At 31.6% G+C, this 144,179-nt stretch overlaps 10 protein-coding genes across 15 annotated transcripts in view; 3 read left to right on the top strand and 7 right to left on the bottom strand.

Annotated features, from left to right (window-relative positions):
• Positions 1-12,936: 12,936 nt before the first annotated feature.
• Positions 12,937-16,989, bottom strand: LOC7496827 (protease Do-like 1, chloroplastic). The gene is made up of 8 exons (XM_002300000.4): positions 16,413-16,989; positions 16,214-16,336; positions 15,955-16,126; positions 15,604-15,641; positions 14,979-15,177; positions 14,687-14,839; positions 14,390-14,524; positions 12,937-13,273 (listed from the first exon to the last, which is right to left on the bottom strand). The coding sequence occupies exons 1-8, from the start codon at positions 16,802-16,804 to the stop codon at positions 13,196-13,198; spliced, it is 1,290 nt and encodes a 429-aa protein (XP_002300036.2). The 5' UTR covers positions 16,805-16,989; the 3' UTR covers positions 12,937-13,195.
• An 11,556-nt stretch (positions 16,990-28,545) lies between these two features.
• Positions 28,546-36,939, bottom strand: LOC7487857 (uncharacterized). 3 transcript variants are annotated; one of them, XM_002300001.4, is made up of 15 exons: positions 36,824-36,939; positions 36,596-36,723; positions 36,272-36,416; positions 35,928-35,995; positions 35,801-35,854; positions 35,620-35,703; positions 35,428-35,513; positions 33,908-33,988; positions 32,800-32,930; positions 31,802-31,843; positions 30,883-30,959; positions 30,723-30,813; positions 30,556-30,637; positions 29,205-29,277; positions 28,546-28,946 (listed from the first exon to the last, which is right to left on the bottom strand). In XM_002300001.4, exons 2-15 carry the CDS (start codon positions 36,682-36,684, stop codon positions 28,778-28,780), a joined length of 1,272 nt encoding a protein of 423 aa, XP_002300037.1. In that variant the 5' UTR covers positions 36,685-36,723; positions 36,824-36,939; the 3' UTR covers positions 28,546-28,777. The 3 variants fall into 3 exon arrangements, with proteins under 3 accessions (XP_002300037.1, XP_024457965.1, XP_052306083.1); XM_024602197.2 differs by having other exon boundaries at positions 36,596-36,743; positions 36,824-36,915; XM_052450123.1 differs by having other exon boundaries at positions 36,596-36,726; positions 36,824-36,915.
• A 20,821-nt stretch (positions 36,940-57,760) lies between these two features.
• Positions 57,761-63,359, top strand: LOC7487858 (L-aspartate oxidase 2-a, chloroplastic). Of its 3 annotated transcripts, XM_024592111.2 has the most exons (9): positions 57,761-57,914; positions 58,036-58,093; positions 58,290-58,430; positions 59,093-59,456; positions 59,706-59,948; positions 61,249-61,305; positions 61,403-61,483; positions 61,567-61,628; positions 62,223-63,359. In XM_024592111.2, exons 3-9 carry the CDS (start codon positions 58,297-58,299, stop codon positions 63,232-63,234), a joined length of 1,953 nt encoding a protein of 650 aa, XP_024447879.1. In that variant the 5' UTR covers positions 57,761-57,914; positions 58,036-58,093; positions 58,290-58,296; the 3' UTR covers positions 63,235-63,359. The 3 variants fall into 3 exon arrangements, with proteins under 3 accessions (XP_024447879.1, XP_024447890.1, XP_002298525.2); XM_024592122.2 differs by lacking the exon at positions 58,036-58,093 and having other exon boundaries at positions 57,763-57,914; XM_002298489.4 differs by having other exon boundaries at positions 57,817-58,185.
• An 8,002-nt stretch (positions 63,360-71,361) lies between these two features.
• LOC18095317 (uncharacterized) lies at positions 71,362-76,794 on the bottom strand. Its single transcript, XM_024585850.2, has 3 exons — positions 76,287-76,794; positions 75,836-76,117; positions 71,362-72,726 (listed from the first exon to the last, which is right to left on the bottom strand). The coding sequence occupies exons 1-3, from the start codon at positions 76,599-76,601 to the stop codon at positions 71,674-71,676; spliced, it is 1,650 nt and encodes a 549-aa protein (XP_024441618.1). The 5' UTR covers positions 76,602-76,794; the 3' UTR covers positions 71,362-71,673.
• A 1,272-nt stretch (positions 76,795-78,066) lies between these two features.
• LOC7487859 (glycosyltransferase BC10) lies at positions 78,067-84,214 on the bottom strand. Its single transcript, XM_002300003.4, has 11 exons — positions 83,734-84,214; positions 83,530-83,643; positions 83,115-83,215; positions 82,838-82,909; positions 81,516-81,597; positions 81,294-81,374; positions 80,807-80,845; positions 80,624-80,689; positions 79,710-79,859; positions 78,449-78,577; positions 78,067-78,354 (listed from the first exon to the last, which is right to left on the bottom strand). The coding sequence occupies exons 1-11, from the start codon at positions 84,004-84,006 to the stop codon at positions 78,313-78,315; spliced, it is 1,149 nt and encodes a 382-aa protein (XP_002300039.3). The 5' UTR covers positions 84,007-84,214; the 3' UTR covers positions 78,067-78,312.
• A 1,942-nt stretch (positions 84,215-86,156) lies between these two features.
• Positions 86,157-90,380, bottom strand: LOC7487860 (high affinity nitrate transporter 2.7). Its single transcript, XM_002300004.4, has 2 exons — positions 88,988-90,380; positions 86,157-86,623 (listed from the first exon to the last, which is right to left on the bottom strand). The coding sequence occupies exons 1-2, from the start codon at positions 90,124-90,126 to the stop codon at positions 86,347-86,349; spliced, it is 1,416 nt and encodes a 471-aa protein (XP_002300040.1). The 5' UTR covers positions 90,127-90,380; the 3' UTR covers positions 86,157-86,346.
• A 7,759-nt stretch (positions 90,381-98,139) lies between these two features.
• Positions 98,140-106,802, top strand: LOC7487861 (DExH-box ATP-dependent RNA helicase DExH17). The gene is made up of 28 exons (XM_024606097.2): positions 98,140-98,183; positions 98,557-98,662; positions 98,946-99,126; positions 99,450-99,611; positions 100,065-100,302; positions 100,437-100,473; positions 100,557-100,603; positions 100,832-100,869; positions 101,017-101,038; positions 101,158-101,370; positions 101,472-101,628; positions 101,735-101,786; positions 102,083-102,154; positions 102,284-102,333; positions 102,445-102,562; positions 102,646-102,709; positions 102,774-102,857; positions 102,941-103,066; positions 103,158-103,354; positions 103,449-103,637; positions 103,774-104,025; positions 104,238-104,287; positions 104,540-104,557; positions 104,932-105,014; positions 105,104-105,302; positions 105,434-105,477; positions 105,577-105,945; positions 106,056-106,802. The coding sequence occupies exons 2-28, from the start codon at positions 98,595-98,597 to the stop codon at positions 106,646-106,648; spliced, it is 3,723 nt and encodes a 1,240-aa protein (XP_024461865.1). The 5' UTR covers positions 98,140-98,183; positions 98,557-98,594; the 3' UTR covers positions 106,649-106,802.
• Positions 106,803-117,207: 10,405 nt separating this feature from the next.
• On the top strand, positions 117,208-118,885 carry LOC7496829 (UDP-glycosyltransferase 90A1). The gene has a single exon (XM_024604757.2). The coding sequence runs from the start codon at positions 117,312-117,314 to the stop codon at positions 118,725-118,727; it is 1,416 nt and encodes a 471-aa protein (XP_024460525.1). The 5' UTR covers positions 117,208-117,311; the 3' UTR covers positions 118,728-118,885.
• A 2,657-nt stretch (positions 118,886-121,542) lies between these two features.
• Positions 121,543-125,059, bottom strand: LOC7496830 (cysteine-rich receptor-like protein kinase 42). Its single transcript, XM_024600133.2, has 6 exons — positions 124,047-125,059; positions 123,488-123,601; positions 123,006-123,356; positions 122,553-122,787; positions 122,321-122,465; positions 121,543-122,152 (listed from the first exon to the last, which is right to left on the bottom strand). The coding sequence occupies exons 1-6, from the start codon at positions 124,828-124,830 to the stop codon at positions 121,778-121,780; spliced, it is 2,004 nt and encodes a 667-aa protein (XP_024455901.1). The 5' UTR covers positions 124,831-125,059; the 3' UTR covers positions 121,543-121,777.
• An 11,642-nt stretch (positions 125,060-136,701) lies between these two features.
• The window catches only part of LOC7487862 (polyribonucleotide nucleotidyltransferase 2, mitochondrial), a 10,478-nt gene continuing 3,000 nt past the window's right edge, over positions 136,702-144,179 (bottom strand). The window contains exons 8-17 of one of the 2 annotated variants that reach the window (XR_002979956.2): positions 143,982-144,144; positions 142,246-142,371; positions 141,867-141,997; positions 141,330-141,549; positions 141,153-141,236; positions 140,287-140,366; positions 139,847-139,990; positions 137,952-138,581; positions 137,297-137,498; positions 136,702-137,152 (exon numbers count right to left, since the gene is read on the bottom strand). Coding sequence is in view for 1 of the 2 variants with exons in the window: in XM_002300006.4 (XP_002300042.4) it covers positions 137,394-137,498; positions 137,952-138,581; positions 139,847-139,990; positions 140,287-140,366; positions 141,153-141,236; positions 141,330-141,549; positions 141,867-141,997; positions 142,246-142,371; positions 143,982-144,144 (1,683 nt within the window). In the remaining variant the exon portion in view is untranslated. Of the gene's footprint in view, positions 137,499-137,951; positions 138,582-139,846; positions 139,991-140,286; positions 140,367-141,152; positions 141,237-141,329; positions 141,550-141,866; positions 141,998-142,245; positions 142,372-143,981; positions 144,145-144,179 lie in introns of both variants that reach the window. The other variant, XM_002300006.4, reaches the window with a different exon arrangement.

Genomic DNA, 144,179 nt, shown 5'->3' with positions numbered 1-144,179 from the left:
CTTTCTTCTTAATTAGTAACACGAAATTCACCAGAAGAACTAGCTGAATATATAGTTGGGCTGTGAAACAAATTGAGAAGTTGTACGAGGAGGAACAGGCCATGAGGGATATAAACTGACGAGACTCAACAACTGAACAAGTCTCACGACGAGGGATAGGCTTTTGATACTTTTCTATTCCTAAAACCTTGTGATATGCCTCATCAACTAACTCTGGAACTGGAATGCTAACTTCCCTTTTGATATCAAAGTTTAAATCATTATCAAATATCCTAACTCGAATGAGAGATTCTTCTTCTAACTCACAACTAAGTGCAAACTCTCTAAAACGAGTCATATACTCGGTGACACTTGACAGCCATTGTTTATGTTTAAGCAGTTGCTCCACCGATTGACTCCTATTAAGAACAAAGATATGGTTCTCTCAACTTCTATTTCATGACTCCCTATCGAGTGGTGGACGGGTCACTTGGACGCTCTAAATTGTGTTGGGTGGAATGCCAATACTTCTTGGAAGACTTCAGTAAATCAAATTCACTCAAGTACCACTTGTTATTAGAGTAATCTTCTGTGCTGTATAGCTAGTCTAAATGAAATTTGGGTCCAATTTTCGATAAATTAGACATTTGCCTCGACTCGACTTAACATTCCTAAAATCATCATAACCTTGTCTAGAAAACCTATCCTAGACTCGAACATTTTGGCTAATTTTCTGACGATTTCTTCCTACAAGACACCCATGATCTTATCTATTTTGAGGACTAGGAAGATGAGCACTTTGAGCCTTAACAAACTGGCCATCCTCACAATACGAGTCTTTAAGATCAGAAGGTTGATGAAATTAAGTCACCTACAACACGAGGACATACTTTTTTGACATGAATATCCCAATTAGGAATGCCATAAATTCTAGGAGTTTAAAGGATGTCCTTGTAAATTAAGGTGTTGGACAAAATGCCTCAACTATCAATATAAAAGAAGGCTAATATAGAAAAATGATTCTCAGAGTTCTACTGTAAGGAGTTTGATTATACTTGAAGAAAAATAATAATCACCCCCGAGATAAGCTAGAATGTTCATACACACACACTAAAGATTCATTATTTAACTCTTTATTTTCCAAGTTGTATAATCTGTTTCATTTAGGGTCAAAACACTCTTTATTTTTCAAGTTGTATAATCTATTAGGTGTGTTCATTTAGGGTCAAAACTAATAGTTTTTCTTATAGAATATTCATGTAAGAAAATATATATTGAAAAAAAAAATGAGAAAAGAGATTATTATTCAACAATAAACTTGCTATTAAAAGTAATCATAAAATGATGACTTTTGACACTAAAAAAAGTAAGACAAATAATCCCATTACAAGAAAATTGAAAACTACAAATAGAAATACTGATGGAAAACATTATGTCAATAAATTACAATGAAATTTACCGATGTAATACTTTCTTGCTATATCCCTCGGTATACACCGACAAAAGTATTTTATCGATGTATACCAATGGAATTACAGTGTGAAAAGAAAAAATGAAAAAAAAATTAACATGTCTTCTTACATATAGTATTGCCGACGAAATAAATTTACGGCTAATATCTGTCAGTATATCTGTCGGTAATATTTAAGTTATAACCTGACAAACGACCCCCTCTCCCTCTCCATTTCTTCTTCTTCTTCTTCTTATCTGCAAATAATAGCTAACCCCCCCTTCATTTTATCACAAATCAAACTCTCATTACCACAAATCCAGCCACCCTAACACTTAATCTGTCAGTATCCTTGTCCTGGTTCAATTCTTTTTAGGATTCCTCATATCAAGTAAGCAAAACTATCCTTTTTTTGTTTGAACTCAATTTTAAAATGTTAGTTTTTATGGCATTTTGATGTAGTATATGTAGTTTATTTGTGTATTTACTTGTTTTATAGCTTTATCCCATAGAAATTTATTGTATAAATATATGATTGGTACATGTTATAGTTTGTTTGAGATTTAAAAAAAATTATATTTGTTTGTAATTTAATGAAATTTATTTTGATTTTATGATTTAGGTGTTTTGTAATGAAATAAATAATGGTTTATTTAATGGATATGTTTCATATTTTATCAATTTTATTATTAAGTTGAAAATTTTGGTAAATATGGATGAATTTAAATTTTTATAGAAATTAATAATGATTTAAGAGTACAATTAAAATAGATTGAATAAGTTTGAGTTAAACCAATATTAGTTAATTTATTTAGTTCACATAATTAATTAATAAATATTGTCATCAATATTCTATATAGGTTTGAAATATGTAATGGATGATCGTTCTTGGATCTATCGAGTTTCACTTGAAAGGTTGTACAAGATGGATTACTATAATAAGGTTGAGAGTTTTATTAATTATGCACTATCTAATCCGAGAAATATTATTAGAGGCGGGATTACATGTTCATATAAGAGGTGTAAAGATAAAAAAAAGTTTCTCAATCTAGATGTTATAACAATGTAACTTCTACAAAAAAAGATTTATGGAGAAATACTTCTGTTGGTTTGCACATGGAGAACCATATGTTCCTTACGAAAACTTGGTAGAAAGGATGGTTGGGTCAACTTTTAGTTTTAACAACGTGCATGGAGTTATAGATGATAATAATAATCCTTATATGAATATGGTTATAGATGCGAAAGACTCTGATGAAACATTATAGGATGGATGCAAAAATCACAATAAATTATCAATCGTTGCACAAGTGCTCACCATCCATTCTGAGTAAGACCGGATACGAAAAAATTATCGAATGACTGAAAAACATTTTACCTAAAGAGAATAGATTGAAAGAGAACTTTTATATTGTTAAATCCATCATTGTAATTTTTTTATTCAAACCTTCTAGTTGTTCATCAACTACATCCATGGGTTTTTCTATGAAAGATGGAGATATCAAATTAAAGGTTCTAGCTTGCGCTACCAGGATCAGGCCTATGTTTCACAAGTTATAACTTGTCCCTAATGAAACAATGGATATCTTCCATTCAAGTCCACATTGAACTAAATTCATGTTTTGAGTTTCATAACATTAGAAACAAAATACTTGAATCACACTAAAATCTCGTTCTATAAATTTCCTTGCGGACTCTTGAGCTATAGCAAAATACTTTTGTTTATTTCCTTATGGTGATGGAATTGTTTCTACAGAAGTTCATCATGTTGGATATATACCATCAACAAGATCATATATCATCGTATAGTTAAGACCATTTAATAAATAATTAACACATGGATTGCGTCCTTCTACCAGTTAAGAAAAGATATAAGATCGTTTTAGAATGTTGATGTCATTGTGAGATCCTGGTAACCTAAAGATCATACGAAGCCACGACTCCTAGAATAATCATTAGTTCATGGACATGACCAGAATACATATTATACCTCGCAGTTGGACAATTATTCCATTTACAATACATGTAAACAATACTTCCTAACATCCCATGAAAGTCATGGTGTTCACCAACCACCAACAATCTAGTTATATCATTATTGTTTGGTGACTTCAAGTGCTCCTCGTTAAATACTGCAACATTTGCCTTCACAAAATATTTAAGATTTTTTATTGAGGTGCTTTTGGTGATCTGCATATATTCATCCATAAAATCTACAAATACTTCATATGCGAGGATTCTCATTCATGCTACTATCTTTCGTAGGATCATATCTTTCTACAACAAATTTAATACGAAAAAAATGGATGACTTATCCGAAATCTTTTTCGAAAGAAAAATGGAGGATATAAAAAGTTTTAGCAAAATAATGATGTTTAAGCATTTTATAGCCTTAAAGTCTCTCGCGAGCAATGGAAGGACCATGTCGTTGTGATGATCATCCCTCACTAACTTGCTCTTCTTTAATTATCGCTGCTACAAATAATTTAAATTATTGTTAGAGTTATCATCATGAAAAAGCATTTCAATTAAGAAATTGTTAGAAGCCATAAAGATGGAATGAACAAAAAAAATATAAAAAATGTAGTTAAGATGAAGAAAGTGAGGGAAATGATAAATTAAATGAAAGTCTAAGTAAAAATCTAGTCGTTAAGAATATGACCATTGAAATATAGTTGTTAAAATATAGCCATTAAGAACATGACCGTTGAAATATAATTGTTATAGTACTTAAATTTTAAAAATAATAATTTTTAATTGAATAAAAAAATAATAATAAAATATTCATGGCTCTTTTAGAGAGCATGACTGTGATAATATTGTTTAGCTAGCTAAAATAACTTTTTAGCTATTTTAGCTAAAATTTAGAGAGTAAAGTGTGCATGCTCTAAAGTAATTTTGTGTATTGGTCATAAGACATATAAATGTATATATAAACATATCATGTATAAACTCTTTTAGTATGTTATTGATACATAGGGCATCAATGTACAAAGATATAGAATATGTGTAAATGAACTAGATAAGACAATAAGATGACTTGAAAATTTGTTTAACAGATAACATGTTATGTGTGCGTATAAATACATGTATGATTAATAAGTTTTATTGATAAGGCAACAACTAAAAGTAATTTATAATGTCAATTTACATAACTAACCAAAAACCATGGTTCTAATATGAATATAACTAAAGTCACCAACTAAGATGTATTATAATGTAAATAGATGACGAGTGTAATAAGGAATTTATAAAAGTTACTAGCCACATCCTAGATGTCACATGTATGCATAATAAATACAACCACAACCCTAGCAACATTGGAGCATGATTATGCATGAGGGGTTACCTACTTCATATAGCTTAAGACCAATTACAAGGCCTAATAGTTTTACATGTAGACAACATAACTTGTGTTTGGGCAATACAAAACCCTATAAATTGTTTTTCAGTTAGACAATGTTAATCCTTTTATACCTCAAGAACTTGTTGGCCAGCACCAAGAGAAAGGATTGATGAGATTGAACTAGCATAACAATCGTGAGAAATGAGGCTAGATATTAGATGTGCAGCAAAGCCTACATACCATCATCATCCATACCTTGAGGGGGTCAATCAATTCCATCTAACTTCTAAAGAAAATATTTTTTTTATTTTAAATAGTTTTCTAGGAGAAACAATAAGTCAATAAGGGAACATATCACAAAATTTACTTATCAATATGATAATAATATTGTCAATCCTTTTATGAAACTAAGATTGTTTGGTTCTTCATTACCCAAAACTACCTTTTACTAGCTCTCCACACTACCACTTAATTCTATCAATAGTTGAGAGGAAATGGAGGCTCGTTTTCAAGAGCACTTTAACATAACATAATTAGAGGGAACACTGGTTGACTTGACTAGAATTTTTCAACACCTGTGAAAATTCATAGAAAGATATGCACTTTGATTTAGGACTTTTAAAACTGAATGCATTGTAGCTATAACATATTAGAAATCCATTAAGTTAATTATAAAAGGAATGTAATTAAGTTAGAAAGAAGTTCATGAGAACCATATATAATGATATCTACACCCTTACAAGTGATGTTGATTGGTATAAAAATATATTGGGCAAACAAGTAGAAAAAAAAGCCATTAAAGGTATACTTGAACGAGATCGTAATGGCACTTTCAATGATAGACTTGAACTGTAATGAATAGTTCGAGGATGATCAACAATAACTAATTTTAGGCATAGAAGTCAAGAAAGGAAGACCATTTAAGATTGTAACATTATAAAACCCTAAAAAGGCTAGAAAGATTGGTAGCAAATAAACAAAAGTTATCAAAATGGTTGATGGGGGTATAAAAATATTTTTTTTACATAAAAAAACTAAAATGATTTTTGACCAATTAATGTATAGAGGGCAAATCAAACTTCTTAGAAATCACATGATCCACACTACTATACAGATCAAAAAAAGAAATATTACAAATGGCATGACTTATAGAGACATGATATCGATAATTATGTTATCTATAGGAATCATATCCAAAAAGTACTTGAGATCAGTTGTATTCACTTCTTGAAAAATAAGATGATGATGGATAACAACAATTTCCCTAAAGTAATAGCAATATCTACCTCTAATAGAGAATAACTCATTGTTAAAAGGGAATTATAGAAAGTAAGGCATGTTTGACCATGACATAGGCTAATATTAATCGTGAAAGTTGTTACTGAAAAAAAGGTGCATTGAACATGCAAGGCCAATGAATTGGCATAAGATGTTTAGGATATACCTTTCTATGAGGTATACAGGTGCTTTACTTACCATACCACTCTTTGCGAAGAAGAAGATTTGAGAGGCAAAATTGAACAAGTTACAACTCAGCGATAGGCTAAGACCTTTAGGCTCAAAAAACCTTCTGACACTGAGTGGTATATGAAATCAAACACAATAAAAATTATCTAAACCTAGTGATGAAGGTGATAATTTGGTTACAAACCACCAGCATCTCCTAGACTTGGTCTTATTAGCAAAGGAATACCTTTTTTGTTCAAACTATTTTTGGTCTATTTATATTGGCTTGGTGCCCCCCTCCCTCTGTTAACAAAAAAAAATCTAAAAGGCATGGATTTCTCACTATAGCAATCCACTTTGAAAAATTCATTTTGCCCTTCTTAAAACAAACCGATACATTATCTATTAGGAGGAAATAGTCTTTTCACAAGGATTCATTAATCATAACAATATTGATGTGAGATGAATTCGTCTTTTCACATTTCTGATGCACAATAAAATGACTAGAATACCATTAAAATCAAATTAATTCAAAACTAACATGCAATTTATTTTTTCTTCAGATTTGGTCCCTGCTTTTTTTATTACTATTTGTTTTATATGTAATGGTTTGTAGAATTGATTTTTTTTTCAATTTCATCCTCATTCATTTTTTTTTCAGATTTTTTCCTTATTCTTTTTTTTATTATTTGTGTTATTTGATTTAATTTTTATGATCAAGTTTCTTTTACGATTTCATCCTCCTTTAGTTTTTTTTCCTTTCAAATTTGATCATCATTCTTTTTATTGTTATTTTTTATATATAGTTTCATCCTTCAATATTAAATTGGTTGATAATTAAGTTTCTTAATTGAGTTTAAATCTAGAATATCACAAGTTATGAGTTTGAGAGATTCGCTCATGTTTAGACATTTCTTCCGGGTTTACTTAGTTTTTTTTTTCACTCATGTTTTTTTAGTTTCATCATTCAGAATTTATTTAATTGGAGATTGGACTCCGTTAATTTTTTTTTTATTTTCTTTCCATAGGATTCTTTTACTGATTTTGAAAATAATACGGGTTATCTTAGATTTTTTTATTTATCGTTCTTTATTAAATTTACCGTTTTTTAAAAAAAATATTTTATTTGATTGATTAAATATAAATAAGGATATGAGTTAGAAAAATTTTCAGTAGTGACCAATTGGCCACCAAAGAAATTTCTCATGACAAACACTCGTTTTGTTTTAGTGCAAAAGGATATTTTGAGTGTAGTCTGCGTAGTTTGTGCACATAACTCGGGGTGAGTAAAAAAATCAAAAAACCAATTAAATCGAGAAAACCGAAAAAAAATAACCGAAAAAAACTGAATTGTGAAAAAAACCGATTAAACCTATTAGAATTTTGAAAAAACCGACCAGTTCGGTTCAGTTTCGGTTTTATAATGCAAAAACCGGTAACCCAAACTGAACCAAACCGGTTTTAAAAAAAAAGTACTATAAATAGAAAAAATCATTTGTCCACTGCCCAACAACCCTAGAGCACCAGCCCCCTCTCGACTCTCCCTCTCCTTAGACTTAGAAACACAGAGATCCAAAACAATTAAACAACCAGAAACAGATCGACGTTTGAAACCAATTAAGCCTATAAAAAACAATAAAAAACATATCGACATTTGCCAATCAATTGAAATTTAAAACAAACCAAGCCTCTAAAAAACAATAAAAAATAGATCGACGTTTGCCAATCAATTGAAATTTGAAACCAATCAAGCCTCTCAAAAACATATCGATGTTTTTCCATGGTGAGTAGATGTTTATTGAACTGTATTATTGACTTAACCAGGTATAATGTTTAACATGATATGTGGAAACCGGAAAGTTTTGAGTGCTTGAACTTTTAATAGCTAGTATATATATATATATATATATATATATATATATATATATATATATATATATATATATATATATCTTGTCGTTTTTAACGGTACAGAAATACATTTTATCCTTGCTTTAGGCTTTACTGTTTTAATTGCCCTTTAATAATTGATTTTGAGGGAACATGTAATGGATGGACTTCCCTGCCAAAAATTACCCTTTACCTCTCTGATTTTGAGACTCTCTCGAATTCCTCACATGTCTAAAAGTCCTTTTACTTTTTGTTTGTTTTATTATTTTTAAGTATATTGTTTTGGTTCTATGCTTTAGAAACTCACTTTAATACCTTGTTTTGTTTGCTATGTGTTTTATATTGTCATCAAGTTGATAAGATTTATTAATATTTGTTAGGTTGTCCCTTGTTTGATTCTGATTTCTTTCCCTGGCATGTGTTTGCCTAATGCATGAATGATGCTTAGACTTATAATTTAGATTCCTTACACCAATCTTAGTTCCTGCACTTTGTGTGAACTGTTTTGTTACCTGCAATGGAGTGTGCTTTGTCTGCTTTAGGTTTGGTCTATAATGTAACTAGCATTATTTTTGCTTTTTTTTAGTTCTAAAGTATAAAGCAAGTGTACATAGAATCATAGCTCTGCTATCTTATTAGATCAGAATCAGTGCGTGACAAGAATATATTTTGGATATTCATCCTTATAATGTCTGGTTACTAAAATGGAGCCACTTTCTATCAGAATATTGAATTGAGCCAACTTGACCATACTTTTTTTGCAGGCATAGAGACCCCCAAGTTTCAAGATAAAGTGACTCCAGAATACAAGCCTAAATTTGATTAATTGGCATGAGCCAATAGTGTAATTCTGATTGTTATAGTGGTTTTTTAAACTTGTCTCTTGTAACCACCCCTCCCTTCCCAACTCTCTCTTACAATATATATTCTCTTTTGGTTTTGCAGTTGGTGGAATTGAAAGAAGCAGAGCAACAATCCTTGAAGGAGTCCAAGCGTCTGGAGAAAGAAATTGTTGAACTTTAAGAATTAAAGGTGAATGGAAATGGATCCTTCATCTTTTAGTTTTATTCTTGTCCAATTTATGTTTCTGCTTTTGTTTGGATTTTTGTTTCCCTGTTCAGGTTCCTATTTTCATTTTATTGCTTAGAATTTCTCTTAAAAATTATGCAAATTGGTTTGTTTCATCCAGGAACCATCTTTTGGCCCTTTTTTTAACATCGAACTTAAGATTTTATTTTTATAAGCTGAAATTAGCCAGAATTGAAATCTCATGTTTGTGCAAATGTCAATTGGAATTTTTTATAGGCTCTTGGTGTCCATGCCTCACTATGGAATGTTCTTCCTTCATTTCTCTCTCTATTATTTCTCATCAAAAGTTGTACTGCATATTTCAATATGCATAAACATTATCATGTTGTCATTTGGTAATTACAAATGGAAAACCTTCAAAATCAAAATGCTTCATCCACTAGCACTACCCTAACATTAAGCAATGCCCCAACTTCAAACATTAACCCAACATCCATCAATGTCCAATCTTAAACTACTGTAGGATCCACCACGGATAATAAAGGTAAACAGCTTTAAGTCCTTACATCAAGAAAAGAAATGTTGATGATAGAAAAAAGTCACAAATTTAGGATCACTTTACAAAACTTGATGTTGATCCTAAAACCCCTAAAGCTGAATGTAATTATTATGGAAATGATTATGCATGTCATACTATTCTTAATGGGATAAGTAATATGTGGAGTCATTAAAAAGTATGCAAAAAGTTTCCTTTTGTGGTTGATAAGAAGCAAAAAATTTTGGTATTAGAACCTAAAAAAAGGACAGTGAATTGGGAGATCAAAGTGTGGGAACTCTTAAAGCAATAGGTTATAATTATAATGAATGTAGACAAGCACTAGTAAAAATGGTTATAATGGATTAGTTACCTTTTAATTTTGTGGAGGGTAAGGGATTTAGATTATTTTCTAGGACTATGCAACCTAGATTTGACATTCCTTCTCGTTTCACTATTATGAGAGATTGTTTGAAACTTTATGTTGAAGAGAAGGAAAGATTAAGGACAGCTCTTAGGGGTCAACGATTATGCTTAACAACAGATACATGGACATCAATTGAAAACATTAACTATATGTCTTTAACAGCTCATTGGATTGATAATGAGTGAAATTTGCATAAAAGAATTCTTAATTTTTGTCAAGTTTCCAATCATATGGGTGAGACAATTGGTCTAGTTTTTTAGAATTGTTTGTTGGAGTGGGGAATTGATAAACTTTTGACTGTTACAGTAGACAATGCAAGCTCTAATAATATGACTATTTCATATTTAAAGAATGTGATGAAAGATTGGCGAACTAATATATTGTTAAATGAGCATTTGCATGTAAGATGTTGTGCACACATTATAAACCTTATTGTGTATAATGGCTTGAAAGAGATTAATGTTTCGGTTGTTAAAATTCAAAATGCAATTAGGTTTGTGAGATCTTCACCTTCTAGGCAACTTGCATTTAAGAAGTGTGTTGAAAAGTTGCATATAGAGTGTAAGAAATCATTGTGTTTGGATGTTGCAACTCGATGGAATTCAACTTATCTTATGTTAGAAGCTGCTGAAAAGTTTGAAAAGGTGTTTGTGAGGTTAGGTGAAAGTGAACTTAGGTATATGAGTTACTTTTTGGAGGTTGATTCAAAGGGGAATAAAAAAAAACATAGGGCCACCTAGTTGGAATGATTGGGAAAATGCTAGAACTTTGGTGAAGTTCTTAAAGATTTTTTACATGGTTACATTGAGATTTTCTGGCTCATTGCATGTCACATCAAATTCTTTCTTCAATGAATTGATTTACATACATACAAACTTGTTATAATTGTGTAAAAGTAAAAATAATCTTTTAAGTGGAATGGCAAGGAGAATGATGTTAAAGTTTGAGAAGTATTGGGTTGTGAAGTAAATCAAAATATTTTATTGTATGTGGCTAATGTTTTGGGTCCACGTCCCAAGTTGAAATATGTAAAATTTTGTTTTGGTGAGTTGTATGATTATGGCAAAACACAATTGCTAACACAAAAGGTGAAAGATAATTTGGTGAGCTTGTATGAGTTTTATTTGAAAGCTGAAGAAGTGGTGGATGATAATGGGCATAAACAAGATGTTAATGATGTTATTGATGACATGGAGGTAGATGTTAATACATTAGCTCGATTCAAAAGGCATTTACAGGAGGAAGATAGTATGGAAAATAAAAATGTGGTTGAGAGGTATTTAGTTGATGGTTGTGAGGATCCTAATGATGATAAATTAGATATTTTGGGTTAGTGGAAGATTAATGCTTCAAAATATAAGATACTTTCGAAGGTTGGACAACATGTTCTAGCTATTCTTATATCCGCAGTGGCTTCTGAATTAGCTTTTAGCATAGGTAGTCGTATACTCGATCAATTTTGAAGTTCTTTATCCCCAGCAATAGTTCAAGCACTTATTTGTTGTCAAAATTGGTTGCATCATGGACCAATTCCAACCGATATTAGCACATTGATGAATGATTTTGAAACCTACAAAAATCTTGAATCATGTAATTTTTCTTATAAATTTACATCTTTTATTTTATGATTTATTAATTAACGCATTTTCATTCTAACATGTTTAATTTTTTATTTTGTAGAATTTGGTGGAAAGTTACATCTAGCAATGAATGATAATTAATTCAAAAATTGATGCATATATTGAAAATGTATGGTAAAAATATTCCATTTTATTTTTATATCTTCTAATTTAATTTATCATGTTATAATTCTAGATCTTTAATTTCAGGTTTTGATGTCAATAGTATTAATTATTAAGAAATCAAAGTGCATTGTTCTTGATATGCTTTTATTTTTTTGGCTTGGAGTGTTTTATGACAATGTAATTTATTGCTGTTTTTTTTTTAAGCCTTTTGAAGGCAATGCTTTATAATTTGTATTTTAACTTATTGGTGTGTATTATTTAAACTTCTTTATAGCAGAAGTCCTGCGCACTTAAACAAAACAGAAGAAAAATATTAGGAAGACAAAATATACATTGAAAACAAGATTGACACTAACAATTTAATATAATTGAATATTTAGTGGTAAAAAAATTAATATACTTTAGAATTTTCTAAGAAAGACATATTAACATCAATTAAAAGCCCATCAGAAAACCCATGAGAAGCCCATCAGACAGCCTATTAAAAGCCCAAAAAAATCATATAGGTTTTCTTAGTTTTTTGAAATCAATATTTTGACTCGGTTTTGATTTTTTTTCAAAAAAAAAACCAATTTAGTTGTTTTTTATAGGTAAAAACCGAATAAAACCAAAATTAATCACCCCTAGTTAAAACTACTTTTGGTCTAATATATATTGGATTGGTGGTGTTATAATTCTGCCTGTATGCGATTGTTCTTTCCTTAATTGAGGATTGTTCTCGAGTATCATTGGACTTTACATGCTGCAGCACTCAATCTCTATATCAAGGCTGCTGCCAAGAGTCCAATGATAAGTACGTGTTTTAAGTTATTACTTCATTCCAGTAGGTTAAAATTGAATTAGACATCGATCATCACTAGTGGCTATAGAAACAAATAATTGCAGCAGGTTCAAAAAAAAAAAAAAAAAGAAGTAAGGAATTATAACCATACCATGCCAAGTATGATCGTTGCTATGAGCCTTAGCCGAAGCATGTCTAGGATAATCATGTATGCTAGTTGGTAAAGTAGTATTCTAGTCCTCTATAGTCGGAACCTTGATCTGACAATAAATGAGAGATGCCATGAAGCAGTAAGAGTAGTCAGGATGTGTGTGACATCTGGAGATCAAATTGTTATTTCACTAAACATGAACTGCTTGGCGTGACTTACATTTCCTCTTCTGACACGAATGATATTAAGCACCTTGATGAAGACAGTTTGTGAGGCTGCATCCTTTTTAATACTTACAAGGAATACAGCAAGAACCTTTCTTGTGAAACAATTAATACACAAAATAATCGTCAGCCTTTTACTGCATTCCCCCATGTATGTACTGCATCAAATATACAGGCCAGACTTTTTACACATTAAGACTCGTCAGCCTTTGATTCCAGTATTACAGGAATCTTCTCCTTGTGATCACCACGCAACACCTCCACTGTCACCTGAGTATCACAACAGTTTGATACCAAACAATAAATATCAGAATAATTCAATGTCATACATTAACTAAAGTAGCTCAAGGTTTGCATAACATAGTGACTTGTCCATCACATCAACAGTCATCAGCAAAACATCCAAGAATTCAGTAAGTGCATGGAACAGGAAGACCCAACATCAGGTTTTCAAAGGATATCTTTCCCAGTATAATTGTACCACAACCACAAAGAGATGCTATTGCTTCATTGCTTCACTACTTTCAGTCAATGATCTCATCATTACCACTTTCTTACTAAAGAACAATTATTAGGTAGACTAAGTCTACCACATCACCTATAGACTAGGCCACCAAACACAAAATACAGAGACAAAATCATGTGGAATGCATAGTAGGGACGATTGTATTTTATCCATGTATCCTGTGTTTATTTTCAACTGATATCTATTGTATTTGACAAGTGAACTTCATTCTACCTCACCTCTAGACAATAATGGAACGGTTTTAAATTCCGTTTGACTTTGAGTCATGAATTGAAAGTTAATTTTCATAAAATTTAAGATAAAAATGAGTTAAGTTAAAAGTATGAACCCAAAAAATGACTGGATATAACTTTTTGAAGAATGAAGGCAGTATAAATCATTAAGTAAAAGTTGCAAATTTATACTTTTGATTAAAACAAAATTTATGACTCGATTTTGAAACAACCTTATGCTTTATGCCAAAATTTATTTCTACCAAAAATATTTATAGCTTTTCTTTCAAGTCCAAAGTTTTTTTTTAAAAAAAAAAGTTGCAAATTTATACTTTTGATTAAAACAAAATTTATGACTCGATTTTGTAACAACCTTAAGCTTTATGCCAAAATTTATTTCTAACCAAAAATATTTATAGCTTTTCTTTCAAGTCAAAATTTTTATTTTAAAAAAAAATTGAATCAATTTGCATAATTTATACCAAATGGAACCCTTAATTTCCATGGCAACTTTCAAATTACTAAACTCCAAAGTGGAAACATGGCAAACAACACTAACTTACTCTTAAAACCAAACTCCCATCCTCGATCAAAAGAAATGGAAACTTTAGTCGAAGGAAAAAAAAAAAAAGAAACTCAAAACCATACCTGCTCACCCACTTTACATTGGTCAAGTATTCTGTACAAGTCACTGCCATTTGTAACCTTTTTTCCGTTCACAGAAGTTATGATATCACCCAAAATAAGTCTGCCATAAGCATCACGTTTGGTTGGTTGCAAACCCTGCAGAAGAGAGATTCATACATGAATGGAAGTAGAACTTAAAATTTCTTATGACACCGCCATTAAGAAGGACATGAAGCCCAACCATTTTACCTAGTGAATAGAAAGGTAGGTTTGATAGAAAGTTTTATGAAGAAATGTGAAAGAAAGAATAAAACTTACCGCTTTGCCAGCTGGACCATTTGTAGGAGCATCTAAGACAAGCACTCCACTTACCCCCAACTGCTCCACAGATTGATCAGGTGCAAACTTAATACCCAAAATGGGTCTTGTTACTTTTCCAAACCTTACCAACTGATCAACAATGCCACTTACCTAGCTTTGCAAAAATGAGGATTAGTAAATTATTCACAAGCACAAGAGAAGAAAGTTTCTCCTTCCGCTCAAATGTCATAATGTCTGAAGAAAAGTTCATTGTGAAAACAAAAAAGCAAGGGCATGAGTGATGACTTACAGTGTCAACTGGAATCGAAAATCCAACGCCAGAGGATGCACCAGATGGAGAATATATGGCTGTATTTATTCCAATAAGGCTCCCTGAACTATCAAGAAGTGGCCCTCCACTATTACCAGGATTAATAGCAGCATCTGTCTGTATTACATCCTGAATTGGACGGCCAGTAGCAGCTGAACTGATTTCTCTACGAAGCCCACTAGAAAAGAGCAGAAATAACATGTTAGCAAAATGGTGTCTCATACATAGACATATGGGTATATCAACCGAAATGACAACCGGAACCATTCGTCTTATTCCTACTTTCTTATTTATTTGTTTGTTGTTCTTTTATCAGTCAATGACATGGCAATGAAAACATATGTGATCACTGGTGTATATGGCATTCATATCTCCATCAAACATGAAACAGAAAGCAAATTCTAATCAACTGTAATTACATGCTATTTCCAAATCTTATCAGTTGAATCACAGCTTTAAAACAAATTGCAGCCAATTGTTGGAGCATTAGAGTAGATGGAGATCATAATCAAACCTATAATGTTTCAATGATTGTGTGTGTATGTGTCTCTAAAAGTAACAATACAAACAAACACAATAAAATAAACTCTGCTGGATTTCATACCTGATGACGCCAGTTGTAAGAGTATGGTCAAGTCCAAACTGAAAAATCAGAAAATCGGATTGTCAATTAGGGTAACCTGTCCAATAAACTAAACAGTGGTGCAATTACATGATGTCCAAACCCTCAATCAGGAACTTATAAATAAACTAAACATTGTTACAAAATCAGGTTTAATCAAATTTTTTTGGAGAAAAGAAATGGAGAATTAAAGGGACAAAATATATTATATATAAATTAAATTAGGATTAAGAGGGGGGGATGGATTCTAACAACAAATTCATGTAGGTTTCATAATTCAATGCTATATGCCACCCAAATTCTAGGGCTGGGTATATAATTAAACTCACTCACAGGGTTGCCAATAGCAAACACTTTCTGACCAACAAGCAAATCAGCGGAGACACCAACAGGAATGGGTCGTAGCTTATCTTTGGGTGCGTCAACTCGCAATACAGCAACATCCTTATCTTGATCAAAGCCAACGACTTTTGCATCATAAGTTGATTGATCAGCAAGAGTGACCCTAATTAAGGCACACCACAAGCTAGTTAAAGTTACTATAATAACAGCAATATATTCAAGAAAAGTAAAAGTCATTAATGGGACTAACTTGAGATCAGAAGCACCACGAATGACGTGATAATTAGTGACAACGTGACCATCGTTGTCCCACACGAACCCAGAACCGGATCCTTGAGGCACCTCCAGCACGTCCAACGTAAATGCATCTTGTCTGTAAATTTAACTTTATTAATTAATTTAAAGAATCAAGAATTAAAAAGGAAAAGGTAAAGGAAAAGGAAGCGTACCTGACAGCAAGATTGGTGATGTATACAACGGAAGGAGTGTTTTCTTGAAAGAGCCGAACAGTGGCGAGTTCATCGGACTGCAATTTACGAGGAGTGGTAGTGGTGATAACGAAAGCCAAAGCAGAAGAGTCTACATCCCCAATCAACAGAGAGAATGATAAGGCGACTGATGTACACACTACAAGAAAAGAATCCCTCAATAATTTGGTGGTGGTGGTGGTGTTTACAGCTAATTTATGTTGCTTGTGATTGTGGATGAATATTTTATTGTTGTGGGATTTGGAGGATAGAGCGAGTGTTGTTGCTTTCTTCTTCGGAAACTGAGGAAAATGACAGAGAAGGAAGCCTGTTGAAATAAGAGAAGAAGAAGAAGAAGATGCAGCTCCGGCCATTTCCTTCTTTCGATTTTCTCGATGTCGATGGAGGTGGTTTCGGTATTAAATATAGTCCATAAACAAATATATAAACTACTAATTTATTAGTTATTTGCTGATTTCTATTTAAAACAAAAAAACTAAAATGAACTCCTTTATCGCTCACAGTCACAGCCTTGTGATGATAATTGTTGTGGCCCGCCCTTTCTCTGGTCGATTGCTGCTCCCGTTGTCAGCTTCCCTGATTTTGATTATTCGAATGTTTGCGTGTAAGCAAAAACACTTTTAATCTAGTTATTTGAATCTGGTATATCAAATCTTAAAAATATCTCTGAGTGAGTTGATGATTTTAAGGACATACCACGTTCTAGTGCATTCTAGTGAAATCCAACAAATTATTTGTTAATGTTTAGAATTGTTATAAGTTCTAAAATTAAAAGAATCAAGAGAATCCTGGGATTGTAGTTTAATTGGTCAGGTTTTAGATTTACTCTTTAAAGGTCACCAGTTCGAGTGCTACAAACTTTAGGACCACTGGAGGCTTACATGGTCGTTAACTTCATGGCCCGTGGGATTAGTCGGGGTGCGCGCAAAAAAAAAGAACGATGTTTAGTTGATTTTGAATGTTTGGGTTAATAAGTTATAAATTTATTAGATTAGATATTTGTGTATTCGTTTGGAGTATATCTAAGACTACTGGTGGAATCTTATTGCGATTCAAGTTGAGATGAAAGATAAATATTTCAATGTTTTTATCCATATTTGATAGTCTTAGTAACTCATCATGAAAAAAAAGAACGATGTATTTGAGGTTAGACTTGAGATCCACCAGAAAACAATCCTTATTGTGCAAAGATTTATGCAGCAACAATTCTTTTTTTACAAGGAAAGATTTTGGCAACTTTGATAGCATTGAAAGTCTTATTTTTGCCAGGAAACAAAGTAGGCAACTTGGGATTTTATTTTTTGTATGAAATCCTTAATTCTTAAGGATGCCAAGTTGGTAGCTTGCAGATTGGACAATTAGATGCGGTTTTAGGCTTTTTTTTCTAATGTATAATTTTGTGTTTATAAGTATAACTTTCATTCCGACTATCGGATTGAGTTGAAATTTTGTTAAAAGATTACTTATATATATATATATATATATATATATATATATATATATATGGCTAAGATTTTATGATGACTGAAAATTGTAAAGGCCTTGTGATAATGTCTAGAAGCTACTTGCAAAAATCATATTATTTTCCTAGTTGATTTAGAATTCTTTTCCTACTTGATTTAGAATTCTTTTCCTACTTGATTTATAACTCCTTTGCTATTTTACAGCCTTGTTTAGTAAATTTTACTTATTATAAATAGGGTTATTTAACTTTTATTTAGATTTTTCTCTACAGGCTTTGATTTCATAATAATATTTTTGTGTGCTTGTGTGAGGATTGCTCATACATATTGATTCTTTATTGAACTACCTTGAACTTATCAAAGATCAACTGTCTTATGGCATTCTTCCTTATACTTTCAGATCATGATTTCTTATAATCATTGGGTTGGGATCTTCATTCCAATAATTTTGTTATTTTGGTTCAGGTAATCATTGTGTCAAGTTTTTCGCTATCTTTAAATTTGATTTTATCTTTTCAGGATTTGTTCTTTCTTATGTGTAGGTTCAAGGCTTTTTACCCTCTAGGTTCTCATTAATTAATATAAGAGCAAGGCTTTAAAATTAGTTTATATTTATTTATCTTAAATTTTCCATTTTGTTTTTGTATTCTTTCTTCAATTCTAAAATGTGTGGCATAGTTTAAAAACAAAAGCCATTGAAATTTGTTACTGTCAAAAGAAAGTAAGTAACACGTGCGCACGCGCGCCCACACACACACACACACACACATATATATATATGAGAAGTGAAATCACCCAAAAAAAAATGAATTATGTTGCAAGCTTGAAATTACAAAAGATTGAGTTCATAAATGAAAAGATATACACATACAATCTAATATTCTTTGGTTTTTTGGTTTCTTAGTTTCAAATCTTGATTTCAAGGTTATTTGGACATACTTTGTGGAGTGAAATCTATTTAAGTGTAAACACATGAGGGAGTCTGTGAGAATATATTTTCTTGTTACTATTATGTTTTTAAATTTCAATGATGTCTTTCAAAGATGAATCATCATCTACAAAGAAGAGGGAAAACATGGTGTTTATGTTTTAAGCTATGCAGTAGCAATTTGAGAGGATGGATATGGTTTGGTGAGGTGTTTGATAGGAAGGACAAGATGTCATGATTTCTAGTCTATAAAAAAATACAATCTTAAAAGGTTCCTAATGTGAGAAGGCAAGATAAACTAAGGCTTCAAGTTGTGAAGGTTAATGATAAATAAAACTTGTATGAGATTTGTCAAAGTGAACAAGGATTGATGACTTACAATGTTTATTGTAAAAACAAATAAACTACTTGAAAATGAGAAACTTCATTCTAGTACCAAAAGATGCAAAAAAATAAAATTAGATGGTATTGAACCTTTAAAAGACTGAAGTCAAATCGTTTGAGATGGAGGCTTCAACGAATGAAAGTCCACTGGACTAATATCCTGAGGAAGATGACATCATTGATTCTGATCTTAATAAAGCTAGTGATGAAGATGTAGAATATCCAGCTAAGGGTGAGTCACTTGGGGTTAGACATGTATTTAGTTTACAAGTCAAAGATGATGATTTGGAGCAACAAAGAGATAACAGTTTTCTTTCGAGATGTTACATTAATAATAAGGATAAGAAGTGTTGTTGTCTTTTAATGCATCCATTACCGTCTTTTAAAGCATCAATTACCTACATATGGATATGAAGGAGAGCATCATAAACCTTGATATAGAAGTTTAATCCATTGCGAAGGAGTTCATGTGCTTATTCACATATATGAGAGTGAAAAGATCCTAGTAAAGAATGTGACTATTTGGAATATGTTAATGGGGTTAACTTACAAGAAAATAGTGATCGAGATGAAATAATTTAGCGAGTTGGCCAAATGGAGAGAAAGAAAAGAGGGGTCATTTGTGAAGAAAAAATAGAGTATTATAAAGACTGTTTGTTATACTAACAATCTTATGCAAAATAGTGTTTATGTTTATTTGTTGTAGGATTATCAAGATGTATTACCCATAAATGGTATTTTTATTATTGATTAGAGGATGAATGCTTTTGAGAAAAGAAAGAATAATGTGAATCAATGAAATTCACAAAAGGATTTATTAGAGGTGTCAATTTGGCCTATTACAATGTTTGAAATTAAAGAGGATCCAGGAGGAATTGATTGAGTTGATTCTGGATTTTTGAGTTAGCAAGATGCAAATTTACCATACTAGAACTTCATGTATTGTTTAGGTTATACCTGAAGTTACAGGTGAAATTTTGTTGCGATTCAAGTTTGGATGGAAACTAGACATCTTAAACTTTCCATCATATATGGTAGGCTCAATAACTCATCCAGAAAAGAGACAACGATGTATTTAGAGTTTGGATTAAAATTCTCAAGCAAACAATCCTTATTTTTGCAAGGATTCCTTATGCAACAACAATCTTTCTTCTAAAAGGAAAGATTTTTTTTATAGCTTTGGCAACATTAAAAGTCTTATTTATGTAAGGAAAAAAATTCAAAAATTTAGGAGTTTTTTTTTTTTTTTTTTTGCAATGAATCCTTAATTTTCAAGGATACCAAGTTTGTAGCTTGTGAATTGGACAATTAAAGGTAATTTTAGGCATATTTTTTCTAATTCATAGTTTTACACTAAAAAGCATATTTTTTTATCCCATCATTAGATTGGACTGAAATTTTCCTAGAATATTCTTGAGGTCTTGTTTTATATATTGTTAAAATTACATAGCCATTGAACATTTAAAAGGCCCTACAATAAGGTCTAGAATCTATTGTATTTGAATTGCATTATTTTTCTAATTGGTTTAGGATTTTTTTTCTACTTTATTTAAAACTTTTTTATTATTTTTTCAGCCTTGTTTTAGGATTTTTTTACCTATTACAAATACGGTTATTTTATTTGAGTTTAGGGTTTTTTTAACAAATTTTGATTTTAGAATAATATTTTATATACTTGTGTGAGGATTGCTCATACATATTAGTTCTTAATTGAACTATTTGAACTTATCAAAGATCAATTGTCTTTATGGTATTCTTCTTTATACTTCCAGTTCGCGATTCAATATAATCATCGGGTTAGGGTCTTTATTTCAATAACTTTGATATCATAGTTCAGGTAATTATTGTGTCAAGTTTTCACTATCATTAAATTTGATTTTAGCTTTCTAGGATTTGTTCTTTATTATATATGAGTTCAAGGGTTTTTACTTTTCAGGCTCACATCATGTTATTTACAGAAGCTATAATTTATAGCCTTTCAAAAGCCATAGCCACAACTTTCCTAAATGAATTCTTAATAAGTTTGTTTAGGTGTTGGGTTCAAGATTTGAGCATAGGAATGTCAATAGGAATCCACAAATCAATATTTTACTATATCAATATTCTATGTATCACTAAATGTGTAATAAATTTAGATATTATATCCATTGAGTTTTGAGTATCCATATGAATATCTATTATTTGAGTAATATTTAATATTCAACATAAAATAAAATAGTAATATATATATATATATATATATATATATATATGAATGTGTAATTTAACATAAATATGTGTGTATGTTACGTCAATATTGTGATATGTATATATTATATTGTATTAAAAAAATATATAAATATTCTACATATATATCTATATGATACAAATGTATATATCTTGGGTTGGGTATGGTTTGTGTTTAACAATATTTATATATTATCTATTATTTTCTTTTTAAGTGCTTTTTAAAAAACCAACTTTTTTCAAACCATGACCATAAACAAACACACTTTAAAAGAATTTCAGGCTTGTTAGAGAAACAAGCCTAGTTTAACCTTTATTAAAATTAAGTAAATTGAGTTTGAGAATATCAAAGCTTGGTTCGACTAAACTCATTTACAATCCTATTATTGATGAAGCATTATTTTATATGTAAAGATGAAATTACATAAATTCAAATTTCACGAATTAAAGTAAATATAATTATAACAATCATTTAAAATTTTTGGAAAAAATAGGTCAATTTGGCTAGTTTTTTTTATTATTAAAAGGAAGTGGGATTCCATTGTAGAGTGAATCATCATTTAGTTCGATTTTAACTAGTGATGTAAAAAACAATTTCGGCATTAAAGATGCATTTTATAGTATCATGATTTTTTTTAATTAAGAAACTGAAATATGATGTTTACATTTAAAAAAATAAAATAAATAAAATATGAATCAATAAATAGTTATTCATGCTAATTAAATATTAAAGTAAAACGTTAGTTTTCATAGTAAAAGCAAAAGATAGATGCATATGCAAATATTTAACCCTACTATCCTTTTAATTTTATATGTTTTTATTTATTTTATCTTAGAGGTTAATTTTGTTTGCTAAGAACAAATAAATTTTAATTTTCATAAATGTGTCACATGAATATGATTTATTTATATAAAATATATAAAAAAGAAAATAAAGATAAATTATAATAATATTTTTAAAGCATTATAAAACTAAGAAAATAATTAAAAAGATTTATTCTGAAAAAGTGAGCCAAATAATTGTTTTTAAGTGAGAGGGTATTAATTAAAATTAAAAATAATAATTAAAAGTTAAAAAAGAGGTCAGGCTGCGCTTTTGACCAGTATAAAAATAACACGTGTGCCTGGTTGATTTTTTTTTTTGTTTCTCGAAGGCGCATCATCCACTCTATTTTAAAAAAAAATTGACGATTTATTGAAGCAAATGACCTATCATTTTCTACACTAGTTTCTGATCACCTCCTGTGATTGAAAAATCAGGATCCAAGTTTTTCAACCCTAAAACAGCCTTTAATCTCTCTAAAACCTTAAAAATAAATGAATAAAAAAATTAAGGACCATGACATGATTAAAGAAAAACATCATCTCTATTGAACTTCTCTAAAAAAAGAAACAAACTTTTTGACAAAAAAAAACAACTTGTTTAGTAGCTCGAATGTTATCATCCGATAACTTTCTCTCTCTTCAACATTTCCAATCACTTTCTCTCTCTTTTCTTAACATCCAAGGACCAAGACTGTTGTTATCCATTTTTTATTCTATATAAAAATCAAGAAAAGAAAAAAAGAAAATCCAAAAATACAAGAGAATTCATACGAAGAATACTAAAAGATTGTTTAAGTTGGTGGTAAGGAACCAAAATGACAAGTGGAAAAGTTAGAGGACCATAATGTATAAGATTGACAAAATTAATGACCTAATTCTGATTGACAAAAGACCCATTCAGTGAAAATATTTTTGTTTAGGGTAAGGAATACAAATTTGGATGAGTAGGGCATCAATGAGGATTTTAGAAGGCTTAATTAATTTTATGGAGGACTTGATTATGAGGAAAATCAATTTTTTGGACTCAATTTGGGTGTTAATTGGAAAACATTGAAGTTTAGGGATTGAAATTGAACTTTGGAAAGTTTAATTGGTCAAATCAAGGGCTTAATTTAAAAAAATAAAGATTAATAGCCAATTAGGGTTTTGATTGAAGAAATTTAAAATCAATGATCAAATTGTAAAAGGCGCGGGAATTAAAGAGATGAAATTGACCAATCATGGCCAAATTAAAGAAAATTAAAAGTTTGATGGTCAATTAAGGGTCCAAATACACAAATCAGAAACTAGTGATCAAGATAAAAATGGCATTAAACTTTGCGGCGGATGATTGAGTTTGACAGGGGTTAAATTGCATGAAATTAAGAGTTTGAAATGCAATTACAGGTGTCATTAAAAACAATTGGAAGAACAGTGACTAAAATAAAATATGTCACATCCCAAATTAAAAACTCTAATTTTTAAGGGCTTAACCTAGATGACGTATCGTTCACCCACTTTTGATCTTATTGCTTGACAATTTTGGATGATCGGGTTTGTACTTTCTAAAAGCTCGTTATGAAGTTTTAGACCTTCAAATGACTTGAGGTTTTTGCAAATAGAAGAATAACATCCCTTCTACAACTTTATTTCCATGAAATTAGATGTTTACATCTCAATTCTTCCATAAAAATCTCTAACATCTTGTCCTTAATCAACCATCACTGTATTTTCAGATTCTGGGCTGATCGAGTTAACATCTTCAAATGAATAAATGTGGAGCTACAAATCTTCAAATAGAGTAAGGATAGATCTAAATAAAAGGTTTACATCTCCACTACCAAGTTCAGGTGGTCTCCGATGATTTTTCATTGGAGTTTTTTCGGCGAAGCCTTAAAAGTGGTCAACTCACTTAACCTTGATTGAGATACCTATTTATACAAACCATTTAAAAAATCCTAGAGGGTTCTTATCAAGGGCCATAAAATCTTTCATCTAAGATCAGAAGGTGGAAAATGCATGTCTTTGTCTTCAAGGAAGAGAAAACCACCTAGGCAAAACCACCATCCCCAACAACCATTGAAGGAAAAAAGTTCCAGCTATTAACATTTTTCTAGAGCTCTCTCATATTGATCAAATGACTGGGTTTTGATCAATATTTGAGAAAATCCACTAAAAAACCTAGAAAAGCCTTACAAATACCCCTAGAAATAAAATAAAATAAAAAGAGGAGAAAGAGAGAAGAACATGAGGATATACTCTGTAAAAAGATCTTAGTGTGAAGGTTCAAAGACCTAACATATAAAGTCCAGCAATCTTTAGAAAGAATAGAAAGATAAAGGGAAAGAAGGAAGGAAAAGAGAAAGGAAGTAGTAGCCTATAGCTAGCAAGCTTAGAGAAGGTATGACCATGTGAAAACTCAATGGTGGAGTCCATGTGACTGCTCATTCATGCTTTCTTAATGTTTAAACCTCTTTTGATGTTGTTTGAGCTCATTTTGCATTTTGGATTGATTTTGGTGCTGGAATAATCTGATATTTTTTTGGTGAAGTCTGTTTTGTTTTTGTTCTTGTTTTAAGCATATTTTAGATTGCTTAAGCTTTTTTTATGATAGTTTGTTCTAGTTCCGGTCAATAACATGTTAGTAAAGCTTGCACTAAAGGCATGATTCTTGGTTTAAATGCTTGTTTGATTCTGTGTTTTTAGCCCAATAACATGTTAATGATGTATTTGAGGTATTGTGATTGGTGTTTGAATCTATTTTTTGTAATAAAATAGTAAGTTGTTTTTGTTTGTGGATTAAAGATTTTAAAAATATATTGATCAATTTGATGTTTTTAGTGCAAGTTAATGGTTCATATAAGTATGTTTTGCCATATAGATGTTAAAAATATCAAGTTTTGAATTCAAATAGCATGAATATGTTTGCTATTTAGCTTTAGTAGTTTTGAACTTTGGAACTTCATGCATGTTATTGATTATTTATGTTATTTGTTCGTTTTTTGGATTAAACTATGCTTGATATTGATAATGTGGTTTGTGAGGACCAAAAATAGTGTGTTTAAAAGCCTAAAAGGCCAAATCTAGGTTTTGACCTTAGTTTTTCAATTTCTGGAAAATTTTCCAATTTTGGGTTCATGTTTTTCACATGAATTTTGTCTTAGCCTTTTGTTTTTTTAGCTATTTTGGGTTAATTATTGGCACAAATATGTTAGTTTGTCATCTTTAGCAAACAATCTAGGGTTAAAACGCACCAATAACACATATTCATGTATTTTGATTCTAGGATTCTTTCAATTTTTTAAATATATTTTGATCAAATCGTGGCTTTTAAATGTCAATTGAAGAACATGGATGCTTGATTCTTGATCTACACCTGATTACGAACAAACTCTTGCCTTTTATTGCTTGAAATCTAGTCTAGTTTGATGTTTATATTGTTAGGTTTGAGTTTGAATGTTCTTCATTGTTCTTCGTGTTCTTCATTTTCATTGGTGTTTGATCCATTTTCATTAAAAAAAATTATGTTTTTCGTATTTTTTTAGTTTTGATTTGTTTGAGTTTAAATCCCTGTTCTGGTTTAGTTTTGTGTGAAACCTTGGTTTTTTATTCACTTCATGGTTGAACTAGTGTTTTCGGGTCGACCTAGAGGGTCAAAATTGGGTCAAATACTATAAGGTATTTTTTGGTTTGCCACTATTTTGATAAAATAAATTTTGGCTTAAAAGCGTATTTGGCAAACATGTTCTTAGACCTATTGTTTTGACAGTTTTGTTTTGAACAAAAATATGATTTTGCCAACATGGCCTTAAAAAAATTAAAAATGAAAAAAAAAATTATTTGTTGCATACAGCCTAATCTTTATAAAAATTGCACTTTTATTTATAAGAAAAAAAGAGAAATTTTTTAGCATGGTTTTAGAAAAATACTTGTGTTGATTTTCTTTTGTATCTTTTGGAATTTACACCAAGTTTGTAAAATTCTTTAAGAATTTGGTCAATATTTCAATAACTCTAAAATTGTAATTCATGAAAATTAATAGTTAACATCCTAGTATAAATGTTGGACCTATAAGCAGGGTAATATTTAAATACTAGGAGTTGACTAGAAAATTTTTAGGATTATTTTAGATATTTACCAATTTTAATTGGGAGTATTTTCACCACAATATACGAGTTATGAAGAAACCTTTTGCCTTCAAGGATATTTGAATCCTGTTAGAGTGCCTACATGGACCCTTCCCATAAAAATTTATCTTGTCATACGAGCCTATAATAAATTTGAAATGCTACATTTATTCATGAAAGTAAATCTTTATCTGAGCTATAGACAGACAACGGTTAGGAACCCATCAAAACCTTTAAACCATATCTAGACCACATAATGCACCAGGGGTATTAATATCTTCCCTAGCCACAACTAATCTCTTGCCCTTGGAATTTCTAATAAGACCAGTACACACGGGTCTTCTAGTGACCCTGAGCTAAACAACTAGGTGGTGACTCTTTGACTCTGATGTCCAGCTACAACGTGCGCTCACATGCGACAAAAACATAAAGGAAAGTTTTTTTTTTTCAAAATGTGATGCGGTAAAAACCCACACGCTAGAAAGAGCAACCCAATAAAACTAAAATCATACTACAATAATAAAAAAAAAAACACCTAGTATAATGATTACCTGAATCAAGACACCAATGTTATTAGATGAAAAATACTCCATCACTATGATTATAACAAGTCACGAAATGTAAGTATAAAGGAAGAACACCACAAAGATAGTTATCTGTGATAAGTTCAAAAACTAAAAGTATGAGCGACATCGCCACACACAAAATATTATTCTGAAAATAATTCAAGTCTCTTAAAAAATAAACCAAATGTTTGTTAGTGTAAATTGTTTATTGAAAAAAAATAAGCCCAAAACTACTTCTAATATCCTTGAATAATAAGGATTATTGTTGCACATGAGATCCTCACTATATAAGGGTTGTTGCCTAATTGATCTTTTTAAAAAGTAAGGAATTCTTGCAAAATAAAAATTTCACATGTAATTAAATCTTTCCTTTTTAAGAATCTACAAATCATATAAAAAATAGTCATTCTCCATTTATTTTTTTGTCTGTTTATAGATTTTAATTCTTATTTTAAGCATGTTGTTCTCTCTCATGTGGATGGGTTATTGAACGTACCATATATGAATAAAAAGCTTGAGATGTCTAGTTTTTATACTAATTGAAATCGCAACAAGATTCCACATGCAACTTCATGTATGGCTCAAACAATACATAAAGGACCAACTTGATAAATTTACAAATTTTCAACCCAAACATCTAGAATCAGTCCTGTCAATTTTTCTTGGATCTTCTTTGTTTTAGACCTTATAATTGACTCAATTGACATTTCTAATGAATTATTTCTTGATGCTCATTAATTATTTTCAGAATATGAAATGCTAAAACAACAAAAACCAAATTAAAAGAAATATCAATATATAAAAAATTAAAAAAGGTAAATTGGAATGATAAAACTAAAAAAAGAAAAAAAATCAAAACTGCATCGCTCATGTAGTGAATAGTGAAACCGAGTATTTTTGGTGATTATTGTTAGCGAGGGAAACAATGAACAATTGATTTTTTTATCACGACAAACATTTGTTTTTATCAAAATAGAGTTGTTTCGTACAATAGAGATTTACGATTCATTAATAAACTAGTCAATTACCCACACGTTGCTGTGGTTCAAGACTAAAGATAGATATATCAATTGCTTCCTCCATTTATACCAATCGTGCTTTGATCTTGTAATCAGTTTTCTCGAATTCAAGAGTTTGTAGCTTGTTCAATAATTTAAACGTGATATGCAGTATTTCTTTGATTAATTAATCAAAGGAAGCATGCAAGAAAAGCAATGTGAGTTTTAAAAATTTTGCTTCTCCAGATCATTTAATTCCATTGATGCATCTTAAAATCTGAACCTATCATCTTCAATTTCGAAGTCAGAGGGAGCACTTTTCCCTTGAACAGAGCAAGGATGTCAATGATCTTATGCGAGGGCTGCACGGCTTACAACTGAAAACAGAACTCAACCTCCAGAGGTAAATTAGCCAGCTCTCTTCTATTTTATGCAGCCATCGACCAAAAATGGACATCGTTGCCGAGATGTCTATTTTGCTCATTGTAAGCTCTCCAGGACACTAACACAATGCACCTGCATTGTATTGGTGCCTAGAATAACAAGAGCAATGCAGCCACAACACAACATGAGCAAACAAACTTGACCACAGGAAAAATAATAATAATAATCAGCATCCTAACCAATTTAAACTCAAGAATCTTAAATCAACAGAAAGATCTGTCGATGTTAAACAATTTTTTGTCACATATTGCAACACCAGAGTCCATTTTGCAGGACAAATGACACCCGGGTTCCCTCTCATGGCTAGGATATCAAACAGGCCAATGGAAATACCCATGATAAGTTCTGCTATCTACTTGAACAAGAACGCGCTTAGAAACTCAAATTTACAAAATCTTCCCTAGGGGTCTCAATTCCCTTGGCAAACCATCAAAATTCCCTGCATTTACATCAGATTGCAGCATAGGCCGCTTCCCAATTTTCCAAATAATGCCCTCCGCCAGATGCTCCTTGCTTGGAGTCAGCATTACAAAATTTGGATCAGCTCTTTGATAACTGCATATGTGCACTATCAGCAAGGATAGAAAATCGTTGCTTGCAAAGATTTCAAATTTAGAACACTTCAATTACCACATAGAGCTCAAGCTCATGCAAGCTCGTCAACATGTCAGGATCCAGTTGTCATAAAAACATGAAAACTTGATGACTTCTGCAACAAGTTTGATCATGTTTCTCGAGCTTGCAGAGTATCACTGCTCAGCAGCTTTTTTTAGATATACACTAGGTTATAAAAGGACAAACAAATTAATGAACCTGGCTTCTCTGAGATTTTCAATACGGATTCCAAAACCATATGATGTCTTTCCAATAATACGATCTCTAGTAGCTACAAAACAATCAGATTATTTGCTTGGTTACAAAACTGAAAGCCTCATAACAGTTTACACGCTTATAACAAAAGCAACAAAAACAATATTTGTGATTAAATAAAAAAAATGGAGCTTCATACAAGTAGAGTTGGAGGAACAAAGTATTCATACACAAGCAAGTGACTTTCTCATTCCTCTCTACAAACACCTTGTTCTTACCTTAGAGCAACGGGTAGTATGTATCAAGAGTGCAGAAGTGACTTCAAGTTTTTGGGTTCGAGCTTCAAACAAAGGGTTTCTATTTCTCCAAAATTTCAAAACTCGTGATCGAGATTTCTCCAACTAGCGGAGTATGATGCAGTGCAGGAACAAGAAAGTCTATAATTTAGTACATTTAGACTTTTATTATTATTTAGGTAGCTTACTACGATTTTGTTGTTGTTGTTGTTAAAAGGTAATACTTTATTAGGATTCTTATTTCCTACTTATTTTGGTGTTTATATAAACACCATATTCTTTATAGAAGGCATAGAACATTAATGATTATGAATTAAAGATCAGAATTAAGCATTGTTTCTTCTGTTTATTTGAATCCTCTCCCATAGGCTTTTCTTTCAATTCTTCAGCCCTCTTCAATAGCAGTTTACCCTCTTCTATAGGGTTTTCTTTATTTGACTTCAATTTTTTTTTCCTCCTGTAGAGAATTCAGTTTCTTTCTACCTTTTTCTACCAACTTATCCTCAATCAGTATGTTTCTTGCCAAAACTTTTCTGATTGATTTATCATATCTGGATCAAAATGCCTATTCATCAACAAAACAAGTCTACTCAGCATGTTATGCATCAACTAAAGCAGCAATCCCAATAGAAAACATCGATGCAGAACATCAGCCCAACTTCAAACCATCTAATTGTCTTTTAATTGTTCCATGATATGGGTGCACTTTCACATTTCAAAGTTTACAGCATCTATTTCACGTTTATCATGATTACAATAATCCACTATTTTCCTGAGATAGATGCCACAAAACATTTGAGTGTTTCATTTTACATTGCATGCCCAAATACAAGTTAGTATATGCAGAGCACCATCCTTTAAATGTAATGTACCAGACTATAAATCGATATGTAAACCAAAAGGGTTTGAAATAAATATTCTAACCATATAACGTAGCTAATAATTGTGATGTAATTTAGACTTATAATGGTCTAAGTTAAAAAAAGAAAAGCAATCAAAACCTATCCACAGACAGCACTGCAGAGCGAATACTTGAAACTATTTATAACCACTAGCACCTGAAATATTGAAGGTGAAGGAAGGTTTCCACCATGACTTGAACGCAAATGCTAATGTTGAGCTGAGAGGTCCAACCTTTCCCTGCAAAAGTTTGGAGTACAGACATGTGTCTAGCACAATACTATCTAAAACTATAATAATAATATTGCACCAGAATTACAGCTACCTTCAATAAGAAATTTTTATTTGCTTGCCAGGAAGCAGCAGCTTGAAAGGTGGAATCTGGGATATTGTTTGATGTTTTGGGATCGTCAACCCTTCAAAACTCACCACATTAAAATCTGATAATAACATTGATTACATTCCAAGAATGTCACTTGTAATACCTTGTCTGTAACTCAAATCCAAAGTCAATGTAATTCGTAATTCCAACTATTTCATTTTCTTCAAGCGGATTCTTTACCTGTGTAGTTGAAGCAGTAAAGCTTGTCAGAATTCAGGAAAACATATTTATCTCCTAGGCACTCAGAATCCAATATCAATGTTTCCTAACCAAGCTGCTGTATAAAATAATGGTTCATTCTAGTTTTGCTGTTCCTTGATCTTCTAAACAGCAGATGGGTAAGAAAACCAACCTATATTGAGATTCAAATTTCATTATCAATTCTAGAAGATCAAGATATATTAACCTTCTAATGGTTTCATTTAACATTTTTGCATATGAAAAATTCTTGGAACTGATCAAACCAACTGCAACTAGCATACAAGAATGCATGATAAACCACCACAAGCAAAACTTAAACATGTTTTAGCTAACATCTTACAATATAATAAAGAAATCATATAGAAATATAATACAAATTGTTTGACCAATGATCCAGTTACAACAGATACTCTAATAATCTAGAAGTTAGATTCTTTTTGTAATTAAAAATCCCCTGAACACAGGAGAAAGGAAATAAAGTTTTCATCTGGTTAATATAATTGACTGCACCTTATGTTTACAGAAATACCAGTAGAGATTATCTAGCAGACTATTTGCATGTCTTTTGATGAAAACCCACAAAAGTCCACTCACTACTCGATAACTAATGTATTCCATCCCATGAAATGTTCAATTTGATCTACCTAAACAGAAAGAACAAAATAAAACCTAGTACATGTAAAAACAAGGAATCGATTAATAATATGATAGCTTGTGAGAAATCAGCCTAATGGTCAACAAGTTTATGACAAGCTGTATATATAATTAGTGGAAACAAAACGCCACTTGTAGGACAAAACAGATAGAGAAGAGAAGAATACCCGTCTCTGGACGACCACATGTTGATAGAATGAGGCAATGAACTACAGTTGAAAATAAGCATATCAGCACTCAATAAAGTGCATATTATAGGATGAATAACAAATAAAAAATTTAGCATCAGAAAATGATCATTATCTTCTAAAGTGCAATAGATGCTTTCACATTTTGATTGTTAGTCAAAATCCAGAACCTAGTGCTAGTATTCAAGCCATGTTAGAAATATTTTGGATTTTTGTCCTATGGGGGATTCAGTGTGAGCAAGGGTTTGTTATTTGTGGAATTATGGTTGAATAGAGCTTGTTTAGCAAGAATTAAGGAGAAATCAGGTTGCGAACAGAAACCTGCAGCACTCTATCAGCAGAAAATTATGGCAAGGGAGAATAAAAATTATAGGAAACAGGAAAACAAGAGAAAGGAGAAGAAACCTTAGGCACCAAGACTTCAAAATAACATAACTCTCAATTTATTTCATAACTCAACTGTGGTGAAAATTAAAACACACCATCTCTATCTATTTATAGAGATTAGGAAACCATAAAAGACTAGGATCACTGATCCTTAGAAACTAAACAGGAATAAACTATGAAAGAATAAGACACAGATTCCTAAATACGAGAAGACCTTCAAGGTGATTCTAGAAATTACCACGAAAGGGAATCGTAGGGACATGCATACAATTCTGCCCCTACTTACAAAATAGTCCAAAACAGAAATTCAAATCCTTAAACTGAGAAACCTAACTTTATAACTTATTCTTAGGCTAGAAAACCTCTTTGTTGATGAAGAATTGCATAACTTAGTTTTGATTTTCCATACTAGATAGATCTTCTTTAACCATAACTTAAGTGTATCATCATCAAGGGGTCTGCAATATAGCAAAATCATGTAAAACCTGAAGCTAGCATTAAGATACCATTTTCCACATCAAAAAATGCTATGACACCATGCAGTTTAATAAAGCTCTAAAGAATAAAATAAAAAAGCATAAGAAACTAACCTGGGAAGTTTTAGCAAGTTCAAGACTGAAATTGAAAGAAGGGCTCAAGGGGCTCCCGGATCCTACTCCATATCCAACTGCGGCACTCCAATTCATTAAATTCTTGTATTTAGCGCCATCTGTGCTTCCATCTAATAGAGCAACATCAACAAGTTGAACATTAAACACCACTTTTTAAGAGTTGTCTCCTTGTATATCAAAAGAATTTTTTAAAAATAAAACAATGAAATATCATTTTTAACAAACTAATATATGGACTAGCAAATTGAAAAATACTAATAACTGGAAACCAATCTTCTATAATGTTTTACAAAATTGGATATGATCTCTCCAGTTTTCCATGTCAAAAGGCCCATTAAACATGCTTAAGGCATGTTCGGTACAAGATTGGATTAGACATGACAAGACAATTTCACTTGTAATGGTCTTTGTTATGCAAGTGGGACAAGACGAAAGCAGTTTCTCTCCCATCTCAGCCAAATTTTGGTCCCTGCATTTTTTCATGGGACAATCTTGTCCCATCCAGTCCAGTGCAGTCCTATCTAGTCCCATCTGCTCACCAAATGTACCCTAAGTCAGCATTCTTAGCAGTATAGCTAGTATTTTAGAAATTTTGCAAAAAGATGAATTAGATCCCTCGAAAGATGCATGTTATTTCCCTTAAAAGACAGTTGCTGCAATCCACATGATCATCAATTTCATTCATTTAATTGACAAAGAAAAATATCCGACCCGCCTAATCCTTGCAACCCTTCCCCTTTGCTCTTTCTCTTCTATCTCAGAATGCATGCATTTACTAGACTACTCTATACAAACTCTTAATGTGCAAACAATTTAACATGCAAATACGTTCACACACTCGCACTCCAAAGATTATGAAAACCTTAATCAAAATAAGTATAGGATGCAGTCAGAAGAACTGACATCAGCTCCTTAAAGCAACTGAACTCAAGAAGTATATCAAGAAAAACAAGAATAAATAAGAAAGAAAAAAAGACAACATCAAGAGAAGACAGCCAACTTACATCTAGGCAAAGGAAGCAATATTCAGATTCATGAGGCTACTTTAAGAAACTTGTAAAATAAATTTAACATGGGAAAAACTTACATTGCGGCTCATATTGCACACCAACAGTTAGCCTTCCCATTTTGCTCACTAGCCATGCATGCTTTGGTGACTCATATTTAGCTGGAAATCACAACAATAATATCCAAAATACATGTGAATAACTAGTATCTCCAAAAGCTGGAATCACTCATATTTGGTGACTCATAATTTCTAGGATACAAAGCGTCGATCAAGTAAACACATGCAAAGAAGGATAGTTTCTCCAAGTAATATGGCCAGAAGATGATGATCCCAGTAAGTGGAGTCAGAATTTTCCTTTTTCAGTTTAGTCACTCGATTAATTAATTATACATTACTAACAAACTTAGAAAAGTGGAAAGAAGAAGAATATACAAGCTAAAGACTATGAATTATGGTAACAAAAAGTCATTAGTTCCCTATGTCACCCCACTCTCTTTTCTGTATTCTTTTATTTTGTTTTGTAGTTTATATCATTAAAGACCCATCTCTATAGAGGATAGAGATCATTCTAAATGTAAAGTAAACGACAGAAGGGGTGAGAAATAATGGAAAGAATTATTAAATAAAATGACTAAACAGATGAAACCTTGATTTATTTATTGGAGCAGTAGTTATTTCTCAGAGACAAAACATTCAAGGCATATGAGCAAAAAATTTAATCTTAAATGTTCAAATGAATAGATGTAAATATATTTGTGTGTTCATGTATGTGAAGGTTTCTTTTTTATAATGAATGAAAAGTTTCTTGTTAATAGAGCACAAAAAGAAATACATGGGTAAGGAACAGCAGCCCTCCTTTATTGCAATATGCATGATCAATTAGGAAATACAACAACAGATCATTTTTATGATCAAGGTATAAATTTTATTCCAGCTTCTTATCTTATGATTGAACATTGGTGTGTTAATGGGGTCTCAAATGAATAAGAGTCCAAAATATTTGTTTCACTATTAGCTACGACTATCAATTTTCAAAGTTGAATGGAGTCAATTGACCCCACTCACATACACTCAAAATACAGCTGGCTCTGTCCCTAGGCCCCGTCATTTTTGCTTAAGAGAAAGGGAGATGTAATGGAAATAATATCATTTTAGCCAGGTTCTAGAACTGCAGTAAATTCTGCAGAACTGGTTTAAATATGAAACATAGTCTTTGCAAGCGATGAAGAGTAGAAATTATACAATACATCTGGCATTCAAATTTTGCATTCCTTAATAGATATCAGTTTAGCATTTATTTCCTGCCCCACCCTACCCTCCACTACCTTTTCCCCTGCATCCCATCTACATGGTATTTCAAGGAATAAAGTTAGCATGTTGATTCAACTTAAGAAAATCATTGAAAATGTTAATACAGTATCATTAGGAAATCTTCCAGACAGAAAGAATAAATAAAGGTGAGAGCAGAAAAATGGAAAGCAGCAATTAAGGGAACCCATGACCACACTCGTCCATGCATCCATCCACTCACATGCGTATATGGCCATTAAAATGAATTATATATCTAAAATGACATTATATAAATTTAGATTACATACAGGCCAAGGGCATAAGTGCGGCTCCAACTGATAAGTTTTCTGAGCCGTATCTGAGTCCTACAACACCATAATCTTCTGTAGATATTCTGCAACAGTAGTGAGCTTTGTGAAAGGATAAATTTGAAAAAATAAAAGTCACCAAGATACCCGAGGACTCATTTAACATCATTCTAACAGTAAGGAGGGGCATACCTTTTTCGCATAAGTAATGGAAAAATGCCAAATGCTCCAAATCCATATTTAGGGTAGTAAGCAGAAGAGCGCATTTGCAAAATGCTGAGGTGTATATTTAAAGTTTAGATGGTCTCGGCAAAGAAGAGCACAAATACTTAAAAAAAAGGAATATAACAAGGCAAGGTAATAATTTGCTCACGGGTCAGAACTTGAAACAAAAAGGTCCATGAATGAATGAGGGTCATCCAAATCACTGCTCATATAAAGACTCATTGTTAAATAGTTGCAATATAGCATTTAGACAGAGGAGAGAGGGAAAAAAAAACCTTTGCCAGCGAAACAAAGCATTTCCCACAATGTTCTCCTCCGGTTTATGGTTTAGCGGACCTGAAAGCTAATCATTTCATGTTAAGGGGCGAAAAAAAAAAGGTTAAGAGCCTATTTGGGAGTGTAGTTGAGGTTGTTTTTCGCTTAAAAATACAAAAATTCATTTTTGACATCAGTCCATCAAAACGATCTAGAAAGACAAAATTCAAAATTTGTGATGCAAAAGCAGCCCCAAATAGGGCCTAAATCATAAATCATATAATGCATGTCTAATAGTGAAGTAACATAATTTTAAAAGTAAAAAGTTGTAAAATAAGGAAGATGAACAGTGTGGAATGGATACAGTTGCAATGAAATCGACGTGAGGATCATCAATTGGCTTCAGCATAATTCTTGTGGTAAAATGTGAAGCTTCCTCAAAGTAATCCTCAAAAAGGCACTTCAAAGCCAACTTCCCAAATAATATGTTATAAGATGACTCCAGCATCCTACAATTATATATATATATATATATATATATATATATATATATATATATAATTCAACATAAATGTAATACCATTCCATACCTAAAATAGCAGCAAACTTGAAATGAGAACTGTACTCTGCTCTCTCTCAAATCATTTTTTAATAATTTCTCGCAATCTAAATAAATATAAATAAAAACCTGGTGCGGGCAGCTAGAGGAGGGAAGTCGAAGAGAGGAGGGACCAGCACCATAGGTGGTGGTGGCTCCTTGTTCATCAAGTTCCCCATTCTCGGTTTTGTTTTTTTTCAATGTTGAGCAGATTTCTTCTGCTTAGAAATAAATAAAACTGGGAATCAATCAAATGTAATAAAACATAATAATAAAATAACTAAGTGAAAAAGAGATGGATAGGATATGATTACTCACTACTGCAACAGAAACCTCTAAATCCTCGCGCCTCCAACGCATCTCTCTCTCTCTGAGGTTGATGACGAATTCAACTCCCCCCTCCCCACTTCTTTGCTAATCCCCACTCACGTGGCACTGCATACTGTTGCCATCATCTTAATTTTGTTACATAATTACAAATCTGTCCCTGCCCTCTCTTTTTTTAATTTATTTTAGGATTTACTATATCATGGATTTTTTTTTTATTAATGTAGGTGTGTGTCCGGACCAGCTTGCGCGTACTTCGATTAATTTTACGGACCCTGAAGTTAACGACCATGTAAGTCTCCAATGACCCTGAAGTTTGTGAGACTCGAACTGAAGACCTACTACATCATGGATCTTTACTGCATTGCAAGGTTGTAAAAAATAATTTTTTGATATGATATAAATAATATAATATAAACTTGAATTGAAAAATTATAAAATCATAAGATAATTTTTTAATTAATTATATATTGATAATTTCAGTTAAGAAATTAAATTATATTAAAATCTAATGAAGTAAGTGAACAATATTATAATCAATGAGTGATATAAATAAAACAAGAGAGATAAATAGTATGAATCAATAAATTAATGACATGGAGAAATAAAAAGTCTCAAAACAAAACTTCTCAATACAGGAGAATCATTGAATGGTAGTAAGTACTCATGAACCTGGTGACAACTTGGTTGTTTCCATCATAATAAGTCCTAATGGACCTCTTTTAGTTTGCAAGCTAATGAGTCCAAGTTAGTAATTAACTAAGATAAATTCAATAATGAAATAAACCCCTAAATAATGTCTAATACGCTAGAAAAACTTCAAATTAAAAATAATTATTCAGAATTAAATAAATAAATAAAATAGAATAATAAAAAGTATTAATGTTAAAATTCTTTCATGTAATCCGAATCTCTAATTTTCGTATATTTTTGGCAGATTTGAGTTCTGATTTCAAACATGTCGCTCTTTCTCGTCTGGATGAATTATTGAGCCTATAATATATGGTTGGAAAGCTTTAAATGTCTAGTTTCCAGCCCAACTTTAATCGCAGCAAACTTCCATTGATAGCTCCAGATATGTCCCAAACAGTACACGAAGGTCTAGTTTGACATATTTAACAAGATTCGTTTACTAACTTTAACCCTCCAAACTATTATGTTCTCAAACTCCATTTGACCTGAAAATTTACTACAATATATTCTCATGTGTCTAATATTTTCCTGTAAAATTTTAGCTCTATCCAATGTACAGTTTGAAAGATATGTCTAATCTCGCAAAACTGGTTATGAAACATTTTAATGCCAAATTTGAACCTGACTTGGTTCATATTACAAATTTAGTAAACTCGTCAAATCGGACCGGATTTACCAAGTTTACTGATTTTACTAATTTTGCACGAGTTAAGTCCGATTTTACTGGTTTCAAGTTTTTAGTCTGATTTTGCATGTTAGATACATGTTGACTCGTAAAATTATACAATTTTACGAGTTAACTCGCGATTCTAACAACAATACTACATTGCGTTAGATAAAAAACAATTCAATATGAAAAAAATATTATGGATGTTGCTAATGTATTTTTCAAGTTAAAATGTGTAGGGTTGATTTATGTGATCCAATTTATTTGATGGATCCAAAAACAATCCGAAAAATCAGTAAAAACATTGTTTAACTAAAACAAATTCCAATGTGACATACTTTTATGATATTAAGTGACAACATATTAGATTGACTTGATTCGATCCAGGTTAACATACTAAATCTACAACCCAGACTATAAGATTATGATAACCTCATAGCAAGTAAATCAAGACAAATTATGAAGTCAAATTCTCAATCAATCAAAAGTTAAAAGATGAAATTCAAAAAAAAATTAAAATAAAGGACCTAAAAAAAGAATCTAGCTAAACTGTCAAACTTGCAACCTCGTTAATAAGACCGAGATAACCTCATAGAAAACAAATCAAAATAAAATTATGAAACTCAATTTTCAATTGGTCCAATGTTGAAGGATAAAATTTAAAAAACAAATTAAAAAAAGAACATAAAAAAACAATCTGAGTCAATATGTCAAACTCATGACTCGGGTCATGAGACTAGGATAACCTTATAAAGAGAAAATAAAAAAACAACTTGATTTAACCCACCAAACTCGCAACCTATATTGGTCATGAGAACAAGATAATCCTATATACAACAAAACATAACAAATTATGAAACTCAATTCCTAATTTACCAAATATTGAATGATGAAATTAAAAAATAAAATAAAAAATGACTTGAGTTAACTAGTTAAACACTACTCTCGGGTCATGAGGTTGGGATAACCTAATAAAAAGCAAAAAAAAACAAATCATGAAGCCTAATTCCTAGTCAGCCCAATATTAAATGATGAAATTGATGAAAAAAATCAATTAAAAAAAGAAAAAATAATTATGTCAACCAAGTTAACTTGTCAAACTCACAACTCAGGTCTTGAGATTATGACAACTCAATAAAAAGCAAATCCAATATTGAAGGTCCTGGGTCATGAGACTGAGATAATTTCATAAAAAAAAATAAAAAAAAATGACTTGATTTAACTTAGGTTAATCAGTCAAACCCCCAATCCTTGTTATAAGACCAAGACAGCCCAATAAAAATCAACTTAAAACAAATTATGAAGTTCAATTCTTAATCGAGATAATTTTGAATGGTCAAATTAGAAAAAAAAAAATCAATTAAAAAAATGATATGAGAAACAACCTGAGTCAACTTAGATTAACCCGCTAAACACTATCCATAAGTCATGAAATTGAGATAACATAATATAAAGTAAATCGACAAATGACAAAATCTAATTCTCAATCAACCCAATATTAAAAGATAAAAATTCGAGGGAAAAGTCAAATTTGCGACCCATATCATAAGATTTGGACAACCCAATGAAAAGTAAATCAAATATTAAAGGACACGTGACTTGGGTAATGAGACCTAAATAATCTCATAAAAAAATATAAAAAAAAGACCTGATTTAACTTGGGTTAACATGTCAAACCCGCGATCCTAGTCATGAGACTAGAATAACCTCATAAAAAGTAAATTAAAACAAATTATAAAACTCAATTTTTAGCTGACCCAATGTCGAATGATGAAATCGGAAAAAAAAACCAATTAACAAAAAGAAAACAAAAAATAATCTGAGTTAACCAATTAAACATTATCATCGGATCATAAGGCTGGGATAACTTAACAGAAAGCGAATCAAAATAAATCATGAGGCTCAATTCCTATTCAATTCAATATTAAAAGATGAAATTTGAAGGGAGTCAATTAAGAAAAAGGAAAAAACCTTAGTCAACTGATTTAACTTGCAACTTGTGTTGTGAGAATGAAATAGCCTAATATAAAACAAATTCAATATTTAATGATGAAATTTAAAAAAAATGATTATAAAAAGTCAAGGGAGAAAAGCTAAGAAAAAAAAATAAAACAAAACACCATTTCATTGAATAATGCTTCGTAAAGAGGGATCAATTAAAAAAAGAGAAAAACTCAGGTTAAGTCCCAAATTTGCAACCTATATCATTAGAGTGTAACAACTTAATAAAAATAAAATCTAATATTGAATAATAAAATTAAAAAAAATTAATTAAAAAAAATCAAATGAGAATAAAATAAGATAAAAAAAAATAAGCAAAGTACTATTTAAATGAATAGTGTTTTATGAGATGGGGTACAATAAAATCCCTTCCTCTTTTAGTTTTTTTTTTTTTCTAATTTCTAAATTTATTTGAAACCCATTTTGTTTTTCTAAAAACTTATTTTATTTTTTTCACACCTATCAATCAAAATTGTTGATTTGAATTCAAGAGGGAGTGAATTGAATTTATAAAAAAGGTGGGTTTATTATCATAAAAGTTGATTCCAAGAAAGTGTGTTTGACATTGTAATAGCTTTTTATTGATTTTTTTATTATTATTAATCAAGGTTTTAACAAAGAATTTTTAATGGGATCTATGTAAAATTATGGTGTGTGTAGATTAACTAAACTTTTTCAAATATATTGTTAGAGCAAAATATAGACTACACTACTTCGCATTACAAAAACAAATGGAGCTTAGCCCACTAGAAACTTTTAATATTGCAACCATTTTAAAAAAACAAAAAGAAAAAAGAAAATGTAATTCTCTTTAAGGGTGATTGTTTTTTGTTCTTTTAGATTAAAATAAACAACCAAATCAGAATATTTTTTTAGAAAAATTTAGAATCAAACTAAAAAATGCTTTAAACCGATCAATTTCAATCTGATTTGATTTGATTTTTATGTAATAAACAAGCAAAATCTATTACTTTTTTCTAGGCTTTATTTTTCTTTTATTTAGGATTTTTTTTTTTAATAATCACAGATCGTTCTTTACAACAAATTCCATCATGTTTTTATAAAATTCGATATGCATTATGCCTCATTAGTCAATATTTTGACAAGGGGACATTTTCTTAGTTATGTATCAAAATTCAACCAATAAAAGAAACTCTAAATCATTTTATTCACACAGTAACAAAAGGTAACCATGGCATAATAAGTCATATAAAAATTCAAAACTTTATAGTTAGAAAAATCGAATGAGAATATAGTGTCAAATAAATTTTTATAATTTTTAAAATAATATGAGAAATAGCATCAAAGTAATCATCTTAGGTAAAATTCACAATCGATGTATCAAATAAAAAAGTAAAAAACTTCCATTTAAAGTGAAATTTTAAAATGTCTCAACAAGAAATTCTAGTGCATTTATGTAAGGTTATGATTCCTCTTATTAGTGATATAACTTACACCAATATTTCTTCCTCCCACATCTTATATGCAACAATCAACATTTCATTTATGAATCAGGGTATTAAACTAAATAATAAAAATGATGGATGACAATAACAGCTTTTGATGTAGAATGGCATCAACAACCTAAATAAGCCAAACATTGTCATTTTTTATTATTAAATCAAGATAGGTGAAATCATATGGAAAATGTCACCATAGGATGTTATATTAGGAAGAAGATGAGCCAATAATTATGAAGAAGAATGAAAGAAGAAACTCAAGAATTCAAAAAGGGCAACTCAATAAATGATTTTATCCCATCAAACTATCATACGTAGAGGCAATAAAATCCAATACACAAACAAATAAATGATCTTACCCTAAATGTGAAAAAAAATTAAAACATTAAACTCAACAAATTTCTTCATTATTTTTTTAGCATTATATTTTCACCCGGCAACTAAGTGTCATTTTTTCAACAACAAAGAATTATACAAAATGATAAAAAAAAAAAAAAAAAAAGTATTTGACAAGATAAAGTTAGCTACTGGTAAATGCCATCAATTTTTGAACTAACTAATGCGAACCTCATGGATATAAAAATTAAGAAGCACACAGTCAAATCGACTCTTCCTAAAAAAGCTAAGATTAGGTTTGGAGTTGAGTTTGACACAACGATAAAATATGTCAAGGCACCAAAACTATAAAACCAAACACATACTCAAATCCTATAAAGAGACGTAAACGATAAGTATTGAAAATATCATAAAACTTGGTTAATTCTTCAATAAGTTAGAGTAGTTTAATGAAGAATCAAAAAGTATAAGCAAAACTTACACACACAATAATAATTGTTGAAGTCAAAGTTTGCGTCCCTTAAAAAAACTAAATACAAGCTAAATAACTGTATTTATAATTAATAAAAACTTCCTAAACAACTTTGAAAAAATAATAAAAGATTTCTAAATAAAAAAGAAAAAATAATCATAAATCAACTAGGAAACTAATACAATTTCTACATATTAGTTTTTGGACCTTATCGGAAGGCCTTCCCATGAAGTAGATGAATTAGGCCTCTCTACTGCCCTAAAATTTTAACTCGATATATAACAAGACCTCTAAAAACTTATAGAGAACTTTTAGCCCAATTCAATGGTCGAATAAAAAATTATGCTTGTTATAATAAAATTATGCATTAGAAAAAAATAAGCCTAGAACCGTCGAAATTAATTACCCTGTGAAGTAGATGGATCAGACCTCTCTTATGCATAAATTAAATTGATTAAGGTATGATGTTCATTTGTTGATGTTTCCTCTTTGAAATATATATTGACCCAAATATTCTGAATAAGTCTATTGAATGTATATTTGAGTTTTTTTTATTGATCTTTTAGTTGAACCAATTAGAATTTGCAATGGATTTTTTTAGTGTAGTCTTGATAGTATCATCCCTTCTCTTTTTGAAATAATTCGTCCATGAATAATTACTTACATCAAACAAAGAGAAATAAAAAATATTAAAAGTAGCAGTAACACCATCCTTGTCTGGTAGATCCACTTTATAAGCATTATAATTAATTCTTTCAAAGATTTTGAATGGTCTATATCCTAACGGCATCAACTTAGATCTCTTTTATTAAGAAAATCTTTCATTTTGCATATTCACCCAAACTCAATCACCTGGTTAAAAAATAACAATAATTTTCCCTTTATTAGCGTCAAATGCATATTGCTCATATATATATATATATATATATATATATATATATATATATATATATATTTGCTGCCTTATATTCTCTTGGAGAGTCTTTACTATATGTGTTTTTATATTGTCATTAAGATTAACTCTTTCATCAATAGGTAAAGGAAACAAATCAAAAGTAGTTAAAGGATTAAAGTCATATATAATTTCAAAAGAAAAATAGTAGAAAGCATATTTCTATTATAAGCAAATTCAATAAATGACAAACAATCTTCCTAAATTTTTAAATTCTTTTAAATGATAGTTGTTAACAATATAGTTAAAGTCTTATTAACTAATTTGGTTTGATCATCTGTTTATGGATGACAAGTAGTAGAAAATAACAATTTTGTTTCTAATTTTCCCCATGAAACCTTTCAAAAATAGCTAAGAAATTTAACATCATGGCAATGCTCCTAAATACCCTATAAAGCCAAGCTATCTCCTTAAATAATAAATTTGTTATTTTAGTTGCATCATTCGTTTTATGACAAGATATGAAATATGTAATCTTAAAAAATATATCAACAACTACAAAAATAGAATTTCTGCCCTTTATTTACCTAGGAAAACCTAGTATAGAATCCATAAATATATTAACTCAAGGTTCCTTAGGCACTAACAAAGAAGTATATAAACTATAAGATAAAACTTTAGACTTAGCTTGTCTATATGCTATACATCTATTACAAAGTTTTTGCACATTTTTTTTCACCTTAGACCAATAAAAATGCTCATACAAAATATCTTAAGTCTTAGCAACCCAAAAGTGTCTCATTAATACATCTTCATGAGCTTTATGAACTAACAATTCACGCATAGAACAATTAGGTATACAAAATATCTGTTTTCTAATAAATATCCAAGAAATACAATATTTTCCATACAAAAGTCATATTTTTTTCAGATTAACATATAAACATTCTTTTCATAAAACAACCATTATATTCCTTAAACGTTCAACATGCTCCTATAAATTCTTGCTATAAATCAAAATATCATTAAAATAAACCACAATGAACTTACTTATAAAATCACACAAAATATGGTTCATCAATCCCATGAAAGTACTAGGTGTACTAGTAAGTGCAAAAGACATAACTAACTGTTCATACAAGCTATATTTAGTTTTAAAGACAATTTTTCATTCATCTCCCTGTATCTTTCTTATTTGATGATATTCTTTTTTCAAATCAATCTTAGAAAATATAGAAGACTCATACAATTCATTAAACATATAATTAAGTCTAGGAATTAGATGTCTCTACTTTACCGTAATACCATTGATGGCATGACAATCAACACACATCCTTTAAATCCCATATTTTTTCGGTATTAACAATACTGGAACTACACATGGACTTATGCTTTCTCTTATGTACCATTTTATCATCAATTCTTTTACTTGCCTTTGAAGTTCCCTTGTCTCCTCAAGATTGCTTCTGTAGGCTAGCCAATTAGGTATAGATGTTATAGGTACAAGATCAATTCGATCTTCAGTTTCCCTAATAGGTGGCAACCTACTAAGAATATCATCAAGAAAGATGTCCTTAAAATCTTGTAATAAAAAAACATAAACACTAAGAAGACAATGATCAAGATAATTAATGTTAAAATATTTCTTTTTATACACAAGTAAATTATAGGCATGTTAGAAAAATAAGCATTCTTAATTTCACCCTATTTACATAAAAATTATGTTTCTTTATTTTTTCCACTCTTTTTTTTCTCACTCTTCTTTTCTTCTCTGTTTTTTTTTTTTCATTCTCTCTCAGTTGAATCCCCACTAATTTTTATTTTGTCCAAATCTAACCTTCTTATCTCTTGACTCACTTTCTTTAAAGTCTTTATCAAATCTTACATGGTTATTTTTTTTCTTCATTTTTTCTTTTTCCATTTAATTTCAATTGGTCTTCATATACTTGTCTAGGCGATAATGGTACAGGTGTGAATGTCTTCACATCCTTCTCAATATAATACATGTTCTTAAATTTATCATCCTTGGTTTTTCTATCAAATTGTCAAGATCTCTCCAACAATAAATGAGTAGTATACATAAGCACAACATCACACAAAACTTTATCCTTATATTTTCCAATTGAAAAAGAAATCAAGACCTGCTTATTAACTCTTACTTCTCTACAATCATTTAATTATTGAAATCTATAGGGCTTTTCATATTTAATAGTACTTAGATTCAATTTTTTTACAAGTTTATTACTAGCAACATTAGTATAACTCCCATTATCAACAATGAATATGTTCTTCCTTTGTTTTTGTACATCCTCCTCTTTAATTTAAACATTAGGTGTTCTTCTAATCATCAAAGTCTCTCTATCAACTAGATACTCAAAATCACTATAATTATCAAATGGTGGAATCTCATCCTTTTTGAATTCATCACTTTCAAATTCAATATACTTATGCTCTTTCATAACTATAGTCCTTCTATTTGAACATTTTGAAGCTATATGTCCACTCCTCAAACACGTGAAACAATTAAATATCACAATTATAATTAGATGGGATCTTGGCTTTACCTTTTGTTTCAATGTCCAAATCTTTCCTCCAAATCTTAAATAATTCAGCTTTGTTGCTTATAATATTTGGCTTTGATGTAGTTGCCCATTCTCTCATATAATTCAGCCTCCAAGCTAAAAAAAAAACCCACATTACTTTATTGATGTGCCCTTCCTCTTCAACCGTCTCTCTATCTTGGTAATCATATGAACCATATCTTAAAGCTTAACATGGTGCTGCAATTTAACCACATAAGTTATCTTTCTATTCAATCCATTCAGGAACATCGTTATTATAACTTCTCTATCCTTTAAAACATTAACTCTAATCATGACAATCTCCATTTCTTTATGGTAATCCTCCACACTTCTAGAACCCTACCACAAACTCTACAATCTTTAATCTAGTTCTGTATAATAATGACCAAGAATAAACCTTTTTCTCATGAATGTTTTCATCTTATCCTAAGTCTCTATAGGTCCCTCTTCATTTCTCCTTATTTATACAAACAATTGATCCCACCAAATAATAACATAGTCAATAAAATAATTATCAACAAGTTTTATTTTCTTTACCTTAAAGTAATTATAATAGTAAAATCAACTCCATTTTATTTTCTCACTTCAAATAAGCTTTCAGATCAATTTTTCCTTGAAAAACTGGAATCTTCATTTTAATAATGCCCTAATATTTATCCAAACCATCCTGAAAACCCATCTTTCTTATCTACCCTCATATGATTGAATTGCTTAAGTGGCTGAATTCCCGTAGGCCTTTGGTTTCTATGTAGTGAAAACCTACCACCATAGCTATCATCAAAATCCTTCGCCTTCTTATTTGTATTTTCAGTTATAGATTCTTTCGAAGGTGAATTAGCTCATCTCGCAAACATTCTTCCTTCCAAACCCTTATGGTTTGGCTCATCTTAAAAACTAGCTACTTTGGTTCTCAAACTAGCCAACTCATTCATTACTTCAGCAAACCCTAAATTTATCAACTCCAATTGTTTTTGTATGGTTAAATAAACTCTATTTGGGATTATTTCTACCTCTAAGCGGTGATGATCCACTATTAGCTTTCACTCTAATATGCTCACATGCATCCTTTATCACTCAATTCTCAAGATTTTAGTTTTTTAAGGAATTTGTTTATAAGAAATAAAAGATTAATATCTTAATGGCACAATTAAATAATGTAAAAACTCAAAAAACAACAAAGACTAAAAACTATCAATATAAAATTACGAATATCAACATGAATTCGTATGAAATATGAACGATACGAAGACAAAAAAAAGACTATGAAAATTAAAAAAAAAACTAAGGAAATAAGGTTTAAACATCTCAAAATAATAAAAGCACTTATATATATATATATATATATATATATATATATATATATATATATATATTGGTCGAGAAAAAAAAACAATGACGCAAAAATTAGCCTGTTTTTTCTTAATCAAGATTTATGGCAAACCTTAAAAATTTCTTTTCTTGTGATTTTCTTTGGTTTTTTTTATATATAAGACTGTATTAATCAATATTGTAAATAATTTCTTTTTTTGTTAACTTGATATTACAACTAGTTTTTAAGATAAAAAACTCAACAACCATAAAGTATGTATAGACTTGAAGATAGAAAAGATATAACTTGATTTAGAGTCTTGCTCTAATATAAACTGATGTGAACCCCATGAATTTAAAGATAAAAAAACTCATATTCAAATAGACTTTTCCTAAGAAAGCTAATATTAGGTTTTGAATTGAAATAGACACAATGATAACTTGTATCGAGACACCAAGACTATAAAAATCAAACCTCCACCCAACACCAATGAAAATACACGGATGAGAAGTATAAAAGACACCATGAAGCTTGGTTAACTCTTTGATAAGTCAGAGTAATTGAATAAAGAACAAAAAAGTATGAGAAAAACCTCATACTTACTGAAATCAAAGTTTACAAAAAAAAAAAAAAAACTAAATACAAGCTAGGAAACTAATACAATTCCCATATAGTAGCCTCTGGACTTTAACGCAATGCCTTTTTATTTTTTGATTTGCTTGAAATTTTAACTCAATATAGAACAAAACCTCTGAAAAATATTCTTATTAGAGTAAAACTATGTATTAGAAAAAATAAGTCTCTAACTACTGAAATTAATTAGCTCATGAAATAGATGAATTAGGCCGCTCTTGTACACGAATGAAATTGATTAAAGTATGATATTTACTTGTTTATATTGTCTCTTTGAAATCCACATTAGCCTAAATATTTTAAATAAACTTATTGAATGCGTCTTTAAACTTATTTTATTGGTTATTATATATATATATATATATATATATATATATATATATATATATATATATATAGAGAGAGAGAGAGAGAGAGAGAGAGAGAGAGAGTAGGGCATGCAGGTGCGTAATACTTGGGGGCATAAAGTTGAGAGGATTTTGAGGAGAAGTAAGATTGGTGATCAATACTTCATGATGATGAAAGGACGAGATATGGATATATTTTAGGTATAATGATGTTTGCAATGCATTAAAAGAGCGAGCGAGGACTAATGTATTAATGAAACCAACTCTTACATCAATACTTAGGACATTACTTGCTTGTTTGCCAATATGATTTTTTATTCGTGTTTATTTTTTTTATTCGGCTTTACAGGTTCATCAATAATCATATCCTAGATAAATAAATGAAAAATATATTTATATGCATCTTAATTATTGTTTTATTGATATTAACATTTTGTTCTACGTGGCATGCTTGGTTGGATTTGATAGTTCAAATATATGCTTCGACCATACTTTTTTCAGCTATGTCCCTAGTCCATTGAGTTGCTTGCCACCCTATTTGCACAATTTACTTTTATTTTACTTTGTTTTATTTGATTTGAATAAAACTTAAAAATTTATATACCTTATTACGTTATTTTATTTTATTTTATTTTATTTTTTGTTTGAGGAACTTGATTATCATTTCTTGAATTATTGTGTGTGCTTGTCATTTTGCATACATACATATTTTATTTAAATATTGGGTTGAGCCCCTTCTTTTCACTTGTTTTCTACCCCTTTTCTTAAACACTCCTAGTAGGCTAGATAGTTCGGTGTAGAAAATGACTAGATATGAGGTTTTATAATAGCATACGATATAGCTTCTATATAGGGGCGGAGCAAAAAAAAAATTAGAAAAGGTAAATTAAAAAAATTATTTTAAAAAAATTAAAATTTTTATTTTATACAAGAGAAGGGTTGGGAAAAAATTTTTCTTACAGGAATCGGGGCCTCTGCCAACCCTCCTCGCTCCGCCACTGCTTCTATAAGTAAAATATTAAAGGGTGATTATTGTCTTTTTTATATATAACTAATATCGTACCATTGCTCTTTGCATAGACTAGTTTTAGGTATCCTCATTACCTTAAAACCATGTAATGATTTCATTTCTTTTTCTTTCTCTTGCAAGTTCTTTGTTTTATGTGTTTTGTGATAATGATGTGGTTTGAATTTCTTTTTAGATTATGAGGTTTTTTTTTAAAAAAACCAATTATCAAATTAATTTGTTGGCTATGATTCTTAGGTCGATGGCTACAAAGTCGACTTTCAAGTAAGTCTTGCTTTTGTATGGATATATCTTGACAAGAATTTTTAGGCACAAAGGAATTCCATTGACGAGAGCTCTAGAGGTGGATTTGGCATAAAGAAAATATCTTAACAAGAATGATCAAACCAAGGTTGATTCTCTGAACTTTGATAATCCTTCAGTGGTGAAGAAGTCTTTGATGAGGATATGGAAAAAGAGATGGATTCAAAGACTAATAAGCCTATGGATGCCAAATTCCTCCCGCTCCTCTACTCGAAACATCCAAGAAGGCAGGATATTGCAGCCTGATTTCTATGACTGTGATACTGATATCAGTCTACTTCTTTGTTGAATCTTCTTGATGGGATACATTCAGTTCAAACTCGAACTACAGTTATGAAACATGTTTTCTTTTTCCCTTGTCAATCACCAACTTAAACAGCAAATTGTGATGAGAGACGGTGGGTAAACCCGTGCTGTGAACCCCCACACCACACGCCTAGGAATCCATTGACCTGACATTATGCCCACAGAATTATATTAATATTCTAAGTATATCAAAGGAGAACTGGAGAAAAATTATAGTTTTCCCTTGCATGCACGTGTACTTTGCAGTGAAAAAACTTTCCTTTTTTTAGTCTTCACATGTCCTTGTCTCTTTTATATTTAAATTATACCTTTGATCCCCATTTTTATCCTTGAGAGAGTTCCATGAAAGAGGAACTAGCTACTTTGTCTTTTTTACGTGACTTAAAATTAGTGGTCCAGAGCACTCATATAATTTAAATGGTTAATGGCATAGTTTTGAACCCGGCCCAACCCGGGACCTGGCCGACCCGGGGCTGGAACTGGGCTGGGTTGAAGAAAAAATAGAAAAAGAAAAAACCCGGTGTGACCCAGCTGACCCAGCCCTCATATTTTTTTCTCTTTTTCGCCTCTTTTTGTTTCGCTTTATATATATATATATATATATATATATATATATATATATATATATATATATATATATATTTCAATATTGGGTTTACTAGAAATTAGACTTTGTTATTTATTTTAGTTCTTTTTATACGAGGTTATCATGGTCATGGAAAAATGTCCGAACATTGAATTTGTGCTCAATTTTACGATCATTTACTTTTTTATATCATATTATTAAATAAAAAATAATCTATCACATTCTTAAATAAAAAAATAGTTCAAAAAGTGTAATTATTATAAATTAGGCTTCATGATTTATTTTTTATAGGGTTATCGCAATCTTAGAAAACATATACTGGTATTGGATTGGTGCTAGGTTTTTTGAGCACCTAATTTTTCATATTACATTATTAAATAGAAAATGATCCCAGAAAAAAAAAATTATTAAGAATTAGGCTTCATGATTTATTTTGATTTATGGGGTTATGGTGGTCTAAGAAAAACATTTCGGTATTGAGTTGGTGCTCAGTTTTGCAAGAATCTATTTTTTTTATCATATAATTATATAAGAATAGTTTGAATAAAAACAAAGTTATTAAATTCAAAGGAGCTCATGACCTACATCGCGAGTTTAGTAGGTTAACCCAGGTTAACACGGGTTGATCCAATGCGTCGTCATCTCAATAATTTTTTCAAGAAAAGATGTCATCTTGAAAATATTTTTAAAGTCAAACCACACTTTTACGAATCATTCGAGTTTTCTTTAACTTGTCAAGTTGTCTGGGTTATGATGGGACAACTTCTATACAATTTAATTTGAAGCTTGAGCTAGGCAATGAGTATGATTGAGAGGTTTGAAGTTCGACTGAGTTGGGTTTAATAACAATGTTAAAACATTTCCATTGGTCTATGCATTATTTTTTTACATGTAAAAGTTCTTAATCCAACCTCAGCGTAGTACGGGGAATTATCTAATTAATATACTATACATTTATTTCCTTAATTATTTTAGTTAACTTTTATTTAATTAAAATTCAATTTAATTTTAATATTCTCTATCTATATTTTTTTCTTTTTTCTGCACTCATTTTCTTCTCTTTTCTACAATGACTGATATATGAACTATTACACACAACTATCTTTGAGGAAAAACACACAAGAAAGTTGTAAAAGAAATTATAAGTTCATTGCACGTTATATGTTTATTTGCTTGAACTCTATAAACTTATGAATATTATAGGAGATCTAATAGGGAGAGAGAGAGAGAGAATTTATTTTTGAATGATTTAGTTGAATTGAAATTTAATTAAAGTTAAAAAAAATTAAAAGGAAAAATTAACTTGGATTGATGAGGTGGAGCTTACATGGCATAAAATACATTGTTTAAAAAAAATATTAAAACTAACTTGATAAGGAAATAAGATTGAAAAATACCTTTTTTTTAAATAACTCATTTAAATTAAGTTATATATGCTAATTGATAATCATTTATTATATTTTGAAAAAAAATGGCTTCATATATCCTTATATATTAAAGATTGTGTCTAATTTATTCTTGTTATACCCAACATCACGGCGACCTCACCCTCTTTCCTATTAAGGGGAAGCTTTTATTTTTTGTTATAAAGGGGGGAGGGATATCTTTCTTTTAAAAAGAGTTGTCACCTAGTATTACAATCACTAAAAAACCTTATTTGGTTTCAAAGTTTTAATGAAAGGGACTGGTTATACTAAAGGAAAGATACAATCACCCTAAAACATCTTACCTGAGGTAAGCTGAATTGCTACTTATCTTTATTTATAATGGTCTTTTATGTCTAATTTACTAGTGCTACTGTGAGTTAAATCTTATGTAGATAGTTGGTTCAAGCTTAATCATTCTAAGGTCTGGTTCATCTACGTCACTCCTAGTTATTACTATATTGATAACACTTGGTAAGTTGATATATCTATAGCTGATGACTTTTGATCATGATGTGACCAATAATTTATCAAGTAATGCCAATGAATAATCAATAAGCTTATGTTGGGCTCGTTGAACCCAACCCAAATCATAGAAAATGTCCATGGATAATGCCTTGTTAAAGGTTATTTATCCTATAGCATCTAAGACTCACTTGTAATATTTGGTGAATGAAGATTGTATACCCCTATCCTATCCAAGTAGTGTCTTATTGCTTTTTATTAGTGTTAGTATATACCAGTGCTATGACTCATGTATATATATCCACAACAAGTAGACATCTTATTCAAAACCAAGATTTTCACATCACACATGAATAGACCACATTGTCACCCCTAATTAACACCAAAGAGTAATGACCTTCAAGGATCTTTTAAGGATTCATTTACATTATGAATTATTGATAGATGACTAACCAAAAAAGGTTTGATGCATTTTAAAAGAAGACTTTAATTTTTAAAAATCAAATTACAAGATGAAGGTCTTACTCCCAATCAACATCCAAAGTAATGACTTGTTATAAGTTAATTTATTGTAGAATTTGTAGGTGAATAGCATGTTGACAAATGAAGAATTTACTTGAAAATTAAACAAACATGATTGAGAATCGAATAAGGAATTTGTAAAAATGTTGGAATGTTGGCCTTTTGAAGGCATTTTAATATGGGTAGAAACCCTAATGATTTTTACATTACAAAACCCAAAGCAAATGTCTGTATGAGTGTGAGCATTATTTTTTTTTTTTGTAAGAAAGCAAACTCATGCATAAATAACACAAAAGAATGACCAAAAACATTAAACATGAGCAAGATACGAAATTAAAAGATTCAACTTAGATGCAAACAAACTAAAATGTCTTAAAAACATATTGAATACATTCATAATGCATGTTCATCAATAAAACACATAAAAGTTTTGGCCTAGTTTTTTTTTTTTTTTTTGCTTTTAATGTTGTTTTTTTTTTTAACAGCCTAGGTTGTAATGTGTTATTGAGCTTCTTGGAGAGGAGAAAAGGAGAGTGGCTATGTCTACATGCTACACCACTCTCCCTTCCCCCTCTTCCTTCTAATGGTAGAGGCATTGGTCATTGCCATCAGTGGAAGGAGATCTATGACCTAGAAAGTTTGGCTATCATGCTATTTTTTTTTCTTTGGCAGTTTTAATTTTTTTTTTTAATTTTTCATGTTTCTTTGACAAGAGAAGGCTAGAAAAGTTGGCCAGATGATTAGGAGAGATGAGAAGGAGGTTAGGGTTATTGTTGTGGTGGCTGGAATGGTGGTGGTTGGGTGAAATCCAGTGAGGAAGAGAAATAAGAGAGATATGGGTTAGGTTTTTGCGAGGAAGAAGATGACTAGTTTCTCTTCTCTCTTTTCTCTTTTCTCTTTTATGCTTTATTTTTTTTCTCTAAATTCTCTCTCTCCCCCCCCCCCCCTCTTTTTTTTCTCTCACTCTCATTTTCTCTTTATCTTTTCTTATGGTGGCTAGGGTTTTTTTGGTGAAAGAGATGAGGTTAGGGATTTTTTTTGTGGGAGAGATAAAGTTAGGTTTTTTTATGGGTTTGTTTTTTATGTGAGTGGCTAGGTTTTGTCTCCTCTCTTTCTCTCTCTTTTTTTTTTCTCTCTTTAGCTTTTATTGGCTAGATTTTTCTAAAAGATGTCAACAAGATAGAAATAGTAAAAAAATATAAAATAGGCATGTGATGGCTAAAATGCATAAAAAACATCTTTTTATTATTTTCTTGCTTTTTTTTTTCCAGATGCTAGGAAAATATTTTGAAAATGGGGTCAAAATTTTGGTTATAACATTTGCCCTCTCTTTATAATATTTATGGTACAAAGTCTTATGAAAAATGTTTTTTATAGGCTCTTTATAGTAAGCTTGTAAAGAAAAAAAATGGTGTTTATGAAAGCTTTTGAAAAACTATAAGGGTTTAAAAGAGACTTTGTTGAGGAATTTCTTTTTGAAGTTTTAGCTATTTAGAAAGGTGACCTATCTCTTGGCTTAGTAATCACTTACATGACCATCATTACAGTTGAGTTGAAATCTTTTAATGATAAGATGGAATTTTTCATCATACAGGTTGAATTATACCGTATGATGATCTTCTTGGTATTTGTTTAATGTTTAATTATGTAAGGCTTAGATTTTATAGGATTTCTCGGTATGATATGAAGTTCGATGCGAGACTAGTTTTCTGGTACAGGTTAAATTCTGCAAGAGGATAAAATTATTGGTACTGGTTTGAATTCTAGTGATGTAGGATCAACTTCTTTGTATTTATTTGAAATTTAATAACTCGAGTACAACTTCTAGTGATGGTTTGAATTCCACTGATGCAGGATCAACTTCTACATAAATTTCTGGTGATGGTTTAAATTCCAGCAACACGGGATCATCTTTAAGAAAAACTTCTGGTGATGGTTTGAATTCCACTGATGTAGGTACATCCTCTGAATAAATGTTTGGTGATGGTTTGAATTCCATCGATGTAGGACCATTTTTTAGACAAACATCTAGTAATAGTTTGAATTCCAATGATGTAGGTCATCTTTTGGTATTAGTTTGAAATCCATTGACTCAAGACCATTTTTCTAAACAATCTTTTGGTGATGGTTTGAATTTCACCAATAAAGGATCAATTTCTAAATAATTTCTAGTGATAGTTTGAATTTCATTGATACAATATCAACTTTTAAATAACTTCTGGTGATGGTTTGAACTCCATCAATGCAAGATCAACTTCTAAATAACTTCTTATTATGGTTTGAACTCTACTAATATAGGATTGACTTTTGATGATGGTTTGAGTTCCATCGACACAAGATCAACTGCTGAATAACTTCGAGTAATAGTTTGAACTTCACCGATGCATGATTAACTTTTGGTGCTGGTTTAAGATCTAGTAACTTAAGGATAACTTCTGGAAAAAGTAAGATTCTCTATACAGGTTTGAGATGGAATTGCCATTTTATAAATGGTTGGTTTAAGGCTAACCATTTTAAGGTTTGGTTCATCTATTTTACTCCTAGTTATTACTATTTTAATCTATTTCACTCCTAGTTATTACCATTTTAAGGTTAGTTTTTAGGTGAATTAACATGTTCATAGCTAGTGACTCTTGGTCATAACTTGTGATCAATAATTTATTAAGTTATACCAATGAATAACCAATGAACTTATATTAGGCTCATTAAACCCAACCCAAATCCTAGGAAAAGTTTGTGGATAACACCTTATTAAGGTTCATCTATCTTATAGCACCCAAGATTTATTTGTAATACTTGCTTTATAAAGATTGTATGCCCTAGTCCTATCTAAATAGTGTCTTATTGTTTTTTATCAGTGTTAGTGCATATCAGTGACATAACTCGTATATGTACATTCATAGTAAATGAACAACTTATTCAAAGCCAAGATTTTTACATCACACATGAATGGACCACATTGTGCCCCCAATCGACACCTAAGAGTAACGACCTTTAAGAGTTCATTTACATAGAAAACATTGATGGATGACTAACCAAAAAATATTTCATGCATTTTAAAAGAAAACTTTAATTTTAAAATCAAATTACAAGATGAAGGTGTTCTTCTTAATAAACATCCAAAGTAATGACTTGTTATAAGTTCATTTACTTTAGACATGGTAGGTGAATAATATGTTGACAATTGAAAATTTTACTTGAAAATTAAGTAAACATGATAAAGAATCAAATGAGGAGTTTATAAAAACATTGAAATGTCAGCCTTTTGAAGGCCTTTTAACATGAGTCAAAACCTTAATGTATTTTATAAACAAATTATAAAACCCAATGCAAATATACATATAAGTGTGGACATTATTATTTTATAAGAAGACAAACTCATGCATAAATAATACAAAAGAATGATTAAGAACATTAAACATGAACAAGATGTAAAATTAAAGGATTCAGCCTTGATACATAAAAACCGAAAGGTCTTGAAAACATATTGAATATATTCACAATGCATGTTCATCCACAAAACACATTGAATACATTTGCATTACTTGAACTAGACCTTAGAATGGTAGGTCCATTTTGCTCTCTATTTTGATTTTTTTTTTGTTTTGGTTTTTGAAAAACAACATTAATGTTAATTCGATAGAAAAGGTAATCAAGAATTATAAGATGGATGCAAATGCATCAAAAACATATTTTTGAATTTTGTTTTTTTTTTCCGAAAAGATGTCAACAAGATAAAAATAAACAAAAATTGCAAAATAGATGCGTGAATAACCGAAATGCATCAAAAATATATTTTTAGAATTTTTTGCTTTTTTTTATTTTGGAATTGTTTTTTAAAAAGTAGATTAAAATTTGAGTTATAACAATTCATATATGTTTAATTTCATTCAGTATCTTTAATCTATCTTTTTCTTAGATTTTCACAAACTAATGAAAGTACATCATGTGACATGTGCATGACCAAATTTGTATTTTTCTTAGATTTTCATATAAAAACTAATGAAAGTACATCATGTGACATGTGCATGACTAAATTTGTATTTTTCTTAGATTTTCATATAAAAACTAACGAAAATATATCATGTGACATGTGCATGACCAAATTTATATTTTATATATCTAAAATACTTTTCATTAAAAAAATTAAAAAAGAAAATGCTAGATTTTTTTTTCAAAACTTATCATGTCTGAAATGACTTACAGATGCAACTTATTAAAATTAAATCTAGATTTATTCAACCCTAATTAAAATATCAAATTTTATCCTCTCACTCTTATCTCTTAGTAAGATGTATTTTTAACATATAAATTTTGAACTTGGTCATGTGAAAATTATATAATGTACTTGCATTAATTTTTTATAAGAAAAATTTAATGAAATAATAGATTAGAGACACTGTAACTTTTTAAAAATAGAATGAATGTAATTAAAGACATTATAAGGATAGACTAAACATAATTTTTAAAATGTATGAATATATGGAATTATTTCTCCTTAATTTGATATAATTCTCATTTCCATATTTATATATTATTTATGTTCTTACAAATCATTTAAATTATATATCAAGCTTAATATAATTCTAAAATTAGCATACATGGTTTAATATAAATAGATGGTGTGTGAATTACAATGAATATCCTAATTATCTTATGAAAATTTTTTATAATATACATGAAATGGAGTAAAGTAATAAGTGACATCCTATTAATTATTTAATAAGATATACTTTAAAGAAATAAATAAATATAAGTAAGAGAAAGAAAATAAAATTTATAACCAATTAAAAATAATAAAAATATTATATTTTAAATGGACACAAAAAGGACAACTCCTTGCACACTATTAAATTTCTGGTTATCTTACATGGAGTATTTGTTTTATAAAAAAACAAAAAAAGAACACGCTTGGGGGCAAGAAAAAGGCACCACGTAAATAAAGACAAGAAGAAAAGTTTGAGGCGGCGCCTTACGCATAAAAGGAAGTAGGGGCGCGAACCTGGACGATGTTCCTGGTTCTGGTTTTTCTTCTACAAAAACAAGTCAAGTAGGTGGTAAGTAATTAAAGAGGGGTTGCCGTTGCTCCTCGAGATCATTATTTTAGCATACAATTGTCCTTCTCTTCTTCTTCTCCTTCTTCTTCTTAACCAACAACAACATTACCTTGAGATTCAGATTGCGTGTCTGGAACCACAGAATTGGGATAGAACCCAACCCAACCCAACCTATCTTCGTAAGTGTTTGAGTTTTGGGTTGTTTATGGTTAGTTAAGACATGAGTTTATGTGTGTGTTTTTTCACTGGATGTCTGGCAGAAAATTAAAGGGTGTGTGTCCTCAAAAAGAAAAGAAAAAATGATTTGATTGATACCAAAAGTGGGTTTTAAGTCGTGGGCTAACAGTCTTCTTTGTTTGCTTTTGTTTCTGCTAGAAATTAAATGACAACGAGTATAGCTGGTGGAAGCAGCAACCTCCACTACCGGTTAAGTTTCCGCCAGGCTAAAGGTTGTAGACAATCTTCTTGGATTTCCAGTTTGACATTCAATGGATGCTTGCGGAATGAGATTTCATGGTATAATTGCTATGAATCTTGGTTTTACCATTTAAGTCTTTACTCATTGTACGTTGGATTTACGTTGTTGTTAATTTGTCCGTTTGTTTGCACATGCTATTTTCCTTGCTTTGTAATCCCGTATTTTCTAAGAGGATTGCTGGTATTCTTTACACGTTTGTATGTAGTTGAGGTCACAGCTGCTCTCTCGTGGAAAAGATTTTCACAATATAATCGTACAAGCCTCTGATCTGGCTATTTATTTATTTATGAAGTTATTCCCTATTACTGCCTTGTAGTTATAGAGACATCCCTTTAGCTGCATCAATGGTGGATGGCAGCCATCAATGGCCAACTTGCAAACCCACACATGCAGAAAAGATGATTTCTTTGTTGCTCTTTAAGATTATTTCTCTTTTGCCTCTATGGTGTTTGTTGAATAGACCACCAGAGAAATACAAGTTTAGAGTCGATTTCAACTTTGTGGTGTTTATGTCACTAAGATGATTACTCCGCTATAGAATTGCTTGGTGAGGAGTAGGCTGCCAGACATGTCTCTTTCTTCTGAAAATAAAGCATACTGGATAATGGTTCTTATGTGTGTCCTGATATTCGTTATTCTGGATTACATTTCATATAATTGCTTTCCTGACATTATGTGGATTTCGGGAGTAAACTTCCAGGTCGGATGGGCTATCAAAGTTGTTGCAGTTCCAGAGATATAAATTTTCCCGATCTACCATTAGCAAAAACTGGAAACCTCTTGGAACAAGAAAAGTAAGTGTATCATCTTGCTTGAGAGATAGTACAGTTAAGTACTTTGATTTTGCTGTCATTGGAAGTGGAGTTGCTGGTCTGCGCTATGCTCTTGAAGTTGCAAAATATGGAACTGTTGCAGTCATTACCAAGGCTGAGCCCCATGAGAGCAATACAAACTATGCCCAAGGTGGTGTTAGTGCAGTGCTGTCCCCATCAGACTCTGTGGAGAGTCACATGCAGGATACTATGGTAGCAGGTGCTTATCTATGTGATGAGGAGACTGTCAGAGTAAGATTCAGAATTATTAACGCTGTGAATCGTATAGTGTGTGTAAACTGATAATTGCAGTCTGTTGACTTTGAAGAATTTTATTGAATATATGCTGAATTTCTGTGAATTTAGAACATGCAATGAAAGGTTTGTAGGAGCACTTTCTCTAAGCTTGTATGTGCATTGTGAGACATATTTATTGATTGTTAATTAAATAAATTCTCTGCTTCTTTACTGTGTTTTTCATTATGTTTCTACTTTGTCTAGGTTGTCTGCACAGAAGGACCTGACAGAATTAGAGAATTGATAGCTATGGGTGCAATGTTTGATCATGGGGAGGATGGAAACTTGCACCTAGCAAGGGAAGGGGGTCACTCTCACCATAGAATTGTTCATGCTGCTGATATGACCGGAAGGGAGATTGAGCGAGCTCTGCTGGAGGCCGTTGTCAATGATCCTAATATCTCTGTGTTTGAGCACCATTTTGCCATAGATTTGCTAACTTCTCAGGTTCACATTTTAACGTTTTTTTTTAGTTAATAAAATCATGCGGTCTTAAACACTCTTATATGGTAAGCTTTAGTTGAATTGTTTCTAAAAGTATCCAGTGTTGTTAAAGGCGAAAGTAGCTAAAAGGCGTCAAGCCTGTAAAATTCCTGAGATGCTAGGCGCACGTCTAGGTGTTCACTTGAATGAACCAAGGCGATATGCTAGAGATTAAAAAAAAAAAGTATTATATTATATATATATATATATATATATATATATCTTCCCAATTAAAATTAGATCATTAGAAAATTAAAAAAATATATAAAATACCATAACATAGTAAAAAAAGTTATATTTTTCACCCTTAAAACAAAATAAGATAATATAAAGTTGTAAGTAGTCAAATAGATTGAAAAGAAAACTTAAATATCATCATTATTCATTAATTTTCAAAAACATCTTCATCCATGCTTTCTTGTTCTATATGATTTTGTTCAACGCAAAGTATGGCTGGTGTTTCTTTTCAAGTGTCCTTCCTTGACTGTATGTCCCCTACTTTAAATGGTTTTTATTCTTTTTTTTATTCTAATCCTTATTTTTTATAAAAATACCTCGAAGTTGTTACTTGTGGTAAATTAAAAAAAAAAAAGACAAATAGGTCAAAACATAAATCAGTTAAAAAAAAATCCAATAGAAAAATAAGTATTTCAATCAGGTGCCCGTTTTAACACCTGGCGCCTACTCACAAGGCGCTCGCCTAGGCAGCGCTTCATTGAAATTCATCACCCAAGGCTCATCACCCAAGGCTAATAAAGGCATTGTGGATGGCCTGGAGCGCCTCTTAACAACACTGAAAGTATCATAATATTATCTTTAATATATTATTTTAAAATTGAGTGATTGAGTGAATATATTGACATTTCCATGAATTCACTTATCTGCATTCGGTTATGTAAAGTTGAGTGTTCATAGCAGTGTGAATACTAGAATGAGCTTTTTGTTTGACATATGGTGGGAAGAGAAGTCAACTCAAAATATCAACCAATAGTAAATACAATGGCTAGAAGTATAATAAAATTGATGCTGGAACTAGAAAAATAGGTTCATGGTTGGTAGACAACCTCCAAAATGTAAATTGATTGATAATAATAAGAGACATGTCTGAAAAATAGGTCTAAATCCAAATCCTAACAGGAAAAGGACTCCTAATAGTGAATCCAAATGACATAACGATTCCTAAACTAAATAAGAAAAAATAAATTTACTAAGGAAAGTATTAATTCTTACAAAAGCTCCTGCTTCATTGTTGCCGAAATTGCAGGATGGTCCTGACATGGTTTGTCATGGTGTGGACACTTTGAACACTGAAACTCAACAGGTGATGACCGGTTCATTTAATCAGGACTCAGTTTATATTTTACTATAGAAGAAGTTGCAACTTTATCCTGAAAATCTTATTTACCCTCTCATTCCAGGTGGTTCGATTTATTTCAAAGGTGACTTTACTTGCATCAGGTGGGGCTGGGCATATCTACCCATCCACCACAAATCCTCCGGTAACTATAACTTTTTTAAATGCTGTTCCCCATGAGTATTTTGCCTCATCAGATAGTTTTTATTTCACCTTGTGTTCTTATAGGTGGCAACAGGAGATGGAATGGCTATGGCTCACCGAGCTCAAGCTGTGATTTCCAACATGGAGTAAGTAGACACTCATTGAATATTATCAGGAAAAGGAATATTTTCCAGTCATTGCAATCCTTATCTCTAGTATTGGTGACATAAATTGACAATTTGTGACTGCTTGTACTATTCTGAGGAATGTGGAAGGAATCTAAATGAAATCATTGTCTTAATTATGTACAAGATCACTTTCAGATGGTTTGATGTCAAAGATGGAATATCTGCCAGATACTTTATCCTTTAATATTATCAAGTAAGCTCAAAATGATCTGGATGGTTAGCTATGGAAGACCTAAAGATGATTTTGTTCTCATGTTACTGGTAGTAAATAGGTGTTCACTACCTGTTAGAGGTGGGATACATAAATTGGTGAGCTTTTTTGATTGAAATCTGCCAAGCCATTTATATTTAGGAGAGTCATTGCTTTCCTTTGGTATTTAAATACAATGTATCATTTTATTTGGCTTAGGAAATTTTCCATCAGTTATCTCATCCCTGCTTATCTTGTACTTTCCAGTAGGTAATTGGAGTCATTTTAACTGGGATCTTTCTTTCTTTCTTTTTTCTGATTGGATCTTAGTAACCTGCACTTCTGTTTTCTTTTACTTTCAGATTTGTGCAGTTCCACCCAACTGCTTTAGCTGATGAAGGGCTTCCCATAAAACCAATCAAAGCTCGAGAAAACGCATTTCTCATCACTGAAGCTGTAAGGGGCGATGGAGGCATCCTCTATAACTTAGACTGGGAAAGATTCATGCCCCTGTATGATGAGAGAGCTGAGCTAGCTCCTAGGGATGTAGTGGCGAGGAGCATAGATGACCAGCTTAAGAAGCGTTGTGAGAAGTATGTGCTACTTGATATTAGTCACAAGCCTAGAGAGAAGATTCTCTCTCACTTCCCCAACATAGCTGCTGAGTGCCTCCAGTATGGCCTGGATATAACCCGCCAACCAATTCCTGTGGTTCCTGCTGCCCATTACATGTGCGGTGGAGTCCGTGCTGGGCTTCAGGGGGAGACAAATGTGCAGGGCCTCTATGTGGCAGGTGAGGTTGCATGCACTGGTTTGCACGGAGCAAACCGACTCGCTAGCAATTCATTGCTGGAAGCACTAGTTTTTGCTCGAAGAGCTGTTCAGCCATCAATTGATCACATGAAGAGCTCTAGCCTTGATCTCAGTGCTTCAAATTGGTGGGCCAGACCAGTAGTACCCAATTCACCTGGGAGCAATGTAATGGACAACGTATCGAGGAAGACAAGGGAAGTGAGGAGAGAGTTGCAGTCAATCATGTGGAAGTACGTAGGGATTGTCCGGTCAACAACAAGGCTTGAAACCGCGGAGGGAGAAATCAGTGAGTTAGAGGCCCAGTGGGAGAAGTACTTATTCGAGGAAGGATGGGAGCAGACAATGGTGGGGCTTGAGGCTTGTGAAATGAGAAACCTCTTTTGTTGTGCAAAGCTGGTAGTGAGCAGTGCACTCGCTAGGCATGAAAGCCGTGGGCTGCACTATACGATTGATTTTCCTCATGTGGAGGAAAGTAAGAGGCTACCAACAGTTATTCTTCCATCTCTTGTGAATAATAATACATGGAGCTCACGACAGCTACACAAGCAGGTCATTTTTTAGGATTTACACAAGTGTTCTTCTTTATATATTTTTTCAGTGGCAACTGTGTATTCGATTGATCGTTCACATGAAAATTTGTTTTTGAAAGCCTTTGGCAAGAAATAAAATTTGTTCAATTTATGATATATTTGATCGTTCACTTGAAGATTTGCTCTTGAAAGCCTTTGGCAAGAAATATAAGGTGCCTTGCAGGATTTGGGCGGCCAATGAAAGAATCCAAGTTGTGAATACGGTTCGCTCGCATTTTCGTTGCGGATTTTCTGTTGACATAAAAAGTTTCGACGCCGGTTCATTTTGACGTTTTGTCTCGGAGTTAGCATGACGACGAAGAAAACTTTTATATAAATACTTATTTTTTATATATACTAATTATGTGTAGATATTTTTATTTTCTATGAAATAATTATATATATAGGTTTTCTCAAATGTATTTTTGTAGTTTAAAAAACTTAAGTTTAAATCAAGAAATTTATGCGTGTGTAATCAAATAAATCGAGAACTATGTGTAAATAAATTAATAAAAAATTATTAATGATATCTAAAAATAAAACTTAAAAAATCAAGAGACAAAAGTAGATTAAGATATTCAATCTCAAAAGATGAAACATTTATCTGGTTGTGTTTGCTAAATTCAATTATTAAAATATTTTTTTTATTCAAACAAATGATAATAGAAATAGAAATACAAATTAAATTGATCGAACAAAATAAAAAAGAAAACAAAACATCAGGCTGCACATATTTAAAATATTTTTTTAAAATATTTTTTTATTTTAAAAAAGCAAAGTTCATCCATACAAAATATAAAATAAACTTATAGATGAATAAAAAAAACTCTTCAAATTTAAATACAAAACTAAAAAAATAATCGTTATTTAAAAGAGGCTCTTCAAATAAAATAAAAAAGAGAAGGTGTACTAATTTAAATATAAATTAAAACAACTTATAGAAAAAACTATATAAAAAATCATTAATTAAAAAAAAAACAAAAGCCAAACGTTGTTGGGTCTGGAAAGTCAGGCTAGTTCGCTAGGCCCATTTTGTTAGAGCCCACGCTACGGGCCCTTAATTTTTTTGTTTGCAACTGGGGCGGACGACTCCGCCCGAAATTGTTTTGAAAAAAAATCAGACAACGCGTCATCTGATTTGCTCATATTTCGGCCACTTGGTGGTCGAAAAATCAAGCTTAAGTTTTTTTACTCAAAACATCTATAAAACACTGTAGGAACCTTGATAAATCTATATATGGCCTCAAAAACACACAAAAAAATCCTAAAAACCGAAATCAACCCGAAACTAAAAACCAACCCGAGCTCATAAATGTTTTTTCATGAACTTTAAAGGTAAAAAAAACACTTAATATAAATTACTCTCATCAAATGGAACCATTTGACACAAATATCGTTTATTTTTTGTGACCTAAATAGGTGTCAATGACACTTTTTTCTCTCTACCACTGGAATCTAGCGACCTCTCTTTCTCCTCTCTCAACTAGGAACTAAAAATAACAAAAATGAACTTTTACGCCAAAATTGAATTGGAAAAATAATGAGGTACTTAAATTGTATAATTTGCATGATTTTTAAAGTTCAAGGACCGAAGTGCATCTTTTGCTAAACTTATAGCACCCCACCCATGTTTAATGCCTTTTTCATTTCGGTCCCTTTTCTTTCAACCCCATCCTTTAATAAGAAATCAAAATCAATTAGTCTTCAATTAGGATTAAATCGCCAGAAAAAAGTTTTGAGGATCGATTTGAAAAAAAAAAAACTTTTGTACAACTCATCCACAATAATCTATGAGAGGATAAATAATGGAGCCTTACAAAGTGAAAAACTCATGTCTTTTAAAGTTATACTTAATATTATCTCAAGTCGTATATAACACTTTATCCAACCAAATAAATATTTACATATAGATATAAGTTAACATATTTTTAAAAGATCAAGTATTTCTATAAATATCTAGGATATTTATAAAATATTTATATTAAATATCTTATAACTTAGATAAATGAGATATTTATATAAAATATGTTAAACTTTGATATTTCTCAAGATATTTATCTTAAGAAAGTCTCTATAAACAAATATCTTTAATAACATAAAAAGGTCGGAGCTCATCTCTCTATAGTTGATATTTTTCTTGCAGGTGTCGCTAGGCTCACCAAGTCCTCTAGTTCCAATTTTATTAGCTCATGGAAAGTGCCTTCAATCTTTATCCTAATAATTTTTTTCAGCCCTCTTACGCTCCTAAATAGATCTATGTATATAGACTTTCTTAAGATAAATATCTTAAAAAATATCTTAGTTTTAATATATTTCATATAAATATCTAAGTTATAAGGTATTTTATCAAGATATTTATAGAGATGTATACATTGAATAAAACACCTAGTTTTTTCATGTATCATCACTTGCTAATGAAAAAAAGATTATGATATATGAAGGAATAAAAAAATTGCTTAGAATAATAGTTTTAGAAATTAAAAAAATAAAAAGACTAGAACCATTATGTATTTGAATAGACATGTACGAAGCATAAAAGTTTTATCAAATAAAATTGGCTCATTTGAGAATGTATTAAAAGCTATAATGTTTGTTGATATTCATTTTGTGTCCCCACATAAATATACAAAAAATTAGAAAAGAGAAAATACAAAAAAAAAAAAAATTAGTGGAGAGAACATGAAGAACGCCCAAACAATTGGCAAAGACTGGTTGGAGAGGATCAAAATATACAAGGTTAGAAAAATTGACAGTCCAGTTTTGATTATTAGGGACCCTGATGACAAGAGAAAATTGAATTTAGGAAGGAAAATTCAAAATTGGATGATTAAGAACTCTATTGGAGTTTTTCAAGGTTTAATTGAATTTATTGAGAGCTTAATTGCAAGAAAAAATAGTTTTGAGTTTAATTTAGGTTTTAATTGGAAGAAATTGAAGTCGGAGAGTTAAATTGCAATTTGAAAAGCTAATTTGGTCAAATTAGGGACTTAATTGCATAAATATTCAAGTTTAATAAGCAACTAGGGACTTGATTGAAGAAATTCAAAACCATGGACCAAACCATAAAGGCGCACGGCTTCAGGGGCTGAATCAGTAAAATCAATGGCCAAACTGAAGAAAATTAAAAGTTTATTGAGCAATTGAGGATCAATTTGTATAAATCAGAAACCAATGATCAAGTTGGAAAAGGAACTGAACTTTGGTGCTGACAATTGAGTTTGACATGGGTAAAATTGCATGAAATTGAATGTTGAAAAGCAATTACGAGTGAAATTAAAAAAATAAAAGATCAGGAACTAAATTGAATTTTGGCAAAATCCCAGATTAAAACCCTATTTCTCGGTTGTTAACCAAGACAACACGTTGTCTGGTTCATATTCAAAATATACCGTTTGGAATAGAGGGCAAACAATATGTCGTCTACTCACTATTCATCTTCTTCTTTGGGCAATTATGGGCTGATCAAGTTGGCATTTTTAAAAGAATAAATAGGAAGTTATAGACCTCCAAATTAAGTAAGGTTGGATCCAATTGAAAGTGTGTTGCTCCTCTACCAACTTCAAGTGGTCTCTAATGACATTAAGATCGAAGTTGCTTTGATGAAGCCTAAAAATGGTTAACTCAATCAATCTTAATTGTGACATCTACTTTGCAAAATCACTGATTTTTTTTTATTGTTCAGTCCTTAAACCTTCTTAGTGGGTTTTTATTAAGGACTGAACACTTCTCTTTCAAGATCAATAGGCTAGAAATAGCTCCCTAGTCTCCAAGTTTAGCAAAACCGCCAAAATCTCCAAACCCAAGTTTGTTCCAAAACCACCATTACAAAACCAATAACGTATAAAGCTTCTAGCTATTAAAACGTACCCAAAACCCTCCCATTTTGGATCAGAGAGTGAAACATTAATCAATCATGATCAAACCTTGATCAAAAGAGCCTATAAATACCCTTTGAAAGTCCAAAGAAAAGGGGGGAGAAAAAAGGAGAAAAAAAAGCTTATTCATTGAGTTCGTTAGTAATCAAGTTTATTGCTTGGCATCTAAAAGCTAAAACGATAAGATAAAGATTGAGCAAAAGATTGGAATTTTGAAGGAAAAGGGGCGGTAACTATTCTAAGCTTGGAAGGTATAAAACCTTCATTTAATCTAGTGGATAATGTCCATGAGGCACATCTCCAGCTTGTTTTTATTTATGTAATGATTTTTTTGAACTTATTTTAATGTTATAGTGTTTTTAGTTTTGATTTTGGCTAATGCGTAAAAATATTGTTTTTATTGTTTAAATCTTGCTTTGAGTTAATTGTTGATGTTCCTGAATACTAAGATGATGTTTGTCGAGTTGATTTTGATGAAATAAGGTGGTTTTGAAAGATGTCAAATATGATAGTGGGGTTGTTAATGTTTTTTTTCTGGGTTGCTACTGCATGTTCCAGGATCCTGAGTTATGGCCAAGTCCTTTAGAATATTAAAATGTCAGTTTTGAACCTTGAATTGTTGAATATGCTTGTTGTTTTAATTTGACAGTTTTGGAATGTGGAACTTTATGCATGATTTTGATGATTTGATGTTGTTTGTTAGTTTTTTTTATTCAAACATGCTTAGTATTGATAATGTGGATTGTTAGGATCGAAAGCTGTGGGTTTAGAGATTAAAAATGCATATTCTGGGTTTGCTAGTAGGCAGGGTGTTTTCTAGGCAATTATGGTTCGTGTTCTTGGCCAGAACATTGCATAGGCTCTATGATTTGGACCGGTTTTGGTCCAATTATTTACACCGGTAGCTTCGTGAGACTTGATTAATCAATAATCTAGGGCAAGTTTGTATCAATAATTGTTTTTTTTAGTTTTAACCCTATGATTTTGTTTTTGTACCAAAACATATTTTGATCAAATTGTGATTATTAGGTGATAATTGTTGATGTTTGATGCTTGATTATTGTTCAGTGATTGATTTCCAATAAGTTTATGCCTTTGATTTCAATGTATCTAGTCGAATTTAAGAGTGATGTCGTTAGGTTTGCTTTAAATATTCTTCGTGTTCTTGAGTTTTATGTATTTGATCTCTTTTGGTAAAAAAAAAATGTGCTTTTATTTTTTTTTTTTTTGGAAGTTTAATCTATTTTAAGTTTTGATCTTGGTTTCGGTTTGTTTTTCAGGTCAAACTAGTGTTTTTGGTTCGGTTTATGATCAAACCAAAGATTTCGGGTCAAACTCGGGTCATTAGGGTAAGGCCTTATTTGGTTTTTAACTTTTTTTATACAAGATTTTTTTGGCTTAAGGGTGCGTTAGGCAAACACACCATTAGGCCTATTTTGGCAATTATTCAAAGAAAAAAATATGTTTTTATCAAACAAAGCCTTAAAAAAATAAAAAAAATATATATTTTTAAAAAATAAAAGTTTTTTTGCATATTGCCAAAAATCCTAAAAAAAATCGGAGCGTGTCTTAAAATTAAGAAAAAAATCAAAAAAATATTTTTGCATGTTTAAAAATACAAAAAGTATTGCATGGATTTTACAATCAGTATGTAAAATTCCAAAAGATTTTGGTCTATATTTCAAAAATATTAAAAACTTATTTTGGGTAAGAAATTATATTATTCACTTTTAATATAAAGATAAAAAAAACATGTATGGAGGTTAATATCCAAAATATTATTAGGGGTAATAATTTATTATTATTCACTTTTAATATAAGGATAAAAAAAACATGTATGGAGGTTAATATCCAAAATATTATTAAAAGTAATACAACTCATTCACCTCTAATATAAGGATAAAAACTACAGGGATTTTATCTTAAATATTATTTAGAATGATGCAGTAGTCAAAAATTCCAAGTTTGTCCCGAAAGAAACCTCAAAGATAATTGAGGATATTTCAACCTATGTCTCATGGTACATGAGTCATGGGGATTCAAAATACCAAAGAAAAAGATGAAATTTCAATAATCACCACATCTCTTAGATTTCTAACTTCAGCTTTTTGGTAGCACAAGTTTTATGAATGAGCTTGGTTTCTTCTGGTATCTTTTTGAAGTAAGGATCTTTTACACCAAGTTCTTGAGTTCACAAACCAAGGTTTGTCCATGGTAACAAGCCCGTCATAGTAGGCTGATAGAATTTAGAAACACCATAAGACCATAGTAACTACAAATAAAGAAAAACAATGCAGCTTATCTTAGGTAGGACATACTTAGGGTGCTAATATCTTCTCTTTACACAACCAGTCTCTTGCCTAGAATCTCTGAAGACCAGTTCGGGCTCCTAGTAATCGTAATATTAGGTGTCGACTCCTTATCCAACCAAAGACCTCCCAAACTCGTCCAGAAATGATCGTCGTGGCGTCGTGCTCTCACGAAAAGTATGACAATCACCTTCTAGTGAGACTATTTCTTTGATTATTTGATATGAGGTTAGTCACCTTCTAATGAAACTATTTATGTAATTATTTGATTATACGGGTAGTCGCCTCTTAATGAGACTTGTTTTGATATTTAAATATTTAAGGGTAACCATCTCTTGACGAGACTTGTTTTAATTCTTTTAAGGGTAATCACCACTTGATGAGACTTGTTTTGATTGTTTTGAGGGTAATCACTAGTTTTTAGATATTTTATAGGCAGTCACTTCTTGATGAGATTTGTTTTGATTTTTAAATGATTCGAGGGTAGTTATCTCTTGATGTGACTTGTTTTGATTATTTTGAGGGTAGTTGCCTTTCCATGAGACCTGTTTTGATTTTTTATGTTTTTTTAAGGATAGTCACCTCTTGATGAGACTTGTTTTTATTTTAAATTGTGTTTAGGATAATTATCTCTCAATGAGACTTATCTTGATTTTTAATTATTTTAAGGGTGATCACCTCTCAATGAGACTTATTTTGAATGTAACCACCTCTCTTGATGAGACTTCTTTTTCTTTTATGTTTTTTTAGGGTAATCTCCACTCGACGAGACTGTTTTATTATTAAAAAAATTATTTTTAGCGTAATGTTTTTCCTTACAAACTTACTATACAAACTAAAAAAAAAATTACAATGACTTTGTGCTGTAAGTATTGTAAAGAAAGGGCAACTGTCGTAACTTGTTTTTTACACCCAATTTTTCTATATGTTTTAAAAAATGTATTTTCCGTCCAATTTAATTTTAAGTATTTAATTTAATTATGATGACAATATAAAAATATAAAGAGAAAAAAGAAAAGAGAGAAAAAAGTTGTGGGAGTGATAAGAAGAAAGAGAGAACAAAGGACTACAAATAATAAGGAAGATTATGGAAAAGAAAAAAAGAAAAATCAACTAAAGAATCAAATAGAATGGGAAAAATTATGGGAAAGAGATCTATATATTAAGAAGAGAAATTTAATTAATTATCAATCCATGACCAATAAGGAAATAATCTAAATTACCTAGCATTATTTTTCTAGTTTAGTTTTTTTTTTTTTTTTTTTTGCAAAGGATCCTAGACAATATAAATAGGAAACATTTAGACAGAAAAAAGATATATACCGAGATTGAAAAGTGATAATCTTGCAAAGAAAAACCTAAGCAAGCAACAAAAAAAGACAAGGGAACAACAAAAATACCTAGCCTCCCAGAGTTATAGAAAGACAACACAAAAACAAAATCAACAATAGGAGCAACTTTCCCGCCTCATATCTCCTAGCTCTAGTGGAGGTGGTACCAACAAGAAGGAGGAGTTGTGCACACCACAGAGTGATCCACATGCCTCCTTACCCTGCCGACACATGCAACAAAGTCTCACAAGCAAAACTATCATTCGGTGCACGAACAATGCAAGTCAACATTTTTTTCAACATTGTTTCTCATTGTTCTTGCCTCTCTGGTCCAGTTCCAACCAAATCCAACAACTAATAAAGGTCAATTATGAATCCTATTATGTAATTTATTTATTTTTAAAACAATTTGAGATTTAACAATGATGTTGTTTTGAATAAATTCACAATATATTCATGATTTTCTTTACACATTTAATTATGATGTTTATATTAATTGGATTGGTGGAAATATTTGTGGTGATCATGCTTGGTGAGGGACGTTTTTAGCTGCGTTAAAATTGAAGAAAACACCCAATTTTAAATAGAAACAGTCGGAGAAAAGTTCAACCCAAAATTGAAAATTGAGGTACTCATTCTCAAAAAAATATAAAGTTAAGGAAAGGTTTGGACAGTATGATCTCAACGAAAGAAACACTTGACTAGCCACACAAATTATACAACCGAGATAAAAAGAGGCTAGTCACAAATCAGAGCCAGACACGCAAGAATGAATCAGACTTCAAAACAACCAACTGGGGGGGTAAAAAGATAGAAAGCAAAGAAGCCCAGGACAAATCCCCCTGGTCTCCAGGTATATAATCTTTCTAGGCAAAGCAACTGACAATTCTATACATCAGTACGAAGCAAAAAGAGGCTACCGGCCAAACCAGCCTCTCTGGGGCTGCACATCTCCATCATTCATAAGCTTATCCAATACTATATTCAGGTCAACTGACTGGCCATTCTCTGTCAGCTTTCGCACTGTAGCTTCGACATGTTCCCTTGGAAATCCCATGCTCGTCACTTTGTCAACCACGTCATCAAGGGGAACCCTGTTCCCAGTTCCAGAAGAGCCTGGCCCACTACCAATCCCAGAAGCGGTAGGCAATGCCTGTGGTAATATCCGAGCAGTTGGAAGCTGGGGAAATCCACTTCCACCACTCTGAGACATGACAGGTTGCTGCTGTTTCATTGTGGGGCTGATACCATACTGAGAAGGTGATCCACCATAAGGATATGGTTCAGTAGACCCAGAAGGTGGCCCGTATCCAGCAGAAAACCCTGAACTGGGTCTACTAGTTGGTGGTTCATACATATTGGAAGGAGATCCATAATATGGCTGAGGAGGAGCCCCACTTGGTGGCTGAGTAGATAGCGGGCGAAGGCTGGGTGGGTAGCTCTGATGGGGGATGAAAGGAGTCTCTTCAGGATGGCGAGCAAGTGGAGGTTGAGGTTGATGAGGCTGAGGTGGCTGGGAATACTGTGGTTGAGGTGCATGATATGGTTGGTTTGGTGGTGCTGCAGGAGAAGGCTGCAGCTGCTGGGACGATGGTACCTGATATTGGGGATTTGGTGGTTCTTGAGGTTGACCAGGTGGAGAATAGTAAGGGTCTTGCTGAGGGACAGGAGGAATCTGGTTCTGTGGAAACTGATTTGAAAGTGGAGCTGGAGGTAACATATTCTGCTGGGGAATAGGAGGAGGGACAGAAGGAGGAAAAGAGACAGAAGGGACTGATTGAGGAAAAGTGAGGGGAGGAAGTTGGTGAGATTGAGGAGCAGATGCTCCTTGCTGCGCTGCATCCATTTGCCCAGTGGATTGAGTTTCCAATTGTTGCTGATCTGCCTTCGACACTTGCAACTTAGTGAGCTGCAGCTGAGACTCCAACATTTCCTGCTTGTCCTTTAAAACCTGTACACCTGTTTGCACCTGGCAATGATTGATGGGAAACATTAATCACACACAACATGGTGATCAATAAAGCAATATAATCTAGTATCCATTTATGAACAGAATTCTACATAGAACATGGAAAACTGCTTTAGAGAGTTTGAGAAAATTTCAACATTTAAAGAAATTTAATGGATAAAACTCCACTCATCAATTCTTGGAATTGTTTCACAGTATGAAGGCTAATGAGAGAAGTATTACAAGCTTGCCTCAATTCGGAGATGTTTGTAAGAGGATAATGGCCTTAAAAATTACCTGCATGATAATTATGTGTTTGGTATAAACAATATTATGGGTGGGTAACAATTACCCCCAAAAAGGCGCAAAAGTGGGGCATGGATGGATGGAGATAATTTTTACCTCCAACTTAACATTTTTTGACTTCCTCTCTCCTCCATTTTATCTAGAAAAGGACACTTGAATAATTTATTTCTCTTTCTTGTCATCAATAATATGTTAAATCAATTTTCTCATTTTCTCCAGTCACGATTTACCTTCAATGTGTTTACACAAATTTTGTACCAAACAAAACCAGAGGGTGGAAAGTTCACCATTAAATCTTATAGTAGGTTTTGATGTAAATTCTAGTAACCTGAAGGCAGACTGCCTCACAAAGTGTCTGACTGTGACAGTGACTGTGTTTTTGTTTTTTTTTTTTTTTTTTTTTTGGCATAGATAGCAGCTTAGGCAAAGATTTTGACAGTAGCTAATATCAAAAAAGAGGTAAAATATTAGTCAAGCCAATCGTTTAATTCATGCAAAAACCAAAACTGTTAACCATCAGATATTACATTGTGCAGGGCTAGAAGCCTCTAGGTGCCAGTGAATGAGACCATGGGTTTCTACTTAGTCAGAGTCAATAAAAAATGATTAAAGAGGTTGGGTTTTTTTTTATAAAAAGGAAAAAAAAATGATGTGCAGTTGTGTACCTTCAGTATTATTTTTATTTTGTAGTGGCAAAACAGAAAGTGTCGGAGGGGAAGGAGTCCACTCAGAACTCTTCGAAAAAAATTTAAGTGAAGATTATTTACAAAGAGTTCTCTTAAACATAATAGATTATTTACAGCTAAAATAATTTCAACTCAAAAGTGGCACCCTTGTCAAGTAATTAACTAAGGAAGATAGCAAAAGTTTATAACTAAATGTTTTGGATTTTCCCTTAAGGATTAAGAATTTTTCTAACAGAATAAAGTGTCTAAAAACCTCCAGCTACTTCAGCATAGCCTGTTGGGTGAATAGCTGGTGAGGTTTAATTCATGACAGATAAGGTAAGGTGAAAGAGTTGAGACCCTTTTTTATTAGAGAAGAAAAATAAAACAGGAACAATGCTATATTTTAAGAGAAGGTTCTCATACCACGTTCTTATACCCTCACAATGGAACATGTGGTAAATATTTTAAAAATCATGGATAATTCATTCATGCAAGAGCATGAGAACCTATTCTTATAATATAAGATTATTCGGAAAAAAATGAAGCAAGAACCACTGAAGTTACAGTACACAAGATAGATTGCTGGAGCACTATAATAATTTTACAGCTAGATATCTCAAAATCTATGCAACGATTGGATCAGTAATCCCATAAGAAGAGTTTAAGCTAGTTATGTTGGATACTATTTGACATATTTTGGTGATTTGGCCATTATATATTTAGCAGTAGCCTATTCTGCCACACCCCTGAATACTTAATTATTTTTATACATCAAACTCTAATAACTGGACCCAAAAAAAGAAACAATAAGGTAAGGCCTGTGCCGACTTTCTGAAAATAATTTCCAATTTCATTGATACTAAAATCATTTCTCTGAGAAAGTGAGTTATTAACTAATAATTTTCTAAAACAGAAAGCACAGACTTGGTTTGGATTGTTTTTAAAATAATGAATGAAAAAGATGCATGATATGCGATCAAACAACCCTTGTTTTCTACAGGGGAGAATTTGAAATACAACTTTCTTTCTAGGAATCTAAAAGTATAACCATTTCCAAGAAGAAAGTAATTGATAAACATGCTGTTTTCTGTATTTCTGAAATTGTTTTCCAGAACAAATGAAAATTCTCCACAGTTAAACATGACCTATGGTTCTGTAGAGCTGAACCACATGCTTCCTCGAGAACTTGAGGAAAAATACACAAAGCAATTTCATCCACGTAAAAACATAGGTCATATGCAGAAGTTTCACTAAAATGCATCTGCTCTCTGTTTAATGATCTCAGTGGTGTGTTCACCATGGAAATTGCATAGGTGGAGAACCAGAGTCCTTGTGACACTATCAATACTATTCATCCTATCATATTAATATCCCAAATTTTAAGAACCTAAATCTTAACCAAAAGTTGTCTCTAGGTAACCAAAATATGAGGGTGAGCACCAAGCTCATATGCATTATTGTTCTTTGAATAATTAAGAACCCAAGGCAAATTAAGAGTAATTTCTTCCAATATACATTCAATGCTTGTATCAGAAGATTGTCTGTTGTTACCATGAAAAGGGATGCTACTGAGTAGATTTGATGGTCATTTACTGTATTTTGCCCAGAATTCTTAATCACTTATCCTGATTGAAATCTAGGAGCTTCAATGAGAGTTCAAGGAAAGGAAGTTGGATATACAAGCGTATAGTTTTCCCCTTTCATTTCTTTACCATATCATCCACATTGATTTGCTGATTCAGTAACCTAGCTTGTATATACACAATCCTGGTCAAAGTCCTGACTCTCACAGGAAAAGGAGGGACGAGACAGTTTCAAAAGAAACCACCAGGCTTCTTACTAGCTCCTGTTTAACTCCCCATTTTTTTAATCAGAAACTAATAAGTATAAATGATCTTGTTGTTCTAAGAAACTCAATACCGCATCTCAGTTTGAAAAAACATAAAGAGCTATCGATTAAAAAAAAAACAGATCTCTAGGAGGAGGGATGTTAACAGTGTTGAGTGAAGTGGGTTGTGGGTTTCAAAAAGCATCACCCATCCTATATATTCATCCCCTAAACCTATAACAAAAGTGAGTTTGATATCGACTAACGATCATAGAAGATGCTTAATAAAAAAAAAGCACATTAAAGGGAAGAGGAAGAAGGTAGGTACCTCCCTGAGAATGTTGTGGAGGTGTCTCATATTCCCTTGAGTGCTCTCATGATTGTTCCCAACAGACAGTTTCAAATCATCTACAGAATTCTCGAGGTGTCTGGTTCTGCTCTCCAACTGTGTTAGTCGAGCACTAACACCTTCTAAAGCATGCAGCAAATTATCAGAGAACTTGTTCATTGTTCTATCAATTTCAGATATAATCGAAGCAGCATCAAAAACACTCCGATCCTTTTCCATAACGACTTTCGCTGGTTCCATTGAGTCCAGAGAACCATAATTCTGGGACAACAGACAGAAAATAGCAACACCATGTGAAAAGAAAGCTGATCTGAAGAAACCTAATTTTATTTTATTTTTAGAAAAATCCCCAATCCCTCAAAATACCAAAAACTAAAATCCTAAGCAACCATACAGCAGTAAAAAACCCTAAGAGCAGACGGAGGCTTACTCTGAGAGGAGAGGCGGATGAGGAAATAGAGTTAGAATCAGCGGCGGCGGGATCGAAGACAGGGCGAATAGGCTGGAAATCATAGCTAGCAACGATCTCTTCCCTCTTAATTCCATCATCGAGATCATTATTATTAATATGAGATTGTGAATCATCTTGTGGAGGAGGAGGTGGAGGATGATTCATTAGATCAATGAAGTCTTTGCTGCTGCTATTGATTATTTTTGGAGAAGAACTCAGGGCCAGCGATTGTGTTGTTGATGATGAAGAAGTCAAATCCATTATTTGTTTGTCCATAAACTGCGAAGAATTCATCTCATCGGAGTATAGTTTATGGAGAGGATGCGAAACAAGGCAAGGGAATGTATCTATGAACTTGAAGTTCTAATTTTTGTTTGGGGTGGGTGCTGCCTGTGAATGAAATACCAATTCGCACTTAGTTTCCTTCGTCTGGACTCTTCTTCTCAATTCTCATCATCATCTTTCTTCTTCTTGTTTCGAGAGTTGTGGGGTTTGGGCTGCTGCTATAGGCTGTTATGGGCTTTCTGCTTTTTTGCTTTTATTAATGATCACGGACTTGGACCCATATCTTTATTAATGACCTCCTTTATAACAGCCACCAAAAAAAAAAAAAAAAAAGTTAGTATTGAGGGCAAAATAGTCTTTAAAAGGCTCACTTGGCATTACCAAGATTGAAAGGGGTTGCTATTTTTATATTTTTTTTCATGGTAAAATAACTAATTTTACCCTTTAAATAAAAAAATAAACTAGCATACAGGGGCATTTAAGTCTTTTATTTTTTCAAAATAATAAAATTACTTAAATACCTTTAAAGGTAATTTTTTAGCTTTGAAGTCCAGGTGCTTTTCGGTCTTTTTATTTTTTTTAGCATAGTAAAATGATTACATTGTCTTTAAAAGCAAAAAAAAATAACTAATGTCTAGGGAAAAAATCATATTTTTCATCATGGTTTTTTTAGTTATGATCAATTTGAATGAACGGCAATTCAATTGTTTAACAAATACAAAAATCAATAAATTGTTAGCTTATGCAACGCACGTGCCACCAAGTGGAAGTCGCTTGTGCCCTTTAGACGGCACGAGAAACATCGTATGGTTGCCAAAAAACATCCAACCGCCATGTCTTTCAAAGCGTTCGGTGGTGGCGCAACCAATAGAGTGGTGTGTGGTTGCATTCCCAATAGTTCAAGATTTATGTTGGTCTAACCAAGATTCAATTTGTATTTATTTTAACTTTGGCTCTCATTCTTTTTATTTCTATATGTGTTGATTTGAATGTTTTTTAAAATTTATTTCTTTTTCAATTACATCTCCAAGCATTTTACTTGATTTATATTTCTGTATTCAATTTAGTCCTTATTCCTTTTACTGCTATTTTTTTATCCTTTAAGACTACAATTTGCATACTTGTTGTATAACTATGAGTAGTTGATATAAATATATTTTATAAAGTATTTATAAAGCATGTGTGTTTGCATCCTCACATTTATTATGAAATGTGATATATGAACAAGGCGTAATGGTGGGTTATGTACTTAGTGTGATAGGTATGCACATAATGTGGCGTAGGGTTATATACTTGGTGTGATGGGTTTGTATACGGTGTGATGGATAACGTACATCTAAGAGCATGGATGTGAAGGGAAAAAAAAACAAAAAAACTACTTGCTTATGAGCCCCCTCATCAGAATTGCCACTCGGTCAATACTTCCCGTAAAAAATCCTCAGAATTATAGAAATAAATTCATACACAACAAAGCAAAGACGACATTTCATTCTTTATTTATGAATATGAAAAGAAAAGAAAAAAAAGGAGAAGATATACACCATGCGTATTGGAGTTTGTTTTTGTAATATCTTTTTTAAGGGAATATTTCCCTCTTTCCCACTAATTTACAGCTCTCCCTCCCTTACGTTTTCCCTTGCCGGTAAAAAGGACTAAGCGACTAACCGGTATTGTCTAATCTATACCTACAGTAGCTATTCATTTCCACCATATTCAGGAATCATGACTTATTTGTTGCTTTACGGAAAGCTCCCAGCACAGACTGCCCAACAGAGAACACGAACAACCAAATAAATAAATGGGATTTGCTGTCAATATTTTATCACAGAATAAAATGTGGAAAAATTGAAACTTACCATATTAAGAAGGCGGAAAGCAGCTGGACGAGTGAATTTTCTAGCAAAAAGAAAACACCTGGATGGTTTCCCTTTGCTGCTGCACCATTCTCTTCGGTACTCCGTCTCATAATAAATATTGTCAATATCCTGCAAAATTCATGGATGCTCAAAAATTTTCCTCCCTCGTTTTATAACCAAATAATACCTATTAATATTCTGATCACACTAGCTCTAGCCTTGCACCTTGAATAATATTTGTCTCGCGTAAAATTATACTCAAATCAAAAGGTTGGAACATGGAATAAATTTTATGTTTGAAATCCTTTCAATTCAGATGTTAACATGACAAAAATACTGAATACAGAAAAGAAGTGCATTCCGTGTATTGAGGTTTGATAGTATATTTACTTTTCCTTGAAAGTAAATCAGCAAAGCAGGTAATTTGCCTGACATCAATATTTGTAGTTTATCCCTGGACATTAACATACGGAACTTCTTGATGCGAATCCAGCAAGGAAACAAAGCAAAACGATTTATTTGGATAGAGTATGTCAAGTTTCTTTGAAGGATCTACAAATGAATACATATTGCTGAATCAGTGATTAAGCTGAAATCAGAAACAGGATGGCACAGTAAACACAACAGTGAAGACTGCATGATGATGAAGATCATGCTGGCCGTGGCACAGGCAATGGAGAGAGTAAATCTTAGTTCCTTCATCATATGAACTAAAACTGGTATATTCATGTGCTGGATAGCCCTAATTGATACAATTTTCTTATGGAGTTGAATTCTATCTAGGGTATTTAAAAATGGGCAAACCTAAAAAATACCATCAAATAATTTTTTATATTAATTTTAGTGGCAAACTTTCAGAAATTCTCAATTATGGACTCCCATCCATTTTTAAGGCTTTCCATTCTGTCCATATTTCCATATAAAATGTACTGTTTTTTTTTTTTTAAGTTGTCATTTTATAGGCAACTAAACGTTTTCTGTTAGTGATTCTAATAGAATTCCTTAATTGAGAAGTTAAAACTAGTTTAGTAGTAAAATTAGTACAAAAAATAGTTTTACTAGAAAATTGATAATACCCCAATAGTTTAAATTTAGTTCAAAACATGATCTGAATCACAGATAAAGTACATCACAAGTGAATTACCATAATCTCCTTTTTGACTTGATAAGAAATTTACGAGAAAAACAGAAACATATGACAAGAATTACAGAGCATATGTATTCTTAACTTTATGTACAAAAAAATAATAATACAACATACCTTAATAGATTGTATAAGCGTGGGAGTAGCATCAGAAAACTTATAGGTAACAGGATGCCATCCACGGCGTTCAGGGTCTTTAGAAGATGAAAGATCCCATGAACTATGTGTCAGTGATCTTCGTGTTATTTCTCCTTCAAGGCCCTCTCGCTGAATTTTGAAAAACAAAAAGGTAAGAATTGTGTAAAGAGGTGGGGAGGGGGGGGTACTAATTAAACCTTTAAGTTTAAGTTTTAGTTCCAACTAAACCTAAACCTTCAACGTGCCCCTTCTGTTTATTATTGGACTATGCAGTTTCAGGAATAGGATGCCAGGACCTTCTTAGTGCATATGCTACTATTCAAGAAGTTGTTGCCCATTTTTCTGACACAAGGTCTTTTTAAATATAGGTGTCTTGAAAAAAATTAAAACCATCAAATTTGCAAGCATAAAATTCACAGTATTTATTGGGAACTGGCTATTTTATTTCCAAAGCTCACTCCAGCAACTATTTTCTGGAGATCAATGCTGGAAAAACTTTAGATTTATAGTAATTATCAGGCACTGAATGATTTTCTCTGAAGTTCACTCCAGTAGCTACTTTCAGAAGATCAATGCTGAAAAATTTTAGATTTAAACATACAATAAAAAAGTTCCCTGGAATGGAGCTAGACTTGACTGGTAGATTGAAACTACAGCCAATAAATCAATAAAAGCTATCTTAAATAATTTATATGCAAAAACAAAAGTCCACAATAAAAAATAGAGATAATTTTGGGGTTATGGTTTTCTTCGAATGAGATTATCAATGATAATTAACTAGTGGAATGCTTCCTGCCACTTGTGTATCCAATCAGGTCCAATTTTTTTCTTTCTTTTTTCTTGTTTTTGGTCCATAATAAGGCTATGTAGAGATGAGTAAGAATGAATCTTACAGCCAGTAATGTCTGGACATAATGTTCATCAGGAATGCAATTATGCTCCATGGATGTATCAGCTGGCTGCACATCAGAATTCAAACTACTTTAAGGCTTTATCTCTTAAAAGCAGACAAACATCAAGATAATGGTGCTTGAGTATTAATTTGAGATAGAAACAGAGTAATGGAGATTACTTACAATGGGGTGATCCCGCCAAAACTCAGGTAGTGATCTTCGCTGCATCATTTTCATGCATCAACAACATAAATCCAGTGAAAATTACTATGTTATCCAACAAATAAGAAACCTTAAAATCAAAGTACTAATTTTGAGAAAATAACCAAACAAGAAAAAATTATTTTTTAATGGTATCTCAAAAGTTGTAAGCACTTAGATCTTAGATAACCAACCCATTTCTTTTCCATGCTATTTCTTCCTTGTAAACAGTTAAATTTAATATTATAGTTCATGTTGAGTTTCTAAAATGCCACCAAAGAATATTCATCCATGTTCATATTGGCAAGGAATCATTATTAAATCAAGCCATCCATACAATGAAATTAAACAGCTGCCAACTTTTGTTCTTTCTCCAGTAACACACAAGTAATGTAGTAACACTAACTTAAGCACCAATCATGTACAAAAGCTGCCTCTCGAGAACAAAAAGGTCACAAAGCATCATTACCTTGCAATGCTGTTGAAACATAGGAAAGACAGTAGTGTCATTCACTACTACTTCTGCATGCTTTCTGGTCAGAACCACCCACTGCAAAAAGAAAAGGCAAAATACAGGAATTGTAGAGTCCACAGCTTGCTTGATGGATGATGTTAAACAACTCATATTATTTTGCATTTATGTTTATGTAAAACCTCAAGAAGCAATCATGCCTTGAAAATGACCCATTACCTGAGATCCTTTCCTCCAGTTATAAACAGGAACAAGTGGAGCCATTTTCGGATTGTAGCGACCTTCTTTTGTATCAGCAAAGCTGCATCCAGCATTCGAATTGCTCATTAAAATTATCCAATTCATAAACTACAGATATTAGAAGTTTCCAATTCAAAATGTACTAATAGTATCGAGGCCACTTCATCTGATGAAAAGAAATAAAAAAAACTTATTGTAATCTAAACAATACAAAGTCAATTAGGATTTCAGCTACTATTACAAATGTTTTTATAAGAACAATGCTCAAAATTTAAGATCCATGTTGCAGTTTTCCAATGCATGATTACCTGCTAACAAAACTACATTCGCTGTAAGGTTTCATGTAGAAACACTCAAAGATTTTTAAAAATCTAAAGTCATGGTTAATAAAAGATATATACAGAAAGGAACCTTGTAAATATAGGTGCGAACAAGGGTGGTGAACTGATGTCTATGAGGACCTCAAAATGCCAATTTATCTTGTCATTTCAGTAGTCTATGGGAAGAGAGAGGCAGAAGAAGGTCACAAACTATTAAATCTGTATGGTTGAACTGGAGAACTGACAAGCCTCACCAGTTACTGTATGCACAACTGAACTAAATTGATGAAGGGGGAAATGGACAACAGCACCTCAGTTGCTGTTGTCAGAAAGTATAAGACATAGCCTATATATTAAAATGCTAAATGCTAAAAGAAGCAGAAAAGCAAATACTCACATCTATGCTCAGCTGTGAGCTACAACATCTCCTTTACAGTCCATTGGCTACATGAGATATAAATTTGTGGTCTTCGGAAATAATAAACATGTTCAGCAATGAATAGTAACCAGGGTTTGATTTTATTTTAATTTGGCAACTCTTCAGCTAAACAGGTCAAAAAGTTAAAACTTTCAGGCTAAAATCAAGACAGGTATATTTTAGTGTAGGATTCTTTAAGAAACAAACTTATTTGGTTCAATGCTAACATTATGCTGTATTGCTTACCTGACGCTGCTAATTGGCAGTTCAATGCTAACTAGTATTCTGGATATCCTTTATATTACAATTCAACGAAACAATATTTGGGTAGATGTAGAATATGAAGTCATCTCTGAATCAACAAAATACTTAACTCCAGTAAAGTTTTTCAGAAAGACAAACTATACAAAATTTTTAATCACCAGATATGCAAAAAAGAAACATTATCTCTTCATATATATGACACCAGAACAATATTTATAAAATATAACCTCTACTAATCTTAATTTCAGTTGCAGAGCATCTAAAGTATACAAAAAAAAAAAATGGGCACAGCCACTAACCTGTCTACAAAACTAGTTGATGTGGACATAATATAGTCGTATGTGTAGCTGAAGTTGTAGAGAGGTATGCAGCTGAGAAGAGATCAGGTAACTGAGATATGGTTAGGTAGTAAAATATATAATAAATAAAAGATTTTAATTGATTTCTCGATACCAAAAGCCCTTAGTTCAGCAAAACAGAATCCCTTGTTTATTTAAGAGAGAGCAATATTTTTGCTGGAAATTGCAACCTAAGTAAAAATCATGAAACCGCTGTTGGCATTAGTCTCAGCCTCACCTGTCTGAAAGAAAAACAAAGCGTTCATTCAGTGGATCCACAAGTGCATGTCTAAGCAATATGCGCTCAGCCTCGATCATCGATGCTCCCCCCCAATCCACCTGGTTTTGACGTCAATAGCAAGAAAAGATCAGTGTGAGTCTCAAAATGAATTAATCCCACATGAATAAATCCAGCTAAATTAACAAAATTCACCGAAAATGACATGAGACTTTCAACTACTTCAACACATACACATCCGCAAACATGCACGCAAATTATTTTCAAGCTCGTGCAACAAGGAGCCTATAGTTGAATTTTGTGTGTTATGTGTAGCTGGTTGATACAAAGCAGCAGCAAATTTGCAAAAAAAAAAAAAATTAATAATAATAAAATTCAATTTAAAAATGTGAGGTCGAATGGCATGGAAAGAAACCTGTATACTGTCATTAACTTGACGATTTAAGAAATATTCAGATCTCGTATTTGCCTTGTTGAACAGAAACCCAGGCCTAGAGTGAACGAAAATGGAAAATCTAGATTCCTGACCCTGCAAAAATAATTAAAAAAAATATTGAAAACCTGACCGATATTAAAAATTAAAACAATTCTTTTGAACAGGTAAAGAAATTCAAAATACCTTAAAGAAAGCATCCCAAAGCATATCAAGAGGTAGACGATTTCGAGCTATAAAGAGAAAGGCAATTTTAGGCTTTTGAACAATGAAATGAGAGCGCAAAGATGCGAGCGTCAGGATTCTACTTGTTGTTGTATTTGTAGTAGTAGAATTATGAGTCAAAACAAGGCAAAATCCTAGCAATAATAACAATGATAGCATCACAAATATCTTCCTCTTCTTCCATTTATTATAATTGTAAACAGATTTCTGATGCGTCGCTTTTCTCTGCTTCATTTCTCTCCTCTCTATCAATCAATCCACCATCTCAGGATCAAAATGCTCTAATTTTGAATTAGATCCATTGAATGGAATAGGGTTTTTAGAAAGAAAAAAAAAAGATGAGAGTGGAGAGAAAGGGTGAGTTGAAATGAGGGTGACTTGACTTGGCTTGGCAAAGCCCTTTCTTTCTGTTTTCTAGTTGCTGCACTGACTGTCAAGTGCCAACTATTGATTTCTTTTGGTTCGGTTCCTTCCGAAGCGTCCAAGGATAGCGTGCGATTTAGGATTAGGAATCGCTTTTGCAATTTCATTAATTTCTATCAGAAACTTCAGTTTAGTCCCGAAATTATATACTATTTTTCAATTACATCCCGATATTATAAATTTTTATCATTAGATCCCATATATTTCCTGCATTTCTCACTAGTGTCCTTTTGTCACTTTCTATTCATAGTTTAACTCTTATATGTATATTTAAGTCCTAATAAAATGATCTCAATTTGAAAAAAAAAAAAAAAAAACATTAACATTCTCAGCCTACTGTGCTTATTTATGCACTCAAATGGATTAATTTAAAGAAGTCTTTGAGATGTTTGGTATCTAATTGATAAGTTTTATAGATTTGAGACTTATTTGAGAATGAGCATCTAAGCTTAGGACCAAATTAAGTTTCCCTCTTTATTTATTTATGTAATTAATTACAAAATTATTCAAGTATAAAGAAAATATAAATTAATCAAAGCCAAAACAGATTGCATTGGTATACCATGAGATATTGCATGATAATAAATTTAATTTAATTAACTCGGTTGTTAGGGCAATAATTTTTTCTTTTTTCTTTTGAGAGAAGCATAACAACCACCAATTCGGTTGAAAGGGCAATGATTATATTTGAAGACACCTTATTTTGATCCAAGCAGTCGTTTGTTTTCTTTTTCTTTTTTTCCTTCTGAATGAATGGCTTAAATGCAGTAGAATTTTTTAAGTGATTTTTTATTTAAAAATATATCAAAATAATATATTTTTTATTTTTAAAAAATTTATTTTTAACATAGCATATCAAAACAATAGAAAAACACCAAAAAATTTTAATTTAAAACTAAAATAATTTCAAAAAAATTCAAAAACACGATTAAATCACAATGCCGAAACAACGTTGCAGATATCGTTTGGTGAATAAAAAATGAAAATATTTGTTTTTGCGTTTCAAAAGCGCTTTAAAAAAATAATTTTTATTTTATTTTTTCTTTACTTCAAATTAATATTTTTTGGTGTTTTCAAATCATTTTGATTTGTTTCTGTTAAAAATAATTTTTTTAAAATAAAAAAATATTATTTTTATGCATCTCCGAGCAAAAAAAACACTTTGAAAAAGGAACCACTACCACACTCTCAAACATCCCTGAATTCATAATCAAAACGAAGAGGCCATTTTGGAGTTGTTCTAATTTTCAGATCTGTTTATTTTTGCGTTTCAAAAGCGCTCTTGAAAAAATTTTAAAATTTTTACTTTTTTATTTACTTCAAATTAATATTTTTTGGTATTTTTAGATCATTTTGATGTGTTAATGTTAAAAATAATTTTTAAAGAATAAATAAAAATATTATTTTGATGCATTTCCAAGCAAAAAACAACCACTACCTCACTCTCAAACATACCTTTTTAACTCACAAAGGCATCCATGTACAAAAGCATTTTCAATTGATATTAAAAACACCACGGATGAGCAAAAAAACCGAAAAACCGAGAAAACCAGAAAAAAATAACCGAAAAAATCGAAACCGTGAAAAGAAACCGATTAAACCAATTAAAATTTTGAAAAAACCGACTAGTTCGGTTTCGGTTTTATAAGCCTGAAACTGAAAAAACCGAACCGAACCCAAACCGAAAAAAACCGAGCCAAACAGGAAAAATCAAGCCAAATCGGAAAAAAACCAAGCCAAAACCGAGCCAAACCGGTTTGAACTGGATTTTATCCTAAAAACAAACCGAACCGAAACCGGTCGGTTTGAACCGGTTTCGGTTTTTTAAAAAAAATAAAAATTGGTTTGGTAATTTTTTTTTTATAAAAACCGAACCGAACCGAAAATAATCACCCCTAAAAAAACACACCACATTCCACTGCAATGTCCTTTTTTTTGAATGAGTATGTTGAGTCGAAGGATAAACTTTAATGAAACTTTTAGGAAGAGATCATCCTATACTTGTGACTCTCACAGGAGTCACTCTATTGATTCACAATATCAGATCTTATGTATATATATATATATATATATATTGTACAATACTTTAATCTTACCACAATGGACATACTTTTTACATGATGTTTCAGTTAACATGTATATATTCTCATTTTATAGACTCTCTTTTTTATCGGATCCCGAGTGAAGCAGATGGTAATCTTCTTCAGGGCTAGACGAGCTTGTGTTGCAGGAAGGACCGAAAAACATGCCACCCCATCGAGGGAAGTAGATGAGGGTGACTGGGAGCGTGCAGATGATCATCATGATGCCCATCAGAGAAATGCTTGTCTGCATTGAGAATCTGGAGCCCGAGAACAATAACATCTGCGTCACCACTGCTCCTACTGTCCCCCCGCTTCCTGTCATCCCTGCTATCACTCCCAGCGACCTGCAACAATACAAATTCGACGGATCACCATTTAAATATGACGCTAATGTGCCTTTTATATATATATATATATATATATATCAAACAAAAGTCAACACTTGATGCATTGAATTTAATTAATTATTTTGGATATTAAGCTCAAGGTTTAAACCCACAGGATCAAAAAAAGGGAACAAGCCTTAATTAATCAATTAATTATTTTTAAAATTTTAAAATAATATTATTTTAAATTGACTCAAATTAATTTAAGTTAATTCATCATGGGTATATAAAGTTGGGTACGGGGATATATTAAATAAAAAACAAAACTTTGCGTATATGTTTATTGAATTGCTATCTTTCAATGACTATGCATAAATTGTTTACTATATTATATATTGTTTCATCAATTAATTATTACTTTTTTTTTAAGAGAGATAACATTCAATTTGAAAAATAAATAAGCACCTAAAAATTCTAACAAAATCAGTATAAATTTGATTTTTTTTCTTGTGAATAAATTTATAGTTTAATGATATGGAATTATAGACTAGAAAAGTCCACTAATAATAATTTCTCTCTAAATACATGTGGCACTGTATATTTAAATCAGTTCCGTGTAGTAAATACATGTGTCATCAAGTTGGGTTAATTAATTATAAAGAGTATAGCTTAACTAATCAGATTCTTGATTTATTTTTTAGAGGTCATTATTTCGAGTCTCATAAATTTTAAAACCACTAAAAGTTTACATCCAAACTGACCTGAACACTCACGTTAATAAAAAAAATAAATTATGTTAATTTGTCTTCACATTTGAAATTAATTTCTTGTTGCCGATAAGTCCATCAATTATTTCTTTTATCTTATTTAAATTCTTCATAATCCTCGGATGTGGAACATGAGGCATCACATTTATATTATGCATAAGGAAATTTTAAAGATGATAGAAAAATAAAAAGAGACACAGATTTCAATATCAAATAATAATTAAAAAAATATTGAAAAAAAGGTTGGGTGTTTTAAGAATTAGACATTAAATGAAAATTAGAAAACCAAATTAATTTAAATGTATTGAGTAAAGTTAAGTTTCCCCCCTGTCCCTATAACGAGGGGGAAAATGGGAATTAGAAATTAAAAAAATTAATTAAATTTAGAAATATAATTAATTCTAGATAAATTAAATTAAAATTATCGGCTAAGGTATAAAACTATATTTCCTCTTATAATAAAATTAAAGATTAAATTAATAGTAAAAAAAGTACATTAAAATTAACGAGCAGCGTATACACCTTTTTTCGTTATAATTTTAATAGTCGACTTTGGGTTATTTCTTTGTATTAAATCTAATGAGTTTTGTTAAGTTAATTATTTTTCACAAAATAAACCCTGCCTTATTCTTTAGGGTTGTGGGCCTTAAGATTTATTAGAATTCACATATCTTATTATATTCAGGTTCATATGCTTTAAAGATTATTAGTTTTCACATGTCATTAATACAGATATTTTCACGTATTTAATTTAATAGTTAGATTAAGATTTTAATTACATGTATTTAATCCGGTGAGATTTATCATGTCTTAAACTTTCCTTATGCTGACGTACCATATTTAGACTTATCATATCTATATTTACAATATTTAATTAGACTTCTCATCATTTTATATATATGCTATTTAATTAGATTAAAAGTATTATATACGAATTAAAGTAAAATATGAATTTTAAATGATAAAATCACGTACTCGTTTGAATTTCAAGGCTATTATGTAAACAATGAGATCTTTATTATTATTATTATTTTTAGTTTAACGTGGGTGTCCGGGCCAGCTTGCGCACACCTCGACTAATCCCACAAGCCCTGAAGTTAACGACCATGTAAGCCTCCAGTGGTCATTATATGAGCAACCACAAGACTCGAATCTGAGACCACAGAGGGAGCAAACCTCTTGGTCCCAAGCTCTTACCACTAGGCCACCACCTAGATGGTTAAGATGTTTATTATTATATACACTAGAAGCTGTATTTTCTTTAATTTCTTATATAAATATATAATCTACCATAAAAACTAAAACGATGTATAGATTTTTATATGAGGATTACAATTCTTGATGTGACGAATAGTTTCCCAAGATAGTATTTTAGATGATGGGAGGATTAAGATATGAAGTGAATTTCGGTCTATTTTTTTATATTTTAAAAATATAAAAAAATTAATTTTTTAATGTATTTTCAGATATTTTGAGCATTTATATCAAAAAATAATTTTTAAAAAATAATAAAAAATATTATTTTAATAAATTTTTAAGTAAAATATATTTTAAAAATAACTGTATAAGTGTGTGTGGGACTAGTAATCTTAGAAGAGAAATAAATTATACGTACCTTTTGGAAACGAAAGGGACAACCCCGAACGTAAGCCCAGAAGCAGCTTGGACAAACACAGAGAAAATACAGAGGACAGCTATGGAACCCCACAGCGAGGTGACTCTTCCAAGCAGCACGCATAGCAAGCCAGCCACTGTCTGCACCAACCACAGGCCCCAAAGTCTTCCTCTCATCCCAAAACTCCTCCCCATCTTATCGGACAACGCCCCACCCATTGGCCTTGAGAACAAATTCGCCAGTCCAACACTCGCAGCGATCATCCCTGCAACCTGAAGATTCACTCCAAACCTATCGTAAAAGTAGTGTGCAATAATATTATCAGTTGTCAATTCTGAACCAAAGCAGTAGCCGTATGTTAAAGCTAGAATCCATCCCCTGTAATTTGTTAACCCGTTATAAAGCATTTCTGAGAAGTTATCTTTTGGCGTTTTGATTGCCTTCCTGAAATCTTTGTAGCTTCCTGAAGGAAGGTCTTGGCCATAAGCCAATACCATTATAGCTGTTACAGCTTGAAAGAGTCCAGGGATTAGAAATGAGACACGCCAAGCAGTGGATAAAGGTAGGTCCAGCAGGGAGATAAGGAGATAGTATATTTGTGGCATGACTAGTTGTGCCACGCCGGCTCCCATGTTAGCCCAACCAGCGGAGACTCCATTGGCAAGCCCAACAACACTTGGCGAGAACATGGAGGTCATCCAAAACTGGCTGGCTACGAAGTTGGCTAAAGAAAATCCTACTCCGAAGCGAATGAGAATAAAACAGGTAGGAGATGTGACTAAAGAAGCAGACATGATAATAGGGGCTGTGGCGAGAGAGAGCGTGGCGGAGGCAAGACGTGGTCCCATCAGGTCGCAGGCAGGTCCCATGGCAAGGCGTGAAAATATGGAACCGACAAAGGAGGCGATGCCAGCGTTGCCAATATCAGTTTCAGTGAGTTTGAGGTCATCACGGATGATGGGCAAAAGTGGAGGGATGGAGAAGGTGGAGAAGAAGCAAGAAAACAGAGAGAGCCATGCGAGGTGAAAGGCACGCATGTGGGGGGATGATATTTGGAGTGGACGGAATTCAGTAGCTTTATTGTCAGAATCCACCGGTAAAGAGAAGGGAGACTGTAGTTTCAGAGATTGAGGTTCCATATTGGAGATCGATCCCAATTGGCCAGGATACAGAATTTACATATACGAGGAGGAGGAATATCTAGTTAGCTTTAGAAATTAAAGTCATAACTTGGCAGCCCTTTTATTAATTGAAGGAGGTTTTCAATTTGCCAATTTTGCCAGCGAGAGGCCCTTCTTCAAGCGTTTCTCTTCTCCTAAACAGTAGTCTGTCTGACGTTAATTTTGTGCCCCTCGTGTTCTCTTAATTTTACTCAAAAGCTCTCTTGTTGCTTTCCTCTAGGATATTTTGTGCCTATTTTTTTAGAACAAAATGGTTGTGGTCTAAAGTAAATGGTAGGAGGAGTATCTAGTTCGGTAGATTCAGGCCTGTATATTTTTGTATTTAAAAAATATTTTTAAAAAAATTTAAAATTTAAAATTTTTTATTTTTTTTATTTAAAATTAATATTTTTTTAATGTTTTCAAATTATTTTAATGTGCTATGTAAAAAATAATTTTTAAAAAATAAAAAAATATTATTTTAATATATTTTTAAATTAAATACATTTTAAAAAATAATTATAATCACATACCCAAAAATATACCTTCGTGGTGAAAGCAAGAGTGGATGTGAATGTGTTTCGGTAGTGGTGACCTCACTTTTTTTTTCTTCTTTTTTTTTCCCTTCTAACCGGTTGACTGACATAACCTGTTAGCTCAATACTGCCATTTTGTTATACATATTAAAGTAGAAAATTACAGGGCATGGGTTTGTCTATAACTGTAGCTAGAGACTTGGTTTCCTGTGATTTTTTACAGTAAAATTATATATTTGCCCTTGAGTGGAGAAAAAAAAAGCTTTGAAGGTGAGGGTGTTTTGATCTTTTTTACTAATCCATTTGTCACTTAAAGATTGTTCGGTTGTGTCCAGGTCTTTTCTCAATAAAATTTAAAGTTGTTTATAAAAAACTTTTTTGACTTTTCATAAATATTTAAATAGTAAAAATAATTTTTTCTCATAAGATCAAAAATCTATTTGGCTATTGAACAAGCGTATTTTTTATTTTTTGTTTTTCATTATTCAAGTACAGTTAAAGTATGTTTTTAGCCTTGGAAAATACAAAAAATAAGGTTTGCATTTAAGGGTATTTTTATACTTTCATACTAGTTTTTAGGGTAATTATCAGGGTCGTGGAGGTGTTTTGGTATTATCACATTGTCTTTTTAATTTTTAAATAAAAAAGCTACTGAGCACACACCAGTAAGTGGGTGGCATCTGAACCATTCAGGCATCGCGTGATGCTTTCCAGTGCCCAAACTTGATCTTTTGTCATCTCTTTGGATACGTTATCGTGTCATCTTCCACGTGATATGACGCATGACAACGTATGGTGGTCGGATTGTCGTCGACAGTCATTTCTTTTTCTTCTTCTTTATTTTCTCTCTCCTGCCAGATAAAATGCACAATTATCCATTTTTTGTTTTTCAATATCAATCCCTATTCTTTTAATTTTTTATTTTGTTCTTATTTCTTTTATTGAGTTTCAATATGTTTTTTTTATTTGTTTTCTATGAAGTTATCACGGTCTCATGACCTGAGTTGCAGATTTTACATGTTAACTTGGGTTGACTTGGGTCGATCTAATATGTTATCGTCTCAATATATTTTAGTCAAACAATGTTTTTTTTTCCAGTTGTCCAAGTTGTTTTTGGATTTGTTAAGTTGATCAAGTCACATCGAATTAATTTCTACACAATTAAATTTTTTTAAAAAAAACATATTAATGATATCTAAATATTTTTTAAAAAAATCATCTAATCGGCTAAATGATTAGTTATCACTCTCGCAGGCAAGATAAAAGATCTTCGAAGGGAAGAAAAAGGACAGCACGCGGGGTAACCGGCTGCAACCGGTTTGCAATTAAAAAGGACATCGATTGTGAGTTGAATAAATGGCAGACATTACTTTAAGTCATTTTAGAAAAGTCCCGCTGGAACACCCACTGTCGGCTGTAATAACTTATATATATACAGTTGAAGTTATTAACCATATATAGTTTTCTTTAAGATAATTCAAATCATCTTTGATTTGTTTTCTCTAGAACTAGAACACCATAATTTCGACTGCTTTTGTGCTTTTATTATTTAACTCCTGACATATCATAATTTAGCATATTTTAGGAGTTAATTATTAACGTAGCCTCGTTCCTCTTTGGTTATCTCAATTTATGTGTTTAAATTAATTAATTCTCAATGTAAAAGAATTATCTCAATTCAATAGCTTAAACGGTTAGGTGAGGTCCCAAGATATAATTTATATTATTCTTCAACATTCCCCCTCAAGTGAAAACCCTTTGACCTTAAAACTTGCACAGACTCACATTACTTTGTGCTTAATTGTTATCAAATAAATAGGGATGATGAGATTCGAACTCGTGATCGTTTGGTCATCAAGACTCTGATATCATGTCAAAGAACCATCTCAATCCAATAATTTAAGCTGTTAGGTAAGGTTTCAGGATATGATTTATATTTATTCTATAATGTATCAATTATATATATAAAGGGAAAAAGAAAAAGAAATTTTCCTTCTGGTAAAGAGTTTCCCAATCAACAATGGGCAATCAAAACACTGGAGACAACAATGATAGAGAAGAAAGACTCGAGGAAATCACAGCCAGAATAATATCGTATGGATGAAAATAATTTGGCTTTTGCTGTGCCAGTAATAATGCTTGTACCTCATGGTTTAGGAATCTTGGCTGGTAGCGCATCATTGATGCTAACTATGTTTTTGCAATTTTCACGCCAAATACATTAAAAATATTTTAAAAAATATTTTTTATTTTAAAAAAATTATTTTTAAGATATGAAATCTTCTAAAGATATTAATTTAAAATAAAAAAAAATTAATTTTTTTTAAATATTTTTAAAACAAAAAAAAATGAACAGTCCTTTCTTTTCATCTCTCTCCAGGCAAAAGCAAAGTTAGAACCGTATGTTTTCCAGGTGTCGCGTCACATTCCCGTCTATGCTAGCCGTTAAATCCTTGTGGTGAAGGTCATATTTGGTCCAGGTGTTTTTGGCGATGATTGGATATATGTTGGGTCCTCGCAAGGCCAAAGCCACACGGTTTGAACCTCCTTAGGAGTGGAATTTCTTTATTCTACCTTTTCCCCCCCCGACACATGAATAGCCGTGTTTTATTTTTAGAACCTGCTTGCTCTTGCGAGGTGTTTTTAAATAAATTTTATTTTTATTTTTTTAAAATTTATTTTTTTTTTCAGATGATTTAATTTGATGTGTTATATTAAAAATAATTTTTTAAAATAAAAAATATTATTTTAATACATTTCCAAGCAAATAACACATTAAAAAACAATTGTTTTTTTCAAACTCGAACCATTTTTCTCCCTTGTCTTAAGTGGCCCTGTAAACATAAAGCAGATTTGTCAGAACAGAAATGATAGTCGAATTAATCGGAGAAGAAAGATCAAATAAAAAAATTGAAGCAGATGTGTTATGCAGGCAAAGGAAAATGCATGCACCAAAGCTCTGTTTGGATCAGATTTGTATGGGTTCCTTACAAGAGGATCATGCAACCTAGCACAACAGTTGCTAATTATGCAATGGACAAGTTTTCTGCCGGAGTTTTCCTTGTAAATTGATAAATCAAGATTTATGGAAGTGCTGCTGCTCCCAAGTCCCAACTCCAGCCTTGCCCTGCCCATTTTAATTATTATAAAATGACGTGTGTGTGTATATATACACGTCATTTTATAATAATTAAAATAATTTTTTTTTAAAGAAGAGAGGCATGTACTTCAATATAGCTAAAAGAAAACAATTAATAATATTATCACCATTATATCATAGTGTATTTTTTATTTCTTTTCTTTTTAGAAAGAAACTTATTGAAATTTAAATTCCATTCATATTCCAAGTACATGATATCAGGATTAAAAATCATTCTGGTTTTTTTATTATTTTTCTAATTTTTCCATTTTTCAGATCAAGCTTTTATTCCATTCCAAGTATTCAAATTCAATAAGGATTAAACTAAAATTAAGAAATTAGATAATAATAGTAATGATTTTTTTAGATGATGGTAATAATACACACGCACACATGCACGAGTGCACTCACATGTGGAGCGCATGTACAGCGGAGGGGGGTTAACTATTAACTAAGAGTGGAAACAACTTCTATAAATAGTGAAGGAGCTCCTTTTTTTTTTTTTAGATTGAATCTTTGTTAGTTTTTTTATTTATTTTATCCTTTATGTTTTATTAATTTTGAATTGATTTTTATAATTTGTTTGAGTTTACTTTCTATAAAATTATTATAATCTTAAATAAACATCTTAATATTTGATTGGTACTCAGTTTTACGAGTATAGTTTGTGATCCATGTTATGACTTTGGAGGGTTAAATCACGAAGCTCAGATCAATTTAATATGTCATCATCTTAATAATAAAAAATAATTGTCATCTAGAGTTTTTTTAAAAGCCAAACATGTTTTTTTATTAGTCGTCTAGGTAGCCCTTGAACTTATCAAGTAAATTGGATCACGTTGAGATAACTTCCATGTAGGTCAAATTTAAATCCATGTTAAGAAAAAAAATCAGGATGAGAGGTTTCAAGGTTTCCTCAATGATCCCCCCCCCCCCTTTATTTCCTTTTTCTTTTAATTCCATCTTTCATTTTTTTTCCTTTTGATTGAATTTTTTTGATTTTTTTTTTCAATTCTACCCTTCAATATTTGATTGATTTTGAATTAGTTTTTATTTTTTTTTATTTGCTGTCTATGAAATTATTTAGTCTCAAACAAACGTTTAAGTATTTGATTAGTGCTCAATTTGCAAGCGTCTTGTTTCGTTATCATAACATTAAGTAAAAAAAATAATTTCAAAAAGTTTTTAAATCCAATGAAGTCCATGATTCAAGTTACGGGTTTGGCGGGTTAAGCCGTGAAACTCGGGTCGATCCAATATGTCACCATCTCAATATTAAAAAAAAAATATCATCTTGAATTTTTTTTAAAGACAAACCATGCTTTTTTTACCAGTCATATATGTTGCTTTTAGACCTGTCAAGTCGACCGAGTCATGTCGATACAACTTTCACATGAATTAATTTTAAACCCGAGCTAGACAAGAAGTTGGATCGGGAGGTTTCAAAATTAACCCCTTAGGTCGGCCCCTTTTTTTTTTCTTAAATTCTATCTTCTAGTTTTTTTTTTCTTTCCGTTGAATCTTTTTTGGCTTTTTTTTTTCAATCTCGTCCTTAAATATTTGGGTTATTTTGAATTAATTTTCATAATTTGTTTTGATTTACTTTTAATGAGGCTATCGCAATTTCAAACAAACATCCTAGTATTTGATTGATAATCAATTTTGTGAGTGTTTATTTTTTATATCATATCATTAAGTAAAAATAGTTTAAAAAACACAAAAATGTTAAACCATTGGAGTCCATAATTAGAATGGCGGGTTAAGTTGAAAAGCTCGGCTCAATTCAATATGTTTCCATCTCAATATTAAAAAAATGATGTCATCTTAATTTTTTTTTTAAAATCAAACTTTGTTTTTTATCGGTCATTTAAGTTTTTTTTTTTTACTCATTAAATTGACTAGGTCATGTTAGGATAATTTTTATGCAGGTTAATTTTAAACTCGGGTCAGATAAAAAGTTAAGTCAAGAAATTTTGAAGTTGAGCCATTAAATGAAGTTTTGAACTTTTTTTTTTCTTGTTAAAAAGAAATTAATACGAACATGTCAGTAAACCGATCTTTACTCCTATAAATGAATATGTCGACACATCTTAATTAAGTTTATTTCCCACACCATAATTTTTTAGAGTAAATTAATCCCCTTTAGTTACACGGAACTTCAAAGTATCAAATGCTAAGAAAAAAAAAAACTATAAATTAACTAAGAAAAAAGAAGAAATCAAGTATTTATTTTACATAACCAATCAATTTTTTATTATTATAATTTTTACATTTTCTTATATAAAAAACGTTTTACAAAAGGATTGTAAAATCTATTTATTATTTTAATTATTTTCTATAATTTAATACAGTATTTTTTAATATTGAAATAGTGCTCAAATAATGAGAAATTAATGATTAAGATTATCTTTATTTACACCAGTGAAAAAAACCTAAAAGGTGATGTAGCTGACAGATTTATGGGAATTTGACATTATCATATGAGAATTTGATCTAGATAGACTATATGGATAATCTAGTAGATGTTTTTATGGACTATTAAGACAGATTTATGTCCAAGAAAATATCTGGGAATCGCTATGGATTCACACATTGTTTTTTTTTTCATATTTTTTTTAAATTCTATTATCAATTTTTTTTAATAATTTTATCCTTTCGTATTATGTTGATTATTGATTGAGCTTGATGATTTGTTTCGTTCTTTTTTATTTTGAGTTCTTGCGGGCTTGAAAAAAATCCAAACATCGAGTTGGTTCTTGATTTTGTTTTTTAAAAAAATTGGTTTAGTTGTTTGGGAAGAATTAAAAATGAGAGAGACAAAATTTAAAGTAAGGTGAATGACAACCTTTTATTTAAAAACAAAATTATATAATTTAGTCCAAGACTAGAGAAAGTCACTTGAAAATTGCTAACGTAAGATAAAGTTGTTGGCTGGTCACGTTACAACAACAAAACATATCAATCTTAGTGTTAATAAGCTCCATTCACAAAAAAGAATTCTATTGAGGTCTTTTTAAACTTTTTTCTTGCCTCAAAAAATATATCAATGTTGAGGATTTTTTTCTTGGTTTAATTTTGTGTTTTTTGATCGTTTTTTGGGCTTTGGTTGATAAATTAATTTTTTTTTTAATGTTTTAATGGTGTTTATTAGATGTTTTTGGATGAAAATTGGTTAAAAAGTGATTTTTAGATAAAAAAAACCTTCCCTTTTATGGTGGGCTGATTTTAGACAACAAACAACATATCATTGGTTTTTTTTTATAAAAAAAACATATTAAGTAATTTATTGAGTTTGAAAAAATAAGGCCCACTTGGAATTATTTTTTATGTCCTAGGTATATTGGGCCTTATAGGCTCGGGCGCTAGGCATTTGTGTTTTTTTCTCAATAATTTAGATGTGGTTTATTCAAAATTAAATAATTTAAAATATATTAATTATGTTTTTTAAATTCTTATATTAATTAAGAATGTATTTTAGATATTATTCTATTAAATTCTACTTTTTTATCAAATAAAAATTACACGAGTCTTTTTAAAATATTAGTAAGAGTTATTTTTATATAGTCCATATAATAATAAAAAAAATTATTTAACATGGTTGATGTATTGGAATGATATATTTTTTTATCGTATAATTAAATAAAAATAATTTTAAAAAAGCAAACTTATAGTAAAAGCTCATCATAATTAGATAAAAAAATATTTATTTAGGATACTTTGTATATGCCGATAACACTACACATATTACTATCATGTTAGGTTTACATTTTAAGTTTTTGAAAACTAAAATTTCGTTATTGAGTATTATTATTATTATTATTATTATTATAATAGTGTTTATAGAATTCATAACATATATCTTTAAGGGATTGACCTGAAAACTAAAGAGATTAACTTCTTTTCTTGAAATTCTAGAATCAAATTAGCAACGAGATAAATTATTAATTTTTTTAAATACATGAAATTAATATGAAAATATACTTTTAAAATTATCTTAACTAGGAAAATATTTTACTTTTATTGATGCTCAAAATACACGAGAATATTCTTCAGATCGAAAAAAAAAATAAAATTGATATCATGTCAAAGTCATGCACCAACCCCATAAATTATGAAAGTGAGAAAATCTTTTTTTTTTTTATAAAAAAAAAGAGCACCAAGCCGTCTACGGAGTACAAACGCTCAACTTGACTGAAATGCATTTGGCGTGCGTGAGGTGACTGCTCCCTCTCTCCCGCCAAAAAGCTCTTGAAGTCAGTATAAATATTGCCTGGTTCATTACTCTTTAATTATAGCTCTGCAAAAACCTTATCGAAATCTTCCATTTCTCTTTCGCCCTACCCCTGCCCCTGCGTCTCCAGGTCTCTCTTTGTAACTCTCTCCTCCTTCTTTGTATGTAAATTTGCGTTATCAGAGTAGTTAATGTGATTTGCTACAAACTTTGAAAATTATTTCACTGATGTGCTTTCCACTGTGACTTCACTTTCGATTAATTTTCATTCAGATCGATTTATAGATAGATAGATATGCAGTGATCCATCGGTGAATTGATGAGGAGAAATCAAATGATTAGTAATTGATATTCCTATTCAATTCATTCTAGCTATGCTTCTCGGTATTAACATAAATTCAATATTGTTTCTTTACTTTCAATTTGTTCTAATTGATTGATCTAGGGTTATGTATTTGCTAATAATTCACGAGTTGTTTTTTTTTCTTTTGATTTTTTTCCAGAAATTAGGATCACCAAGGAAAGGACTAGTTGTTCGATAATGGATTCGTATACGCTCAAGTCCGTGTCAGATCTGCCACCGCCCTTTCGTTCGATTTTTAGCTTCAGGTACCAATCTTATTGATTTAGGTTAGTTGCAGGTTGCCAATCCTTACAGCTTGTTTTTTGTTGGCCTTAGTTTTATCAATTTCTAGATGAAAATGCTACTGATGGAATCGATCAGTTGAACGAAAATCATGTGATTAGTACGGAATTGCAACTTCTGATATTGTTGGTGTAAAATGACCTAAGTAGTCCGCGTATTGATATTGTTACTCCATTATTTCTGTTGCGAGACAAATGGAAGAGGAATCAATTATAGATATTCTGTTTTTGTTTCTTATACGTGCAGGTATTTTAATTCATTGCAAATTGAATGTTTCCCTGTCTGCTACCATTCAGATGTAAACATGGTGATCTCAGCACCAACCGGTAGTGGTAAAACAGTGCTCTTTGAACTGTGCATACTGAGGCTTCTGTCAAGGTTTATCTCTGAAGGGAGGTTTGTGCATGTCAAAGGAATGCTAAAAACAGTAAGTATCCAAATAAAATGACAAAAATAAGGTTCAATGACTCCATTTCGAAATTCAATAAATACACTAGACAAATGATTTCGTGATCCTGAATTCTATGTAAGTCACCTTTGTTTTTTCCTATTCCTCTGTTTAATGTATGGTTTCATTCTAACCGGGAAAGTGGTTCCCTGTTTTTTTTATCAAGAGGATAATATATGCTTACTTTCCTCGTTCATTATCCTAGACTAGGTGTTTCCATGCTTTCTTTATCAAGATAGTCCATGCTTTTCTTCCTGGTTCATTAGTTACCACTTGTTTACTTCTTTTCATGTCATATGAAGATCTACATAGCCCCATCTAAGGCTTTAGTTCAAGAAAAACTCCGTGATTGGACTCAGAAGTTTGGATCACTGGGGATAAATTGCCTGGAGCTGACTGGTGACAATGAATTCTACAACACAAGGACTATACAAGAAGCAGACATTATTCTAACTACTCCTGAGGTCAGTATGCAATGATATGAAGAGCTGCCATTCCACCATTATTTCAAGAAAGAACAAAAAAGCAGCATGCAAGTAAATACCATACAAAACTGCAGATATGCACACACAGATGCTTGCATGCATGCATATGCTGGCCTCAAATGAAGAATGCCTTGCTATAATTGTTTGGCTTTGGCCGCCTACTTCAAGCCTTCATGTTCTCATTGAAAATTCTTTGATTCAGCAGTTTGTTTTACCATTTTCATATTCAGCACCATCTAGAACCATTTTGCGCTGTTTTTCCTCATTTGGCCTCTGCTCACTGTCCATGTGTACACGTTTCTGAAATTTCTTAAAATACATATTGCATTCAAGTTATTTCTTTTTCGTTTTCTTTTGAATTCCCCTGTACTGGTTTTATTTGATCAATACCTTTGGAAAAAGATTGAATGCATTTTCTATTCCTTTATATAGAAATTTGATTCTGTCACTCGGTATCGCATAAAGGATGGTGGCTTGAGCTTTTTCAGTGACATTGGCCTGCTTCTTATTGATGAAGTTCACCTACTGAATGATCCTCGTGGAGCTGCTTTAGAGGCAATTGTTAGTAGAATAAAGATGCTTGCTCACAATCCTGAAATGAAATCAAGTCCTCTATCTTGTGTTCGTTTTTTAGCAGTTTCAGCAACAATTCCAAATATCGAGGATCTTGGTATATCTAACACTGTATTGTTGTTGTTTGTCAAAGAGTTAAAATGAGTTCCATTAGTATTTATCTACAGACATTAAGAACAAAACAACTGTTGATTCATTTAACAATTTACTTATGGTATATGATGATTACAGCTGAGTGGCTTAATGTTCCAGTCCAAGGTATTAAAAGGTACCTTTACACTATTCCATGTCAACTATTATTCTTCCATTAAGCATATGTTTATTTCAACTAGCTTTCTAATGCCTTGGCAGGTTTGGAGAAGAAATGAGGCCTGTAAAGTTGACAACCAAAGTTTTTGGTATACTTGAATGTCTCATTTCGAATTTAGTTTCTCATCAACATGTTAGCATACTTTCCCTCATGATCACATGGCTAAGATATACATTATAATAGGATGGTTTACATTTCTCATTTCACCATTTTAGTTGCATAGGATTTTGTAGATTTAATAATGGAGGACGAACAATCAACCACATATAGCATTATTATACTGTATTCTCATCATTATTGTGATGCCCTTCTGCAGGCTATGCTCCCGCAAAAAATGATTTTCTATTTGAAAAGGTGTCTGCATACTCATTGGACTGAAGTTCTGGCCAATTTAAAATTTTATTTCTTTTGATATTACAATGGATTTGAAAATGAAAATGTAAAAAATTCTGGGAAATTTTCTCTCATCTTTCTGATGGATTGTTTTTCTCTTATATCCAGCGCCTTCAAAACTATATTTTTGGTAAGTGGAAACATTTGCACAAATTTTATCAAGTGTTCATTTAAGTTTGTGTTTTTCATCCGAATTTTCAATCTCCGAAGAGATCACCACTGACACCTGTGCTTATAAGTGATATTCAGATATTCTGATGCACTATTCAAGAGGGAAATCTGCTCTAGTATTTTGCTCGACAAGGAAAGGGGCACAGGAAGCAGCATTGAAACTATCTCAGACAGCAATGACCTTTGGTTATTCGAATCCTTTCATTAAAGACAAAGAACAGCAGGAAAGGCTAAGGGAAGCTTCACTTTCATGCAGCGACAAACAACTGCAGTCTTATATCCTATATGGTGGTATGGGGCTAGTCTGTTCTGTTATAATGTACCCCAATATCATGATTCTTTAAGCTGGTCTTGAATACTGTAATTTTATTTAACAAGTGGCATGCTTGCAGTTGGTTATCACAATGGTGGGCTTTGCCTGAAAGATCGGAGCCTTATTGAGGGTCTGTTTCTTAAGGGTGATATTAAAATTCTGTGCACCACTAACACCCTTGCTCATGGAATCAACTTACCAGCACATACAGTAGTCATAAAATCAACACAACACTTGTAAGTCAAGAAGATTTACTAGAAATCCTCATCTTCTAGTATAAATCAAGAGATATAATATCTCTTTTTGTACTTTGATTCATCAAAAACTTGTATTTTGTGACAGCAACAAGGAAAAAGGTCTTTATATGGAATATGATCGTTCCATGATACAACAGGTATGTAACTTCTTTTGATACATCCTAACACTAGTCTATGATTTTACTTTCTGCTCAGGTATCAATTACACACACAAAGTTGTCCAATGATGCCTTTCTCTTTTGATTTCAAATGATACTTACTGGAAAGATACTCTTGTCAATTCTAACATGTGAGAAGGTAAAATGTCACAAAAAAGAAGATATGTTGTGGATCAGATACTCATTCAGTCATATTAACCATGCCTGACTCCTTTATGAGGAAAAGAAATTGTGTTTTGTAAATACATCAACTAAAATTTTAAAGTATCATGCAGATGTGTGGGAGGGCAGGTCGGCCACCATTTGATGATACAGGGATGGTTATAATCATGACAAGAAGAGAAACAGTAATCCAATACTTTTTATTCTCTCTCTTTTGCATGTTTGGTGCTTCTTTATTATTGAATTTTCTTCTAGTTGATGTGAGAATTGTCTGTCCTGTCTGAATTTTCCTTCTGTTCTGATTATTACCTCAGGTTCATTTGTATGAAAATCTCTTGAGTGGATGTGAAATGGTGGAATCACAGTATGTTTATAACCTTTAATATCATACTGGATCTGTTTCTCTGAACAGTGTTGCAGACTATAAAAATCATGCATTCTTCTATCAGGTCACTAACTTTTCTTGTTCCTGGAGATTGCTTTCATGTGTGACAGAGCACTTGACTGCAGAGATAGTACAGTTGACTGTTTCTGATATTGCACGGGCAATTGAATGGATGAAGTGCTCGTACTTGTACGTTAGGATAAAAAAGGCATGCATTTCTAGACCTCATAAAAAATAGCACGTGGGCAGTCTTTGCCATTTAACAGATTTGAAACTTCGATGAATTTTCAGAACCCTGAGCACTATGCTGTTAAGAAAGGAATTTCTAGAGACCGCATAGAAAAGCAAATGCAAGGTACTGTTCTTAGGTACTGGTAGATTCCCCCCCTCCCTCTCTTAACTATGCAATTCCATGCCAGAGATTACTGTTCAGAAAGTTAACGAGTTATCACACCACCAAATGATCTGGACTGACAAAGATGGTTTTCTACTGAAGCCACTAGGTACTTTAAATTCATAGAGCCAGATATTTCACTTCTTCTTTTTTTACAATTGAATTCCTAATTTTTCATTTTTGATCCTTCAGAGCCCGGACGGTTGATGACCAGGTATTATTTGAAATTCAACACAATGAAGCATGTCATGCAGACCCCGGAAAACTGCAGCTTGGAAGATGCACTTAATGTTATATGCCATGCCGAGGAAATTGCATGTATGTATACTTGTCCAATAGCTGTTTTTCCTACCCCAACTTCGAATAGTTAACATTAGAATGATAACATTTACTTATGCTGAAAATGAAGGGATACAACTTAGACGCAATGAGAAAAAGCTTCTGAATGATATCAACATTGATAAAGATTGTCGAATTCGGTTTCACATCAATGGGGATAAGCAGAAACGGAAAAAGCGTATTCAAACTAGAGAGGAGAAGATATTTGTTTTGGCAAATGACTGCTTGACTGGGGATCCTTCTGTTCATGATTTATCCCTAACCCAGGTTTCTTTTCTGTCAGTCATTTAAAAGGTTTTTGCTTTATTATCTTAAGCTGGAAGCCTTACTGATGAGACTATACTCTGGTGGTTGTAACTAGGACATGAATTCTATAAGTTCGAATGGGTGTAGAATTGCTAAGTGCATGAAAGAGTACTTTATTTTCAAAAGGAATTACAAAGGAGCCATCAACTCAACCCTTCTAGCAAAATCATTGTATCAGAAACTCTGGGATGATAGTCCATACTTGCTGAAGCAATTACCTGGCATTGGAATGGTGACTGCTAAGGTTAATTTACTTTACTGCAATTTGGAGGCTCGTGTCATCATCTTTTGGTGAAATTGATAAAAAAAATAAAAAAATTCCTATTTCTAATTCCCTTGTATGTTAAATTTTTGCTGTCCCTCCATATTTCTGCCTTCAGGCTCTACATTCAATGGGAATTAAATCATTTGACACGCTAGCTGAAGCTGATCCAAGGAGAATAGAGATTCTCACTGGCCGTAAATTCCCCTTTGGGAACCACATCAAGGACTCTCTCCTATCATTACCTCCGAAAGTCAATATGAGTATTGAGGAAAATGAGTGCCATAGGCGAGGCATGTCTAAGTTTGTTGTGACATTGACTAGGCTATCACAACCACTCCAGTCATCTAAACGACATTATGCTGATATGGTATGTTTCCAGAATGTATATGCTTCATTTTCTTTAAACCTAATGGAAGCGGTGCCAATTGCACTGCAATAATAATAAAAAAAAAGCACAGCTAAGAATATGTTTGTCTTCGTGATTGTTAGGTCAGAAGAAAGTAACATTAACACTATATATATATATATATATATATATATATATATATATATATATATATATATTTTTTTTTTGTTCAGATTGTCGGTACAGAAGAAGATAACCTGATTCACTTTCATGAGAAAATAAGGTAATGTGTTCTTTTCATAGATTCAGTAATTGGATATTACCGCGTCATTCAAGCACAATACCAACATTGATATCTCCTAAACAGCTGCTTTAAAAAATCACGTGTTCCTCTATTTTAGTCTGGAAAAGCTAAATGTTCTTTGCAGAATCGATTCTTCTAATCTTATAGCTTAGCAATCCCTCATCATATGCTTGCTTTTTCATGAGCACGTTGTCACCTGCATGCTTGCTTTGTCCCAATTGGTTGCTGCAGAGTGGATGAGTTCTCAAGGTACGCGGATTTAAACTCCAGGCTCCTTTCATATTGATATTCATTAATGTAGTCTAAGCAAATGTATGAAGCAGGCTTGTGAAATCAATAATTATGAAATTTTTTGAACAATACATTCGAGAGGAAGAAAAAATTATAATTCCTTCACTGCTATTTAATTACAAATATTGATATGAGCAGAAATGATCTTTAAACTTTGCAAAGCTGCAATAACATTTACTATAAAACTACCTCCCTCCGGAAGAATGAGAAGGCCACAACACTAATTAAAGCATATCGCTAATTTTTGGGAAAAGTTACTTCACTGCTCAAAGTGAGTGTTTAGTCAACTTGTTGTACTATTAGAAGCTTAGATCGTTTGTCTTTCACTGCAGCCCCTATAGTGCAACAATTCTCCTGTCAATCCCGCAACAGAAAAAGCTGACTTTGAAGGCTAATCTTATTTTTGAAGAATACAGTAATCGCAATTTTGATATGTCATTTCTTTTGTTTTTTTACTTAGTTGACCACAGAGAGTTGATTTGGAGAGTTTTATTGTTCATGCAGTTGGTCTTGATTTCCACCAAAAACTTCTATTGATGAAGGAAAGCAATCCAGAAACAAACAAAAACAGATGCAAGCAGCCTTCCCTGTTTCCTCCACCTGGGGATGTTTGTGTCATAGAAGACGAAAGTGAAACGACATCTTATGGTCCAGCTGAAATGCTTTGCAATTTGACAAAATCTAAAACAATAAACAATTCAATGCAAGTAGTTTTTCCAATATAAAAGCTTCTTTCCATCTATTTGATACCATGGAACTTCTTACATGTTTCTTTCTTATTTCTTTGTCCATGTTTATTCTGCATTACTAAACCATATGGTTTCTCTATCCCAGGCCAAGTTTCAAACTCATTGATGAGGATTTGGAATTGGGAGTTGGTATAGCCTGCAGACTATTAATTATTTTTATTATTTTTTTTTGCATTTATGTGACTATCTCTTCTGATTTTCACTGACAATTTCTACCTTGAAATACAGAAGGCGAGCCTGGTTTTGAAATCCAAGATGACAGTTGTAAAATCATATCTGAACAAACGATATTTGAGCACATACGTGAAAAGGCCAAGAACTTCCCTCTCTTGACTTCTTCAAGCAATGTTTGTTCTCCATCATCAGAGGCCATGCTCCTCACAAGAAAACGTTCCCGTGACAAGGCCATTGAACTTGATAGTGCACCGAATGCTACGGAAGAGACAGAAGGAAGCAAAATCTCACTAGCTTTGCTCAATGTGACTTCAGAACAAGGAGAGAGAGAACGGTATGGACATGATAGCTACAAGCTTATGACTCCGAAGCATCACACCAGCCCCGGAAGGTTTGTTGCAGACCTTGTGGATGATTCAGCAGGTGCACCTTTGACCAGATAATAGTGTTTAATATTCTTTTCTTTTTCCTTTTTAATCATCCTTTTCTACTTCTTTTTTCCTCTTCTCAATGATTTGCTTTCGTTATTCAAGGTGGGCTTCCTTCTAAATCTGAAACAAGTGGGCTCAATGGTCCAACACAAGATACAATATTTGATCACATAAGGAAAAAAGCCCAGTATTTTCCAGCGTTGTCAAGAACCATGCAGTTTGACTCTGTAGCTGGGACAAAGGAATACTCTTTTGAGAATCAACCTGACATTTGCATTGCTGCTTCGCAAGTTTTGAAAGAGGTGAATACTGATAGATCTACCGGAGATACCATAATCATTTCAGATTCGGAAACCAGGAGAGGCATAGATGCATCCAGTACAGAGGCAGGATCAAGGGTTAAAGATGATAAATTTTCTCGGAGTCCCCATGGAGAGCGCGGAAGTTCGAGCGCTCCTCCGAGAGTCTCATGCATCAACACTGATCCGTCTTCTATCGAAATGTTACCTTTCGACATTTCTATGATAAAACATAATACGCGGCTAGCAGGCTCAAGAAACTCCACGGCGTATGGCAGGAAGAAGCAGTCTTCTCCAAACGGATCCAAAAGACACTGCTGCTCATTGGAAATGGCTGGTAAAAATAGGGAAGTGGACTCATTTCTTGGGTTTACGAGTGTCTTTTCATTTCTCTGATTCAAGTGCAGGATGCATACCAGTTACAAAATCTTGGCACGCTGGACGGGTGTTTTTTTTTTTTTACATGCCTGGATACATAAATATTTTTAACATGCTATTTGGAATTCTTGTAATTGAATTTGATTTTTAAATGAATTCTTCTTGTGTTTGATATCCTTTTAAAGAATATTGATTTGAATTACAAATGAAGTTTAAATTATAAAAAATAAGCAAAAATAAACTCCTTTAATTTACTAAAATAATTCCAAATTAAAAATATTATAAAAAATATACACCTTCTGCAACTTAATTCCGGCTAAATCCCTATAGGATGTTTTAGGATGTGTTTCGTATTACAGTAATTTTTATAAATATGGTTTAAAAACTTTTAATTATGATTGGTTTGATAAAATAAATATTTGATTAAAATTATGGTTGAAATTAATATTGAATAAAAAACAATGTGTTTGGTTAAAATTGTGTTTGAAAATAATTTTAAAAATAAAATAACTAAAAAATATATGTATTAATTTTATAGTTTTTGAGTTAAAGTATTATAGATTGAATTATTAATATTCTTCCGACTATCTATAGTTTCTACCGACAGAAACCATCAAATAACCATGCAGAGACCTTCCACCTTTCCCTTATTGACTGAAATAAAACGCAATAAACCCAAATAAAATAAGAAATTCAAGCAATTGAATAATCCACCAGCCTCGCCCGTAATCTGCTGGCATTGGGCTTCAGACCAAAACCATCATTGGGTTTGAGACAGATGAAGAGAGAAGATTGAAAAGAAATTGAATAATCTATTAAACGATGGCGAGTCATGGCAGATATATGTCATAGTCATTCACTTAATTAGAACTGGTCATGCCCAAAACTTAAGGTATCTAATTTGACACTAAATTGTCTTTTCTTTAAAATATTATAAAATGTTATTTTAGTAATTCCTCAATTATATGGACGACATAAAAAACTATCTGATATTGCAGGTATTATTTATTTTGTATATAAAAAATAAATAAAGACCAATTTTGCAGCTCTAATCTCCTTCTTTTTTTATTTTGTTACTGAACATGGTTTATCTTTATCATAAAAACCTTTGAGCTTTCTTCATAAGAGTTCATCCATTTCATTAGAACATACAAGCCATTCCATATAATTGGACTAAAAAAAATCATTCCAACATCAATTATTCATTCTCCATTTGATTTTGTCAGTGAACAGAGTCCTAAAAAAACTGAGGGTGATAAAAAAAAAAACAAGATGCTAATTACAATATATAGTAGAATGCCTAAATAAAATATTATAGCAATCACAATAGCCAAAGTTTTTTTTTTTTTAATTTTCATCCTAAAACCCTTTTTTTTAATTGAAGCCTTCTATATCCAAATTAATATCCAAATTAATGACCAATTTATTAAGGAAAGAAAAAATTCAAAAACAAAGGACTAAAGTGTAAAATAAGGAAAAATCCCATGGTCAATCTCAAAATCGCTAGGAAAATTTTTGTTCAGTCCACTTACTTTTTATTTTCTTACTCTGCAGTCTTTTTAGTTTTTTCAATTTTACTTTTGGTCCAAAAATTTATTTTTCTTAACATTTTAGCTCTTAAGTTTGAGACAAGAGAGGAAGTAGCCTAAAAAAGACAAATGAGAGAGAAAGTTGGTGATTGATCACTTTTTAGTAAAGTAACTCCTCGTTCTTTGTGTAAATATGTTTCATTTGATAAGAAGAGTTCAATGATGATAGTTATTTTTTCCTATAAACATGTCTTAAAAGTAGATCGAGTTCCATTTAGATTTTCTTGATTCAAATGATTTTTATTTTTTGAGTAGTTTTAGGATGTTTTGGGGTTGGTGGGTGATTTATGAAGGGTTTCATGATTTTTTTTCTCAAATGTTTTTAGGTGAAATTGAGTTGAAAATTTGATTTTTAAGCCAAAAACCCCCTATCTTATTTTTTAGCCACTATAGTGTTGGCCAGATTTTGGGTAATAGCCTCGTAGGCAACATGTCACCTACCACTACAAGTGACATGCTACCTATTTAATTAAAAAAAATATAGAAGCAGATGAAGCGTCCAGTTCCTAAGGCAAAAAAAAAAGAAAAAGGAAATGTGAGCCAAGGTTTTTTTTTTTTTAAGGATAGACATGTGGGCCTGACCTATCAACGCCTAACCTTTTTTTTTTTAATCTCTTTCCATTAATTGTTTTTAATGAATTGACTTTTTTTAAATAGTGATTAATTGTTTTACATTTTTTTCATTCCATGATATTTCAAAGAGATTAGTTTGATTTATGTTATAAAATTTTAAAAAATAAAAAGGAAAATTGGTGCAAAACATTTGCATGTGTATTTATCTTTTATTTCTTCTATGAAGATTAGTTTCTCTCTTTAATATTTAATATTTAATTAGTTTAACAACTCGTTTTGATTTATTAGTTCATATGTTTCTAATTTATTTTATAAAGCATAAATAACTTTTTTTTTTGTTTTGGTTTGCTTTCTATAAAGTTATTGTGATCTTAAATAAACATTCTAGCATTGAATTAATGCTCTATTTTTTTAGTGTCAATATTTTTTTATCATATAATTAAATATAAAATAGTTTTTTTAAGAAACAAAGTTATTAAACTAGTTAAGTTTATAACATGAGTCAAGGGTTTAGTAGGTTAACCTTGATCGATCTAATATATCATCATCTTAATTTTTTTTTTAATAAATGTTATCTTAGGAAATTTTTTTTTTAAAAAAGCTATATTTTTATTGCTTGTTTGGGTTGTCTTTTGACAAGAGAAGTCGTCTTAGTCACATTGGACAACTCCTAGATCATCCTGGCGGGTCGACCCGAGACCAAGGATGACCCGAGGCTGGACCAATCTAGGATGAAAAAGAAAACAGAAAAAAAACATCTAAATTGATTAAAAAAAAACCCAATTTGAGTCGATGACTTGGTTGACTCTAGTTTTTCCTAATCAGAACCTGGTCATCTACCCATTGACTCTTTTTTTTTTGTCAAGACGTTGTCATTTCATTTTTTTTTTTAAAAAGAAATTGGGTCGACTACGGTCTCATCTCAAGTCGATCCTCTTGATCCATGCCTTGAGACTTACCTCGAGTTGACCCTTCCAACTCATGATTCGGGTTTTACCTCAAGTTAATCCTCAAACCGAGTTTTAAAACTATGCTCGAAGTTGATTTGATTTGAAGCCCAAGCTAGGCAATGCCAATCAGGATATTTCCAGGTTGACTCATTAGGTTAGGTTTAATGACATTATCAAAAACATTTCCGGCTATCTGGATGTAAAACATGCGGCATAATGCGAGCCAATTATGTAGAAAATGTTAATGTATAAAAGAAATGCTAGTGAATTTTAAAAATCATAAGTAATTAAAAAATTACTAGCCTTGGTTCTCGCGCTTCATCGAGGGGCTGAATTTATTTTATTTTCTTGCAAAAAGAACGATGTTCAGATGATGAAATGAGGTAAAAAAAAGTACATAAAAAAGCGTCATGACAAACTTGCAACCATGATAATCAGGGTTGAGTCGAATCGAGATATTCCGCCAAACCCATAAACCAAATCGTGAGATTGGAATAATCTGATAAAAAAATAAAGAGAATTATAAAGCTTTTTTTTAAAAAAAAAACAGTGTACCCAATGTAGACAAACCGTGAAGTCTAAATCTCAATCAATCAAATATTGAAGGATGAAATTGAAAAAATAATTTCAATTATACAAAAGGATTAAAAACAATAGCAACTAAAGAATGAGGATCAAAATAAATATACAAAATAAAATTTGTATTTGATTGAAGGGTTAAATTGAAAAGAAAAGTCAATTTAGTAAAAGGATCCAAAAAATCCAAAGAATGATGGTCAAAATTGACATAAAAAATAAAAACAATGTTTTGATTGAAGGGTGAAATCGAAAAGAATAATAAATCTTACAAAAGGGCTAAGAAATAAAATTAGAAGTAAAAAAAATAAGGACCAAATCAGAACATATAATACTATCAATTTGAATTGAAAGATTAAATTGAAAACCAATAAAACTTCTACAAAAAGGTCAAGAAAAAAAAATCAAAAGAATAAAGATTGAAGTTGAAATACAAACAACCAAGAGAGCTAGGTTGTAATTTTTTAGGGAAGAAAGATAAAAAAAATAAATAAATAAAGATTCACTGACGATAAACTAGACTACCACCAGATACACGTGCCATACTAAAAGGATGAGGGAAGGGCAACAGTTACAACGACACGACAGAAAGGCATCTTTGGACGCTCGGAAGTGCCCCATGAGCTGGCAGAAAGGCATCCTAAATGGCATTCATGCACACACATGTGAGTTCTCCCGGGGTCTTTAGAAAACATGTACAGAGTCATCAAGCGGCCAAATTCAACTTCCACAACAGCGTTTTAATCCTCACGGCGTTGCCTCTATTCTTGAACAACACATGTGGCCAGAATATATCGGGTTTTGTACTAGTTTTCGTTTCTATTTTCCTTCCTTCTTTCGTCTTTTTTTCTCTGTTACAAAGCCAACCCCTACACTTTTTTAAAGTAGCTCTTCAACTTATTTATTTTTCAGATTTGGTCCTTATTCTTTTTGTTTCTACTTTTTTTATTTTATTTTAGATTATCCATAGAATTGGAATTTACTTTCAATTTAATTCTCCTTTGCTTTTTTTAACTTTTAGATTTGATCCCCATCTTTTTATTTCATTTTAAAAAAATTACTCTCTTAATTAAACTACTAATTGCATCCCTCAATATTTTATATCATTCTATAATTGGATAATTTTTTCAATTGCATCCCTTAATATTTTAGTTCATTTTATTTTATGTCAGATTTGGTCCTTATTATTATTTAATTGATATTTGTTTTATTTTTAATCTTTTTTTATTGAAACTTTCTTTTTTGAGATTTCATTCCTCAACATTTTATTGATCAGAGTTTCATTAACCGTCTGGGTCACGAGTTTGAAAGATTAGATTGGGTTAGCTTATATCTTCTTCTTTTTTCAAGTTCTTTTTAACAATTTATTTCTGCAGGGACCGTCTTTCTATAGAGTTATCCCGATCTCATGTGTCAGGTCACGAGTTTTGCATGTTAACCCAGCTTCACTCGGTGAAATATTATTTTTAATTTATTTGTTGTTGTTGTTGTTGTTGATGCTGCTACTGTCTCATTCATTTTCATCATATTATCAAATTAATCAAGGTTTAACTTGATTATCAATTTTTTTAACTTTTTTTAAAAGTACAATTGTCTCTTGAACTTTTTTTTTATCATATCATTAAATTAATCAATGTTTAACTTTATTATTAATTTTTTTTTAAAAAAATATAACTGTTTCCTGAACTTTTTTTCTAGTTTCAAAATAAAACTTAATCTGACTCATGAAGTTTACACTCTATTTCTTATGGAAATAACCGTTCACTTATAATTCATGCTTTAACCTACCTAAAATCTCTTATCCTGCAACTCTAACTTTTCACTTGCCCAATTTTATTTTATTTTTTTATTCTTTCCTCTAAATTATCATTTTCTGGTTGTTAGTTAATCATTTTTCTCATATCATCATTTGTTGTATCCTTTTGACCTTACTTTAGTACTCTGCTTTTTTAAAAAATTCTGGAGTTTATATGTAATTAAGGATCTCATAGAATGTAGAAAAAAGAGAAACAATATTCAACGTTAGGCCCAGAATCGAGATAAACACTTTTGTGAATTTGGAAATGTAAAAGAAAAAAAAGTCGTAAATGTCATCAAATAGATTATGGATTTTAGCCTTCGGACAGATCTGAAAGCTAAGCATCTCAGCTGTGTGGAACAAAATGCCGACAACGCTTGCTGTGTCGAAGATAATGGCCTCGAAAATCAAACCGGCTTTCACTTCGATCACTCCTTTTATTTTTATATTTTAAAAATATTTATAAACAAATATTTTTTTTTTATTTTTTTTTCAAGTTAATTTTTTTTATTTTTTCAAATTATTTTAATGTGTTAATATTAAAATTAAATTTTAAAATTAAAAAAAAATTATTTTAATATATATTTTTAAAAGATACATTAGAAGACAACAACTACTACTAATATAACAAAAGATTCAATGACAAGGAATTTTAAGGGGTATAACTCAATTGGTCAGACCATGTGTTTGCTATCTAGAGGTCACCGGTTTGAGTTTCACAGACCTCAGGATCACTGGAAGCTTACATGGTCATTAAATTTATGACCCATTAGATTAATTGACAAATACACAAACTGACTCGAATAACATGAATCTAAAAAAAAAATCAATGAGAAGCCCATCAAACGTCAAACAAACGTAAGGAATCTAACCAGTGGTCCAGCCATTGAATAGATGATTTTGTTTCTTCAAAATATGAAATAGAATATATCATAATAATAGAAAAAATAAAAATGATTAAAATATCCTGATGAAAAAGTCATGTGAACATAATAAAACAAATCTTGAGGAATCTAACCAGTGGTCCAGCAACACACTTTTCTTTCAAGTTATTCGCAAGACAGAGCCGACAGGGGCATGTCAAATTTCCATCCCTTTAGCATGACAAATTGACATGTAGTGGTTCGTGGAATTTTCAATCGCTTTAAAGTTCAATGTTGCACATCATTCTAAAACACACTTTTATTTTAGGGATGTTTTTTAAAATATTTTTTATTTTAATACATATTAAAATAATATTTTTTATTTTTTAAAAATTATTTTTAATATCAACAAATTAAAATGATCTGAAAATATTAAAAAATATTAATTTAAAACAATACATATTTGCTTAAAGAGTTATCATAACACAATTCATAATTTTAGGTCCTATCTGGACTTTTTTAGGATAAGTATTGCCAAAATTTGATTTTCTGTCTCATTTTATTTGTGCCTTGCATATTGATTGTTGTTGCTAAAATTTGGTGTTAAAGATTTAAGTTTTTAAAGTATGAAACTCTCATTAAGCCCTAATTCATCCCTCTTTTAGGTGCTATTTTAGACTTTTAATTAATTACTTAATTCTTTTTAAAATAGAAAGCATCATTTTCATTAACTTGTCAAATGATGTCTTGTGTTTTGTTCATTTGATCACACTAAAAGTTCATTGTTCATATCCAACTAAGTGGTTAAGTAGTGAACTTGTTTTAAACTCAAAAGTGAACTTGTCTTAAACTTAGAATTTAACTTGTTTTATCATATATGCTTAAAGTTTATGATACCATACATGGATCTTTATATTTTGGAATGATGTAATAATCATATTTTAATTTGAATGCCTGTAAAAAAATATGCTTGTATGAAACATGTCTTAGTGCTTAAGTTAAATGATAATTAAATACAAGGTCAAGGGATACATAAGAGTTATTGTAAGCAACTCTACTTAATGAATATGAAAATATATATTATTTTCATTTATATAAAGGACAAGCTTTGTGATAAGTTAGACAGATTTCAAGAGAATAAAATCATTCAATGAAATCATCAAAGAATCAAGGTCATACATGAAGTTCACATAAGAAATTTAATGCAATAATAGTTTTCAACTTTAAAGATCAAAATCTTATAACGAGAGTTTGCCAAATAATATTCAATTTGTTTAGAAACTAATTTCCATACCTACAAAACATAAACCAACACCAAAGAACATAAGAAAAACAAGAAAAACCAAATCACACACAAAAAAGAGAAAAACTTTAATAGTTAAATTAGTCTAACTGATTTAAAAAAAAAGTAGTTTTTCATTTTTTAAAACAATCTGATCATTTTGGTAAAATGGTCTAGCCAATTTCTAGAAATTCCAGAATTTTTCCAACAACTTTAAAACTATTTAATTGGTTCTAACAATGATCTATCCGATTCGAAAAAAGATTTTGAAAGTTGTGCCTAATGACTTGTTTGATTTTTAGCCATATAAATACCCCTCACTTTATAAAAATAAATAATTAATTAAAGAAACCTATTAAGATTACTTATTCTAAGATTATTATATTTAAAGCATTTTTTAATTAAATTTATAGTCAAGCTCTTATACACATTTAATAAATAAATAAATATAGATGAAAGATTTATTCAATGCATATTATTGTTTTTCAATTTTGAAAATTAACATAACTAAAAACAAGGGAATTACCTCCTTAGAAACCCTCTTAAATAGAATAATGCTTTGATTTTTTTTAATTTAGTTTTTTATTTTAATTTCATCATTCAACAATAACTTTGTTGAGGATTGAACTTCATAATTTATATTGATTTATTTTTTATAGGGTTATTTTAGTTTCATAATCCAGGTTATGGATTTGACCAGTTAACTCGGTTGACTAGGGTTTTTTTGTTCTTTTTTTTAATTGATTGTTTTTCAATTTTATCTTTCAATATTATGTTAATTGAGAATTGGACTTCATAATTTTTTCTTATTTGCTTTGTATGAGGTTATCATAATTTCATAACTGAGGTTGCAGGTTTGGCAGGTTAACCCAGGTTGACTTAAGTTATTTTTTTATCATTTTTATTTTATATTCTTTTCAATTTTATTCTTTAAATTTTGGTTAATTAAGAATTTAATTTCATAATTTATTTTGATTTAATATCTATAGAGTTATTATAGTCTTTTAACCCGGATCGCAGATGTAATAGGTTAACTCAGGTTGATCTAGGTCAATTCAATAAGTTATTATCTCAATATATTTTTTAAAATACCATATTGAAATTTGTTTTCAAAAAACTACATTTTTATTTGTTATTCGAATTATTTTTAGACCTGTTAAATTAATTGTATCATATCAAATCATTTTTTAAATATTTTTTTATTAAAAAAACATTAGCAATATGTATATTAAAAAAATGATTTGATTCATAACAAGTATATCGTAATTTATTATACTATACTCTAAAATGTATGGAATTTTCACTATGCAAATTTATTTTTTTCAATTTGGTCCTAAAACTTTGTTTTTGAGCGATTAAATCCTATTTAAGGAGCAATTGATTTCAAATTCTTATGAAAGGGTGAGATTATAAGAGGGGGGACTAAAATGAAAAACACGACAAACATGGGTGGCATCCCATAAGTTTCTAAAAAATTCATTTTGGTCCTCCAACTTAAACAATCACGTAAATTATATAATTTTGGTTCCTCAAAATTGTTCCAATTCCATTTTAGTAGAGGTTTATTTTGTTATTTTTTGATCCCTGGTTGAGAGAGGAGAGAGAAAAGGGTCGTTAGATTCCAGCGGTAGAGAGAAAAACATGTCGTTGACACCGATTTAAGCCACCAAAATAGGGGATATTTGTATTAAATTATTCCATTTGATAAGGGGAGTTCATAATAGGTGTTATTGTACCTTAAAAGTTCGTGAAAAAACAGATTTGAGCTCGGGTTGATTTTTGGTTCCGAGATGAGTTCGGTTTTTTAGGCAGTTTTTTTAGGCCATGAATAGGTTTTTCTTGTTTTCTAAGGTTTTTTGTAGGTGTTTTGGGTTAAAACGGGTTGAAAAACCTGTTTTGGGTAAAAAAAAACATACGCCGCGATTTCCGGGCACCACAATAGCCGGAATCTGGGCAAAACAAGCGACGCGTCAACTATTTTTTTTTATATATAAAAGGGATGGATGACATGTTGTTTGCCCCAAGCACAAATTAAAAAGGGAAGGCGGTCGCACAAGCCTGCCTTGGCAGGCCCGCATGTGGACCCTAATGAAATAGGCCAGTCGGGTTGGCATGGCTTGTCAAACCCAGCAGCGCCTGACCTTTTTTTCCCCTAATTTTTTTATTTGAATCGATGTTATTTTTATAAAAGAACTTAATTATATTTATATTAATACCCCTTCTCTCTTTTATTTTGTTTAAAGAGTCTTTTAAATAATATTGATATTTTGGTTATGTGTTTAATTTTTTGTGAGGTTTTTCTTATTCATCTATGGTTTTATTTTTATCTTTTGTATAAATAAGCTATGTTTTTTAAAATAACAAATATTTATTTTCAGATGATATTTTTAATATGTGTAGCCTTACATGTTATTTTTTTATTTAATCAATTTAATATGTTTGTCTAATTCTATTATTCTTTGAATACGTAGCGAACATATTCAAGTAAATGTACTATTTTTCAAGATTAAATATCTTGATCTACATCTGTCTCTCGGTTTTTCAAGTTTTGTTTTTAGATGTCATTAATGATTTTTTTATTTATTTGATCTATATTCTTAATTTATTTAATTACATGTGTGCATAAATTTTTTAATTTGTTAAATTATATATATATATATATATAATTTTTTATAAAAAAAATAAAAAAATTTAATTCACCGCGGAGTGCAGTTCAAGTTCTTGGTGTTATGCTGGCCTGTTTGAGATTGTGGTAGCGATGACAGTTCAAAGTGTTTTTCGCTTAAAAATACATTAAAATGAAGTTTTTTTATTTTTTTAAATTATTTTTTATATCAGCACAACAAAATAATTTAAAAATATTAAAAAATATCTCCATTTTCAAACACAATTAAGATGCCCGCATTAGATATTTCCGACGCGCGGGTGCGGAAAGAGCAAAGACCTTTCTCTATAAATTATTATCTTGATGAACTACAAGTATATTATATTTACAATTTTAACGCTTAGATTTGTTAGCTTTGTGAATGTTGTGAGTTAGCAAAAGACTCATGGACGCAAGTTCTAGTGATTCTAAGTATCACGTAGTTTTATTCCCTTTCATGTCAAAAGGCCACACTATCCCACTCCTCCACCTAGCCCGCCTGCTCCTCCGCCGTCCGAATTTCATCGTTACTGTGTTCACCACTTCTGGAAACCACAGTTTCATAGCTAATTCTCTTTCCGATACCACTGCCTTTATCATTGATCTACCCTTCCCACAAAATGTCCCTCAAATCCCTGCCGGTGTTGAAAGCACCGATAAACTCCCTTCCATGTCTCTCTTTGCTCCATTTGCCCTTTCCACCAAGCTCATGCAACCCGACTTTGAAAAAGCTATCGAAACTCTTCCTCGCGTGAACTTCATGGTGTCGGACGGCTTCTTATGGTGGACTTTAGATTCTGCAATCAAGTTCGGTTTTCCAAGATTGGTTTCTTTTGGCATGTCCATTTACTCCTCATGTCTGAGCAAAGCTGTGGTTGAGCAAAGACTTCTGTTTGGTCCTGAGTCAGATGATGAGCTAATCACACTGCCTCAGTTTCCATGGATTAAAGTCACTAGAAATGATTTTGGTTCAACTTTTAGGGACTCTGAACCAAGCGGTCCTCACTTTGAGTTCAACATAGCGACAATCACAGCAGCAATTAACAGTTACGGTACCATCATTAATAGCTTCTACGAGCTCGAGGCAACGTTCGCTGATTACTGGAACAAAGAGAATGGAAACAAGACCTGGTTTGTTGGACCCCTATGTCTGGCTGATGCACCACGGGTAGAACATGAACCGCGCAAGAAACCCACTTGGATTAAGTGGCTAGATCAAAAGCTAGAGCAAGGAAGGTCAGTCCTATATGTAGCGTTTGGGTCTCAGGCAGATATCTCAGCACAACAACTCAAAGAAATAGCTATTGGGTTAAAGAAGTCCAAGGTAAATTTCTTGTGGGTGATGAGAGCCAAAGATCCAGAATATGGTGATGAGTCTGAACTCGAAGAGGGGATCGGGGATAGAGGAATTATATTGAGAGAGTGGGTAGATCAAAGAGAGATATTGATACACCAAAGTGTGAATGGCTTTCTGAGTCACTGTGGATGGAACTCGGTGCTGGAAAGCATATGTGCAGGAGTGCCGATTCTAGCATGGCCCATGATGGCTGAGCAGCCTTTGAATGCACGAATGGTAGTGGAGGAGATAAAAGTAGGGTTGAGAGTAGAGACATGTAATGGATCGGTGAGAGGATTTGTGAAGTGGGAGGGTTTAAAGAAGATGGTAAAGGAGTTGATGGAAGGTGAGACAGGTAAACAGGTGAGGAAGAATGCGGAGGAGTACGGGGAGATTGCCAAAAAAGCTATGGAGGAGGGAAGTGGATCTTCCTGGTGCAATTTAGACGTGTTGGTGGATGGCTTGTGCAATCCAAGGAATACGTGAAGGAGTTGCTTTGCATCCAATTCATGGCATTTATGAAGCGTTAGGCGTCTCTTTTCTTTTTCTTGTTTTTATGTTTTCTTTTTTGTTTTTTCGTCAGTTGGAACAATAACAAGGTATTCATTGCCTTCTGTTCAAAATCTAAAGATGACGTTACATTTGATCGAGAAACTGATCATATTTGATTCGAAAGGGATTTACAAAAGATCCCTTCATGCACACCAGCAGTGATACGCCGCATACTTCTTCTTTTTTTCCATAAAAATGATGCTAGGATACCATAAATGCATTTTAAAGAAGAAAGATAAATATTTGGGGACTCGGGTTATAAAATAAAATATATTGATTTTATTTTTATTAAATAATAAAAAACATATATATAGTTCAAATTAAAAATATCACAATAACATTAGAAAAAATATATTTTTTAAAGGGATTAAACAATATAACTTAATTCCCAACTTATTAAATACAAAAGGACAAAACTGGGTGAAAACAATGACCTAAAAAATTAGTTTGAGTCAATCTAAGTTAGCATGACAACCATGTAATCTCGATAATCAGGGTCAACCTAACCCGGGTTATCCCACCAAACTCGCGGTTCAAGTCATGAGATCCGAATAACTCGATAAAAAAAATGATGAAAATAATGAAGCCTATTTTTTTATATATAAAAAAACAATATTAACTCGCATTAGCTTTTCAAACTCGTGACTCGGGTCATTAGACCGAAAGCATCCTATTTGAAAAAACTATGAAACTCGATTTTCAACAATCAAATGTTAAAGGATGAAATTGAAAAAAAGAATTTTAATTATACGAAAGGATAAAAAAAATTAGAAATTAAAAGAATAAAGATCAAAATTGAAATACGAAATAAATTTGATCTTTGAATGAAGGGTGAAATTAAAAAGAAAAATTAATTTAACAAAAGGATCTAAAAACAAAATCAAAAAAATGAGAATCAAATTGAAATAACAAATACAAATAAATTTTTTTATTAAAAGATGAAATTGAAAACAAAAATCAATTTAACAAAAGGAAAAAAAAAATTAAAACAATAGAGATGAAATTGGACAAATAATATATTAGAAATTGAGATTGAATGATGAAACTAAAAACAAATAAAATTTGTACAAAAGGGTAAAAAACATATATTAAAAATTAAAAGAAAAGGAACTGAAGTTGAAATACCAACAATAAAAATGATCAAGTTGTACTTTCAGGGGAGAAGAGAAAAAAAAAACTCCATCAACGACAAACCGCCCCACCACTGACGACATGTGTTACGCCGATAGAAAGAAGACGTAGTTGCGCTTCCAATGACAAGATGAAAAAACATTTTTGGTCACTAGATACACGCCACCTGAAGTGCGCAGGCGCCTCTCATGTGACAACACTTATGTCACAAGCTCTTACATGTTTTTCATTTAGTAATTTTTATTTTATGTCAAAAGACCAAATTACCCTTCATGAAACGATTAAATAACAAAACGCTATTGTGAAAAGATCAAAAGGCATCTAGATGCATGTTTTAATCTTTTTTATTTTAAGAATAAATTCATTATTTTACTATGTTTTAAAAACTGAAAAGATATAAATATTTTTTTGCTTTTAGCTTTAGAAATCTTGATTTAGAGGTCAATTGAGTTATTTTATTGTGTCTAAAAAATAAAAATAAAAAGATACTTATATTCCCCGAATCAATCCTCCTTTTGATAATTAATGAATCTTGTGAAAAAAACTCAAACACCCTTAATAATAAGACAATTAATTTGTTTATAAAGGACAAAAACATCGGTATACCATTTTAGAAAACAATATAAATGAATCGACATCCACTTGTTCTTCAATTCACGCTTTTGTTGATATGACTCATCACCCATGACAATTTGGTACATAGAAGTAATATAAATTTAATTTATTTTTTATAATTATATTGTATTATATATTTTTCTATAATAAAAAAAAAAAGAGAGAGAGAGAGAGCGAAGTAAAGTAAAGGAGATAGCGATCTTCGATTCGAGATTGGAAGGGATATTACAAGAGAAGGCCACGTTGAATTTTCAATTCGTCCCAAGAGAAGACAACCATATAAAACCTCAACAAATCAACTTCAGAGAATTATGGCATTTAATGAGGCGGCGACAAATGTATGGCCACGTGTACATAACTAGATAATGGCACGACTTTTTGAAAGAAAGAAATTATCAACCACCCCTTCTTGATTTGGAAGAGCAAAGAAGGCTATGCCTCCTACAGTCTCTCTTTACCCTTTTTTTTTTTTTTTATTAACATGAGTATCGGGATCAGCTTACACGTATCTCGACTAATTCTACGGGCCCTGAAGTTAACGATCATGTAAGCCTCCAGTGACTTTGAGATTTGTGGGACTCCAACTAATGACCTCTAGAAAGCAAATCTAGAACCTAACTAGTTAAGGTACATTCTCCGAAGTTAATATCTCTTTACCTTCAATCCTCTTCCATTATTTATAATCACACAATTTCTTTCTTTTGCCTTTATACCCTGCTTTCGTATTATTATTATGATTATTATTATTATTATGCACCAATTTATCAATTTTGTATATAATTACCCGTAAGAAAAAAAATACTTGGTTCAGATTTTAACCCTTTTAAGATTGATTCTCAGACTCATCTACTAGCCTATTCATAATTTATATAGTCTTCTTATTATGTCAAATTCATTTATATTACTTCTATCTACCAAATATACCTCTAATTCAACCTATTTAATATTTATAGAGTTATTCTGATTTAAAAAATGATATTCCTAAAAATAAAACGAGAATGTATTAAGAAACAGTTTCCTTGCCTTTTTCACTTTAAGTATAAAGAAAAAATACATTATTCATCTTCAGCTGCTAACATGAGCTTTTAATTGATTTGAAATCAACGATAAACCGTCAGGTCAGGATTTTTAACGCCAAGTCTTAATTATGAAGACATGGAAAACGGGAAAACCGAAGTAATGATGCTTCAAGCTAGTGTGTGAGAAATTCTTGGGATTTTCCTTGGAAACCTAGCTGCTCATGCACTAGATTCCTCACTTCTTATTTGGCCATTTGAACTAAGTATACTTGAGGACTCCATGGAAGTGGAGGAAGCTTCAACTTCTGTTGGCCCATTTGACACCAAACTGTTTATGCTATAAGACCACCTGGAATTCTCAGTCTCCAGTAGTGAAGTATTCATATAAGGAGGTTGATTTGGAGGAGGAATCTCGCAATCATTATTGGTCAAGAAATGAACTACTTGTGCCATTGATGGTCTTAAGGCTGCTGAAGCTTGGGTGCAAAGCAGCCCAATTTGAAGCACGCATGATGCCTCTCGTGTAGGAAATTCATCTCGGAGGCAAGGGTCAACAGCATCAACCAACCTGTTTGATCTGTAAAGCCTCCATACCTGAGGGCCAAAGTTGAAAAAATAAAATGCTCCCACATCAGAAAATCAAGATGGATATCAAGCCTAGCTGGTCTAATTAACATGGACTAATTTGATGCATAGGAGAGCATTCTTTCCTTGGCAATGATGGGCTATTATTTACACACAAAATTAAGACGGATATCATACTGTTTGGAGGAGGGATCCAGAGTTCTCCACGAAGGCATTGCACCTCTTGCCGCCTAAAATCTCAAGAACCAGGACTCCGAAACTATAAACATCTGCTTTATCGGTGAGTTGTCCGCGGATGAGATACTCAGGAGCCATGTAGCCTCTGCATCATCAATTTGAACATGTTTCAGACAGCTGCTGGTTAAATGAAAAGAAATAAAACAAACAAGTAAAAGCAGCGAGGACCCACATTGTCCCTGCAATTCCAGTGCTAAGATGCGATTTATCAGCACCAAAACACCGAACAAGTCCAAAGTCTGCAATCTTTGGATTGAGATTATCATCAAGAAGGACATTGCTGCTTTTTATGTCCCTGTGTATTATTCTCACTTGAGAACCCCCATGGAGATATGCAAGCCCTTCTGCTGTTCCAAGAATTATTTCAAAACGCTGCTTCCAATTTAAAGTCCTACTTTTAGTCTTATCTGCATAAGAATAAAAGTCAGCCTTCCTGCGAATTCTAATAGTTCATGTGGTGGTGCCGTTATGACCTGGCCCTTTCATTTTTAATTACTTCAAGTAGAGATGTACTGTAATTCAAGAAATGATATTTGAAGTACAATCACACTTCAAGTACCAAGGAGATTGATGAACAAATAAAAATCTGGCTCCATAAGAATTGAGGTAAAGGGGTTACAATTACCAAAAAGGAACTGATCGAGGCTCTTGTTCCGAACATACTCATAAACCAGCAGACTCTCAGGGCCTTCAATGCTGCAACCCAGCAGCTTCACGAGATTCTTGTGCTGAATTCCACTGATCAAATTGACTTCATTGAAGAACTCGTCCACCCATTGCCTGGTGTTGAAAATCAATCTCTTTACAGCAACAGTTTCTCCATTTGGAAGAGTCCCGATGAATACAGAACCAGCTCCTCCTTGGCCTAGTTTCCTTGATGGACTGAAAAAATCTGTTGCCTTCTCCAAGATCTCATATTTGAAGTTCAAACTCGATTTGTTGAAAGAGAATGGAACCTTGCCGAGATTGTTGCGTTCTAGGAAATGTGAGGAGAAACACAACAAATCAGGACATCACTTATGTTTTAGGCCACCGCTGCTTAAAAAATATTACATGCTCCCGGTGAACTTGGAGTTGACTTTGAAATCTTGAGACTACAGTAATTACCTCGTTTTGCCTTCAACAATCTTACATAGCTGGCATAAGCTGCAAAGATGGAAAGCATGAGACATGCGGCAGTTGCTAAAACTACAGCAATGGCGATCCCTGGGCCAGAAAAACCTGGAAAACAGCAAAACAAACATGCAAAGCAGTCAGATGGCATAGCCCATAAATAGATGCACCTCGCAAAAATCACAACAGAAAAGAAAGAAAAGTTATTATTAAAGATCGTTTTCCGAGAAAGCAATTGATTCCAGAATAAATAGAATTTTGAATCTGACATGTACATAATAAATACTGCTTGATACCCAAGATCAAGATTAGATTAATCCTTGACGCCTTAATTGAGCCTAATTCTAATATTCAAATTAAGTTGGATATGGAGTTTGGTTGAAGAAAACTAAAACTACTCCAAAATCCATGCCTTCCCTTCATTTCCCCTGTATTCTCTCTCATTAATCAAATCATTAAATAGGGCAGAATGAAAAAAAAACCGCAAGCATACCAACCCAACCCACAAAGCATAACAAAGAAACAGTTGCAAAATACTGATGTAAGAAGTTACCACGAGCATTCCTTTCATCTCCTCCCCCATTGTTGTAAAACTTGTCGGTCGAGTACCTCAAGTAACAACCAGCATTCATTCCTCTCCCTTCCTTCTTGGGCACGCACCCTCTCGCCGCCTTCCCAGCCATCTCCAAGCACCCTCTACACCCTTCTCTGCCAACACTATCCCAACACTGAGCCAACGCGTAAATGCCATCAACGTTGACGACTGCAAACCCACCATTCTCCACAGCTTGAATCGTTACATTACCAACAGCATAGCCAACCCGTGTAGGAAAATCGAGGTGCTTGTCGTCGTCGTCAACATCAAGATATTCATTACCACACTTGAAGGTATCAAAAGAAGAAGAAACAGATTCTTGATAGAAGCTGTAGTTGTCATAACGCAAGAAGCAGCCATCAAGATAGATGCGGCCGGAGAGGGAAGGGAGGCAGAGAGGGAGCTTGGTGCGAGAAGCAGCATAGCAAAGAAGGCAGTCGGTTTGGGAGAGATCTTGGTGGCATTGGGCTAATGCATAAAAAGTGAGAGTAGAAGAGTGGTTGAGATTGTTAGTGGCAAAATGGCTGGTGGTTAGTAGTTGAGAGAGAGTTCCCATCTCTTTAGTAAAAGTTGGGATAGGAACGGTATATTTTGAGTTTCCACAGTAGAGACCAGATTGTGTTATCCTAGGATCAGAGAGCGAGAGGGAGAAGAGGAAGCTGGCTGAGTAGATGAGGGACAAGAAGAGCCAGCTTTGAAGATTTATAGTAATTAGTTTTGGGGGAAGATGGAGGGAGATCATGTCTCTGCTTTAAATGTTGAGTTAAAGAGGACAGAGCTGGTACTAAACTGGCTTCTGTCTTGTTTATAATATGTTACTTCTTGGCTTTCCTCCAGTTCTATATATATACATTGCCCACTATCTTCTGCTCTGTTTCTCCTCCAGCTTTTGTGGAAGACTTGTCTTGAGGATGAACCTCTTTTTCATAGAATGCAAATATATGGTAATTTGTAGGGTTAAATCGACGTCTTTTTCTTTCTTTGTTTTTTTTTTTATATATATAACTCGGGGTGTCCGGGTTAGCTTACACACACCACGACTAATTTTCAAGCCCACTGAACACCCTGCAAATAGAAGAAAGATAAGCATGCACATAGAAGATCGAATCCAGATACAGAGAAAACAAATCCCCCCCTTTCTTTTAAAAATACTTTTCATAATATTTCTTTATGTAAATTCTCATTGTTTTTTTATGCAAAATTGGTCTTGAATATTCATCTTTTTCAAATTTCTAAATCCTTTTTCGGTATCTCTTGATAAATATTCACATTCATTCAGGCTACCATGTTGGATAGTGATTTAAATTAATTAGAATGATTTCTTATTATCTCTCTCTTTTTTTTTTTTTTTGTTTTTTAAAGAGAGAGAGATTCAAATTTGAAATCTTTTACGGAAAAAATATATTAATTAAAATGATAGTTGAACTGTCTCGGTCAAGATTTTACCTCACCTTTGAAGTTTCTCTTAGCTTTAGATAGAGAGAGAGAGAGAGAGAGAGAGAGAGCATGACCGCAGCCGATATTGGTGTTGGTTACCCACAGAAAGAGATCCATCTGGGCGAGAGAAGAGGCTAGTTGAAAAGGGCATAATTTCTTGTGGACAGACCGAAGGGGCAGGTCACAGGTGTCCAAGTGTCCTTTCTTCGGAGAGGTGCCTAATTGTATAAATCCACCTGCCTTCCTGGCACGCGCTTATTCGTTGAATAACATTTATTAATTGTCAATGTGCACCACCTGGTAGGACCACCCTTATTTTGACTTCTATTTCTCCTTCACTCTCCATGTATAGTGATGATCAGAAAGAATCCCATCAAATTAATATGTACACACTTTCTTATTATTATTATTATTATTATATTTTATTATTATTACATACTTAGAGAGCGATAGGTGTTTCACTGCGCATCTTCCTTTATTCTCTCGTTTTTTTTTTTCACCCCCCTGTCTATAGCCAATTTTTTTTCATTTTAGATCCTGAAATTTTTATGATTGTTAACTTCAGTCACACAAATCTTTTTCTTTCAATTTAATTTTTTCAAGTTTTGTTTTTCATGCTTTCATGCGCTCAAATCTTTATCAAAAAAAATTTCTTGCTTACCTCTTTATGTCGTAAAATATTACGGTATTACATTGATGACTAGTTTTATGAAATTGAATTTTAGTTTAGTTTAAATATATATTGAAATATAAAGGACTAGAATTGACATCAAGAAAGAAATAGAGCCCCTCAAGCAAAAGCCATGAAAAACTATAATTCGGTCCCTAAAATTAAATCTTTTTTCACAATTGAACCATGTGCTTTTAGTTTCGTAGGTTTGGGTCCTAAATTTTATTTCTTTACGTTTTAGTCCAAGAGTTTTGAGAGATGAGAGATAAAGTAATTAGAAGATAGGTTAAGAGAGAGAATCATTCGATTAACCACATTTTGACAATAAAAAAAGTGAGTTTAGTGTCATTTATGTATTTTTCTTTTTTACTTTCATCTTTTTTAAAAAAATAGATTGAGGCTCGAGGACTTTGTCTTGATTAAGTTTAATTTTGAACTTTTTGATCAATTTAAAAATGTTTTGATGTTAGATATAGGTTTATTTAGGTGCTTATGGTGTTTCTTAAATGTTTTCAAGTGAAAAAACAACCTTTGTAGCATCTTTAGTTGCAAGAATCATTACCAGTAAACGACATGTTGTTTGTTAATTTAAAGAAACTAAAAGAATAAATAATATGTTATCCACATTATTAAACAAAAAAAAAGAGTAACAAAGTCAAACATGTGATCTTGACGATCTAGGCACACAATTGACTTATTTGTTTTATACCATGTGGCTCACCTTTCTAGGCCCACGCGTCAAACCTCTTTTTTATCCATCCCTCTAGTTTACTTTTTTTTTCTTAAATATTAATTAAAGTTTATTATAAATAAAATAATTAAAATCATATTTAAAAATTTATTCCATTAAATGCTATTCAATTTTGCCTTTAAGATTATAGTTTTTTTATGATATTAGTAATATTTTGTTAATTATTATATATGAACATAATTTAAAATCCTCTTTAAATTTGTGATTATAAAAATAAAATTTCTGACCATGATAATGTTTTGTTATTTTTCATTATAGATTTCTTACAAACTTTTCTCATATTAATTATTTTTTTCTTCAAGTACATACAAAATATTAAGACAAGATTTTTAATATATTGTTTTTAATGAAACTTGCTTTTCAAATTATGATAGATTTTATTTTAAAAACAATGTTTATGATAAAGAAAAACCATATTTAAAAAAAAAATGCATTAATAAGAAAATGTTGTTCAGGTTGAAGAGATACATTTTTTCTTAATTATTTCCTACAAAGATTATTTTGAATTTCCTTTACTCTTAATTAAAAAACATGTTACAGACAAAAAATATTTTGGAAAGAAATGCATGAGTAAGAAAAAAACAATTTTTATATTGTAGCGCAAGACACAATTTTTACAGTTACAGTGTCTAAACTTATTTTCTCTTAAATTTAATCCTCCCAAATAATATTGGCATGCTTTTAAGCCTCATGATTAGTTTCAATTTGTGTTCTATGAAATTGTTGTGATGTCAAAAAAATATCTTGGCAATAAATTGATGCTAAATATTAAGAAATTGAGTTTAATTTAAACAATTTAAAATAATTGAAATAACATAAACCAAATTTAACTCTTGAAAAAATAACCCTTTTTTATATTGTTCACGGGAGTGAAAAATTATAGTTTAGTCAATGATGTTTTTCTTTTTTTAGTTTTGGTCTCTTTGTTATGCTGATTTTATATTTCAATTCTAAATTCTATTTGTTTTACATTTTAGACCCTAGAATTTAAGAGTAGAAAAAGGCATCAACAAAAAGAAGGACGAGAGAAAAAGTAGTCGATCAATTATTTTTTTGCCTCTAAAATGATCGATCTTAGTTTTAATAGGTTCATCTTGGAGAAAGTACTTCAATTCAGATGGTGTTTTTCTTTAACAATATCATAAAAATTAGATCAAGATCGGTGAAGTTACTTTTTATTCAATTTAATTTAAAAAAAATTAAAATGACTTTTTGATTGATATTGAATGGGAATAAAATATATTTTTATTGTAATTTTTTTCTATATAATATTTTAAATTTATTGTTTTTAGATTTTTCATATTTGTGAAAAAAAAAGATTGATTCATGATTTTTTAAAAAATTTTAATTGAAACTTGCTTTAACAATCATAATAAGTTTTTACTTAAAAAACAATGTTTCTAAAATAAACATTTATTGGTAAAAAAGAAAAAAACTAAATGCATGAATAAGAAGATTAGTTTTTTGATTAAAAATATATGTAATTTTTTAGTTCAAATTATTATAGTTTTTGCATATATATTTTTTTTAATTGCTATTATTTTTATTCAATTGAACTATGCTCCTAATAAAAAAAAAAACTGCTTTGTTGTTAAAATAAAATAAAAAATAATAATTTTAGAAGCTTCCCCACGGCACGAGGAAAAAACTAGTAAGAATACACAACATTTTCTTAACAGGAACGAAGAGAATTATAATTAGGTCCCAAAGTCAAAGAGCTAAGCGGTGTCGTTTAGTTGGCAAACCCAATAATGCCGAATTAGTTGTCAAAGTTACAGAGGTCCATGCATAGAAATACAATCAGAGACGGAACTGTACGTGTAATAAAGCTGTGGGTATACACATCCACGCAATTCAGAAAAAACGGCTGCATGTTTCAAGATTCCTAGTGGTTCTCGACCATTTTTTTTTTTTAATTTTCATACTAAACCGAACCCTTTAATTTGTTAATTTTTCATATTTTTTTCTGTTTTTCTTTTATTGTAACTTTTTTATATTGAATAATTTATAAAATTAGGATGTATTTTTAATTTCATCCCATTTAATCCTTATTTTTTTATTGCTATCTTTTTTTTTTTGTAACATCATTTTTTAAGTTGATTTTATTTTATGATTTGAATTTTTTTATTTTTTTTCCCTATCAAATCTATTCATAATTCTTTTAATTGTTAATTTTTTTGCTTTGACAAGTTTTTTAAATTGATTCCTAATAAACTCCAGAGTTTCATAGGTTACGAGTTTTAAAGATTTAACAAGATTTAGGATATCTGTCCGGTTTTGATTATTTTTGTCTAAGCTAGGTTTTTTTTTCTCATTTTATCCTTTAATATTTATTCGATTGGAGATTGGGTTCTTTTTTTTATCTAATTTTTCTTACAATTTATCAGCTCATATATTTTTAATTTATTTTATTAAGTATAGGCATCGCCTTTCCATTCTTCTATTAAAAATATTTTATAATATCAAAAAGAAATATTTATAACATCAACACCTTCTTTTGCATTAAAAAAATAACTTGAAATCATAGCCAAGACGTAGTGCTAGTTAATTTGCTAATAAAATACTAAAAGAAAAGGTGATTCTATGTTCATTTTATTGTAATGCAAGACACAACTTTTACAGTTACAATGTCTAAACTTATTTTTTCTTAAATTTAATCCTCCCAAATAATGTTGGCATGCTTTTAAGCCTTATGATTAGTTTCAATTTATGTTCTATGGAATTGTTGTGTGTCAAAAAATGTCTTGCATTAAATTGGTGCTAAATGTTAAGAAATTGAGTTAAATTTTAACAATTTAAAATAATTAAAACAATAAAAATCAAATTTAACTCTTGAAAAAATAGTCATTTTTATATTGTTCACGGGAGTGAAAAACTATAGTTTAGTCGATGATATTTTTATTTTTTATTTTTGGTCTTTTTGTTTTGAGTATTTTATATTTCAATTCTCAATTTTATTTGTTTTATATTTTAGTCCCTAGAATTTGAGAGTAGAAAGAGGCATCAACAAAAGAAGAATGAGAGAGAAAGTAATCGATCTATTATTTTTTTGCCTCCAAAATAATCAATCTTAGTTTCAATAGGTTCATCTTGGAGAGAGTGCTTCAACTTAGGTGGTGTTTCACTCTAATAATATCATAAAAATTAGATCAAGACCGGTAAAGTTATTTTTTATTCAATTTGATTTTAAAAAAATTAAAATGGCTTTGTCATTGATATTGAATGAGAATAAAATATTTTCTTATTGTAAATTTTTTTTATATATATTTTTTATATTTTATATAATATTTTAAATTTATTTTTTTTACATTTTTTACATTTGTGAATAAAAAAAAAAGATTGATTCATGATTTTTTTAAAAAAAGATTATTTGAAACTCCCCCCCGGCACGAGGAAAAAACTAGTAAGAATATACAACATTTTCTTAACAGGAACGATGAGAATTGTACTTGGGTCCCAAAGTCAAAGAGCTAAGCGGTGTCGTTTAGTTGGCGAACCCAATAATGCCGAATTGTGTGAAATTCGTGTAACTTTCTTCTTCTATCTCCATCCAATATTTTACTTTCAAAAAGTCTTGAAATACAATTAGAGACCGAACTGTTCGTGTAATAAAGCTGTGGCCTGTGGGTATGCATCCACGCGGTTCAGAAACAACGGCTGCATGTTTCAAGATTTTCAAATTAACCCCTCAAAGAACCCTTTAATTTGTTAATTCTTTATATTTGGCTGGGTTTTCCTTCTATTGTAAATTTTTTATGTTGAATAATTTATAAAATTAGTTATTTTTTTATTGCTATTATAAAACTAGTAAGAATATACAACATTATTCTTTTGATTACTATTTTTTTTGTTTAAAATTATTTTTTAAGTTGATTTTATTTTATGATTTCACTCTTTTTTGGTTTTTTTTCCTATCAAATGTATCCATAATTCTTTTTATTGCTAATGTTTTTTCTTTGGTAAGGTTTTTAAATTCATTCGTAATAAACTCTAGAGTTTTATGGGTTACGAGTTTTAAAAATTTGACCATATTTAGAATGTTTTTCCTGTTTTGGTTGCATTTGTCTAAACTAAGTTTTTTTTTTCTTGTTTTATCCTTTATTATTTATTCTATTGATGATTGTGTTAATTTTTTTTTGTTTGTGTTTTGCTTTATGTGGAATTTCTTGTTGGTCTTGAAAATGACCTGCTTATCTGAGGGTTTTTTACGTATTGTTTTTTATTGGATTTTTTTGGGTAATTCTTTAAATTGATAATTTCTTCTTAATTCCACCCTTCAATATTTAAAATGGTTTTTTAAACAATTTATAAAATTATATATTTTTTTCTATTTAATCCCCTATTATTTTATTATTTTATCATTCGAATTTAGTTCTCATTCTTTTAACTTCTTTTAACTGTTATTTATTTTATTTGAGATAAATTTTTAAATTTATTTTTATTTATTTGATTTCTCTATGAATTTTCACTGATTTTGAAAATAACCTGAGTTTTCTTGAGTCTTTTTATTTCTTGTTCTTTGTTAGATTTACTATGGCTAATCAATATTTAATCGGTTGAGAATTAAGCTTCTTGATTCAGTTCAAGTTTAGGATTTAATGGGTTACGAGTTTGAGATCTTTACCGAAGCTTAAAAGGTTTGTCCAGGTTTTCTTGGTTTTTTTTAAGCTATTTTTTTCAATTTTATCATTCAATATTTATATCATTAATAATTAGGCTTTGTTTTTTTTCTTTATTTGCCTTCTATATGATTTTTTTTAATCATTCTTTTGTTGTGGTTTCTCAAATATCTTTTAGGTTTGTAAAAATATCAGCCTTTTTTTCTCGATAGGGTCTATGCCCTGAGTCATGTTTTTTTTTTTAAAAAAAAAACACATGTTTGTGTCATAAAATTACAAATATTTTTCAATTTCAGTCATTCCATTTATTAATCTTTTAAATGTGGTTCAAGTTTTTTTTTCTCGTTTTATTCTTTAATATTTATTCGATTGGAGATTGGGTTCTTTTTTTTATTTAATTTTTCTTACAATTTATCAACTTATATATTTTTAATTTATTTTATTAAGTATAGGCATCGCCTTTCCATTCTTCTATTAAAAATATTTTATAATATCAAAAAGAAACATTTATAACAATGCTATTTGTTACAAATATTACAAATAAACACATGTTTGTGTCATAAAATTACAAATATTTTTCAATTTCACTCATTCTATTTATTAATCTTTTAAATGTGGTTCAAGTTTTTTTATTACTATTTGTTTTGTTTGGGATCATTTTTAGATTGTTTATTTATTTATTTATTTACAATTTCATTCTCCATGAGTTATTTATTATAATTTGATCTTTATTTATTTTATTGTTTTTTTTCTTTTGCAATTTTTTAAAATTGATTTTTTTCATGATTTCATCCTTCAAAATTAAAGCGGTTAGAATTAAACTTCTTAATTCAACTCGAGTCCAGAATTTCACGGGTTACAAGTTTTAAAGATTTAGTCAAGTTTAAAAGATTTATCCAAGTATAGAATTTAATTTATAACTTGATGAATAAATGAGTATATTAATCATATTATTATTTAGAGAGTGAATTGTTTATTAAAAAAAAACTAGAAAAATATGATTGTTTTTCTTCCTCTCAATCACTGTACCTTCGAATGTTTTCGACGGATCGTTCTTCTTTAGGCAAGTTTAGCCACACAAACACCAATGCCAATTGCTGATAAGCATACCAGAACCACACCCATGTGGAATCAGAAAAAATACCTTCGGAATATTCACAACCAGAATCATTGGCAAATGAGGCATCAGATTAGCGTAGAAAGCAGCAGGCATTAAGCACACGAGCCTCCATAGATGGAAGGCAAGATAAGGCAGATGAAACTGCCTCCGACAAACAAATGGAACCCAAATCATGGTCCAAGATCTTCCAGCAACTAGCCATCCCATAGGCAGATATGCCATTTGAAGTGTCATATCTCAATGCAAAGCCTCGAGAACTCGGTGTTTTCTGTCATAACTCATTTCTAAATTATTCATCTAAATTTATTTATTTTAAAATAAAATTAAAAAATAAAGGAGACTGACAAAGTATAAAAAGCTGGCTGGAAAAAAATTTCAGATATGCATAAAATCAAGCTGCAATTTTGGACGAAGTTGAAAATCCAATTGTACTCCCATTATTCCCAAAACTGGAGAGACAATGTAGATTCAAGGTCAAATTAAATAATTATTGGATGAATCTGCATAAAAATTAAGTCTAAAGACATAATAAAAATTTTAACATGCCAATTTGATTTAATCATGAGTCAAATTAAAGTTTAATTATGTTCAAGAGTTAATTTGGGTCAAATTAAAGGATTTAACTAAGTGCAAGGACTTAATTATGTTTTAAATGGGTAAAATTAATTTTGTTAGGGACTTAATTGGTGAAAATTAAGTTTGGGAGCTTAATTTGGGCTTAATTGAGAATATTGAAATGTTAGAGGACCAAATTTTTTTACAAAGTTAATTGGTTTAAATCACAAAAAAAAAAAAAATCAAAGTTTTGGGGTCATTTAAGAGCTAAATTAAAGAAATTCACGACTAGTGATTATTTTACAAAAAGCGTCGAACTATGGGGACTCAATTGATTGAAATCAGCGGTGAAATTAAAGAAAATTGAAAGTTTAATGGTCAATTGATGGTCAATCTGCATAAATCCAAGACCAAGGATTAATATGAAAAAGGCACTAGAATTCAGGGCCGATATTGAAGTTTGGTAGGGATAAAATTGTATAAAATTAAAAGTTTAAGGTCAATTAAGGGTGCAATTGAAAGAAATTAAAAGTCGGAAGATTAAATTAAACTTTGACCAAATCCCTAAATTAAAACTTTAAAAGCCAAAACGACACTGTTTCATTTAAATGAAACAGCGCGTTTTGACCAAAACAACATTGTTTTTTACCCAAACAGTAAAAAACAAAAGACTAGACAACGCGTTGTCTAGTTACTGTTCATTGTCTTCTTTCTCTTTCACCCGAAAAGACTGCTCAAAGTACTACATTTTCAGAGCATTTAATCTTCATCTCTCAGCCAAATCAGATAATCATACACCAACTTGATGGTATGACACTTGACCATACCCCGGTATAGTTCTTTGTGGCCGATTGACACCACAACGGCCGTAGCGCCGGCTCAAAAAAGCTAACTCAGGCAGTCTTCAACTGTCAAATTTGATAATTCATGATAACCATTTTGAGCCCACGATTAGGATCTTTCCGAACCGAATCAAGGGCTAAGATTTGACACCAGTAAAGATAAAATGTTCATTTTCCACCCCTTATAAATATTGGTGGATTCCAAACTTTGGGCAGCAAGAAATCAAAGGCAAAAGTTGGCAAAAAACTAGCACTCCCCAGTTTTCTTTGCCATTATTATTCCCTCTCTTTCTGTTGTGCCCTTAGCCACGACGACCTCGATGTTAGCCTCTCCACCAACAGCTCCACCATGAGCCACCCACACGACCATCAACAAGTCACCCTCGCATCAAGAGTAGCCATTACAAACTTCTTCCTCTCTACCACAAACTTTCTTCCAATAGCCAACACCAGCACCAGTCGTTGGCGTCTCCACCCACACCTCCACCACCAGTCGACAGCAAGACTAGATGGCCTCTCTTTCCACAACAAATAATCCACTTTTCTCTTCTCCTCCTCCTTACCACAAATTCAACTCCTGCATGCAGAACGAGAATTTGTTCTGCATGCAAGAGACAAATTAAATTGTTGTAATGATTGCTTTTCAAAATATTATTCGCTCGGAAATGCATCAAAATAATATCCTTTTTATTTTTTAAAAAATTATTTTTGATATTAAAACATTAAAACGATCCAAAAATTTTAAAAAAAATTTAAAAAAAAATTGATGAAATGCATTCCAAAGTGCGTCTAAACAAGTTGTATAGTGTTTGAAACGTGTACTGAAATGATGGAACAAATTGTATTAGTTAGTGTATGCAATGGACAAACCAAGGATTAATCCTTATCTTATCCAAAGTTATCTAAGATATAAACTTATTGTAGTAAAACAAACTTATTCAGTATTATGGACAAAATCATTATTTCTTAAATGTTTTTTCTATTATCCATTATCTATTTATCACTTATTTATTTTATAATTCAGTTGGCTAAAGTTTGACCAGGTTTACCTATATTTTATTAAAATGATTTTTTACATATAAAGATTTAATTGGAAGAACTTTTATGATTCAAGTACTATTGGGTAATAAATATACCAAAAAAACTAGACGACCAAAAAAAGTCTAAATAAGGACTAAAATATCATAAAAATAAAATAGGATTTAAAATGTTTTTTAAAAGAAATCAGGGACCAAAATGAACTTTTGCAAGAGCTTCATCTACCATTATCCTCTCCATTACACCAAAAAAAATGTGTTTATTCCAATCTCATCTATTATCTACTCCAGTCCAATTCCATTTGTTGTGCCATGTTTCGTACGGCATACCAAAAGCACCCTCTGTTAACATATTACCTAACACTTTGTCATTTGTGGCTATCATCAATGGTGATTTAATATCCTGATTTCTTTATGCATAAAATCACAATGATTTCTTAAGTGTATTCTGAACCATAAAATAATTAAAATATCTAAAACCCACGTTGGCAACCATTGAAAATAATCACACAATACTTAAAAAAAATCTGCAGCACATATAGAGAGGTTTGTAAATGACTGAGTCGAGCTTTGGTTCATCAAGTCAAGTTTCATGATATTTGAGATTTGTTCATAAGAACAATATTGAGTTCGAGCCGAGCTTGAATTGAATATTACATTGAACTCCAAAAGAGTGTTTAAACTTGGTTTTTTTTTTTTTTAATCAAACTCAAGCTTATTCAAAAAAAAATTAATAATAAAATAAATATGAATATGAATATATGAATACAATATTTTTTAAAAATTAATATTTTATCTTAATATTGTATATAAACCTTAATTTGAATGTTAAAATCTCATCTAATGTGTATTTTATAGTTAATTTGCACTCAAGATATAATAAAGTATTGTATTTTACTAATATTCTTTTAAATAATAATTATAAAGTTATATTTCATGTCCATGAACATTCTTAGCGGAGTAGTAAATTATTCAAGCTTTTTCATAAAAATAATAAAGCTTTAAACTAATGATGAAATTTTATTTGTTTAATTAATCCTCAAGCTCTTTTTATCCTCCAACGTATTTGTTATTGTGTTGAAAACATTAACTTAAAAAAAAAAAAATTAATTGCTTCAAATTATTTTGACATTCTAATATTCAAAATAATTTCTAAAAATATATAAAAACATATTATTTTAATATATTTTTAAATAAAAAACACTTTATAAAACAACTACTACCATAATATCAAACAATATTTCACAACCCGTTGAAACATTTAACAACAAAATATCATCTATAATGAAATAAGTAATTTTAAAATTAAAAATAGAAAAAAGCTTTTAACAGAGGGAGCAAGTATTTTATTATTACAATTGTATTTACTGTTTGGACCTTCCAATGAAACTACAGGTGTCATTGTTTAGGTAATTGATCTTGTTATCATCCTAACTCATTCTTGTTATGATCTTAATTGCATACATTTATGTGCATTCCTTACCGTAATTGCTTGTTCATGCATAAAAAAAATTACCACCCACGAGCGCGCGCACCGAGGGGCTTTGACTGCTCGACTCCTCTTCCTCCTTGAAAGGCCAAAAACTTTCAATGGCTTTCAAGCCTAATAGCAGGGATTTCACATATTAAAATTTTCAAATATCCAAGTAGAGAGCTGGAAAAAAACATAAAACGGAGAGAATGACAAATGTTCTTCCAACTTCATCATGTCAAGATAAGATGAAATAGGCAAACCCTAGAGCTATTCCAGCACTCAATTTGCTTAAAAACATTGAGCAAAATTAATACACTAGAATTAGATTGTCCTCACCTTTCTAACAGAAGGCCACTACCTGTTCTCTAACTATTATAGATACCAACTTCATAAAACGAGATTATAATCAGAGATATCTCGCTAACCCTAGCTAAACAAAAATTTCACAGCCAAAATGACCATTTATCACGTGTTTAAATAACACTGCACTTGCCGATCACCTGTCGTTTAACCGGCATGCTGTCATCCCATTCCGTACTACACTCCGGGTTGGAGTCTCCTTGAAACAAAAAGAAAAAAAAAGGGGAGGGGGGGGGGGCATAGTTTTGTCAAGTGAGAATGCTGCTCAAACCGAAGATCCATCTGCATTATTGAACATAAATAAAACTCAATCATGTGCAACTTCAATCAAAATTTCTATCACCATTTTGACGTCCAGCTCCTGGTAGATACAAGAGCTTCTTGCAATTCGGAGTCTGCTGGTTACAATCTATGTTAAGACATTGGATAGTCAATGAGCATCACTCATCATCCACCAAGGACATAACTGGAAGTCCCTTGCTAGAAAAGCTTGTACACTTGACTAGCAACTCATCACCAATCTCAAAGTCCCTCTTTCCATTGGTCTGCATGGAGATGCAAAGATGGTGATTTTCACGGCCCAAAGAAAAGCCAAGCAGAAAATGGAGGGAGAGAAAAAAGAAACGTCATTTGAATTTCAGATTTTTATTTTATTCAAGAATAAGACATCCCTTGAATCAACAAAACAAAAGACCAAAACACAAAACCAATCATCGCCTAGAAAAGGTGCCCCTAATTTAAAATCAGATTTTTACAATAAAAAAGTTGTCAATGCTTTAAAAAGACTGGAACCCTTTCACTATAAATGAATGAATGAATTTACTAAGGTTGTTTTTGTATTCTGTAGGCTGTCAACCAATAAACTTAATCATGAACAAACAAATAATTTTTGGTTCTCAAAAATGATTACTATACAGTGGCAGCAAATAAAAAAGATAAGAAATGCAAAATATTGTTCAAGAAATACATGCCAATTCAAAATCATTAGCAATGCGTACCTCAAACCGATACATTCCACGAACTCCATTACCCAAATCAAGGACTAACCCAAGTGCACGAATTTGATAAACCTTGGCAGCAATCTTCATTCCAAGTTTCAGGCTTTTTGCACTCAAAGGTGACACCACTTTGGCGTCCTCGTCGTTCAAACGATCTACAGTATGTGAAGAGTGACCAGAACTATAGATTGATGCATCAGAATCATCACTTTCAGGCACCTTTGTTTTTCGCTTGCGATCCCGTTTCGTAGCCCGTAAAGTTTTAGAATTGCTCTTAGAACCCTGATTCAAACTGACAGTTTTGTCCTCCTCATCACACTCTGCAGCACTTCGAATCAGAAAACCAGGATTCGAGGAAGTTGAAGGCTTTACGGTGCTCCTACTTAACATCAACTCAGCATCTGTAAGTTTCTGCTCTTCTTGTTCATTAGGCAAATTCCCAACTGAGGTCCAAACTTTAGGTGCTTCTTTAATAACAGGAACAGGTTCCTCAGTAACATTATTTTTCTTAGATTTCAACTGGGGTAAAGTTGCTTTAAGGGATAATTTGATGTTGCCACGGACATCCTGCCCTATGCACATCAAGGAAAGCTGCTGCCCAACAGATATGACATCTGAAATCTTGGAGACCTGATGAGGAGAAAAGATGTAAAACCGTATGTAGAACTTAACATAGAAGCGTAAGAACGTTAATCCATTCATAAGCCCTTAGGTGAGAAATCTGAATTCTGAAGGTATCAATAGCAGCAGAGTTTTGAGCATAAATTTCAACAGATAGGACATTCTTTAACTCCAATCACATTTTGTTTCAAAACATAAATGTAATGCACCAAAGAGTTATATCACAACTGAAAAGCAAAACATAACCAAACCATGAAAACAAAATGTTTCAAATAAGGCATCAAAAATCCATAACAACTTGATAGCCAATTCCCCTCCGTTAATTGGTTGTCCATCTTTCTTTCTTTTTCAATAATTTCTATAAGGTGTCCTCTTTCAGATAATTGAATGCAACTGTCATTATCCAGGTAACAGATTCTGCGGAAAATATTTGTCCCTCAGCAATTACTTAAAGCATGGTACTCCAAAACTTAACAATCAAATGATAGTTGGTACGACCAATGGCCTCTTTGCAAAACATGAAACAGGCCAGGCTGCTTGCCAACTTGCATCTTGCCCCCCAAAACCGCAAGGCCTTCCCACTCCTACAACTAAACTGCTCTTTTCTCCAAGGTGGTAGATTTAATTTATTTATATTTTTTTTCATTTCATGGCACTCCCTTGTTTTTTGCTAGTATTCACTCCCAGGGCCTTTTAGCTCCATGAATAATTGTCAGCTTTAATTGTCATATGACAGTGTCATATTCTATCCAAACCCAGAAGGCAAAAGGAAAAATAAAAGAACCACTGCAAGATATATTAAAAAAATATAAAACCTTTTAATTTGTACTAGCAAAGGACAATGCTCAACAAAGACACAACAGACTCAAGACCGTATTTGATCATTCAACAAGGACAAAGTTCATAGAAGATGACCTCAGCTAATCATAAACACCCTGAAATTGGCACTTTCAAGTATAAGGTCCAATTAACTTCCTATGCTGGTAAATTTGAGTCTTTGGGAATCAAACAAACTCAAGTTTAAAATAAAAGAAATATGCTTTGAGAATCTTCAATTAATTCATCCCTAGGATGAAGAGATCATGCCATTTTAAGAACAGAACATAAATTGCATAAGATTGCCAGAGATTTATGCATTTCTATAACATGTCCCACTACTGGGTATTTAAGCAACAGAATATTGGACCCAAATAAATTGCGCAGCCAGGCAGAAAATGAAGGGAAGACAATTAATAGAGCTCCAATTTACATTATGTCACCATGCTATTTCATACCGGTTCATGTGATAATTCAGAAACATGTAGCAGACCTTGCTGGCCACCATTAAACTCCACGAAAGCACCATATTCCTTTATTGAAGAAACGATGCCTTTGTAAATCCCACCAACTTCAATTTCACGGCCAATTATAAAATCAATCTGAGGAGAAAAATGTAGAAGCAGTCATGCAACTTATAACAAGCAATAGATCTCCCAATCACCACTCATTAAACCATCGAATATGGATATATTGCCACGTGAAACTTATGGCATGGAGAGGGTAAAACTGCTATCCCAGAGAATATTGCATTTTATTTCTAAAACATGAAAAGAGAGACAGACATTTATCTAAAATCTATAATTCTTTTTTCTGGAGTGGGGGGGGGGGGGGGGAACAGTTTTCGCATACTTTGAGAATGGAGCAATTTGGCAATATTAAGGATTCAGATTAAAACCTTCTCTTGCACTCTCTCCAGTACAGTCTGATTCTTGGCAAGTATAGTAAGTGTTTCGTCGCTTACAGACATCCGTGCGCCTAGATTATGCAATAATGCACACAAAAATTGTAATATAGTCAACATCAAATTGATATCCAATCATAGTAGTTGAAATTTTCTAAAATTTAGAGCATGAAGAGTTGTTTGGAATATTCTAAAAACTATTGCATTAGGTTACCACAGACTGGCAAGCATAAAAAAATTATGAAATGGATTGGTTTCCCTTGGAAAAAAAATTGTATAATCCAGAAGTCTGAAATACTTGTAACATGTTTGTAAATTGTCATTGATAACTCATCCCTACCTTACAGTGACTATATTTTTAAAAAACACACACTAATATTCCTGTCCCGAACTTAAAGTGAACCATGTTCCACTTGTACATATTATTAGAGGAATGAACTACTAAAGAGTCTTAAAATAAAACCCCAAAAAAGTTGAAATGTTCTAACAAATCATATGGGAATAAGGAAAGCAGGTAGGAAGTGGGATGATTGACCAAGACTTGAATATGGAATATACTTTCATGGATGTGTCCTAAATACTAAAGTTTGAATTGATGAATTTCATACTAATTTATACGAACACCCTGAAAGGCAAGACAGAGTAGAGATGCTAGGTTATTAAAATGCATCATATGCAGGCATTATTTTTTCTCAATATGCCATCTATTATCAGATATTATGGAGAAGTATCAAACAATAGTCTAATGGTAAAGCATTAATAGTCAAATCACAATTCAGTGCCAAAAGACCCTATCAATTGAATGGAGCTATAATAATTTATATAATGCCACACATAGCATTGTCAAGTTTTAATTGAACCTGTATCCTCTTCAATTTTTCTCTTAAGAACACCTAGAGGCCCAATCAAGCGACGAAGAGCATCATTGCTGAACTTTAAGGTAGCTGCATCATGGATGAAAAGTTTTGAGCAGGTAGAAAATGAATATAATCAGCACAATGATAGAAAACATGCATAAAGGATGTTGAAAAACCAACCCAATCGAGGAGAATTTCTATGATCCTGAGTGCGTGGTGCACTAATCTCTTGATCCATGCGGGCAAGGATTTGAAGACGCCCTTTAAGAGCTGGCTCTAAACACTCACAAATGATATCTAAAGGAATTCCAGCAGGTTTTATATCCAACTGAACTGCAGTAACTCCCTTACGTGTTCCAGCAATTTTGAAGTCCATGTCCCCTAAATGATCTTCCAGGCCCTTGAAGAACCCAAATCCAATAAAAAAGAAACTGAGCAAAAGTTTGGAAGGATTTTCAAAAGCTGAAAACAGATAACATGAAAAATAAAGAAACTCTCGTACAAGTCCAAATGATTGCTTAATAATAGTAGCAGATAAGATTGACATTAGTTGAATAGAGAAGCTTCCAAACCAGTGCTAAGGAAGAAAATAAAAAACAAAAAATCCTAACAGCTTGCAATGACCTTCAGCATTGAAATTAAAAAGTTACCAACATGTAAAAGAATATACTACAATCCACAATACAATAATGCAAACAAACCAAGTAAGAATCTCACCAAAATATCAGTCACTATACGATAGTCCTTAATTTCACCAGTTGATGGATCAACTTCACTAACAAGACCCACGGAAACACCAGCAACATGTTCTTGCAATGGAATGCCAGCATCCATCATGGCCACACTGCCTATTTGGTTGGAGGAGAAAAAGAAACATATGTCATGCTAGCTATTAACAAAAGGCATAAATGAATAGACCCGCAAACTAAAGTTGTCAAGTTTTTTAGAACTTGTACCAAAATTCCTCACAGCCTAGTCAACTTATCCTATGGTAATCACAAGAAAGTTCAATCCAACTTTTTAGGCAGATAATATGCACAAAAAGCAAACAAAGGGAAAACAATGAGCTATTATAGTTGTAAGTTGAGAAGGGAACCTCCACAAACAGTTGCCATTGAAGTTGAACCATCAGATGCCATTACTTCTGAATTGATGCGAACTGTATATGGAAAATCATCCTCAGGAGGCAAAACAGCAAGCAAGGCTTTCTCTGCAAGAGTTCCTAGAAATGATGAAGACAGCATACACAAAATATGGGTTAGAAAATCATTTAGATGCATAGGTACTTTAGTAACCATCAATTGCAGAGCAAGATTATCTAAGTTCTAACACAATCAAGGCCAAGAAAAAAAAGGTCATTGTGCTGAATCATTTAGTGCTTGGTCATTTGGAGCTAATAATTCTCAATGACTATTTTCTAAGAATTCTAAAAAGAACGAAGACCATAAGCTAAATATTTTTCCACACAAAGTTATACTATATTTTGCAACCACAGGAGTTGAGAATAATAATTATATGCATTCAAGCATCAACTAATGAGGAAAAATGGCACCAGCAGGTCAACAAGGTACTAAGCTCTATGGGCTCTTTATCTTCCCCGTCAAGAATGTTTCGATCTTTCTTCTTTGTCATGTGAAATTAATTACAACCTGCTATAGAAATACAGTAAAAATCTCTAATTCTATGTTTGGAAGAAAAATGAACAACAAAGAAAAGGAGGGGGAGAGGGGTGTAAACATGGGATAAAATGAGGTAAGGAGACTAGCATTTCCTCCACTTTTTTTTGGACTTTGGATGGAGTGAAAATGGAGGGAAATAAAGTTATAATTTCTTCTTTTTTTTGGAGCAAAGAAAGTGGAAGATAAAATACTTTTGTACCATTTACGTCAAATTAATGTAACACTTGTCAAGAACAATTGCAAGTCTATAACTTCTCATATGAAAAAAGGTAAAGGCGCATGCGAAACCACCCCCCCCCCCCCCCCCCCAATGTTTCTCTCCCTCAAGTTCCCAAGCAAGCAAAAAAGCACTGTCCTCTCCCCATGTCCTTTTCACTCATTTTCTAGTCTCCCAAACATGGTGTAAAAGGTATATACATACATATATATATATATATATATATATATATATATATATGGTTGTCCAAATAATTTTAAATCATCCATTCATAAAAAAAATTTAAACCCCAAAAACAAATGAATACAATTCCATTATTAGCGTCATAAACAAGATCTGACAGCCTGCGTATGCCACTACTTCTAGGTTGGTTCTGTAATTTATTTATTTCCAAGTACTACATTGCTACTATTTTAGAATCATATACAAACAAGATTGGAATACAAATACAGTAAGGCCAATTCTTGAACAGATTACTTATAGTGTATACAGTGGTTGATTGTTGTTAAGCTACATATCAGCTCCAACCATATTTTTTAGGATAAGTTAAAAACCTACTTGTCTTTCATCAGTGTTTGGAAGGTAACACGTGCACCATTTCAGACTAACTGCACTTTAATAAACAGATAAAAGCCAATTCTATAGTCTCAAATAAGCACACAGAATAAGCTGAATGGAATATGGACTTGCTTGCTCTATGAAACTTCCAAAACAACACCAAAAATTAGGAAATACATGTTGTAGAAAAACTAAAGCTCCATCATAATTATATGAAGTTTGACAAATTTTTAAATTAAACTGCCAAATTTGAATTAACTCAAGCTGTGAAAAATATTATCTGAAGTCTCAGAAGGTCAACTTGAAATAAACAAGCTTTTGTACTATTCATTATTTCACTCATATGACATAGTAATATGAAAGTCAAATTGGGTTTACCATGACCAACTTCACGTCTGTTCAGACCAACTCTTTTGCCAACTTCATTAATTGAAAATGGAGGGAAACTATAATGAAGCATGAAACGCTTTGTTGGGGGTCCGACCAAGGAATCCAAACGTTGAGCATCCCTAGGTGCACCAAGAGTGACAGTACAAAGAACCTAGAGATTATCAAATATACCCTAGAGTCAAAAAT

Source organism: Populus trichocarpa, chromosome 1, assembly GCF_000002775.5.
Source record: "Populus trichocarpa isolate Nisqually-1 chromosome 1, P.trichocarpa_v4.1, whole genome shotgun sequence".
NCBI lineage: Eukaryota > Viridiplantae > Streptophyta > Magnoliopsida > Malpighiales > Salicaceae > Populus > Populus trichocarpa.
The sequence above is the reverse complement of the archived record's forward strand: the minus strand, read 5'-3'. Positions and strand labels throughout refer to the sequence as shown.

What these genes read in the sequence shown, in the direction of transcription:
- LOC7487861 (XM_024606097.2), top strand. Translation starts at nt 98,595, where the DNA reads ATGGATTCGTATACGCTCAAGTCCGTGTCAGATCTGCCACCGCCCTTT. An exon ending in TTATTCTAACTACTCCTGAG is followed by an intron (nt 99,612 to 100,064) that starts GTCAGTATGCAA and finishes TCCTTTATATAG; the next exon opens with AAATTTGATTCTGTCACTCG. An exon ending in ATCGTTCCATGATACAACAG is followed by an intron (nt 101,787 to 102,082) that starts GTATGTAACTTC and finishes AGTATCATGCAG; the next exon opens with ATGTGTGGGAGGGCAGGTCG.
- LOC7487858 (XM_024592111.2), top strand. Translation starts at nt 58,297, where the DNA reads ATGACAACGAGTATAGCTGGTGGAAGCAGCAACCTCCACTACCGGTTA. An exon ending in GTGATGAGGAGACTGTCAGA is followed by an intron (nt 59,457 to 59,705) that starts GTAAGATTCAGA and finishes TACTTTGTCTAG; the next exon opens with GTTGTCTGCACAGAAGGACC. An exon ending in TAGATTTGCTAACTTCTCAG is followed by an intron (nt 59,949 to 61,248) that starts GTTCACATTTTA and finishes CCGAAATTGCAG; the next exon opens with GATGGTCCTGACATGGTTTG.
- LOC7487860 (XM_002300004.4), bottom strand. Translation starts at nt 90,126, where the DNA reads ATGGAACCTCAATCTCTGAAACTACAGTCTCCCTTCTCTTTACCGGTG. An exon ending in GTCCCTTTCGTTTCCAAAAG is followed by an intron (nt 86,624 to 88,987) that starts GTACGTATAATT and finishes GTATTGTTGCAG; the next exon opens with GTCGCTGGGAGTGATAGCAG.
- LOC7496829 (XM_024604757.2), top strand. Translation starts at nt 117,312, where the DNA reads ATGGACGCAAGTTCTAGTGATTCTAAGTATCACGTAGTTTTATTCCCT.
- LOC7487859 (XM_002300003.4), bottom strand. Translation starts at nt 84,006, where the DNA reads ATGAAGCAGAGAAAAGCGACGCATCAGAAATCTGTTTACAATTATAAT. An exon ending in TTTGTTTTTCTTTCAGACAG is followed by an intron (nt 82,910 to 83,114) that starts GTGAGGCTGAGA and finishes ATCTCTTCTCAG; the next exon opens with CTGCATACCTCTCTACAACT. An exon ending in TGTTTCAACAGCATTGCAAG is followed by an intron (nt 80,846 to 81,293) that starts GTAATGATGCTT and finishes AAAATGATGCAG; the next exon opens with CGAAGATCACTACCTGAGTT.
- LOC18095317 (XM_024585850.2), bottom strand. Translation starts at nt 76,601, where the DNA reads ATGAATTCTTCGCAGTTTATGGACAAACAAATAATGGATTTGACTTCT. An exon ending in CATCCGCCTCTCCTCTCAGA is followed by an intron (nt 76,118 to 76,286) that starts GTAAGCCTCCGT and finishes CTGTTGTCCCAG; the next exon opens with AATTATGGTTCTCTGGACTC. An exon ending in TCCACAACATTCTCAGGGAG is followed by an intron (nt 72,727 to 75,835) that starts GTACCTACCTTC and finishes AATCATTGCCAG; the next exon opens with GTGCAAACAGGTGTACAGGT.
- LOC7487857 (XM_002300001.4), bottom strand. Translation starts at nt 36,684, where the DNA reads ATGGGGAACTTGATGAACAAGGAGCCACCACCACCTATGGTGCTGGTC. An exon ending in CCTCTAGCTGCCCGCACCAG is followed by an intron (nt 36,417 to 36,595) that starts GTTTTTATTTAT and finishes ATATAATTGTAG; the next exon opens with GATGCTGGAGTCATCTTATA. An exon ending in AACTTGCTAAAACTTCCCAG is followed by an intron (nt 31,844 to 32,799) that starts GTTAGTTTCTTA and finishes TTTCAACTGTAG; the next exon opens with TTCATTGCCTCATTCTATCA.
- LOC7496830 (XM_024600133.2), bottom strand. Translation starts at nt 124,830, where the DNA reads ATGATCTCCCTCCATCTTCCCCCAAAACTAATTACTATAAATCTTCAA. An exon ending in ATTGTTGAAGGCAAAACGAG is followed by an intron (nt 123,357 to 123,487) that starts GTAATTACTGTA and finishes CACATTTCCTAG; the next exon opens with AACGCAACAATCTCGGCAAG. An exon ending in CTGGATCCCTCCTCCAAACA is followed by an intron (nt 122,153 to 122,320) that starts GTATGATATCCG and finishes TTTGGCCCTCAG; the next exon opens with GTATGGAGGCTTTACAGATC.
- LOC7496827 (XM_002300000.4), bottom strand. Translation starts at nt 16,804, where the DNA reads ATGGCCGGAGCTGCATCTTCTTCTTCTTCTTCTCTTATTTCAACAGGC. An exon ending in CTTACAACTGGCGTCATCAG is followed by an intron (nt 15,178 to 15,603) that starts GTATGAAATCCA and finishes GCTCTTTTCTAG; the next exon opens with TGGGCTTCGTAGAGAAATCA. An exon ending in AATGTAAAGTGGGTGAGCAG is followed by an intron (nt 13,274 to 14,389) that starts GTATGGTTTTGA and finishes TGTGATACTCAG; the next exon opens with GTGACAGTGGAGGTGTTGCG.